Below are 129495 nucleotides of genomic sequence, written 5' to 3'. Positions count from 1 at the left end.
AGATATAGATCACTCATTGTAATTCTGCATTCAAAATGGATAAATAAATCCTTAAAAAGTTGTATGTGAACCAATCTGGCAGAAATTCACTAAGTACCAAGTTAATAGCATCCATCATGGAGCGGATGGGAGACTGAGCAGAGCCCAGCATCAGACCAGGGTGTTTCTGATGAGAATACAGGGCCCACATTTTTTCAGAAAGGAACACTGGAGGGACCCAGCTTGAGTCATCTCTGCTCTTGATTTCTATTAAGTGTTTTCATTTTAGAATTTCATATTAGAATTCCAGAAAAATAACATTGAATCACAATGGCAGAAGAGATATTTTAACATGGTTGGAAAAAGATGTGATAGTTCTGTGGATTGGGTTGTGGTGTTGGATTAATGTTGGTTTCTTAAATTTGGGTTCATATGCTATTTATCAGGGGACCACCCTATAGTTCGCAGAAACATCTTGGGTCAGGGGCAAAAGTGCTAAAAGGATACTGACTGGGCATTCTCAATGAATGGGACTCACTCATGGTATTTCTGTAAGTTTGAAATAACTTCAAAATTAACTACTGTTAAAATGACCAAATTTTAAGATGACAATTTCCACATCATGTTAGTAAAACAGGGACAGCATCAAATACTATAAAGGCTAAACCTTACCCAATTCCCATTAGGCCAAAGTTATAAAACTGGACCCCCTCTAAGCATCTACATGCCTGTATGGAGACTGCAGAAATAATACAATATTCACAATGTGTTTCCTGTTCTGAATACATTTGTGATAGTTTTGAAACAGCTTGATCTTTTTATTTTAAAGATTTTGAGAACTCTCTTCATCTTTAAAAATAATTATTTTATTTTTGTACTTAAAAAGTAGACATAAGGGTATATCTTAAATCTGTTGGTTCACTCCCCAACTTTATGCCACAGCTGGGGCAGGACCAAGTCCAAACCAGCAACCTGAAACACAATCTGGGTCTCTACAAGGGTGGCACGGACTCAACTCCTTTAACCCTCATCACCATCTCTCAGAATGCACACCAACATGAAGCTGGGACCAGAAGAAAATCTGGGAGTTTTCCCAGGCTCTCTGACGTGGGATGCAGGCATCCCAATCAGTGGTCCAACCATTGTGTCAAATGGCCACTCCTTCATTTTTAATTTAGTTTTTATTTGGGAGTCAGAGAGACTGAGAAAGACAAGCAGCAGAAATCACTCATCTGTTGGCTTACTACACAATGCCCACCACATCAGGACTGAATTAGATGAAAGACAGGAGCCAGGAGCTTCGTCCAGGTCTTCCATATGGTTGACAGAAATGGTTGGGCCATTATTCACTGCCTTCTCCACAGACTAGCAAAAATCTAGAATGGAAGAGGAGTTGCCAGGACTCAAAGCTGCACTCCGGTATGAGATGCCAATGTCAGAAGAGCAGCTTGACCTATTGAATCACATGCTAGTCCCTGCATCAGTTCAAACCAGTGCACTCACCCTACCCTGTATATATTCAAAGAATGCAAAGCTGGGCATCCCCTCCCTTTCCTTATTATTATTATATTAGTTCCTCAGCAGAACCATGGTTCAGCTTAAACTGAGAGAACAGCAGCTCTGATTAGTACAGTAATATGCTTTTTGGGTTTTGGACACTTTTTTTTAAGATTTATTTATTTATTTATTTGAAAGAGTTACACAGAGAGAGGTGAGATGAGAGAGAAAGAGTTCATCCATCCACTGGTTGACTCCTCAAATGGCTGCAATGGCCAGCGCTGTACCAATCTGAAGCCAGGATCCAGGAGCTTCTTCTGGGTCTCCCACATGGGTGCAGGGGCCCAAGGACTTGGGCCATCTTCTTGCTGCCATAGCAGGCCATAGTAGAGAGCTGATTTCTATGCCACAGGTCCAGACCCTGGACACTTTTTTGAAGGTTGAGTAACTGATTTTGGCAATGACAGAAAGTTTCTTTTACAATGACTTCGATGGGGCTGGTGCTGTAGTGTAACAGTTAAAGCTGATGCCTGGAGTGCCAGCATCCCATAAGGGTGCTGGTTCAAGTGTCAGCTGCCCCACTTCCAATCCAGCTCTCTGCTATGGCCTGGGAAAGCAGTAGAGGATGGCCCAAGTCCTTGGGCCCCTGCACCCACTTGAGAGACTCAGAAGAAGCTCCTGTCTCCTGGATTTGGATCAGCACAGCTGCAGCCATTGCAGCCATCTAGGGAGTGAACCAGCTAATGGAAGCCCTCTCCCCCTCTCTCTCTGCCACTGCCTTTCTAACTCTGCCTTCCAAGTAAATAAATAAATCTTTTTTAAAAAGTGAAAGAAAAAAATAATAAAATGACCTTGCTTCCCACAGCTAAAGTATTTTATGTTATCAGGATGTTTAAGGGCAGCAGCCAGTAAATTAGTTTTGAAAAGCTCAGTCTGTACTGTTTGAAGAAATTTATTCATTTCTGCCATCATAGTTTCAGGTTTTGGAGACAACAGCTTTTAAAACATTTTTTAATCCTGATTTGCATTTTCATAAGCCATTTGTTTTAGTAATATTTTGCCACTTCCTGATTATCTACCTGACGTCCAATAGCTTTTTCTAGCCTATCCACAAAGGACATATAGCCCTCAGTCAGCCCCTTATGGACTAAAGAAAAGGAAGTGGACAAGTCTTTAACATCAAGAATCTTTTTCCATACTTTTAATTAATGTTAGAAATTTTTACATAAGCCCTCGTCCAAGGATAAGCAACTTGTCGACCAAGATCTGAATACACTCCCTCTCTTAGCAGCTGCTCAAAAGTGGTAGGGACATTGTTATTTAGTTAATCTATGGCTTGTACAGAAGCCCAGTCTCTATTCCTGAGCCCAAACAGTGTACTGGGCTGGAGTAACTGAGATTTTAATTAAAGTTTTCCAGTCCCATGGCACCATCTCACATCCTTCTCCAATTCCCTCCAGTATGCCCACTGTACAAGAACTCTGTATCTTGTACTCCGTTAAGCCCTTTTTTAGCCCTCTGTAAACATTATAAGGAAGATGTTCATGCCAGGGAGCTGCATTTTTGGGTCAAACTACAGGACAAACAGTTAACACTGGTGATTCCCCTTGCTCCTTGGCTTGTGGAAGCGTCCCTAGTACCGCTGACACACCTGAAGGGGACTCAGATATCACCACCACAACAGAAGATGCTGAGGGTGCAGAGGTCTCTGTGAGGCAGTGGGGACAAGCCCATTGACCGACCTTCCTGGCTGGGGACAGTGGCCAAGGGAATTGTAACCTTACTAATGGCATCCCAACAGAGATATCACATGTGCAAAAACAGAATAGGAGCTCAGGGATCCTGATGTTATTTTTGACCAACTTTCTCTCAATCAGTTACTTTTTTTAGATTTATTTATTTATTTCAAAGTTAGGGTTATACAGAGAGAGGAGAAAGAGGAAAAGGTCTTCCATCCACTGGCTGACTCCTCAAATGGCTGCAATTGCCAGCATTGTACCAATCTGAAGCCAGGAGCTAGGAACTTCTTCCTTGTCTCCCACATGGGTGCAGGGGCCCAAGGACTTGGGCCATCTTCTTACTGCCATAGCAGGCCATAGCAGAGAGCTGGATCAGAAGTGGAGCAACCAGGACTTCAACCAGTGCCCATACAAGATGCTAGCACTGCAGGTGGTGGCTTTTACCCATTAGACCACAGTGCTGACCCAACAATCAGTTATTTTTAAAGTGCCTTCATCAGCGTTCCAAGGATAGCAACTATTAATTTTTTACAGCAAGCATCCAATTACTTTTTGGTAAAGAGTGTCCCTCTTTGGGCCAGCACCGTGGCTCACTTGGCTAATCCTCTGCCTGCAGCAGCAGCATCCAATATAAGCACTGGGAGCTAGTCCCAGTTGCTCCTCTTCCAGTCCAGCTCTCTGCTGTGGCCTGGGAGTGCAGTGGAGGATGGCCCAAGTGCTTGGGCCCCTGCACCCATGTGGGAGACCAGGAAAAGCACATGGCTCTTGGCTATGGATCGGTGCAGCACCAGCCGTAGCGGCCATCTGGGGAGTGAACCCATGGAAGGCAGACATTTCTCTCTCTCTCTCTCACTGTCTATAACTCTACCTGTGAAATTAAAAAAAAAAAAAGTGTCCCTCTTTCTAAAGGAGATAAAGCAGCCCAACTTTATGTGTCCATTACACCAGGTATGGAATTCCCCATCTTTATGACTCACCAGGATCTTGAAGAGATGAGTGTGCAAGTGAAAGGAGAGACAGGACATGGAAACTGTTCCTCTGCAAAGTGCTGCCAAACTAACCGTGTGTGTTTTCTTTATTGATAATGATTACAACAGCATATTGTACAGCTCATGCATGTGCTCATCTAACTCCAAGGTTTCTATGGAACATGTTTAGCAAGACATATTAGATAAACAAGTCTAGGGAAGCTGCTGCATGTCTTTGGGAAGCCAACCTTCCCACAAGGCTCAGTGCTCTTCTTGTTAGTGGACCATAAACTATACTTAGTCCCTGCAGCCACATGCTGTGTACTAGGAAGAAAATGTCTTTGCTTTGGCAGAAATCTTATTCTCCACAGTCACATTTGACCATCTTTACAAACCTTCCTATGAGCAACCAGGTTGACCAGATCTGAGTCCACTGTGTGTGTGAATGAACGTGACTTTGCTTTATATCTAAACAGTGTTCTTCTATTTTGGATTATATATGTGTTTTGTAACTGTGCTTTGATTCATAGTAACTCAACTTTTTATGGAATGGATTATCATTGAATGGAAACTGAAAATATAAACAAAATATTGAAAGAGAAAAAAAGAATTTATCCAAATATTCTAATGTATCCCAGAAAATGTTTTAAGTATAAAATGATGACCACAAATGAATAACTCCCTCTTGCTCTTCTATCCAACCCTCTCATTTATCTCTCACTCAATGCTGCTCAACCTCTCCCAGTACCTCTAGTACTGATTGAGCTCACTGCAGGAGTGTCTGTCTCCCCACTGCACTGTGAACTTCTGCCTTCACTCAGCTCTATCTCCTGTGTTCACCACTCATGTAAATTCACTTTGATCACTCCAATGGTTAATGAGGGAATTATTTCCTTAGCAACTCCATGATATAGAAGAGAAAAATAAAGTCTTTCATGTTGCTTCTCTGTAGGAAAATCTTTCATGGAGAAAGAAATGTTAATGTAAATGTTGGAAAGACATTATTTTATTTATTTATTTTTATTTTTATTTTATTATTTTTTTTTGCCAGACAGAGTTAGAGAGAGTTATAGACAGTGAGAGAGAGAGAGATAGAAAGGTCTTCCTTCCATTGGTTCACCCCCCAAAATGGACGCTACGGCCAGCGCACTGTGGCGATCCGAAGCCAGGAGCCAGGTGCTTCCTCCTGGTCTCCCATGCATGGTCAGAGCCCAAGCACTTGGGCCATCCTCCACTGCCTTCCTGGGCCACAGCAGGGAGCTGGACTGGAAGAGGAGCAACTGGGACACAATCCGGTGCCCCAACTGGGACTAGAACCCGGAGTACCACCACCACAGGTGGAGGATTAACCTAGTGAGCCACAGCGCTGGCAGGAAAGACATTATTGATTATTCTCTGGCCTGATATACCTGGACAAGGGTCCTACCAAAATAAAACTGGAGGGACAGGCACTGTGGCACAGGCCTGAACCACCGGCATTCCATATGGGTGCCAGTTCAAGACCTGGCTGCTCCACTTCTGATTCAGCTCTCTGCTATGGCTTGGGAAAGCAGTAGAAGATGGTCCAAGTCCTTGTGCCCCTGTGCCCATGTGGGAGACCCAGAGAAAGCTCCTGGCTCCTGGCTTTGGATCAGTACAATTCTGGCCACTGCAGCCAATTGGGTGTGAACCATCAGATGGAAGACCTCTCTCTTTGTCTCTCTCTCTCTCTCTCTCTGCCTCTCCTTTCTCTGTGTAACTCTGACTTTCAAATAATTCAATAAATCTTTAAAAAATAAAACAAAACAAATAAAACTGGAACTAATATTGTTGGATGCATTTAGAAATCTCAGGCCAAGATGAGAGGCTGCCCATTTTCTTATAAAGGAAGATCCATTCATAGGATTCAATTGCCATTGCATTGTCATAAATTCAGCAGAGACTGGTGTATCTTCCTGCATTGTCACCCAAATACAGCGTGGTAACTAAGGAGACCAAGCTGGGGAGAGAAAGGAGATATGGCATTGCAATCTTTCCCAACATTCCTAGATGACACCAGTCATGACTCTCTACTCACTTGGGAATAGCCTGCCACCAGCCCTACTCACAAACACCTGAAGAGTGACCAAAGACCAACAGAGGGAGCCCTTTTCTTATACAAGGTCAGGTAGAAGAGGGCTTGAGTACTGTATCTCACAAGGGCAGTTGTCACTGTAAGGTAAGTGATGTATACATGTGTCTACACACACACACACCAGATTTCTAAGATTGTTTTCATCTAAAAATTCTATTTCTACTGAATAGCATACCTTTTCTACCATCCATAAGTACCCTTCTAATTTATGCTTCTCATATTCTATTTTTTTAAAGATTTATTTATTTTATTTGAAAGTCAGAGTTATGCAGAGAGAGGAGAGGAAGAGAGAGAGAGGTCTTCCATCTGATGGTTCACCCCCCAATTGGCTGCAATGGCCGGAACTGCGCTGGCCCAAAGCCAAAAGCCAGGAGCTTACTCTGAGTCTCCCACATGGGTACAGGGGCACAAGGGCTTGGGCCATCTTCTACTGCTTTTCCAGGCCATAGCAGAGAGCTGTATTGAAAGAGGAGCAGCCGGGAGTAGAACTGATGCCCATATGGGATGCCGACGCTTCAGGCCAGGGCGTTAACCTGCTGCGCCACAGTGCTGGCGCCTCGTATTCCATTTTTCAAAAAAGATTTATTTAATTGAAAGAGTTACAGAGATAGGTAGAGCCAGAGAAAGATCTTCCATCCACTGGTTCACTCCCCAAATGACCACACGGCCAGAGCTGAGCCAATCTGAAGCCAGGAGCCACGAGCTTCTTCCAGATCTCCCACAGAGGTGTAGGAGCCTAAAGACTTGGGCCATCTTCTACTGCTTTTCCAGGCCATAACAGAGAGCTGGGTCAGAAGTGGAGTAGCCAGGAATTGAAGAGGCACCCATATGGATTGCCGACACTGCAGGTGGGGCTTTAAACCACTGCACTACAGCACTGGCCCCTCTACTTTAAATACTTCATATGTTGGAATCTTACAGTATTTGTCTTTGGGGATTGATATTTGTGGTTAATTTCACTTAGGAAAATAACCTCACTGTTCATCCACGGCACAGGATTTTCTTTTCTCTGTGCCTGCATAACTTTCCACTGTGAGTGAAGGCCACACTAAAAGTCTTGGCTACAGTGAATTATGCTGTGGCAAACAGTGCTAATACTCTATTTATATTGAACTTTCAATGCTTTTAGATATTTAATAAGAACTGAGATTATCAGATAATATAAAAATTTTATTTTCAATGTAATGAAGAACATTCATAATGTTTTCTGTGGTGGTTGCATCATTTTACATTACCACTGACACTGTACATGTAACTGAAAATATACATCTTCATCAAATTATGCACCTGGGGTTTTTGTTTGTTTTTAAAGAACAGGAGCAGGAGGTCGCATTGGCCCTTACTGGCCATGGTTATGAAGATCCCTCTGCACAGTTATGAAGATCCCTCTGTACTTGCACTCAAGGTGAATCAACATTGGGCTTCATTGTCAGTGTGGTGAAATTGCCCATCACCCAGGGAGAAGTGTATGACTCTGTTAAGTACATTTTCAACTTCCTGCAGTGGTTCTAAAGCCAGGTCTGGAGGTATCATAACCCCATCTGGCTTTCAATACCGTTTCTGTTCCAGGTAACTTTCTGTTAGCAAGGTCAAGCACAGATTTCCATCTGAACATTTCTCTAGCTTGGGATTCACATAAAAGATGAGTGCCAGCACAACATTCCTCTACCCATTCTGCCTGCCATGACCTAGAGTGTAGACCTAACAGGCTGACCCAGATTTTAACTCTTCCAATAAATTGTTCCTAGATGGGACAGGACAGCCTACATGAGGCTCCAAAAAATACCCACAAAAAGGGGAAGTAGTGTTGCAATGCCCAAGTGGGATCAGCGTGGTGACCTTGCCTAGAGTTTCCTTGTTAGGGACAACCCATGTCACCATGGGGTCCTTCCTGCCCAAATGCCTGAGGTATCAATAGCAAGAGCTGAGCCAATATCTCAGTTATAAAGTATTCACATCCTAGATTTCTTGAGTCTGGGCCCCTAGAAAGTCAGGACAGAACAGAACAGATGGCTTTCCCCAGTGGGGCTTCAGCAAAGAAAGCTTAGTTCAGCAAAGAAAGCTGAGTTCCAGGTTCTATTGTAGACTTTCATCAAGAAATTGATTTCATTTCTTGGGATCCTCTTTCATGGGATTCCTCAGCAGAAAAGACATCTCCAAAGACTCATCCTCCATCTGCCTCATGCCATGTCAATAATCACACACATTTATGACACATAGCTCAACCAAAAACCCCAGGGAGTGCCTGGGTACAATCAGGACCCAGCTTTGCAGACAAACTGAGTTCCAAGAGGGTTCCCTCTACCCTCTCAGTTATGTGACCCTGAAATATCACTGTATCTCCTAAAGACTCCATATTCTGGGCAATGGCAAGTAGAATGGCAGTTACTGGAAGTTGGTGGTGGTGGAATTGTAAAAACTTTCCTTTAATGGGTAGAGAGTTTCAGTCTCATAAGGAAAAACAGTTCTGAATATTCGTCCCACAACAATGTGCATATCCTCAACACTACTCAAGTATACACTTAGAAATGCTTAAGATGATAAAATTCATCAGCTATATTTTGTTTTGTCAGGACCACAATAATAGCACATTTTAAAAGTGGTCAAATAGGAGCTAGACTTGTGGCACAGCAGGTTAAAACTCTGGTCTGTAATGTCAGCATCCAACAAGAGTGCCGGTTCAAGTCCTGGGTGCTGCACTTTCCATCCAACTCTCTACAAATGTGTCCGGAAAAGCAGTAGAAGATGGCCCAAATACTTGGGTCCCTGCACCCACATGGGGGACCTGGAAGAAACTCCTGGCTCCTGAATTCAGATTGGCCCAGCTTGGCCCATTGTGGACATTTGGGGAGTGAACCAGCCAATGAAAATTTCTCTCTGTCTCTACCTGTCTCTCTCTAACTCTGCCTTTCAAATACATAACACAGATCTTTAAAAAAAAAGTTGATATGAAAAAAGTGGCCAAATACACATTTCATAAAAATTAACATATTTTCTCAGAAGTGCAGTTAATACTTACTAATTTTGTACAATCTCTTATATTTGCCCATTTTCACAATAACATTCCTGATTCCATTTTGTTGAGTTTTATGTCATTAATTTTTTTTTGAAATAGGAATCCGATGCCATCCTCTCTCACTAAAGACACTGATGACAGAGTACAGAAGCCGTGTTCAGTGTGGGTGTGGCCTGGGTTCCCTCCCTCCTGGCTGTGTTTGAGGGAGACATAATTTGGTCATCCCTGGGCATCTTACACTAGGTGGAAGCAGGTGTACCTTGTGCTGAACAGAGAGATGTTGTGTCCACAGCCAGGGCTAAATCCTGGGGCCTGTGCATTCCCTCATAAAATGTGCACACCTGAGCCCCAACTCCTCATGCACCAACACTGCCACAGCAGGAAGAACAAGCATGACCCTTGCCCCTGCAGCAGGAGCTAGTTCTATCCTCACTTACCACTTGCACTGACAGGTGGGATGGATCACTCTGAAGAAATCATTGGATGATGCTCTCAGTAGAAGACATGGACTTGTGCCAGGGAAAAGCATCAGAGTTTGAGGATCATGCAAGTCCAATCCCATTTCTACATAACAAAATGTTTTTTCTATTGTGTGTCTTTGGAGTAGAAGTTTTCTATTTATTTTTATTTCTTTTTATTCACCATTTTCTACATCTTGAATTTTGATTGATTCTTCTTCATTGTGCTATGTGTTTTTTGAATTCCTCATTTTGTTCTTATATTATTATTGATATTCTTGAGTGTTCCTCTGTGTACTTTTCTAGGTTGAACAACATGCATACCCAGCCTCAGAACACCAGAATATATAAGCAAATGTTGACAACTCTGAAGGGATAAACAGCAAGGGAACAAACAGAATGTATTACTACTCCACTTTCAAGAGTGGTAGATTTGAACAATATTATAAATCAACATTTCCTAACAGTTACACAGAGAGCATTCTACCTGACAGCAGCAGAACATGTGTTCTTCTCAACAGCTGTCAAAAATTCTCCAGGTGGGATCATCTGTTATTTCAGAAAATATGTGTCAGCAATTTTTAGAAAATTGGAGTCATATCATTGCTTTCATAACTCCAATGGAATTAAAATAGAAATCAATTCCAGAAAAATGGGAAAAGCCACACGTATGTGGATGTCAATCCACACTGTCTCAAACAGCCATTGGCTTGAAGAGGAAATCAGAAAATATTTCAGTGGGTACATTTTGAGTTTTGAGCTGGGATCCATAGCCACAATCACAATCCTCAACTCCAGGCTTGGTACAAAGAGAAACCAGGTGGACATGGAAGGTCACCAGCAGAAAAGCTCTCTGAACACTGAGAACCATGGGGATCTTTAAATAGAGCAGACAGAAGTCTTCTTACTGCCCACAACAATTAAGGAGACAAGGATACTGATGCTTATGACCGAGTTCAAAGGCAGATTGCAAATTCATATATATTTTATGTACAGTATAAACATTTCATAGTTGGCTGAGCTTTATTTTATAAATGGACTGATTGAACATAAGCTCCTTCATTAACATTTAGTAAATAGTTCAGTTTGTTCATTCAACAAATGATCTTCACATGTCAGGCACTAGACACTATTCTAAGTATTTGGGATGGAGCAGCAAAAGACATACAATCAGGAAGGTTGCTTTTTAATAGGTCACACACTAGATATGAGAAAATGAATGAAAACTCACACTGATGATGTCATAAGTGCTATAAAAATGTAAGTGTGGACAGAGAAAGAACTGGGATATAAAGAAGCTGCTTTGAGTACTCTGAACAAATCAATCCATTTCCTCCTAAAGTGCAGTATCCCCCAGATGCTTGATCCTGAAGGGAGATTTTTTAGAGATTTATTTATTTTGCTGAAAGGCAGAGTGAGAGGGAAGGAGATACACACACATAGGGGAGGAATAAAGAGAGAGAGATTTCCATTCACTGGTTCCCTCCTCTAAATGGCTTCAACAGTTGGGCCTGAGCCAGACTGAAGCCGGGAGTCAGGAACCTCATCTGAGTATTTCATGTGGGTGGCAAGGAGTCAAGTAATCAGGCCATTATCTGCTAATTCCTAGGCACAGGTTAGGAGATTGGATCAGAAAGAACACAGCTAGGATTCAAGTTGGCACTCTGATAGGAGATGCAGGCATCATAAGTGATAGTTTAATGTGCTGTACCACAATGCCAGTCCCAGCAAGTGAGTTTTATGTTCATGTTCTTGATGATTGTTTCCTATTCCATATTTGCACTGGAACCTGTTAACTAAACTGCAGTAGAAGGCAGAGAAAAGTCTATTTTCCTGAGAACAAATGTAGGTTTCACTCAGATTTGTTCCTGGAGTATATTTAACGCATATCAGGTTGTTTCTTTGCTCTGGAACCTGTGAACTAAACTGCAGTGGAAGGTGAAGAGAAGTTGGAGAGGTCCCCTGCTCAGAGGCCTGGTCTGCCTCTGTGGTCAACTCTGGCAGTAGGCTGATATGGACTCCAGGCAAGGTGGTGAGGCAGCGTCTCGGCTTGAGCATCTCGTAGTCACCTTGTGTTGCTTAGCAAGGGGGCTAGTGAGCTGGTGCTTCAGCTCCACGTGCGAGGAGATCCAGAGGTTTGCATGCACTGGGCCCATGCACACACACACACACACACACACACACACTCAGACAGTGGGGTTACAGCTCAGGGACAGCTCTGCAGGTTGGCTTGTGCCACTACCTGCTCCATGCAGAGTAGCAGGCTGCCTCTTCAGCTCTGGATGTGAGGAGATCCAGAGGTTCACACACACCAATTTGGAAGAGTACTCATTTGGTGAAATACGAGTGGTTCAATTTAATTTCCATCCAAAAGCACCTTGAGTTGCATTGTGGCCGATTGAGCAGCTTACAGTTACAATCCTATTACTAAGAAGAAAGTGGTGTTCTATTGTAATACTGCATGTCCTGTATGTGTGTTAAATTTAAGAGAAGTTGGCTGTTAAGTGAATTTTTTAAATGTTTATTTTAATTGAAAGACAGAGTTACAGAGAAGCAGAGGCAGAGAGAGAGAGAGAGAGAGAGAGAGAGAGAGAGAGAGAGAGAGGTCCTCCATCCACTGGTTCACTTCCCAGGTAGCTGCAATGGCCAGAGCTGGGCTGATCTGAATCTAGGAGTCAGGAGATTCCTCCCAGACTCCCTCCACCCTGGATGCAGGCCCAAGCATCTGAGCCATCCTCCACTGTTCTCCCAGGCCACAGCAGAGAGCTGGATCACAACTGAAGCAGCAGGGGTGGCCCTAACTGGCACCCAAATGGGATGCTGGCACTGCAGGTTGCTGCTTTACCCAATATGCCACAACATCAGCCCCTATTAAGTGGATTTCCTATAGTAGAGGTTTTGTGAGAGATCTGGTAAATGGGATGGAGTAAACATTTAAATCCCTTAAACCATCCAGCAACTGTGTCTGTGGCTTTTGATGCCCAGTTAGGAGTCCTTGTCAATTTAGAAAATGCAGGAGCTTCAGGGATATTTGTCCCATTCTTGGCTCTTTTTTTTTCCCTTCCCTTCCCTTCCCTTCCCTTCCCTTCCCTTCCCTTCCCTTCCCTTGCTTTCCCTTCCCTTCCCCTCCCCTCCCCTCCCTTCCCCTCCCATCCCATACCCTTCCCTCACTTCCCCTCCTGTCCCCTCCATTCTCTACCCTTCCCTTCCCATCCCTTCCCCTCCCCTCTCCTCCCATCCTCTCCCCTCCCCTCTCTTCCCTTGCCTTCCCTTCCCCTCCCCTCCCCTCCCATCCCATACCCTTCCCTCCCTTCCCCTCCTGTCCCCTCCATTGTCTACCCTTCCCTTCCCCTCCCTTCACCTCCCCTCTCCTCCCATCCCCTCCCCTCCCCTCTCTTCCCTTCCCTCCCTTTCCCCTCCCCTCTCCTCCCCTCCCTTCCCCTCTCTTCCCTTCCCTCCCCTCCCCTCCCTCCCATCTCTTCCCTTCCCTCCCCTTCCCCTCCCTCCTCCTCCCCTCCCCTTCCCTTCCTGTCCCTCCCTTTCACCTCCCCTCCCCTCTCCTCTCTTCCCTTTCCTTCCTTTCCCTCCCTTTCCCCTCCCCTCCCTTCACCTCTCTTCCCTTCCCCCCTCCCCTCCCTTCCCTTCCCTTCCCTCCCCTCCCCTCTCTTCCCTTTTCTTCCCTTCCCTCCCTTTACCCTCCCCTCCCCTCCCTTCCCCTCTCTTCCCTCCCCTCCCCTCCCTTCCCTACCCTTCCCTTCCCTGCCCTCTCCTCCTCTCCCCACCCCTCCCATTCCTTCCCCTCCCCTCCACTCCCCTCCCCTCCTCTCGACTCTGCTCCCCTTTCATTCCCTCCCCTTCCCTTCCCTTCCTTCCCTTCCCCTCCCCTTCCCTTCCCTCCCTTCCCTTCCCATCCCTCCCTTCCCTCCCCTCCCCTCCCCTCCACTTCCCCTGCCTCCCCTCCCCTCCACTCCCCTCCACATCCCTCCCATCCCTTCCCCTCCTCTCCCCTCCCCTTCCCTTCCCTTCCCCTCCCTTCCCTCCCCTCTCTGCCCTTCCCCTCCCCTTCCCCTCCCTCCCCTTTCTTCCCCTCCCCTTCCCTTCCCATCCCTTCTCCTCCCCTCACCTCTCTTCCCTCCCCTTCCCCTCCCTCCCCTTCCCTCCCCTCCCCTTCCCTCTCTTCCCTTACCTTTCCCTCCCTTCCCCTCCCCTCCCCTCCTCTTCCTGTCCCTTCCCTTCCCTCCTCTCCCCTCTGCTCCACTCCCCTCTCCTCCCCTTCTCTCCCCTCCCTTCCCTTCCCCTCTCTCCACTCCCCTTCCCTTTCCTCCCCTCCCCTTCCCTTCCCTTCCCATCCCTTCTCCTCCCTTCACCTCTCTTCCCTCACCTTCCCCTCCCTCCCCTTCCCTCTCTTCTCTTCCCCTCTCCTTCCCTCCCCTCCACTCCCCTATCATCCCTTCCCTCCCTTCCCTTCCCTTCCCTCCCCTCCACTCTCCTCCCCTTCCCACCTTTCCCTCCCCCTTCTCTTCACTTCACTTCCCTTCCCTCCCCTCCCCTTCCTTCCTTTCCCTTCCCTTCCCTTCCCTCCCTTTCCCTCCCCTCCCCTCCCCTTCCTGTACCTTCCCTTCCCTCCCCTCCCCTCCCTTCCCTTCCCACCCCTTCCCTCCCCTCCCCTCCCATCCCATCCCCTCCCCTCCCCTCCACTCCCTTCCCTTCCCGCCCCTTCCCTCCCCTCCCCTTCCTTCCCCTCCCCTCCACTCCCCTCCCCTCCACTTTGCTCTCCTCCCCTCCCCTTCCCTTCCTTTCCCTTCCTTTCCTTTTATCAAGCATTTACTTAATGAATACAGATTTCATGATACAGTTTTAGGAATACAGCAGTTCTTCCCCCCATACCCACCCTCCCTTCACCCTCTCTTTCCCCCAAGAGTACTGGATATTTTCAATTAACCCTTTCCTTTTACCAACACTCTGATGAGTTGACCATCTGAGCAGCAAGCAGCAAGGGCCTGATTATTTGGTAACTATCATTGAGGTTTGATAGACTTCTGTGTCCTCGTTTGCAAACGATTAACTGTTCTGTTTTATTCTCCCCAAAACCATGTCTTCATTATTTTAATTGGCACTTGGGCCAGAGTCCAAGCCTTTGGAAAAAACACCATTCTAATTTCTAATTAAATTTTAGTATTTTATCATCAGATTTGACTTCCAAGTTATCTGGTTCAGCAGCTTGTTAAAATAAACAGACTACAAGAGAATATTTTACATTTCTGATTATTAAATGAGGAAAATACATTTTATGTTTTGTCAAAATCTCATTCTCTACTTTTTTTTGCTTTTTAAGATTTATTTATTTATTTATTTGAAAGTCAGAGTTACACAGAGAGAGAAGGAGAGGCAGAGAGAGAGAGAGAGGTCTTCCATCCACTGGTTCACTCGCCAATTGGCTGCAATGGCCGGAGCCGTGCCAATCCAAAGCCAGGAGCCAGGAGCTTCCTCCAGGTCTCCCATGTGGGTGCAGGGGTCCAAGGACTTGAGCCATCTTCTGCTACTTTCCCAGGCCACTGCAGAGAGCTGGATTGGAAGTAGAGCATCTGGGACTTGAATCAGTGCCCATATGGGATGCTGGCACTTCAGGCAGTGGCTTTACCTGCTAAGCTACAGCACCAGCCCCTTCATTCTCTACTTTTGTTAGGTCTCCATACTTAAATTTAATAGTTGAAAAGATAGTTTTGTTATTAAGATATTTAAGTAATTTCTTTATTAATCAAATAATTTTTTTTTTGACAGGCAGAGTGGACAGTGAGAGAGACAGAGAGACAGAGAGAAAGGTCTTCCTTTGCCGTTGGTTCACCCTCCAATGGCCGCCGCGGCTGGCGCGCTGCGGCCGGCACACCGCGCTGATCCGATGGCAGGAGCCAGGAGCCAGGTGCTTTTCCTGGTCTCCCATGGGGTGCAGGGCCCAAGCACCTGGGCCATCCTCCACTGCACTCCCTGGCCACAGCAGAGGGCTGGCCTGGAAGAGGGGCAACCGGGACAGAATCCGGTGCCCTGACCGGGACTAGAACCCAGTGTGCCAGCGCCGCTAGGTGGAGGATTAGCCTAGTGAGCCGCGGCACCGGCCGCAAATAATTTTTATTACTAGACCAGTTCCCCAGAGATTAGAGTTGGCTAGAGGATAAAGGTTTATTTCAAGGACTAAATAGTCTTGGGGAAAGAGATCTCAAGATCCAAAATATGCTCTTCCTGCCCATAAGCTAGTAAAAAAAAAAAAATGGAAAAAGGAGTAGCTACAGTGAGATTAGAAAATTTAAGTCTAGTTAATTGATAATTTGGCAGATTTTTCAGGCTTTGTGTTCTGATGATTTACTGGGAAACCAAGGTGTCAGTCAAGCATTGGTTTGTAATTTGAATTTTGTCAGGTGCATCAGCTGAAGAGTTTCCTTGTTAGCTGGGTTGATCCTGGATTCCTTGTGTAGGGAACAAAACTTTTGCAAAGGCAAGTGAAATCCACCTTAGCTAAGTGTTGCCAGATGTGACAAGCAAATGCATTTGTTGCACACCAAGGATGGCTATACATCCAAAGCCAGGAGCAAGATGCTTCTTCTGGGTCTCCCCTGTGGGTGCAGGGGCCCAAGGCCTTGGACAATCTTCTACTGGTTTCCCAGGCCATAGCAGAGAGCTGGATCAGAAGGAGAGCAGCTGGGTCTTGAACTGGCACCCATATGGGATTCTGGCACTGAAGGCAGCAGCTTTACTTGGTACACCACAATGCCAGCTCCAAGTCTGACATTCTAAATCAACTTTCAGTATGTTCCCAAAATTCTGAATTCAAATCTTCACAAAACAGAAGAAGATAAAATGTCTGCATTAAGCTAAAAATCTGAAAAGGGTAAGGAACATGACTTTATTATGGTTACACAGGTTCCCTGGTGAACTTCGTGTTAAGCAGAATGCTACCCAGAGCTCATTCTCTAATACATTTGTAGAAACTTGCTGCTTTTTATTTATTTTAAAAATATTTATTATAGCCAGTGCCATGGCTCACTAGGCTAATCCTCCACCTGGGGCCCCAGCACCCCAGGTTCTAGTCCTGGTCAGGGAGCCGGATTCTGTCCCAGTTGCTCCTCTTCCAGGCCAGCTCTCTGCTGTGGCCTGGGAAGGCAGTGGAGGATGGCCCAGGTCCTTGGGCCCTGCACTCACATGGGAGACCAGGAGAAGCACCTGGCTCCTGGCTTCAGATCAGCACAGCATGCCATCCACAGTGGCCATTGGGGGGTGAACCAATGGAAAAGGAAGACCTTTCTCTCTATCTCTTTCTCTCACTGTCTAACTCTGCCTGTCAAAATAATTTTATTATTTGAAAGACAGAGATAGAGAGAGAAGTCAGAAAGAACTTTAATCTTCTAGCTTACTCCCCAAATGACTGCAAAAATTGGAGCTGGGCCATGCTAAAGCAAGAAACCTGGAACTCCACCTGGATCTCCTAGATGCATGACAAGAATTCAAATATGTGGGCCATGTTCTTCTGATTGCCTGGGTGCATTAGCAAGGAGCTGGATTGGAAGTGAAGCATGTGGGATCAGAAGCTATCACTAAGTGAGGTTTAAGCCACTGGCCCCATTTTTTACCTTTTACTTATGCTTTGTCAACTTATTTAGAAATGCCGTTCTATTATTTAAGTGTTAGATTGTTATTATCTTCATGGAGCATGAAATTCTTCAATGGTATGATGTGAAAAAGAAAATTTTTTTTCTTATTGATCACACAAAAGTTGTGTCTGGTTTTATTTTTCCTGTGTCAATCTCTGTCTTTTGGTGCATTTAGATAATTCACATTTAAACTGATATGGTTGAGTTCATTAAAATAACCTATTTTAGCTGTCATTTTTCTTTAATGTCTTATTTATTTTTATTTTTTGAAAGGCAGAGACAGAAAGACCTTTCCACCTGCTGGCTCACTGCCCAGGGGCCTGCAGCAGCTGTGGCTAGGCAAGGCTAGAGCCAGCACCCAACTGTATTTGCATCTACATAGATAGGCAGGGGACTCAGAACTTGGATCATCATCTCTCAGGATGAACATCAGCAGGAAGATGGATCAGGTGGAATAACCAGGCTCTAACAAGGTACTCCAATATGCAATGCCATTATCACAAGTGGCATTTCTTACCCTCAAAACTCCCTGCAATGTCCACAGAAAGCAACTCTATTTTAATAGTGCACATTTGTGGTGGCTTTGTGTTGCCAAGTTTGGAAATAGGGAGAAGATAGCAGAGGGGGGCCAAATTTATTTATTATTTTATTTCTTTCAGGCAGAGACACAAACTGACACAATGCCTTCATGTGCTGGTTCCTTAAACGCTAACTCAAAACTAGGAGCTGCTGGGGCAGAAACTGTACTACATCAGTTTAAGCTGCTGTTTGGGATGCTCACATCAAATACCAGAGTGTGTCCTGCCTACTGTGATTGTTTTTTTTTTTAAAAAAAAACTTTATTGTTTTACAATTAATGTGAAACCTAGTTTGTCATGTTTGATATCTAGAACTATGATGAGGTACATTGATATGTCAAATGATTTGTAAATGTCACACATCCTGATTTATTTATTTATTTTGAGTAGTATTATTTAATTTACCACAGTTAATTTACAAGTCACGTTTAGTTTTTTTTTTTTTTTCTTTTTTTGTGGCAAGGCAGCAGTGTCTTTTTTTTTTTTTAAGATTTATTTATGGCCTGTGCCACTGCTCAATAGGCTAATCCTCCACCTGCAGCACTGGCACACCAGGTTCTAGTCCCGGTCGGGGACTAGAATGCATATACATATGCATTTGACTTATAGCAAATAATTCCAGCACTGGCTCCTAATTCTAGATTTTTGCAAATCTAGACACCAGAAGTCAGTGCTGACAACTCAAGCAAGTAGGCTTCTGCATCTCAAGTGAGAGGCCAGGACTACATTCCTGGCTCTCAGCTATGACTTTGTTCTAGCCTTGGCTGCTGTGGGCATTTGAAGTGTGAATCAGTGGATTAAAGGTCTCTCTTAGTATCCAAAGCAATATACAGACACAGTGCAATTGCAAAGTTTCAATGCTATTCTTTAACAAAACTTTTTAAAAGATTTATTTATTTGAAAGAATTGCAGAGAGACAGAGACAGAGAATCAAGTGTTCCATCCACTGGTTCACTCCACAGATGGCCACAAAGGCTGTGGCAGGGTGCTGATCCAAAGCCAAGAAACAGGATTTCTTCCAGGTCTCCAAGGACTTGGGCCATCTTCCACTGCTATCCTAGACCATAGCAGAGAGCTGAATCATAAGTGGAGTAGTTGGTACTTGAACTGGCATGCTTATGGGATGCTGGTACTGCAGGTGGTGGTTTTACTCACTAAACCACAGTGCCAACAAGCCCCTCTTTAACTAATCAAAATAGCATATCACTGGCATTAAAGCAGATACATTAAGCAATGGGGCAGAATAGAGAACAAGTCATTAATCTATAGTCAATTGACTTTTAAGGTGTCTAGAACAGATGAAGAAAAATGAGTAGTCTCTTCAATACAAGGTGTTTGGAAAAGTCAACCAATTCTTTTTGCATTTGAAGAGAAATTATCCAGATAACATTGAGAGCCTGGAGTGCTTCATGAAATTTATGGGGTAATGTGAGGGTATTTTAAGGGTGAAAGGAGAGGAGGTTGTAGGCATTGCTTTAATTTATTTATTTGCTTACTTATTAATTAACAGAGAGAGAGAGAGAGAGAGGGAGAGATCTTCCACCTGCTGTTTCACTTCCCCAGATGGCGGCATCAGCCAGGGCTTGATCATGCCAAATCCAGGAGCCAGGAGCTTCTTCATGGTCTCCTGCCTGGGCAGCTGGGGCACAAGTACTTGGGTCATCTTCCACTGCTTTTGAAAGGCCATTAGCAAAGTGTTGGATTGGAAGAGGAGCAGCCAAGACTAAAATCAGTACTCATATGGGATGCTGGAGTCATAGTTGGCAATTTTACCTATTATACCACAACAGCAGCTGCTGTAGGTGTTTCTTTAAGAAAAAACTCCCTAGTTCTGGGTTTAGCTGTAGTGATCTTCTGCATAAATAGAAGGTTTACACAGCCAGTTTCTGCATAGCTTTATCTTGCAGGTACATCACCTTTCTCCAGCAGTAATAAAAGCAACATGCTAGTATTTCTGTACCTCAAATGAAACCAGAGAAATTAGTGATTTTTCTGCCTGAAAACTTTCAGTTTAAAACTGGGAAGAGTCACTGATTAAGACTTGTGTGCATGGGGCTTCCACTTTAGTGTAGAGAATAAAGCCACCGCCTGCCTTGGCAGCATCATATGGACATGGGTTTGAGTCCCAGATGCTCCACTTCTGATCCATCTTTGATAATGCACCCGGGAAATGAGCAGAGGATGGCCCAAGTCCTGGGCTCCTGCAACCACTTGGGAGACCTGGAAGAAGCTCTTGGTTCTTGACTTGGGTGGGCCCGTCTCTGGCTGTTGCAGCAATTTGGGGAGTGAACCAGCAGATGGAAGATCTCTCTGTCTCTCCCTCTCTCTCTTTGTAAGGCTATCTTTCAAATAAATAAATAAATATTTAGCAAAAATAAATAAGACTTAGAATGAGGCCAGACATTGCATTTTAAGACATGTTGAGTTTGGAAGCAGTCCACACAGCAGACTCATAGAATGACAATCATTTTAAATAGCATATAGATGTAGCATTAGGTGTGAGACTATTAAGTATCATATCTAGTTCTCATCTCTTTTTAAAAATGGGAGGGCACTCTAGAGATTGTAGTTCTAGCAGAGTCTTTTTATGCCAGTTACTATCCATCATTCATTAAAAATCTTTATAACTTCTTTGCTTTATCTAATTTGCTTTAGAGTTCACACCAGTGACTCATTACATCTTGACTTTTGTTTCTTCCATGTGATCAAGATCTAGTTCTGAAATCACAGCTGATCAATCATGTTCCATCTGTCTCTTGTTGCAAAGTTGTATTTGACCTGGTTTTTCATGCAGACTCATGGCAAGATAGAAACATTTGATGAGAAGAAGTCAGTGTAAATATGTTTTTAGTCACATTTGATTAACAATGAAGATTTAGGAGTGGTCTTCAGGCTAACTTTATCTGTACTCCATTGCTAAACTTAGATATATCTGTTCTGTATACAGAAGTCATCGCCCCGAAGTACCTAGCCAGGATTATTTTGCTGGGAATTATACTTCTGCAGAAGTATGCCATTCAGTAGGCCCAAAGTTCAAAATAAAAGTGTTTAACAAAACCAACAAGATAACAAATTGAGTTACATCTATGCCTGTAAGCTATGCAGAAGTTATATGTTAAAACAATGAACAAGGTTACAAGTGAATAGCAGAATACCATAATTAACATCATATAAGTACACAGGAAATGCTTATTAACCTCAGTGAAAGTTTTCAGGCCCATGAACATGGGCTGGTATTGTGGCCCAGTGGTTCAGCTGCCATCTTTGATGCCTACATCCCATATGAGTGGCAATTTGAGTCACTTCTGATTTGAATCCATGCTAATGGACCTGGGAAAGCAGTAGAAGATGACATAAGTGCTTGGATGCCTGTCACCCATGGGGAAGACTCAGATGAAGTTCCTGATTCCTGGCTTCAGCCTTGCCCCATTCCATATATTGCAGCCATTTGTGGAATATACCATGGATGGAAGACTCTTTCTCTGTCTCTCCCTCTTTGTCTGTAATTCTTCCTTTCAAATAAATGAAAAACTGAATCTTTGAAATAAAACAAAAACAATGAACAGTTGTGATCTGAAAGAGGGAGTATTACAGTGTGCTAACTACTTACATGAAATATGTATAATGTCTGATCCAAAAATTCTGAAAGTTAAAAATTGAATCCAAGACAGGCTTATATTTTCTTTTTTAACAGCAATATCTGGTATTTTCAAGTTTTGGGGTTCACTAAGAAGTGACAACTCTATTCACTAATTGTAAGGCTAGGAGTTCATGATGCCAGATATTCTGTGCATCATTTTTGTGTATATGCTAATGTTTTCAAGGATATTGTGGTATGATGATAATAGATTCTTCTTTTTTTAAATTTATTCATTTTGACTTGAAAGCCAGAATTACAAAGAGGCAGAGGTAAGAGAGAGAGAAAGATGTCTTCCATCTGCTTGTTCACTCTTCCAGATGGCCACAAAGGTCATAGCTGGGTTGATCTGAAGCCAGGAGCTTCTTCTGGTTCTCCCAGACTGGTGCAGGGGCCCAAGGGCTTGAGCCATCTTCCATTGCTTTCCCAGGCCATAGCAGATCAGAAGTGGAGCAGTCGGGACCTGAATCATTGCCCACATGGGATGCCAGCACTGCAGGTAGCAACTTTGCTTGCTATGCCACAGTGCTGGCCCTGATAATGGATTCTTACTGAGCTCATACAATAACGTTGCCACAAGAAATCAAAGAAGTTTTGCATTTTAGAGGAATTAAGTAAGTGGAAAGGTAAACATTTCCATCTATTTACAAAACTATACTAAAGTATAGTAACCAATAGAAATTGTAGAAATCTTCCTGAATCTAGATGGAACACTGAAATGCAGAACCAAAAAAATTTAAATAAAAGCATAGAAATCCATAAATATGATTAATTCAATCTGATGTAACTAATTCTATGTATTTGAAAGACAGTTACAGAGAGAGACAGAGACACAGAGAGAGAGAGCACTTGCATTTGCTGGTTCACTCCCCAAGTGGCTGAAACAGTTGGAGCTGAGCTGATCTGAAGCTAGGATCCAGGAGCTTCTTCTGGGTCTCCCATGTGGATGTAGAGGCCCAAGGACCTGAGCCATCCTCTGTTGCTTTCTCAGGAACATGAATAGGGAGCTGGATCAACAGTGGAGCTCCCAGGACTCAAACTGGTGCGCATATGGAATGCTGGAGCATCAAGCCAGGGCTTTAACCCACTGTGCCACTGCACTGGCCCCTCTACTAGCAGTTTAATGTAATTTTTAGTTTTTTTATTTCCCTCAGCATTCTGGAAATTAGTGTCTAAAGTAGCCTAAGATCTGTATTTAAGAATATTTTCTGTTAAACTGATTTCAAGTGTTTTTAGAAAATACAAAATTATCCTTTGACATATCCAAGGGTCCAGCTAGAAATCTCAAGGTCAAAATGCTTAGAACCTTGATCCTGAGAAATCCTGTCAAGAATGCAAAAAGGGCTTCACATGTTTGGTCAAAACTTCTCTTGTCATGAGCTGTATGGAATCCTCTCTGGATTTGGGGGACCAAAAATTGGGAATTTCTTACACTCAGCATGGCTCTAAGGCAATCACCATGCTGAAAAATGACTATATTGACTCCTCAGGTACCCTAGTCTCTACTGTGGGCCACATATTGATTGTCAGAGTGCTTTGCTTGCACACTGGAGTTTCTTGTCTGATTTCACTCAGATTTAAAAGCTGTAGGAAATCATGGGAGTAGCCATTAGGAGTTTAGGTCTCCAGACATCACCAGTCACTGGGTTCCACATTTTCCTTCCTTCCCATAACTAAGTTAGCTAAGTCAAAGAAAAAGGGTAGCTCTTTGTATTTCCTTTCTGAAAACATCAATGCTAAAAACATTTAAGTGAAGTCTTCTTTAGAAATTCCAAGTTGGATGGGCCAGCGCCGTGGCTCACTTGGTTAATCCTCTGTTTTACTGGCATCTGGGCAGTGGAGGATGACCCAAGTGCTTGGGCCCCTGAACCTGCATGGGAGACCAGGAAGAAGCACCTGGCTCCTGGCTTCAGATTGGTGCAGCTCTGGCCATTGCAGCCATTTGGGGAGTGAACCAACAGAAGGAAGACCTTCTCTCTCTCTCTCTCTCTCTCTCTCTCTCTCTCTGTCTATAACTCTACCTGTCAAATAAAAAAGAAAAGAAAAGAAAAGAAAAGAAAAGAAAAGAAAAGAAAAGAAAAGAAATTTCAAGTTGGAGAGAACATTTACCCAAGGTCTATGATCTAGATAGCTGATTATTTTCAGCATCTTTGAGCAAGAATTGTTAATGAGCTTTTAATCTTAGATCACCAAAGTGTTCCAAGTTTCAATGAAGCACCACAGAATTCAAAGGAAATCTCATCAATCTCTTCCTAGCAGTTTATTTCCTGACAGTCACCTTCCAATAAAAGCAGCCAAAAGAACTTCTAAGATCACAGACACACATTAATGGAGCCACATTCCAAGTCCATGTTTATAAATTAGCTTTTAAATGGTCGGGGATTGGGGTAATAATCTTAAATCTCCATGCACAAGTCCACAAAACAAGACAAGCTGTGTGCCAAGAAAGAGGAGACAGAGCATGGAGCCACAGGCAGGCCAGGTTTATTCACTCCAAGGTGAATGCATGGCAGAGAGTTCCCAGCAAACAGCAAAGAGAGAACCCCCTGTCTTACAGACTGCTGCTTTATATAGCACAAAGTGGTGGGAAGGAGCTTGGAGGTCTGAGCTAAAGCAGGGCTGCTGAGATAGAGAAGAGCTTGGGCTAGATTTCAAGGTTCTTTGAGGTCACAGTGTGAGCTGGGAGGGGTTTGGGCTGAGGCTGGACTCTGAGGCTGAGCGCTGAGATAGAGGGAGACAGCTTGGGAGGAGTGGGGGAGATATCAGGCTGATAGCAGAGTTTTCACATAGTGTTGTGCCCAAAAGTTGAGGCAGGGCATGGCTGGTCAAGGCAGGGGTGGGTGGAGGGGGGAGAGGCTGTATTAGCAAGACAGAGAAACAGGGGACTGCTTGTTGTGTAGGTGAGAGGTCAACATGGGCATAAGGATTTTTGTCCTTTCTCCATCACTGTGTATGACAAAGTCAGAATAAAGCAGACTTTGGTGGGAAATTTCTGATATAAATTCTATAATAAAATTTAGCCAATCACAATGTTTTGCAGTTTGGATAGATTTCTGTGGCTGATCCCATGGGACTGCCTGCCCTGCCCATGCAGGAGGTTGAGAGGGCATGGTGCACTATGCCTCCCAGGAGGGACCCGGGCCTGGCTGCTGGCAAGTGGCAGGAGCTCCAGGCCCATTTCCAACATCTCCTCTTCCTGTTGGAAGCCTTGTGGCTATGCTTTTGTGGTTCATAAACAGAGAGCTGATAAGCAACTCCCAGACATGGGCTGGTTGCACAAAGGAGCCCAGGGGCCTATGTGTGCTAAGTGACCTATAAGTCAATTAGTTAGAGGCCTTTTGGCATGTTGCCCCTTCTGCTCTATAGAATTGCTGTTGCCACCTCAGCTTTTTTCTTCCCCTCCTAACCTATAAATTCTGAGCCTGATTGCTAAAAACAGACAGGCTCATCAGGCCTGTCTCCAGTGTTTCTTGTGGAGAGATGCTGTTGCTCTTCCAGCCCAACAGCTGAGGGTCTCATGGAAAGAGACCACAGATGTCAGTCTTTCAATAATGGGATTCATTATTGAATTCATTATTGGCTGCCTTTCAGCTGGGAACCTGAGGAAATGTCTAGCAAGGGTAAATGCCATAGGAGTTGTCAGAGACCTAGTAGAGAAAATGATGTGCACCACCAATGGCAAAATCCAGCTCTAATGACAGAACTCCCAATCCCCAATATAGAGCCACACATTTAGCATCTTTCATGTCAGCAAGGAGTATTTACCTTTTGCAAGAACTCTCAGTCAAGTCTCAAGCTATGTGCATGCCTATATTTGTTTTAAGCAAATATTTGTTGGGCCATTTGTCGGAAAGACAAGCAGAATATTAGCCACATTAGGCGCTTTATTCATAAGTTCCAACATCATTACTACCACCAATTCAGATTTAAGAGGAGGACAATTGCTAACCTTGGGTGTGCATCTTGGGGAAGGGGCAAAGGAAATGCTGTGTTTCCTGTCTCTTTGCTCATTTTCTAGCCTGCAAACCTTTCTTCTTCTCTAGTAGCCCCAGGTAAGAAATCAGCCTGCTTCACTTGCTCATAGGTTCTTCTTTAAAATCCCATGGCGCAGCCGGCGCCGCAGCTCACTAGGCTAATCCTCCGCCTTGCGGCACCAGCACACTGGGTTCTAGTCCTGGTCGGGGCACCGGATTCTGTCCCAGTTGCCCCTCTTCCAGGCTAGCTCTCTGCTGTGGCCAGGGAGTGCAGTGGAGGATGGCCCAAGTGCTTGGGCCCTGCACCCCATGTGAGACCAGGAGAAGCACCTGGCTCCTTCCATCGGATCAGCGTGGTGCACCAGCTGCAGCACGCTGGCCACGGCAGCCATTGGAGGGTGAACCAATGGCAAAAGGAAGACCTTTCTCTCTGTCTCTCTCTCTCTCTCACTGTCCACTCTGCCTGTCATGCCCACTCTCCCTCTGTCTGACCCTCATTCATATCAGGCATGTGAGTGAACACATGGGACAGCACCCAACATTGCACATTCACTTGTCATTATGACCCACAACCTGCATACATTAACCAGGATCTCATCTGGTGGTCTCTCAGCATCACCCACCCAGGTTGTTGCACTCAATTCAGGCTCATCTAAGTTCACAGGAGCATAAGGGGAAGGACATGTAGTCAGGAGTCCACCCTGCCTTGCAGGGCTACCCCTGCCACATCACCTTCTGAAAATATTATTGCTATGGCAACTTTCCAACCTTGAGGCCAGTGCTTCATACTTCCTCTGACTGTAGGTCTACACACATCCCTTGGCCTCATCAGGCACTCCAGGAGCAGACTCGCTCCATGCATACTGCAGTGCTGGCCAGACAGAGGCAGGATTAGCTCAAACCACTGCCACCAGTCATCCCTGATGTGTCAACAGCTGCAGCCAGTACCACGAGGCCACAGCTCACAGCACATCTGTGACCATCCTACTCTGTGGGCAGATGTGTGATGTGGCAAGCCTCTGAGTCTTCTGCTGGATCCTTTAACCAATGGGCTCTAGAGGGGCAGGGCTTTCCCTCCCCAAATGTTTTCTACACTGTCAAGACAGTGCCTGCCCAACTCTGGTCTTAGGGGATTTGTCATTGTTCCAGGAGCATGTACTCAGGGGTGGGTGGCTGAGCACTTCTGAAGTGTGAACAGGATTTTCTGTGTTTTGTTTTCTTCTTTTTTTTTTTTTTTTTTGCTTTGTAAGGAGGACTCTATGGTTGAACATTTGAACATGACCAAAGTCCCCTGCCTCAGTTTTCTCACCTTCAAGTACACCCATAAGGTGAGAATAGATTCATGAGTCTTCCATTTACATGATACCTCAAGATTCTGTTCATTCAGCCATTCACATTCACATGTGCCCTGTGATGTGGGGCTATGGGGGGTCTGGTGGCTTGAGAGGTTTATGCTAAGAAGACCAGGTCAGAAAAGAGCCTTCCTATGAAAGAGGAAATCTCAGGGTTAAAAAGATTCTGACTTCAAATGTGGGGAGCTCCCACAGTCCCCTCAGCCAAGGCCAGAGATGATTTTCTCTTTCTTGGTTATGCCTCTCTGCAAAGACATGGGCACTAGGATAGAAGTTGGGAGATCCCAGCCTTGTCCAGGTTAATGATTGGTTTGACAGCCTGCCAGTCAAGATCCATGTGCTGATCCCAGCTTTAGTTACCAAGCTTCTACCTACCATCTGCCTATTTTCATTTCGTACAATGGTGTCATTTCTGGGCTCTGCTACCTCTGAGATCTGACTCTTTTTTTAAAAAAGATTTATTTATTTATTTGAAAGTCAGAGTTACACAGAGATAGAAGGAGAGGCAGAGAGAGAAGAGGTCTTCCATACACTGGTTCACTTCACAGTTGGTGGCTGCAATAGCCAGAGCTGCACTGCTCAGAAGCCAGGAGGCAGGAGATTCCTCCAGGTCTTCCCATGAGGGTGCAGGGGCCCAAGGGCTTGTACCATCTGCTTTCCCAGTCCACAGCATAGTTCTGGATCAGAAGTGGAGCAGCTGGGAATTGAACCAGTGCCCATATGGGATGCTGGCACTGCTGGGGGTGGCTTTACCCTCTACACCAAATGCCAGCCCTGAGATCTGACCTTAACCTGGTGGTTCCTGCCTGATGGGCATGGCACCCACAAATGTTGTAGGTGATTGTATTCTGCACCCAAAACTTTTGTCACATTGTTTTTAATTATCTATGTCCTTGTCATTTGTCCACCAGGACTGAAATCACCTTTAGGGTAATCATGATATTCACATTATTCGTATTGCATCATTCATACCCAGGAGAGTACCAGGCATAATGCAGACAAGTAACCACTGTCTCGCTTCCTCCACTGCTCCTCATTCCCACAGTGCTAGGGGCTCTTGCTCTTCTCCTCCTCCACCCCTCCCTCTGCACAGCTAGCACCACCATGAGACCCACACACCATACTCCTTTACTCCCTCTGAACCCATATGCTCTCCAGTTCCAGTGGATCCTAACAGGAGGACATATCAAGTGTGGAGGTTTAGTTGTACTCATGAAGCAAAGCTACAGAGCTCCACTATCACTAAATGAATTGTGGATGTTGGACTTGAAAGCTCTGATTGTTGTGCTCAGTTCTATGGTCCTATGACAACTGAGAGCATGGCAGGAATTAAGGAGATGCCTGCTGTTGCTCCCCCATTCGCGGAGGAACGACACTAGGACCCTGCGCTGTTCTTTTGTCTGCTCGGCCCTTCCCGGGTTTGCTGCTGGTCCTTCCCAGGTTGGCTGCCGATCCCTCCACCTCCGTGGAGGGGCAGCTCCCCCTGCCACTTTCCCCACTTCCGCAGGGGAGCGGCACACCACCGGCTGGCTCTCTCGGGGGCTGCTCAGATGTTATCCAGATGTTCCCGGTGCATGTTGTCTCTCTCCTCCTTTATAGTCCTCTTCCAGCAATCCCAACTCTGCTACCCACACGCCGAGCATGCTGCTCTCCTCCAATCAGGAGCAAGATCAGCGCCTGCAGCTCAGTCAAGTTGGCAAGAGGCAGCTGCGTAGAAGTTGTTTACTCCCTTTCAGCGCCATATTGTGGGAGAGCAGATGCATAGAATAAGTCTTAATTCCAGTAACTTAGTCTAGTCCAAGTTGCTCCCCACAGCCTGCCTGCATATCCCATTCATTTAGGAGACACAGAGCTCTGCGGCATTGTTGTTTTAGCCCTTTCCATTTATTCACTGCTCAAACCTATTGCTTTCTTTTCTGCTTTGTGTCCATCCACTCATATCAGAGTAGCCAGGACAGAGTGAGTTTTTATGAGTCATGATGGTGAGCCAGTGGCTAGACACCTTACTTGGACTTTATAATGTGCATTTTGGCTATTCCAGGAAATTGTTTTTTTAAAGATTTATTTATTTATTTGAAATAGTTACACAGAGAGAGAAGGAGAGGAAGAAAGAGAGGGAGAGGTCCTCCATCCGTTTGTTCATTCCCAATTGGCTGCAATGGCCGGAGCTGTGTCAATCTGAAGCCAGGAGCCAGAAGCCTCTTCCAGGTCTCCCACATGGGTTCAGGGGCCCAAGGCCTTGGGCCATCTTCTACTGCTTTCCCAGGCCATAGCAGAGAGCCGGATCAGAAGTGGAGCAGCCAGGACTTGAACAAATGCCTATATGGGATGCCACACTGCAGGTGGCAGCTTTACCCACTATGCCATAGTGCTGGCCCCTCCCCAAGGAATTTTTTGTTTTTTTTTACATCTTTCCTGCTTAATTGTGCTTTAGTTACCTAAGGCTGATGAATCTATAAATTGTGAATTAGCAAGGTATTCCAAATTTAGCTGTGAAATATATGATTTTGTGCATTTTTTAACTTAACTTTTTTTTATAAATTTTCTTTTGACAGGCAGAGGGACAGTGAGAGAGAGAGACAGAGAGAAAGGTCTTCCTTTTGCCATTGGTTCACCCTCCAATGGCTGCCACGGCCAGTGCACTGTGGCCAGCGCATTGTGCTGATCTGAAGCCAGGAGCCAGGTGCTTCTGGTCTCCCATGTGTGTGCAGGGCCCAAGCACTTGGGCCATCCTCCACTGCACTCCCTGGCCACAGCAGAGCACTGGCCTGGAAGAGGGGCAACTGGGACAGAATCCGGTGCCCCGACCAGGACTAGAACCCAGTGTGCTGGCCCCACAAGGTGGAGGATTAGCCTATTGAGCCACGGTGCCGGCCTTTTTAAAATATTGACCATTACTACTCTTTTTAAAAATATTTATTTACTTATTTATTTGAAAATCAGAGTTACTCAGAGAGAGTGGAGGCAGAGAGAGAGAGGGAGAGAGAGAGAGAGGTCTTCTATCTGATGGTTCACTCTCTAATTGGCCACAATGGCCAGAAGTGTGCTGATTCAAAGCCAGCAGCCAGGAGCTTCCTCCAGGTCTCCCATGTGGATGGAAGGGAGCAAGTATCCTCTACTGCTTTCCCAGGCCATAGCAGAGAGCTGGATTGAAAGTGGAGCAGCCAGGTCTTGAACAGGGGCCCATATTGGATGCCAGCACTTCAGGCCTGGGTGTTAACCTGCTGCGCCACAGCGCCAGCCCCTGAATTTAACTTTTTATTTAAACCTTTCTTATAGAAATGGATTATGTCTTCTAGTTTCTAAGTAACTGCATCATAATGAGGACCATTGTAGATTGTAGCAGTTAAAAATATTTGGCTTGATGATCAACATAAGGCTTATAGATAGTAGCTACCCATGAGATTGTGTCTTGGATTTAGGGGAAGTTTATAAGTCAGTTGGAGGTAGCCTTTTATTACTGGTGAACATGAATGTACTGAGAACTCCTTGTCCATTTAATAATAAAATCCAAATGAAGATTTACACATGAGTTCCCTCCTGCCTTCATCTACCACTGAAATCCTGTTGTTTCTGCCTTTTGGATCTCCCTGTAATCTGTTGCCTCTTCTTCATTCCCGCTACCACCATACCTTGGTTTAGATTCTATGGAATTTCCTTTGATATACTTTTTAATTGACTTCTCTGCTTTTTGTTTTTCTTACCTTTGTGTAAAGCCTCTTAGTTCATCCAAATATTTTTCTGATTGCTCAGGTTCTCTTACTCCAATAACTAAGAAAATCATGTGGCTGGTAGTTCTTTCAACACACCACACAAAAGAATGCTCAGTAAATGCTTACTAAATAATGAATGGAATGCCTTACAAAGCTAGGGTGAACATTTAACCTGCTTGGCCCTGGATGGTTTCTGTTTATACATTTCAACCCTGTGTCATTATCAATATGTCTCTTTTATTATCAAAGTTGTCTCTGAGCACCAAATTATACATTCATCTAATTGTGTGTGTTATCAAATAGATATCTATTTCATTGTCTCTTCAACTAGGTAGTTATTGGGGGTCAGAAATTATATTTGTTTAATTTTTATAGCCTCATTTATTCATTCAACTAAAAGAATGACTCTATCAAGATGCTGAGTTTCAATGTCAAAGCAAACATGTTTCTTGCCCTCCTGAATTTCAATCTGGCAAGAAAAAGCAGTCTACACAAAGAATATTGCCTGACATAATAAACATTAGTGTGAAATGAATGGATACATTTAAGCATTCCTAATCCAGCAATTCTAATCCCATGAATTATAATTGACAGAAGTAATCACAAACAGAACTCCATGTCATCCTGCTTCCATTTACATTTCTACTTAAAATCTTAAAAATCAAACACCACACATATACCTAAGAATGCATAATATTTATATGCTATCTTGATATTAAGCATGAGAAAAATAACCATACAGCAAAAGCAACTTTGAACCTCCTTTCTTTTTTAGATAAATTATAATCCTATGTGTTTCTCTACAGTGAAGATTAGGATTGCAGATACTCTTCTTCTCCCTCACTTTTTATTTTAGAGATGAGAAATCTGGGGTTTTAGAAACTGAGCCCCAAGATAAAAGAAATATTTCTTTTTTTAAAGAAGATTTTTTTTTATTTGAAAGGTAGAATTACAGAGAGGCAGAGGCAGAGAGAGAGAGAGAGAGAGAGAGAGAGAGAGAGAGGTCTTCCATCCACTTGTTCACTCCCCAAATGGCTGCAATAGCCATAGTTAAGCTGATCCAAAGCCAGGAGCCAGGAAATTCTGGGTCTCTGTTGTGGATGCAGGGTCCCAGGCATTTGGGCCATCTTCTACTGCTTTCCCAGGCTACAGCAGAAAGCTGTATTGGAAGTGGAGCAGCAGGGACTTGAACTAGCCCCCGTATAGAATGTCGGTGCTGAAGGCGGAGGCTTAGCCCACTATGCCACAGTGCTGATCCTGAAAGACTTCTTAAACCAATATTTCACATTGGTCAGCCTTTAAGCTAGACTTTTTTACCATACTTCCATGGGAAAATTCAATTCTAATCTCTTTCCACCTCAGCTTTCTCTTTGTGAATTGAGAATACGGTCTCCAGAATTAACCTAAGGTATAATTGATACAATGTAAGGCATTTACTCTGTTAATCTGGCCCCTAGAAGATACTTGGCAATGTTAGTCCTGTATCCAGTTCTCTCTCTCTCTCTTTTTTTTTTTTTTGTACTTGGTGAATTAGATGGTGGTGTAAAATGCTTTGAAAAGAACCACAAATAAAAGACACAAATAAAAATTGTATTCTCAAATCTAGATGTTAAACTATGCCGTGTACACCTGTGCTGAGAGTTACATTGAAATCCTTGTCATTCATTATTTGAGAGAAGCTGTCCAGGAATAAAGCAGCAGGGGATTTTCCTGAGGGAAACAGCGTGTGTGAGGGAACTGGGATTTGGGACTCAGCAGCAGTGGCTGTCAGTTCTTAAGATTTTGTTCAAGAAAGGATGAACAGCAGCTGATCCTCGAGATCTGGGGTGGGAAGGAAGGGAAGGAGGGATGTAAACAAAAGCAAACACCCTCTGGTTCCCAGCCTGTCTCCACCCACCCCACACTGAAGTCCTAGGAGAGGGCCAGTAAGTCTATCTAGGAATGCTCTGGCCTGGACTCCATTTCCCAGAGTCACCCAGTGCTCTAACGTTTCCTGCCTGTGCGTGTGCATGTGGGAGAACGTGCGCATGCGTGCTTTTCCCTGTGGCTCGGGGCTGGGAACAGAAGTTGATTTACTGATCAGAGAGGGCCCTGAGAGGCCGCGTTGCTCCTTCTCCCACATTCACTGGGGAGTCTTGCTTTGCAAGTGCAATTTCCGGCGGTTCGGGAGCACACACCTCAGACCTGCCGCCCACTGCTTCTGTGCCTCTGCATCTGCCACCGTGGGCCCCAAGTTCCAGCGACTTCTCCTGTCCCACACTCTCTGCTTTGCTCTCCAGGTGTCCTGAAGAAAGGGGACGTGCTCCCGAGATTTTCCACGGCAAGTATGGAGAACAGGAGGGGCATCTATGCGTGTGTGGGAGAAGGGAGGGTGCGATGGCAGGTGGCGGCTCCCAGACCTCGATCACTTGCTTCTCAGTGATCCTGGGAGCTTCTCCGGCAGAGTCAAGCCTGGGGCCCAGGTGTTGTGTTTCCCGCCACCGCTTCCCAGTCTCCCGATGCTTGGCCAGTGCCATGGGCTGCCTCGCTCAAATTCTCCTTAAAGTACACTGGATGAGGAACGGCACAAGCAGGGCAGTTGAGAGCACGCCTAAGGAAGGAGTCCCTTTCCCTATATTTAAATAAGCCCAGTTCTCACTTTGGGTGGGTCAGAGAATGCCTTGTGGCTGGCCTCTGGCTATATCCCCTGGTAGTTCCAGCTGGGTGGGGCTCAGCGGCCCTCAGCCTGAGCCTGAGGCAGTGGAGAGGTGGAGACAGAAAATCAGAGTAGGCTCTGGCTCCTGGCCCCCATGCTGGACCCCACGGACACATCTGACTACTGGGGCATTATGTGTTTGGCTGACTTTCCCAGCAGCACGTGAAGCTTGTGCAGTAGCTTTGTGGATTGATCACTCCTCCGTGTTTAATTAACAGACTCTTTTTCAATCTGGAGCTTGAGGCCATGGAAATGTGATTTATTTTCCTGCATGTCGATTTCTGTCTTCAACCCTTCTTTCTTCTCATGTTATTAGGGATGTGAACTTTTATTACCTGCTGCTAATCCCTTTGCAAAGTGAGAAGTGAACTGAAATTAATGCAAGTCTACCGTGTGAGTTAATAATGAGCTACTTCAATCTGGATTTTCATAGTGGAGAGCTACGAAAACATAAATACAGAAAAGTATCAATTTTTCTTGTCTAGTTCTTTACAGTCACTCAATGCTCCACCAAGCTGATTATCTTACAGTCCATAGGGTTTTAATTAGGGGGCCAGTTTTTTTTTTTTTTTAATTTGACAGGCAGAGTTAGAGAGGAAGGTCTTCCTTCCGGTGGTTCATCCCCCAAATGGCCACTATGGCTGGCGCACTGTGCTGATCCGAAGCCAGGAACCAGGTGCTTCCTCCTGGTCTCCCACATGGGTGCAGGGGCCCAAGCACTTGGGCCACAGCAGAGAACTGGACTGGAAGAGGAGCAAATGGGACAGAATCTGGTGTGCATATGGATGCCAGCACTGCAGGCAGAGGATTAACCAAGTGAGCCATGGCGCTGGTCAGTTACTTTTTTTTAAAAAAAATTTATTTATTTATTTGAACGGCAGAGTTACAGAGAGGCAAAGACACACACACACACACACACACAGAGAGAGAGAGAGAGCTCCCATCTGCTGGTTTACTCCCCAGATGGTCACAATGGCCAGAACTGCATAGATCTGAAGCCAGAAGCCAGGACCTTCTTCCAGGTCTCCCACACAGGTACAGGGGACCAAGCACTTGGGTCATCTTCCACTGCTTTTCCAGGCCATAACAGAGAGCTGGATCAGAAGTGGAGCAGCCAGGTCTTGAACCAGCACCCGTATGCTTTTACCCACTCAGCCACAACACCAACTTCAAGTTACTTTTCTTATTCTGGGTTCTGTGTTTAACCCCATGACATTTTCAACATGGGAGGATAATAGTGATAGATTTTCAAAATGACTGCTCTGTGGAAGCCTTTGTACAGGTGTTAATGTGAAGATGGGTAAGGAAGAAAAGAGAAAATGTGCCCCTCTTCCCCTCACAGAGATGCCCACACAGTACGGTAAACGATGTGGCTTTGGGCTGGCACTGTGGCTCAGTAGTTTAATCCTCTGCCTGTGGTGCCAGCATCCCATATGGGCACCAGTTCGAGTCCCAGCTCCTCCTCTGATCCAGCTCACTGCTATGGCCTGGGAAGGCAGTAGAAGATGGCCCAAGTGCTTGGGCCTCTGCACCCATGTGGGAGACCCAGAAGAAGCTCCTGGCTCCTGGCTTTAGAACAGTGTAGCTCTTCTGGCCATTTTGACCAACTGGGGAATGAACCAGCAGAAGGAAGACCTTCATGTCTGTCTATCCATCTCAATATCTGTAATTCTACCTCTCAAATAAATAAATAAAACATCTTTTAAAAAAAGAGAAATGTGGCCCTGAAAACTATTGGTATAGACTAACTTTCAGTGTAATGAAGTTTTCACTTCTTCTGTGTAATAGTTATGTTATGTTATCCTTGCTTTGGATAAACAAACTCTCTCCCATCCCTCAGTTAAAATGCTTTTAAAAATAGGTTTATTTTGAGGGCTGGCACTGGGGCATGGCAGGTGAGGCTGCCACCTACAGTGCTGGCATCCCGTATGGGTGCTTGTTTGAGATCCTGTGAAAGCAGTGGAAGATGGCCCAAGTTCTTGGGTTCTGCACTCCATGGGAGACCTGACAGAAGCTTCTGGCTCCTGGCTTCAGATAGATCCATCTCTGGCCATTGCAGCCATTTGGGGAGTGAATCAGTACATGAAAGACCTCTCTCTGTGCCTCTGCCTCTCTGTAACTCTGCCTTTTAAATAAATAAATAAATTTTTACATGCTATACCATGGAGCTGGCCCCAAGACCTAACAGGTTTTCTGGGTGCTTATCTTGGGGTTCACTTTGAACACTAAGCACAGTTATTCTGTGTGACTGAATATTTCATGTTCCTTCTTATGGAAAAGTTTTTCTCATGATCTGAGTGATTGGCTACATCTGCCCGTAGTGGAAACTAGAACTTAATTTGGCATCTGAACACCCAGAGTGCTGAGTCCTGTAATCTTCAGAATTTAATCAGAAAATGTGTTTTGAAACATTTGGTCTATGGGTAGGCAGGGCAATTTTCCTGGATCACTGTGAGAATTCTGAAATTTACTTCCTTTTATTTTCTTAAAATAACTATATTTGTAATTTGCTCCCCCTTTCTGAAATGTTTGTGCTTCTGTCCTCCTTATAACCATGGACGTGAGTAGCACTTTTCCTTCTCTCTCTCTCTCTCTCTTTTTTTTTTTAACAGGCAGAGTGGACAGTGAGAGAGAGAGATAGAGAGAAAGGTCTTTCTTTGCCATTGGTTCACCCTCCAATGGCCACCACGGCCAGTGCACCGTGCTGATCCAAAGGCAGGAGGCAGGTGCTTCTCCTGGTCTCCCATGGGGTGCAGGGCCCAAGCACCTGGGCCATCCTCCACTGCACTCCCGGGCCATAGCAGAGGGCTGGCCTGGAAGAGGGGCAACCGGGACAGAATCCAGCACCCCGACCGGGACTAGAACCTTGTGTGCCAGCGCCACAAGGAGGAGGATTAGCCTATTGAGACGCTACGCCATTTATTTTCCTTCTCTTTATGATGTTAGAAGAGCAGTGGGACATTGTAGCTCTCTCCCCTGGCAGCACATCTTCCTCAGTACGTCTCTTTGAATTAGACCCTGGGTTAACTTGGCTGCACAAAAGGCATATATCTAAACCCAGTGTACCTAATGAATGAAATTCATCATGAAATCAATATGCCTTGTAAACCTCTCATCTCTTGTTTTGAAATGTGTTGTGAATGTGTCTTTTATGTCAGTATCTGTAAGCTGGAGATTTGCCACTTAAGGCAGAAGGCTGCTGAGGGACAGCACAACTGTAGCTTTGCTCTCTTACTTTAGTGTGGCTACTCTCTCACCCTTTCTCTTTATTTTATTAAGATTTAAAAATTTTATTTTAAAGGCAGAGTTACAGAGAAAGAGGCAGAGACAGAAGGATGGGGATCTTGCATCTGCTGGTTCACTCAAGGGACTGCAATGAATAATGCTGGCCCAGCCTGGAAGTCCAACCCAGTGTCCCATGTTGGTGCAAGGACCCAAGTACTTGTGCCATCTGTTTCTGCTTCCCTAGTTGCATTAGCAGGGAGCTGGATCAGAAGTGGAACAGCTGTGACTCAAACTGGCACTCATGAGGCTGGCATTGTGGCACAATGGGGAAAGCCACCATCTGCAATGCCAGCTTCCCAGATGAGCAGCCGTTCATGTCCCAGTTGCTCCACTTCTAACTTAGCTCCCTGCTGATGGTTTGGGAAAAGCAGCAGCGGATGACTCAAGTGTTGGGGCCATTGTAACCCATGTGGGAGACCCAGATGAAGTGCCTGGCTCCTGGTTTCTGTGTGCTTCAGCCCTGGCCATGGCAGCCATCTCAGATGGAAGATTTCTCTCTTTTTAGCATTTATTTATTTATTTGCAAGGCAGAGATAGAAAAAGGGAGAGAATGAGAAAGAGATTTTCCATCTGCTGGTCTACTTCCTAGATGGCTGCAATGGCCAAGACTGGGCCAGGCCCAAGCCAGGCACCAAGAGCTTCATCCAGGTCTCCCACTTGGGTGTCAAGGACCCAGGTATTGGACCATCTTCTACTTTTCCAGGGCCACTAATAGAGAACTGGATTAGAAGTGGAGCAGCCAGGACATGAACTGGTGCCTATACCAGATGGCAGCACTGCAGGCAGCAGCTTTACCTGCTAGTCCACAATGGCATCCCATCTGACTCTCCCTCCTCTCCATAACTCTGACATTTTTTTTAAGATTTATTTTATTTATTTGACAGAGTTACTGATAGAGATAGAGACAGATAGAGAGGTCTTCAGTCTGTTGTTTCACTCCCCAAATGGCCACAGTGGCCAAATCTGAGCTGATCTGAAGCCAGGAGCCAGGAGCTTCTTCTGGATCTCCCACATGGATATAGGGGACCACAGACTTGGGCCATACTGTGCCACTTTCCCAAGCACATTAACAGGCAGCTGGATTGGAAGTGGGACAGCCAAGACCCAAACTGGTGACCATATGGGATGCAGGCCAGTGTCTCAACCAGCTGTGCCACAGCACTGGCCCCCAAAACTCTGACTTTCAAATAAATAAATCTTTTTTAAAGGGTGGACACACATATTGGATCCCAGCATTTTATTTGGTGGTGGCTTAATCCACTGTGCCACAAAGCCAGTCCCACCCTTTATCCTGGTGACTTGTGTGTCAAGATCTGGGTAATATCTGCTGAACAACTGTTGGTATTATGTTAGACTCTTCTATTTTATTTTGGTTCTCATTTGTTGAGTTTATTTTGGCTGCCACTTTTGGGTAGCAAGCTGTGATGTCATCAGTGGCTAAAGCTGCCATGTGTTAGGTTGGCACTGATTCTACCTTTCCATTTCTTCAAGTAGAAGTAGAAAATGAAATCCTCTCAAAACTAACATGCTGCAAGTAACAACTGGAAATCAAGCTTCCTTCCTTCTCACCTAACAGACCCAGCTGGTCTCTGTGTTTCTCATTTTAGCCCAAACCTACATGAGATTCCTAGAGCAGAAGGAAGCTTATTCTTCAAGGCAGAATTCATAGATATGGTTATCCATTCACCTCTGAGAATTAAAGCCATCACTCTGCTTTTTGACTGGTTTTCAATTTGTGGTGGTGCCCTCTCTTACAGGAGGATAGATTCCTCAAAGAAGAATACACCTAGGTGGAGAAAACTTCAAGGAGTGGGTTTTCCAAAGTGAAATGGAATTCTGGCCTGGACATCCTTGAGATCATGATCAGCAGAGTGGGGAAATTCTTTGCTATGTCCATTCACATCCTTTCCTTTTTGTTCATTGTATTCCTTCCTTACATAGTGCTCTGTGCTCTCCTTCTGTTGCACACACACAAGGCATGTCTGTGATTGAGGCTGTTTGTGTACCACTGCAGTATCTGGAGTTGCCTTTGTCTCCATCTCTAACCAGAAATTCAGATGCAGAGTGAGGAGGAGACTGCCAGCCTGCCACACAGGGCTTGGGCCCCTTGCTCCTTTACTTTTCTTCAGTGCAGGAGCAGCCTTAAAGAGAGCTGTACTGGGTAGTATTATTTCTTTTGGATTTGAGTGCTTGGATAGCAAAAGAAATACATATTTTTTTTCTTATAGAATGGATTGAGGAGGCACTACATAAAGTCAGCAGCAACTTTCTTGGCTCTTGTTACATGTCAAGATGAGTCAGAATATTTAGGGCCATGTGTTAAATTTTTTAAAAAATTAAAAGTATTTATTTATTTGAAAGGCAGAGTTACAAAGAGAGAAGGAGAGATGTAAATTATTTATCCACTGTTTCACACCCCTAATGGCCACAGAACCTGGGGTTGAAACTGGATTAAAGTCAGGAGCCAGTATCTTCTTCCACATTTCCCATGTGGGAGTAGGAGCATAAGCACCAAACTTTGTAGCTTTCCTAGGCACAGCTGGGACATGAACTCATGCACAATATGGAATACCAGCATCACAGGCAATGGCTTTCCCACTATGCTCTACTGTCTGTTTATTATTATTATTATTATTATTATTATTATTTGAAAGAGAATTAGAGAGAAGCAGAGGCAGAAAGAGAGAGGGAGAAAGGCCTTCCATCTTCTGGTTTACTCCCAGATGGCTGCAATGGCTGGAGCTACCCTGAACTGAAGCCAAGAGCCGGGAGACTCTTCCAGTTATCCCACATGGGTACAGGGGCCCAAGGTCTTGGGTCATCTTCTACTGCTTCCCCAGACCTTAGAAGAGAGCTGGATCAGAAATGGAGCAGCTGAGACTCAAAGCAGCACCCACATGGGATGCCAGTAGTGCAGGCAGCAGCTTTCCCTGCTGGGACACAGTACCAGCCCCTCTATCATCTGTTTTATGGAAATATTTAAGGGACAGTAGAAGGCCATTCAGGCCCTTCCTACAATACATTTTGAAATAGTGATTGACAGTCCACAAGACTGCTTCCAAAGGGAGAGAGCTGCAGGGACAGAGAGGCAGTGATATTGAAAGGGTATGAGGAACAAGGGAAGATGGGAAGGCCAGAAGAAATCTTGAAAAGTATTCCAAAGGATAAAGTAATAGGACACAGGTCATTTGTGCAGGTTTCCATTATAGGGTTTTCCTTTTTTTTTTTTTTTTTCTTGTTAATTAGAGATAATTTCTAACATGATTTGTGATATACTGGACTCACTTTTCAGTTTTCTTCTTACAGATAAGATGTGCTTATAAGATGTAGAGGGGCTGGTACTGTGGCTTTGTAGTTTAATCCTCTGCCTGTGGCACTGGCATCCTATATGGGCACCATTCTAGTCCCAGATTCTCCTCTTCTGATCCAGCTCTCTGCTATGACATGGGAAAGTAGTAGAAGATGGCTCAAGTGCTTAGGTCCCTGTACCCAAGGGGGAACAGAGAAGCTCCTGGCTCCTGGTTTCAGATCAGTGCAGCTCCCTCTGTTATAGTCATTTGGGGAATGAACCAGCAGATGGAAGACTTTTATCTCTGTCTCTTCCTCTCACTGTCTATAATTTGAGCTCTCAAATAAATAAAATCTTAAAAAATAAGATGTAGAGAAGTACTGGAATTAAATGCAATAGTACACTCCTAAATATGCAGTTAGCATTAAATTTTTGTTGAGAAAGGGATGAGCTTGGCTTTATGTGTGTCTTGCTTAGAGCAGAATTTTTGACTGAATTTGAGACAATTAAAAATCAGTTTCATAGTTGAAACATTGACCATTTTTACTGCTGCAGCCTCCCCCTCACTCTGTATCCCTATGCAGATAGTCCACATGAGAGTACAATAGAAAGAGAGGCCTGCATATCTGGAGTAATGCAAATAAGCCCTTTGCTTAAACCAGGGGATTGATCGACTGGAGTTCTTTGTGATTCAGTTTGCATTTTTCTGTAGAGTGAAATATAGTGATTTGGGTAAAGTATCTTGTCTTCTAGTAGATGATTCCAATTGGCTTTCTTATCCATCTACCTGGCATCACAGGTGATTCCCAAGACAGGTGTTGCGCTCTATGGAAAAAAAAAGTAGCCTTTTCAGAGTTGATGTATTTCTCCTGGATAATTAGAGAAATATTTTGTAAGAAGCAGTTCATGGAGGATGTGTACTTCCCTAGAAATGAGACAGAAGTGATTCCCTTTCCTTGCCCCTCCCTGAGCTAGTTCCTGAGGCTTATTGATCAGGGCAAGAATGCTAATATTTATAGGCCAATTATGAATGATGCATGTTTGTCTTACACATGAGATGTCGACAGATCTGTTTCTCAAGGCCTTTAAGATAAAATAAGCAAATTTTGCAACAAAAGAGAAGGTTGGCATTGCCTGTTGCCTTGGTCTGGGATCTGTGCATTTATTATACACTTAGTACTCTGACTCCTATTGTGCGCATCTCCTGATGGTTCTTTTTTGGCCATTCCTGTGTCCAGATTCCTTAATGGGTGACAATCTTTGTCCAGACTGCCAGTCTGATAACTCAGCCCAAATTGGAGTTGACTAGTTTGTGTACTCACTTCAGGATTAAGGTGGTCCAAAACTGCCAATGCCCAATGACTGGGCTGCCTTTATGCTCACTCAAGAGATAAGACTCTGGGAACAGGTCCCAAGTGGCTTTGCTTGGTTCTCTTCCCTTGATCTCCTTGGTGACCAGGCTGATTCTCAGATAGACAGGGAACTTGTTGGCTCACAGAAGTCTCCAGATTTCTGTTTTGCACTCATCTGCAAAATATTTGAGTTTTCTCTTGGATCTCAAAAGTCCTGAGTAGGGAGTTTTATTTTGTATTGAGATGTGTCTTTATAAAGACAGGTGTCATTGAAGACTGTGTGTCCTCAGAATCAACTGATCTCATCCAGGCCTGCCTGGAGTTTTGGGATCCTGGCTTCAGGCTGAACATTGCCTGCTGTTGTGAGCATTTGGGTGTGTACCAGAAAATGGAAGAAATCTCTCTCCCTCTCCATCTCCCTCTACCTTTCAAATAAAATGAAAAACAGATAAACATTGGAAAAAGTGTGTTTTGCCTTGTGTCCTAAGGAAAAAGTAATTACTGTTGTTATAGCTAGAACTCATTTGTACACTTCACAAATACTCACAAATCTCAGGTTAAAGGCTTGGTGGTCACTACTGGCTGGGCTGCCTACTCAGCTCCCATTCTGTAATGCATCCCCTTCCATCATCTGCAGTTCACTTTGGGTGCTCATAAAACACCAAACTGCCTCTTGACTTTGCATCCCTATGTTCTTTATACATAGCTGGGCCACAATCTCATTTTCTTTAGCAGCATGCTAATTTTTATGAGTACTTCATAGGCAAAGAATAATGGGGACATTGATTTTTTCTGAGCTTTTGCCCTAAGTGGTTTATTTTATGAAGCTGATTCTGGGTACTGTATAGAATTTTGTTGGATCAGAAGTTGGGGTGCAGAGGTTGACATTAGAGAAATAGGGCTAGCACTGTCACTTCCACCCTGCAACCCATGCCTGCCTTTGGATTCTGCTTTCATAGAGTGTTGGAATGAGGCAGTAGTGATGCAATAAAGGAATGAACTTTCAATTGTTAAACATTTTTATTTTTATTAATACAAAGAGAACAGATTGTATAAGATTGTAATTCCAGAAGAACATTACCATACTTTTCTATTTCCCCCTCCTTTCTTCCTTTCTCTTTTTAAGGATTTAATAAGCTGGCTTTTTTTCCCTAACCTAGTCTTTACCCCTTCACCTCCAGCCTTCCTGTCCATTTGCTCCTACTTTACAATCTAGTACTTTAAGATTTTTCCCCCTTCTTTCATGCATGTTTTTGCCTACTCCTACTCCAATTCCAAAGAAGGAAAAATGAATAAAAAACATGAGATAGTGATTCAAAGACAGGAATCCTATCCAGAAATATGGAAAAAAAAGTTACCTCCTTTTTCTTTTTATTAATAATTTATTTATTGACTTACCTTTCTGGAAGAGGCAGCTGGAAGTTCTCTGAGGTCTTTCCTTAGAATGTGAGGAGAGCCAGACATATTGGATAGACTCTTTACAGTCTGTTTTACTGTGAGAGATGCTGTTCCACTTGCCTGTGGCAGAAAAAAATGTGATTTCAATGATTTTTTTTCTGTATTACTACTAATTTTTATGATGAGTCTCATCTTTATCAATGGATAGAGACCTGTCAAATTTGCCATGAGCAAAAAATTTCACAGACACAACTGCTTCCAGAGGAGATGCATGCCTCTTCATTTCCACATGGCCTTCCCCTGAGATCTCCAGGTGGCTTTCCTTAGTCTCCTGGAAGCAAAGAGAAGATTCCAACCACAGAAAAAGCTCACTATGACTGTGATGTTGTTTCTTGGAAGTTCCTGTCCAAAAAGTAATCATTTAAGAACATCAGGGGCATTTCATTAGTTTCACAGGAATTTCTTCTTCCTGGCTTCAGTGGAGAGGAAAAATAACCACAGTTGAAGCATGATTCTAGGCAAAGCACAATTATTTATCTGCATAACAAAAATCCTCAATTTTTTCTGCACATTGTTAGTCTTACATGGGTTAGAAAAAAATGCCATTTAATGTCTTAGAACTCTCTAATGTTAAAAAGTACAAGAATTAAAAATTGCTATTATTTTATGCTCTTATAAAGCTGCAAAAGCATTAACATTGTGCATTTCTGGGTGATTTGGAAACTAAATTCGAAATCAACTACATTGACTGATTTTGCAGAGTAGGAAGAAAATAATTGGTTTATTAATTATTTATAAAGAGAGACTATGAAAGAAGCTATTCATTGGTACCAATTGTCTAAGCTTTAGTGTATATGAAACTATGATTTATTTATTTATTTGTTTGTTTATTTATTTATATTTGACAGAGTTATAGACAGTGAGAGAGAGACAGAGAGAAAGGTCTTCCTTCCGTTGGTTCACTCCCCTAATGGCCACTACAGACAGTGCTCTGCCTATCCGAAGCCCAGAGTCAAGTACTTCCTCCAGTTATCCTGTGCAGGTGCAGAGAACCAAGCACTTGGGCCACACTCCACTGCCCTCCTGGGCCCAGGAAGAGGAGCAAATGGGACTAGTACCCGGCACCCCAACTGGGACTAGAACCCAGGGTGCTGGTGCCACAAGTGAAGGATTAGCCAAGTGAGCCATGGCATCAGCCTATGATTTATTTTATTTTATGAGTTATGTCCACTTGAAGTTGTGAAAGGAAACCTACAATGGTGGTTGTAATTCACTTTAACAGACTTCTTGAAGGATTTTATTTATTTCTTTGAGAGGCAGAGTTACAGACAGTGAGAGGTAGAGACAGACAGAAAGGTCTTCCATCCATTGGTTCACTCCCCAAATTGCCACAACAGCCAGAGTTGCTTGATCCAATGCCAGGAGCCAGGTGCTTCTTCCTAGTTGCCCATGGGTGCAGGGGCCCAAGCACTTGGGCCACATTTTACTGCTTTCCCAGGCCATAGCAGAGAGCTGTAGTGAAAGAGGAGTAGCTGGGACCAGAACCAGTGCCTATATGGGATGCCAGTGCCACAGGTGGAAGATTAACCTACTGTGCCATCGCACTGGCCCCACAATTCTCTTGAAAACAGAAACATTTATTCCTGAGTCTTTTGATGAGTTAGGCCAATGAAGTCCTGACAGGGCACATTTGTCTCTAGAATTAGAGGTATGCTCATCATTCTCATACTGTGTTCTGTTGCTGTTCAGCCTGTGACAGTGACATGGAAATAAAAAAACCAGATATTGAGCATGTGGTTACCCGACAAGGAGTCTTATCTTGTCTGCATCTGAATAATTTTGATAGCCAGGTGTTTTTAAGTTGCTAAATATTCTCCTAATTTGTATTTATTTAAAGACTATTAACTCAGTATGACAATTTTTGTTATAATAATTTGATTGCTGATAAGGAATTTACAAATTCATACCTTAACTAGAAGTTTTACTTTGTAACAATCACAGACTAGCAGAAGTCATAAACCATTAACCCTCATTTTTCTTTTTTTTTTTAATTAATTAATTAATTTTTTTTTTTTTGACAGGCAGAGTGGACAGTGAGAGAGAGACAGAGAGAAAGGTCTTCCTTTTGCCATTGGTTCACCCTCCAATGGCCGCCACGGCCAGCGTGCTGCTGCCGGCGCACCGCACTGATCTGATGGCAGGAGCCAGGAGCCAGGTGCTTTTCCTGGTCTCCCATGGAGTGCAGGGCCCAAGCACCTGGGCCATCCTCCACTGCACTCCCTGGCCACAGCAGAGAGCTGGCCTGGAAGAGGGGCAACCGGGACAGAATCCGGCGCCCCGACCGGGGCTAGAACCCGGTGTGCCGGCACCGCTAGGCAGAGGATTAGCGTAGTGAGCCACAGCGCCGGCTAACCCTCATTTTTCTAAAATAAGAGGTTGTAAGTGATATGAATATATAAAGAATATATTTTTTAAGATTTTATTTATTTATTTGAGAGGTAGAATTACAGACAGAGAGAGGGAGAGACAGAGAGAAAGGTCTTCCTTCCATTGGTTCACTCCCCAGATGGCTGCAATGGCCAGATCTACATGGATCTAAAGCCAGGAGCCAGCTGCTTCTTCCTGGTCTCCTATGCAGGTGCAGGGGCCCAAGCACTTGGCCATCTTCCACTGCTTTCCCAGGCCATAGCAGAGAACTGGACTGGAAGAGGGGCAGCCGGGACTAGAACCAGCACCCATACAGGATGCCGGCACCACAAGCAGAGGATTAACCTCTGCACCACATCACCAGCCCCAAGTACGTGAAGAATTTAGAACAGAAAATCTACCAACCTCATGGAGTTTATCTCCCTTTCAAAACTTTTAATAACCTTTGGGATGGAGAATGCTAACTTAAGGTACTGTAATTAAATTCACACAAACAAAAGATGTTTTAGTATGTTTTACTTCATTATTTAAGTTAGATACTGTTAGGAAATTCTAGATTATTTTGTGAGTAAATTGTAATTTCTTTTCACAAGTGTATTTGAGTAGAAACACAAGCTTTTATAATCAATTATTTATGTTTGAAACATATGCTTATGTATGTTTTGTATTAAAATAACAGCATTTTATGAAGTTTAGATACATCTTGTTCAATACAAGCCTATACTTTTTTTAAGTTTTATTTAAAAAGAATCTTTGTATTTATTTTTTTAATACAGCAAACTCAGGTGATACCTTAAGTCCATAATTTCCCATAAAATTGATTAACTTAATAATTGAGTATCTTAAGTCTTATAAATCTTCTGAATCATTCATAGTTATGCACTCAATGGAATGAACTCCTCAGCAGCTGAGAAGAATCTTAACTTAAAAGCACCAACTCTTCAGGCTAGGCTAGGCTATTTTTCATTCTCTAAGACATGCAGTCAGACTGCTGATGCAGCAAATACCAATTCACCTTAAGCTTCAATGTATAAGAAAAAGCATTTGGGAAACCCACATTATTAATATTAAGTCTGAAAGCATTTCTACCTCTTTACTGAATGACTTTCCCTTCTGTCAATGTTAAACTCTAATGAATAAAAATTGTGTATTGAACATAAGTTTTTCAGGTTAATCTAGCACTTTAGGACATTTGTTTTTGTTTTATAAGCCTTAAGGAAAACAAAAAGGTAATCTCTAATCTAGACAATTCTGGAATCTTTCATTAGATTTAGAATTTTACAGCAAAGTAATATGATCTGTCCAAATAGTATGCCTTTTAAAAAATTCTCTTCATGTATGTAAATTAATAAAACTTATTTCCAATATATATTTTCTGTATTTTCATTTGCTGAAGCAGGGTTCAAAGGGTGTTTTTAGGATTTTGCCAACATCAGCCCTATGTACCCATAAATTATTGGAGCCATTAAATGGACAATAAAAACTGGTTGAAGCTACCGATAAATGCTTCAAAAGGAATCTGAATCTTTTCCAGGTGTCTTTTTAGGTCATTAAGGTGATTGATAACATCCCAAAACCCTGTAGTTTGGAACATACACCCTAGCGGTTTGGACCCTACACTTTAGCCAATCATTTTAAAAAGCATCAATCCCAAAGCCATCTAACCACCTTTACTAGGTCTATTCCCACCACTGGATTTACTAATCAATTTTAAGAGACGTTCTTTAAATTCTCGCAGAATGAGATGAGTTGCTGAATGGTGCTATAATATGTAGAATGTCTCTGAAAACTCTATATAAACCCTACAAAGTATACGGGATGGGTCCTCATCAGATGACCACTGTGATGATTGGAGGAGTGGACCCTAGATCAAGCTAGAACAATAAACCTCTTTGCTTTTGCATCATTGAAGTCTGTCTTTGGGATAATTGAGTCCCATCCAAGTTCGGTCTAACAGAAAGAGAGTCGGCCTCTGCCATCCGCTATTTCACTCCCTAAATGGCCGCAATGGCCAGAGCTGTGCTGATCTGAAGCCAGGAGCCATGAAATTCTTCCAGGTTTCCCACATGTGTGCAGGGACCTAAGGACTTGGGCCATCTTTTTACTTTTTTCCCAGGCCAGAGCAGAGAGCTGAGTCAGAAGTGGAGCAGCTGGGACTTGAACTGGAGCACATATGGTGTGTCAGCACTGTAGGCCAGGGCTTTAACCTGCTTCACCACAGTGCCAACCCCCCAACTATTTATTAAGAGCTCTTAACTGACCTGTTAATTTGATAAAAATTTATGACACTCAGGAGTTTTATTATCAATCTTCATTCTAGTTTGCATGGCATATAAATGACCCCCTTGGTGAAATACATAATGATCAAACAATGGCTGACAACAAACACCCCTCAGATCAATTCTTGAGCAACTATTCAGTAATAGGCCACCACAGGGTCCTACTTGTCATGCTCCTGAACCATCAGGTGATGCTGTATGTTCTTTTATTTTTAAATTTTTTTTATTTTTTTATTTTGACAGGTAGAGTTACAGACAGTGAGAGAGAGACAGAGAGAAAGGTCTTCCTTCTGAACATTGTTGGTATTTTGATTGAGATCATGTTGAATCTGTAAATTGCTTTTGAGGGGCTGGCACTGTGGAATAGTAGTTTGAGCCTCTGTCTGCAGCATTGGCATCTCATATGGATGCCAGTTTGGGTCCCAGCTGGTCCTCTGATCCAGCTCTCTGCTCATCGCCTAGGGAGGCAGTGGAAGATGGCCCAAGTGCTTGGGCTCCTGTATTCACATAGGAGATGAGGAGGAAGCTCCTAGCTCCTGGGTTCAGATCAGCCCAGCACCAGCCATTACAGCTATTTGGAGAATTAACCAACAGTTAGAAGGCATCGCTTTTTGTCTCTCCATCTCTCTGTCTATAACTTCCTCTCAAATAAATAAATGATTATAAAAGTAAAATTAAAAATAATTCCTATTGGTAGAATGGGAATTTTGGTGATATTAGTTCTTCCAATTTATAAACATCAAAGATTTTTCCATTTTTGGGTTTTCTTTTTTTTTTTCTTTAATGTTTTGTAATTTTTCTTATAGAGATCTTTCACACCCTTGACTAAATTTATTCCAAGGTAATAAAAAAATTTATGGTTATTGAGAATGGTACTGATTTGATAAGTTATTTTTCAGCCATGGCATTTTTGTATATATAATGGTTATTGATTTTTATGTGTTGATTTCATATTTTACAACTTTGCCAAACTTTCTTGTGAGTTTCAATAATCTCTTGGTGGAGTCTTTTGGTTTCCCAATATTTAGGATCATGTCGTCTGCAAACAAATTATTGGACTTTCTCCTTTCTAATTTGTTTTCCTTTGATTTCTTTTTCTTGAATTATTGCCATGGCTAAAACTGTCAGTAGTGTATTGAACAGCAGTTGTGATGGAGAGCAACTTTGGTTTCAGATCTTAGTGGAAATGCTTCCAAGATTTCCCATTCAATATGATGTTGGTTGAAGATTTGTCATATATTGCCTTGATTGTGATAAGGAATGTTCCTTCTATTCCCAACTTGCTTAAGGTTTTTATAGTGAAAGGTTGTTTTTTATCAAATACTTTCTCTTCATCTATTGATCATCATGTGGTTTTTATTCTTTAGTTTGCTAGTGTCACATATCACATTTATTGATTTGCATATGTTGAACTATCCCTGCATACCATAGGTACATTCCACTTGGTCCAGGTAAATTATCTTTATAATCTGTTGTTGAATTTTATTAGCTAGTATTTTGTTGAGAATTTTGGGATCTGTGGTTATCAGAGATATTCTTTAATTCTCTTTCTCTATTGTATCATTTTCTGGTTTAGAAAACAAGGTGACACTGGCCAAATAGAAGGAGTTTGGGAATACTCTTCTCTTTCAATTGCTTTGAATAGCTTAAGAAGAATTGGAATTAGTTCAATTTTTTTTTTTTTTTGACAGGTAGAGTGGCAGTGAGAGAGAGACAGAGAGAAAGGTCTTCCTTTGCCATTGGTTCACCCTCCAATGGCCATTGCAGCTGGCACGCTGTGGCCAGCGCATTGCGCTGATCTGAAGCCAGGAGCCAGGTGCCTCTCCTGGTCTCCCATGGGGTGCAGGGCCCAAGCACCTGGGCCATCCTCCACTGCACTCCCGGGCCATAGAAGAGAGCTGGCCTGGAAGAGGGGCAACTGGGACAGAATCTGGCACCCCAACCGGGACTAGAACCTGGTGTGCTGGTGCAACAAAGCGGAGGATTAGCCTATTGAGCCACGGTGCTGGCCAATTAGTTCTATTTTTAAAAGTCTGGTAGAATTTAGCAGTGAAGCTTTCTGGTCTTGGGCTTTTCTTTGGAGGGTTTTTGTTACTGATTCAATATCTGTTTTGGTTTGTGGTTTGTTTAGGTTTTCTATATGTCTTCATGGCTCAGCTTTTTTACCTAGCATGTGTCTTGATTTCTTCCAGGTTTTCTAATTTGTTGGTCATTGCATGTGATGCCCACATTCTATATTGCAGTGCTAATCTAAGTTTTCAGTGTTTCACTTCCAAACTAGTTTCCTGCTTAATATCTCTGGGAAGCATGGGGTAGTGGCTCAACTTCTTCAGTTCCTTTTACCTAAGTGCAAGATCTACTACTTATTAGGGGACCTGAGAGCCTGGTCCAGCCATAGCTGTTGCAGACATTTAGAGAGTGAACCAACATATGCAAGACCTCTTTTCCTCTCTCTCTTCACCCACTTTCTGTGTGTTTCTCTGCCCTTTCTAAAATCATTTTAAAAGTTATTTACTTCTTTATTTGAAAGTCACAGTTACAGGGAGAGAGAAAGAGAAAGAGAGACATAGATCTTCCATCATCTGTTTCACGTGCCTGGTGTCTCCACTGGCCAGTGTAGGGCCAGGTTGAAACCAGGAGCTTCTTTTGAGTCACCCATGGGGGTGGCAGGAGCCCAAGTACTTGGACCATCTTCCACTGCTTTCCCAGGCACATTAGCAGGGAGCGGGATAAGTTTGGAGCATCAATATCTGTGACATCCTCCTTGTAGTACAAGGATATAGAGCCCATCTTGCACAATTAACGTCCTATTTATGGGTGGGCCAAGTATAACAGCTTCCAGCTCTCAAGGTTTGGACTAGATGGGTTCTGAGGAATTGTGTTATAATAGATATTAATCCATAACTCTTGGTTTAAGCTTTTGTTAGCAGATAACGGCTGTGACTACTTTGGGTCTCTGGATTGTCACCAGTGAGGGCATCCAGATTAATAGTAATGAAATCAACAGTCAGCAGAATGGTGTCCAGCTGAACTTAAATGGTTTTACTTTATTATTGTTAGAATAGTGACCTCCTGCTGTACCCTGGCATCCGGACATAGACAGCAGACATTGGAAGCCATCCCCTTTGCCAGATGGAGTATGCTAAGTTTGGGTCCATCATCTATTAAGGAGGCCTTAGTAGCCATTCTCATGTTTTACTGTTCTATATCCATGGCCAAAGTCCTACTAGATAACAAGGTTTGTAGAATCACAGGCTCAAGGTGTGTAGGTGACTATTTTTCCAGTATAGCCCAGTTAATAGCCATCTAATTTAATTTTACTGAAACATAGCAAGGTTCCAAAAGAGGGTATTCCTTGCATCACAGCCCTTGAGAAGTAATGGATATCACAAATGATCCAGAGAATTTAGAAGGCATATGATCTCCACGAGTGAAGAAGTCACTGAGAGTACTAAGGATAGTGCCTACAGAATTCAATTTGACTTTTCATTGGAAGGGAGGCCGTATAAGCTGGGCTGATTTGTAGCATCCATGACAATTAATTTTTTTTTTAAATTTTTTGAGAGGCAGAGTGGACAGTGAGAGAGAGACAGAGAGAAAGGTCTTCCTTTGCCATTGGTTCACCCTCCAATGGCCGCCGCGGCTGGCGCGCTGCGGCCGGCGCACTGCGCTGATCCAATGGCAGGAGCCAGGTGCTTCTCCTGCTCTCCCATGGGGTGCAGGGCCCAAGCACCTGGGCCATCCTCCACTGCACTCCCTGGCCACAGCAGAGAGCTGGCCTGGAAGAGGGGCAACCGGGACAGAATCCGGCACCCCAACCGGGACTAGAACCTGGTGTGCCAGTGCCACTAGGTGGAGGATTAGCCTAGTGAGCCGCGGCACCGGCCGACAATTAATTTTTTAAATGAGGCATGCATTGCACCAAAACACAGGAAGGACTAAAAGGTATTAGCATTGTATGTTCTTCACAAGTGTGTCAAATAGTCTCATGAAGGGAGGAAGTCATCAGTGTGATATATTCTTGTGCTCCTGATAAAAGCTGGTACAGTTAAATTCTTTGCAAAAATTATGTTTGATGGTCAAGTCAATGAAATGCTCATGTATACTCTAGAAAAAGTGTCTTTCCAAAGTGAAGGCAAACTAGACTGAGGAGCTGTTGGAAAAGCTTTGAGCAAAAACACATTTGCCACTTTTGTAATAGTTAAGACAGGTCATTTATCTATTAAGAGGCATCAGATATGTTAATATTAGATATAAAGTATGGTGCACATAATCGATGGCATATAGCGTTAAGATTTTAGTAATCTACCATGAGATGCCATTTACTTTTTTCCAGATTCAACAGGTAAAATTGGGCTGCTAAGCGGGAAACAGCTGGAATAATCACCTTTTTGTTTATTAAGTTTAATGTAATAAATTTTAATGCATGAAGACATTGAGTTTCCTTTTATTATGTCATCTTAATTACTTAGTTTGGGACCTGTGGAGTGTTATTTTCCCTAGTTAAGTTGTAGCTTAAAATTTTTATTTTAATAATTACTTGCTGTGTTAGGCCATCTCTCCCACCTGTGGGATTTTTTGAGTACATCTGACTATTGGAAATTTAGGTAATACTATAGTTAAAATGAGATGTACCAAATAAATTATTTTTTTCTTCTGATACATATTTTGGAACTTTTCTAAAATGGTATTGAGCACCCTGTTTAAATTTAGGGGGATTCCCTGTGTAAGACTGTTATTTGAGCCACATTACTGATTACATCTAGGAAACTCTGTGAATAAGTGCATCTAGTACCTGGAAAAGTTGACGTCTTAAGCTGAAGAGACATAAGGATCAATGTCTTTTTATCTTTTTTAATTATATAATTTACAAATATGTTTTATATGTCTAAAAGGATGAAATTATGTACTTTTCAGAAATTTATACATATATACAACTATAATTTATAGATTTTACATTTTCATTCTTTAGGTTTTTAAGACTTATTAGGGCTGGCACTGTGGTGTGGGCAGAGGCCCACACACTTGGGCCATCTTTTGCTGCTATTTTCCCAGGTTCAATAGCAAGGAGCTGGATCTGGAGTGGAGAGACTGGGACACAAACTGGCACAAATATGGGACACAATTCCCATCTAGTAAAACTTGATCAGATAACACTGGTTGCTTCTATTAGTGATAAGTAGCTCAACCTTGACCTCAGATTTAGTCCTTGTAGGATCCTGAATTAGTTTCAGTCTGTGATTCTCACTCTCTTTATATCTTAGGGACTACATTTTTCATTATTGATTGAGTAAAATTGAATGTTAGAGCTCCTATTTCTAAGTGCTTGAAATTATAAATGCTGGTCAGAAGGTGTATTTAGGGCTTGGCACCATGGCTCACTTGGTTAATCCTCCACCTGTGGCACCAGCATCCCATATGGGCACCAGGTTGTAGTCCTGGTTACTCCTCTTCCTGTCAAGCTCTGTGCTGTGGCCAGGGAAGGCAGTGGAGGATGGCCCAAGTGTGTGGGCCCCTGCACCCCCATGAGAGACCAGGAAGATGCACCTGGCTCCTGGCTTTGGATCAATGCAGCGCTGGTGACAGCGGCCATTTGGGGAGTGAACCAGCACAAGGAAGACCTTTCTGTCTCTCTTACTGTCTATAAATCTACCTATCAAATAAAAACTAAGGTGTATTTAAAATCAGTGAGAGAAAATGAATTGTAAAAGATCAATCAACAACAATTGAGTGTTGCGTGCTGTCTTCCCACTTTCTTCTCAGGAATCCCCACAGAATTTTCAACCATAATTCTAAAATCAGCAACTCCTGCTGTCAGAAGTGTGTGGCTACCACTATGGGGAGCAATAATTTTTAGAAAGAACAAGGGAATTCACTATTTCATGATACTATTCTTGTTTGATGCCTACAACTTCATTTTCTGTTTACATTGTATGATGCTGGGAACTAAGTAATAATTTTATTCTGGGTCTGAGGTGAAGTTATGTAAGATTGAAGTTCAAGACTGAGGTCCTTCAATTTGCAGAGTTTAGTCACTGAAAGGCAATTACCAGATCAGTGCTGATATAGGCATTTGCATGGCACAATTCATACACTATACATAGAAAAAATGACCAATAGCTGTTCGCCAACAGTCAGTGGCCCATGAGACCATCACTCAAATCCTCAAGAGTTTGTCTATAATTTCATGGCAATTCTCATTTAGACTAGAAGAGGAGTAAAAGCAGGAGCTCCATGACACCCTAATATTTGTCTCTTGCCTAATTTGTGTCAGAAACCACTACTTAAGTGCAGTTTTTTTCTTAAATATAGCTTTGTTAAAAATATACAGATAACTGGATGTGATGGATAGATGAATTTCAGGATGATTTGGGTAAAGAATTTCTAGATAGTGCAGTTTTAAATATTCACAAAGATTTTACAAGGCATTCACCCTGTTTTCCAGCCATATTAATGCACCAAATTATTACTATTTTACTGTAAAATATGATCCATTGATGGCCCACAAATTCTTTTAATAGGTAAGATCAAGCATTATTTTAAAGGATTAAAAATGATTTATTTAGGATATTATTTTCTTCTTTAAACACTAAAGTTAAAGAGAGTCCGTGGAGGTTTTTTCTAAGTATCTGTAGAAGTATTTGAGGTTTTAGAACCATAATTTAATTATGAGAATTTAAAAAATATTGATATATATAATGACAATTTCCAAAAATTCTTTCCACATTTTAATTTCTCCACTTATAGTATGTTTCGTTTTGTTTCCTTCCTTCCTTCCTTCCTTCCTTCCTTCCTTCCTTCCTTCCTTCCTTCCTTCCTTCCTTCCTTCCTTCCTTTCTTTCTTTCTTTCTTTCTTTCTTTCTTTCTTTCTTTCTTTCTTTCTTTTTTGACAGGCAGAGTTAGTTAGAGAATGAGAGAAAGAGAGAAACAGAGAGAAGGGTCTTCCTTTTTCCGTTGGTTCACACCCCAAGTGGCTGCCATGGCTGGCATGCTGTGCTGATCCAAAGCCAGGAGCCAAGTGCTTCCTCCTGGTCTCCCATGCAGGTGCAGGGCCCAAGGACCTGGGCCATCTTCCACTACACTCCCGGGCAACAGCAGAGAGCTGGACTGGAAGAGGAGCAACTGGGACAGAATCCAGCAACTCAACTGGGACTAGAACCCAGGGTGCTGGTGCCGCAGGTAGGGGATTAGCCGTGTGAGCCATGGTGCCGGCCAACTTATAGTATGTTTCTTTCAAATGTATTTGCCAAGCCAGGAATTAATGAGGAATTGGAATATTATGCAAGCACTTCATGTGGTTAGACAAGTTTTATGTATCCTCGCTGTAGCCTAAGAGGTTGATTTTCTAGCAAATTTCTTCCTAATGGAGGTGTGCACTGTTTTATATGGAAAGTAGCTTCAGCAGCCCGTGATGTCAACAGGGAAAGATCATGGAAAGTCTCCTTTGTTTTCCTTCTCAGCATATGCCATTGCAACCACTCCCACCATCGTTAGAGAATTTCTGGTCCTGAAGCTGTCCTCATATTGCTCAAGGATTGTGTGATTGGTTTCTATGTCTGTGAATGTTAGTGTGGGGGTAAAAGGAACTTTGGAGAGCAGGGCAGGTTCCTGTCTCTTGATGGCATAGGTGCAGTTGTAGATTGGAGGCATTATAATCTCTCTTTCAGGTACACCCTTGGCTGGTTCAGGAAGGGATACTAGTGGTAGATCCTCAGTTTCAAAGCCATAGAAGGAATGAATAATGTTGGATTTTCAAGGATTTTTTTTTTTTGTCCGAAGATGAAGGGCTAGCGCTGTGGCTCAGTGGGTTAGTGCCCTGGGCTCAAGTGCCAGCATCCCATATGGGTGCCAGTTCTAATCCCGGCTGCTCCTCTTCTGATCCAGCTCTCTGCTGTGGCCTGGGAAAGCAGTAGAAGATATCCCAAGTCCTTGGGCCCCTGCACCCATGTGGGAGACCCAGAAAAACTGGCTCCTGGCTTCAGATTGGCACAGCTCAGTTGCAGCCATCTGGGGAGTGAACCAGTGGATGGAAGACCTCTCTCTCTGTCTCTACCCCTTTCTGTAAATCTGCCTGTCAAATAAATAAATATAAATCTTTTTTTAAAAAAAGAAGATGATGTGTCTGACAGACCAGTGGGTCTCCAGGTAATCAGAAAGGGTTTCTAAAATTTCTGTAGACAACTAGTCTCATACAAATGGCCGTGGGATGGAGATGGGTATTCAGACCATTTGAGCTGAATTGTATATGAGCTGAATGTAGGTTGCACCTCTGTCACTGTTTACTCATCTCTAAGATGAGTATAGCAACAATACTAGTGAAATGTCTTTACTGTGAGATATGTGCATGCTGACTTACACTGTGTTGCAATTGCATTTATGGGGTTTCTGGTGTGTCTTCTTTAAATGAAGTTTCTCATTTCCTGCACTGTATAGCCTGCCCCGTGCTACTCATTCAAAGTTACAGAACTTACACAATACATAGTTTCTGGGAACCTGGAAGTTTGGGTACTGGGGGACAGTCCCATTTCCTTTGGAAGTGAGAAGCTTTTATGGCATTTGAAGAAGGGAGCTCAATAAATAGGAATCTTTTCTAACAGAATACAACTTAATGCTCTCTAAGATAATACCTTAAGGCTCAGAGCAGAGACAAGACTCATTAAAAAGTAAAGATCCTAGTTGCATGGTTCAAGCAGTTATGGGGCATACTGACCAGAGAAACAAGAAGTACTTGATATTACCTTACCTCATCCATTAGTTTTCAAAACTTGGTGGTAATAGAAGTTCTGGACCAGCATTCAAAAGAGCGTTGTGAGTGGATTAGAAAGACAGTGGTCTTAAGGGTGCATCCTGGGGTGGAGGGATAACCTCTCCAATCTGAGAGTCACTATTTGCATTGCTTCCTACCATATGCCCATTACATCATTCCACTATCAGCATCTCTAGAAATGGAGGTCTGTAAAATCTGGTTTGTTATATACTTGGTACCTGGGCTATGCTTCTGCCCACTGTATTCTTTTTCTCTTTAACTTTTATTTAATAAATATAAATTTCCAAAGTACAGCTTTTGGATTACAATGGCTCCCCCCCCCCATAACTTCCCTCCCACCTGCAACCCTCCCATTTCGGGCTCCCTCTCCCATTCCATTCACATCAAGATACATTTTCAATTATCTTTATATACAGAAGATCAATTTAGCATATATTAAGTAAAGATTTAAAGTTTGCACCCACACAGAAACACAAAGTGTAAAGTACTGTTTGAGTACTAGTTACAGCATTAATTCACATTGAACAACATATTAAGTACAGAAATCCTACATGGGTAGTAAGTGCACAGTGACTCCTGTTGTTGATTTAACTATTGACAGTCTTGTTTATGGCATCAGTAATCACCCTAGGCTCTTGTGTTGCTAAGGCTGTGGAAGCCTTTTGAGTTTACTGACTCTGATCTTATTTAGACAAGGTCATAGTCAAAGTGAAAGTTCTCTCCTCCCTTCAGAGAAAGGTAGCTCCTTCGTTGAAGGCCTGTTCTATCCATTGAGATATCACTCACAGGGATCTTTTATTTAGGCTTTTATTTTTTATTTATTTATTTTTTTCCAGTGTGTCTTGGCTTTCTATGCCTAAAATACTCTCATAGGCCCTTCAGCCAAATCCAAATGCCTTAAGGGCTGATTCTGAGGCCAGAGTGCTGTTTAGGACATCTGCCATTCTATGAGTCTGCTGTGTATCCCGCTTCCCATGTTGGATCTTTCTCTCCTTTTTAATTCTTTCAGTTAATATTAGCAGATACTAGTCTTGCTTATGTGATCCCTTTGACTTTTAATCCTATCATTATGATCAATTCTGAACTGAAATTGATCACTGAAATTGATCAAATTGATTGACTAGTGACATGGCATTGGTACATGCCACCTTGATGAGATTGAATTGGAATCCCCTGGCACATTTCTGACTCCACCATTTGGGGCAAGTCCAATTGAGCACATCCCAAATTGTACATCTCCTCCCTCTCTTATTCCCACTCTTATATTTAACAAGGACCACTTTTCAGTTAAAGTTAAACACCCAAGAATAATTCTGTGTTAATTAAAGAGTTCAACCAAAGTATTAAGTAGAACAAAAAAATACGAAAAGCGATAAAGTATTAAGTTGTTCATCAATAGTCAGGAAAAGGGGTGATCAAGTCAATGTTTCTCAAAGTGTCCATTTCACTTCAACAGGCTTCCTTTCAGGTGCTTGGTTAGTTGTCGCCAATCAGGGAGAACATATGATATTTGTCCCTTTGGGACTGGCTCAATTCACTCAGCATGATGTTTTTCAGATTCCTCCATTTTGTTGCAAATGACTGGATTTCATTGTTTTTGACTGCTGTATAGTATTCTATAGAGTACATGTCCCATAATTTCTTTATCTAGTCTACTGTTGATGGGCATTTGGGTTGATTCCAGGTCTTAGCTACTGTGAAGTGATCTGCAATAAACATTATGGTGCAGACATCTTTATTATTTGCCAATTTAATTTCCTTTGAGTAAATTCCAACGAGTGGGATGGCTGGGTTGAATGGTAGGGTTATATGCAGGATTCTGAGGAATCTCCAGACTGAATTCCATAGTGGCTTTACCAGTTTGCATTCCCACCAACAGTGGGTTAGTGTCTTTTTCACCACATCCTTGCCAGCATCTGTTGTTGGTAGATTTCTGTATGTGAGCCATTCTAACCAGGGTGAGGTGAAACCTCATTGTGGTTTTGATTTGCATTTCCCTGATTGCTAATGACCTTGAACATTTTTTCATGTGCCTGTTGGCCATTTGGATTTCCCCTTTTGAAAAAATGTCTATTGAGGTCCTTGGCCCATCTCTTCAGTGGGTTGTTTGTTTTGATCTTGTGGCGATTCTTGATCTCTTTGTAGATTCTGGTTATCAACCCTTTATCAGTTGCATAGTTTGCAAATATTTTTTCCCATTCTGTCAGTTGCCTCTTCACTCTCCTGACTGTTTCTTTTGCAGTACAGAAACTTCTCAATTTGATGCAATCCCAAGTGTTAATTGTGGCTTTGACTGCCTGTGCCTCTGGGGTATTTTCCAAGAAGTCTTTGCCGGTGCCAATGTCTTTCAGGGTTTCTCCAATGTTCTCTAATAATTTGCTGGTGTTGGGTCATAGATTTAGATCTTTAATCCATGTTGAGTGGATTTTTGTGTAAGGTGTACAGTAGGTGCCTCCCTAAGGTGTAAGGTAGGGGTCTTGCTTCATGATTCTGCACGTGGAAATCCAGTTTTCCCAGCACCATTTATTGAATAGACTGTCCTTACTCCAGGGATTGGTTTTGGATCCTTGATCAAATATACGTTGCCTACAGATGTTTGGATTTCTGGTGTTTCAATTCTGTTCCATTGGTCTATCCATCTGTTTCTGTACCAGTGCCATGCTGTTTTGATTACCACTGCCTGTCATATGTCCTGAAATCTGGTATTGTGATGCCTCTGGCTTTGTTTTTGTTGCACAAAGTTGCTTTAGTTATTCGAGGTCTCCTGTGTCTCCATATGAATTTCAGCACCATTTTTTCCAGATCTGAGTAGAATGTCTTTGGTATTTTGATTGGTATCACATTGAATCTATAAATTGCTTTTGGGAGAATGGACATTTTGATGCCATTGATTCTTCCAATCCATAAGCATGGAAGATTTTTCCATTTTTTGGTATCCTCTTCTATTTCTTTCTTTAAGACTTTGTGATTCTCATCATAGAGATCTTTAACATCCTTGGTTAAGTTTATTCCAAGGTATTTGATTGTTTTTGTGGCTGCTGTGAATGGGATTGATCTTAGCAGTTCTTTCTCAGCCATGGCATTGCTTGTGTATACAAAGGCTGTTGATTTTTGTGCATTGATTTTATATCCTGCTGCTTTGCCAAACTCTTCTATGAGTTCCAATAGTCTCTTAGTGGAGTTCTTTGGATCCCCTAGATAAAGAATCATATCATCTGCAAAGAGGGATAGTTTGAGTTCTTCCTTCCCAATTTGTATCCCTTTAATTTCTTTTTCTTGTCTGATGGCTCTGGCTAAAACTTCCAGAACTATGTTGACTAGTAATGGTGAGAATGGGCATCCCTGTCTGGTCCCAGATCTCAGTGGAAATGCTTCCAACGTTTCCCCATTCAATAGGATGCTGGCCATGGGTTTTCATAAATTGCTTTGATTGCACTGAGGAATGTTCCTTTTATACCCAGTTTGCTTAGAGTTTTCATAATGAGATGTTGTTGTATTTTATCAAATGCTTCCTCTGCATCTATTGAGATAATCATATGGTTTTTCTTCTGCAGTCTGTTAATGTGGTGTATCACATTGATTGATTTGCGAATGTTGAACCATCCCTGCATACCAGGGATGAATCCCACTTGGTCTGGATGGATGATCTTTCTGATGTGTTGCTGCATTCTGTTAGCCAGAATTTTATTGAGGTTTTTTTGCATCTATGTTCATCAGGGATATTGGTCTGAATGTACTTTCAATGCTGCATCTTTTTCCAGCTTAGGAATTAAAGTGATGATGGCTTCATAGAAAGAATTTGGAAGGATTCCCTCTTTGTCAATTGTTCTGAATAGTTTGGGATTAGTTCTTTAAATGTCTGGTAGAATTCACCAGTGAATCCATTCGGTCCTGGGCTTTTCTTTCTTGGGAGGGCCTTTATTTCTGTCTCAGTTATGGGTCTGTTTAGGTTTTCTATGTCTTCCTGGTTCAATTTAAGTAGGTTGCATGTGTCCAGGAATCTATCCATTTCTGACAGTTTTCCCTGTTTGCTGGCATACAAGTCCTTGTAGTAATTTCTGATGATTCTTTTTATTTCTTCGGTGTCTGTAGTTATGTTTCCTTTTTCATCTCTGATTTTATTGATTTGGGTCTTTTCTTTTTTTAGTTAGTTGGGCCAGTGGGGTGTCAATTTTATTTATTTTGTCAAAAAATCCAGCTCTTTGTTTGGCTGATCTTTTGTAATTTTTTTTTTTATTCAATCCTGTTGATTTCTTCTGTGATTTTAATTATTTCTCTTCTACTAGATTTGTGTCTGTTCTTTTGCAGTTTTTCTAGATCCTTGAGATGAATTGAAAGCTCATTTATTTGATGTTTTTCCAATTTCTTGATGTAGGCACCTATTGCTGTAACCTTTCCTCTTAACACTGCTTTTGCTGTATCCCATAAGTTTTGATATGTTGTGTTCTTATCCTCATTTACTTCCAGAAAGTTTTTGATTTCTCTTTTGATTTCTTCTATGACCCAGTGTTCATTCAGGAGCATGTTGTTCAGTCTCCATGTGTTTGCATATGCTCTAGGGATTCCTGAGTTGCTAATTTCCACCTTCATTCCGCTATGGTCTGAGAAGCTGCATCATATGATTCTAATTCTTTTGAATTTGCTGAGACTTGCTTTATGGCCTAGTATGTGGTCAATCCTAGAGAAGGTTCCATGTACTGCTGAGAAGAATGTAAATGCTTTAGCTGTACGATTGAGAGTTCTGTAGATATCTGCTTGATCCATTTGGGCCATAGTGTCAATTAAATCTTCTGTTTCCTTGTTGATCTTCTGTCGGGTTGATCTATTTCTGAGAGTGGAGTATTGAAGTCCCCCAATACTATTGTATTGGAGTCTATGTCTCTCTTTTAAGTCCCTTAACATATCTTTTAAATAAACTGGTGCCCTGTAATTAGGTGCATATACATTGATAATTGTTATATCTTCCTGTTGAATTGTTCCCTTAATCATTATATAGTGCCCCTCTTTGTCTCTCTTAACAGTTTTTGTGTTAAAGTTTATTTTGTCTGATATTAATATGGCTACACCTGCTTTTTTTGGTTTCTGTTGGCATGGAATACATTTTTCCAAACTTTTACTTTCAGTCTCTATGCATCTTTGTTGGAAAGATGTGTTTCTTGTAGGCAGCAAATAGATGGGTTTTTTTCTTTAATCCATTCAGCCAGTCTGTGTCTTTTTTTTTTTTTTGACTTTTATTTAATGAATATAAATTTCCGAAGTACAACTTATGGATTACAATGGCTTCCCCCCCATACCGTCCCTCCCACCCACAACCCTCCCCTTACCCACTCCCTCTCCCCTTCCATTCACATCAAGATTCATTTTCGGTTATCTTAATACACAGAAGATCAGCTTAGTGTACATTAAGGGTTTCAACAGTTTGTTCCCACACAGAAACATAAAGTGAAAAATAATAGATGATTTTTTTTAAATGATGATGAAATCAGATCAGACCTATTGTCATGTTTAATCCCAGTGAGAGTCAAGTTGGGAATTGATAATTTCTTTTTTTTTTTTTTTTTTTTTGTTTTTTTTACAGAAGATCAGTTTAGTATGCATTAAGTAAAGATTTCAACAGTTTGCACCCCCATAGAAACACAAAGTGAAATATATTGTTTGAGTACTCGTTAGAGCATTAAGCCTCAATGTACAGCACATTAAGGACAGAGATCCTACAGGAGGAGTAAGTGCACAGTGACTCCTGTTGTTGACTTTACAAATTGATACTCCTGTTTATGGCATCAGTAATCTCCCTATGCAGCAGTCATGAGTTTCCAAGGCTATGGAAGCCCCTTGAGTTCTCCGACTCTTATCTTGTTTAGACAAGGTCATAGTCAAAGTAGAGGTTCTCTCCTCCCTTCAGAGAAAGGTACCTCCTTCTTTGATGACCTGTTCTTTCCACTGGGATCTCACTCACAGAGATCTTTTGCCAGAGTGTCTTGGCTTTCCATGCCTGAAATACTCTCATGGGCTTTTCAGCCAGATCTGAATGCCTTTAGGGCTGTTTCTGAGGCCAGAGTGCTCTTTATGACATCTGCCATTCTATGAGTCTGCTGAGTATCTCACTTCCCATGTTGGATCACTCTCCCCTTTATTTATTCTATCGGTTAGTGTTAGCAGGTACTAGACTTGTTTATGTGCTCCTATTCAGCCAGTCTGTGTCTTTTAACTGGATATTTGAGTCCATTAATATTCAATGTGACTATTGATAAGTAGTAGCTTTGCCCTGCCATTTTCCCAAAGATATTTCTAATATATGCTTTGAACTTCCTGTGATCTTTTACTGGGAGATTTTCTTCCTTCACCTTTTTTCATATTTATGGCCGTGTTTCTGTGTTTCTGTGTGTAAGACATCTTTAAGCATTTCTGCAGGGCTAGACGAGTAGTGACAAATTCTTTCAATGTCTGTTTGCTATGAAAGGTCTTTATTTCACCTTCATTCACAAATAATAGCTTTGCAGGAGATAATATTCTGGGATGGCAGTTTTTCTCTCTTAGTACCTGGGCTATATCTCGCCATTCCCTCCTAGCTTTTAGAGTTTCTGATGAGAAGTCAGCTGTGAGTCTAATTGGAGATCCTCTGAGAGTAATCTGACGTTTCTCTCTTGCACATTTTGGGATCTTTTCTTTATGTTTCACTGTAGTGAGTTTGATTACAACGTGTCATGTCAAGAATCTCTTTTGGTCATGTTTATTAGGGGTTCTATGAGCTTCCTGTACTAGGATGTTTCTGTCCTTCTTCAAATTCAGGAAGATTTCTGCTAGTATCTCACTAAAAAGGCCTTTCTCTTTCTCCAGGCCTTCAGGAACTCCTAGAACCTGAATGTTGGGTTTTTTAATAGTATCCTGTAGATTCCCAACAATATTTTTTAGATTTCTAATTTCCTCTTCTTTTCTTTGGTTTGACTGTATGCTTTCCTGTGCTCTGTCTTCTAAGTCCGGTATTCTCTCTTCTGCTTCACTGATTCTGTTTGTAAGGCTCTCTAATGTGTTTGGCATTTGATCTATTGAATTCTTCATTTCATTTTGATTTCTCTTCACTATCACAATTTCATGTTCTACTAATTGCTTCATTCAATTTGATTTTTCCTTAAGATTTCATTTTCATGAGAGAGAATTTCTACCCTGTCCAGTAAGGATTTCCGTAGTTCAGGAATTTGTTTTTGAGAACTTCTAAGTGTTCTTATCATATATTTTTGAAAATTGATATGTTGCATTTCTTCTATCTCATCACCTTTATAATCTTGGCTTGGGGTGTCTTGTTCATTTGGGGGCATCATAATGTCTTCTTTGTTCTTGTTTCCTCAGTTTCTGCATTTGTTGCTTGACATTATGGAATTATTCTTTGGTTTGGTTTTCTTCTTCTTCTTCTTCTTTTTTTTTTTTTTTTTTTTTGCTGTTGAGGTTTTTCTTGTTATACTATGACTCGATTAAGTGGACTTTCTGTTCTGCTTTTGATGGATCCTTAGAGGCTTGTGATGGGTGTGGCCAGAGAGTGCTGTTTGATTCTTCAGGGTTAAGGGTGACACACTCTGGTTAGGCATATTAAATTTTTTTCTCTTTCTGTGTTTTTTTTTTATTTTATTTTTTTTTTTTATTAAGAAGGGAAGTAATTCCACACAGCTGAGTGGAATTGAAGGCAGTCAGTGTCTGAGCTCTGGCCCCTGTGGGTATAATATTCATCTGCTCTGTCCCAAGGACCACACAAAGGATCTGTGCAGTCCTCAGTGAAAGCTCAAATTCCCCTGAAGTCTTCCACCAGGTTGCCAAGGTTACCAAGTTTGCGGCGTCTCCCAGGAGTACTCACATCTCAGGCACTCCATGAGTTCTCTCACATACCCTCAGGTTTTTTTTTTTTTCACAGTCACAGTTCATAAGCTCCCACACATCACTAGGTCCTAACTTCCTTTTATTTCTCCCACCAGAGTCAAGTTTTTCTACTTGGCTGAGGGCGGGTGCAGCCCTGAGGTGACACAGCTCTTACATATGTCCAAAATGGTGCCTGCTCTTTGTCTTGCTCACCTTTGTAAGGTGAGTGGAGAGAGAGAATCATGTTCATACTGGTTCCTTTTATTTTATTTTATTTTATTTTATTTTATTGATTTTATTTCTCTCTTAGTTAGCCTGGTGGACTTTCCCCCAGGGCTTCAAGCCTCATTCCCTCTAGGCTCTTCCTGCGACTTCCCTGCCAGTGTCTTGGGCTACTGAGGTTTTGCCTCACCTCCCTTTCCAGCACTGGTGTGTAGACTCAGCAGCTGGGGTCGTGCCCTCCATGTAGGTCCACCATGTCCCACTATTTCTGGAAGAGTTTCTTCTGCAGTTTTTTCCCCCTAACTCTTCCCTGAAACTACAGTATCTCCACTTTTATTAAACTATCTTTTCCTGGGCTATCAGTGTGCTCCCTCCCTATTCCACCATCTTGGAGGACTCCTGCCCCCTGTATTCTAATAGTCCTTCCTGGTAGCTCAAGGAAGTTTTGCCAGGATCTCTGTAAAAAAGATGAAATAAATTGTATTTCAGGAGAAAAGTGCTTTGTGTAGTGTCACATGATTTGTAAATACCCAGCACCTTAACTTCTGCCTAATGTTCTCTATCTTGCCACACTTAATTAAAAAACATTTATTTTTCAGATCCATTTCAGAAATTGTCACCAGTTCAAATAGTACTGCTTTAGAAAACTTTCAAGAGTATGTCTTCCCTTTTTCTACTAATGCTATGTTTGGAGTGTATGACTTCAAAAAGCATATCATGAGGCTGGTGCTGTGGCACAGCAGGTTAATTCCCTGGCCTGAAGTGCCCACATCTCATATTGGCACAGGTTCAAGACTCAGCTGCTCCACTTCTGATCCGGCTCTCTGCTATGGCCTGGGAAAGCAGTAGAAGATGGCTCAAGTCCTTGGGTCCCTGCACCCATGTGGGAGACTTGGAAGAAGCTCCTGGGTCCTGGCTTTGGTTGGTGAAGCTCTGGCCATTACAGCCATTTTCAGAGTGAGCCATCAGATGGAAGATCTCTCTCTCTCTCTCTCTCTCTCTCTCTGAGTAAATTTGACTTTCACATAAATAAATACATCTTTTAAAAAAACCAAAAGATATCATAAACATTTTACCCCTTTCAGTAATTTCATCTTCAACAATATGCAGTATACATGCACCTACAGAAAATTACTGTGAACATTTATCCTGCCTTCTGAGATAGTAAAATTATATTAAATTAGATTTCATATGATAATAAGCTTCTTAAAATATAAACTAAAAGAACACAATGACCATATATAAGCCGAAATGTGAAGAACCACCTTAAGGTCTCCAGATAATTTATTTTTATGAATCCCAGGACTTTTTTTTTTTTTTTTTTTTTTTGTATCAGCAGCTTTTCTAAGGTCTAATTGATAGGCAAATATTGTGTTTATAGGAGCTTTTTTCTAAGTTTTTTTAAAAAAAATTATTTGAAAATATTGTATATAGAGGAGAGACCCAGAGAGATCTTTCTTCTGCTTGTTCACATCACAGATGGCTGCATTGAGCAGGGCCAGGAAAGAATGAGGCCAGGAACCAAGATCTTCATCTGGATCTCCCACATTGGTAGCATTTGCCCAAGTATTTGGATCATCTTCTATTGCTTTTCTTAGGCCATCAGCAGGAAGCTGGATCAAAAGCAGAACAGCCAGAACATGAACCAGTGCTCATATGGGATGCTTGTATTGCAGACGGCAGGATTACTTGCTATGTGACAATGCTGGCCCTGTTTTATGGGAACTTCCAAATGAAATTTTGAAGTTGTATGCATTGTAGTTTGCATGTAATTCAACTTTCTGCCATACTTACTGATACATATCAGCATTTGATGTAGGACAAACCAGAAAACACAATGGCTTAACAAATAGCCATTTGATTTGCAGTTCTGACTCTGTTATGGGCTGTACTCAGCTGGGCAGTTTCTATGATCAGTCCAGGAGCAGAAATGAGAGTTTAGCCATTTGGGGAACTGATTGAGGCTTCACTTAAGTGTCTGGGGTTTGTGGTGAATCTTGGCTACATATTATCTCTTTTTTTTCTTTTTTTACAGGTAGAGTTAGTGAGAGAGAGAGACAGAGAGAAATGTCTTCCTTCCACTGGTTCACCCCCAAAATGGCTGCTATGGCCAGCCTGCTGTGCTGATCCAAAGCTAGGAGACAGGCACTTCCTCCTGGTCTCCCATGTGGGTGCAGGGCCCAAGAACTTGGGCCATCCTCCACTGCCTTCCCAGGCCACAGTCAAGAGCTGGACTGGAATAGGAACAACTGGGTCAGAACTGGCACCCCAACTGGGACTGTCACCCGGAGTACCAGTGCCGCGGGTGGAGGATTAGCCTAGTTAGCCATGGCACCACCCTACTACTATCTCTTCAACAGGCAGGCCCCAGGGTTTTTCAGAAGATAACTGTCAGAAAAAGAAAATCTGAGAAGGCAAATACTTTACCAATTGTCTATTTCTGGGGCTGGTTCTGTGACATAGCAGGTAAAGACACCACCTGCAGTGCCAGCATCTCATATGGGTGTCAGTTCATGACTCGGCTGCTCCACTTCTGATCCAGCTCTTTGCTACAGCCTGGGAAAACAGTAGAAGATGGCCCAAGTCCTTTGGCCCCTGCTCCCTTGTGGGAGACCTGAAAGAAGCTCCTGGTTCATATCTTTGGATCTACACAGCTCCAGCCATTGCAGCCATCTGGGGAGTGAACCTGCAGTTTGAAGACCTCTGTTTCTCCCTCCTTCTCTCTCTCTCTCTCTCTCTTCTCTGCCTCTCCTTCTCTCTTTGTGTAACTCTTTCATATAAATAAATATTTTAACAAATTGTCTATTTCTATCACATTTACTGGTATCTCATGGGGTAAATCAATTGAAATGGTGAAGTTCAGGGTCTTTTTAAAAAAGATTTATTTATTTATTTGAAAGAGTTACACACAGAGGGAGAGGCAGAGAGAGAGAAAGAGCTCTTCCATCTTCTGGTTCACTCCCCAGTTGGCTGCAATGGCCAGAGTTGTGCCAATCCAAAGCCAGGATCCAGGAGCTTCTTCTGGGTCTTCCACATGGGTGCAGGGGCCCAAGGACTTGGGCCATCTTCTACTGCTTTCCCAGGCCATAGCATATAGCTGGACCAGAAGTGGGGCAGCTGGGAATCAAACCAGTGCCTATGTGGGATGCCAATCTGCAGGTGGCAGTTTTACCCGCTAGGCCACAGTGCCAGCCCCAATCCAGGGTTTTGTGAAGGGATGAATACAGGGAAAGGTGCTACTTGGAATCATTACTGGTAAAGTGCACTGCATTAAATATACATTATGTGTATTTGTTAACTTTCTTTAGTATAAACTTTAATAACAACATAATGTTTATCTTTGATAACCTTATTCATTTGAACACTCAACCTTTCTTTTTACTTTTACATTATTATTTTACAAAATTTGTAGATAATGCTTTCATTAAACCAATGATAACTTCTGTTTAATCTCTGCTACTTAATATAGGTGGGTGCATTTTCCTATGTATTTCTATTTTTACAGGATTATTCCTCCACAGTGAAGCTGATGTTTATTATTCTTTATTCATCTATTATATCCTTTTTTTCCCACTGTTCAGTGCAGAAGGAAACCAGAGGTTTTTTTTTTTTTATTTAAGATTTCATTTATTTATTGAATGGGTTGCAGAGAGAGAAAGTCTTCTATCTGCTGGCTCACCCTCCAAATTACTGAGAGGCTGGAGCTCAGCCGATCCAAAGCCAAGACCCAAGAGCTTCTGGGTCTCCCATGCAGGTGCAGTGGCCCAAGGACTTGGACCATGTTCCACTGCTTTCTCAGGACATAGCACAAAGCTAGGTTGTATGTTGAGCAGGCAGGACTTGAACCAGAACCCATATGGAATGCTGGCACTGCAGGCAGCAGCTTTACCCCTTATGCCACAGTGTTGGCCTCCAGAGTTTTCTTTGAACTCCTTCCATTCACTTCCTCTCCCACATATGATTCTGGGTCCTCCACATGTTTCTAAGATGAAAGAAAATTAATATATCACCTGTAAGTGTTTTTTTTTTTTAAATTATTCCCCAGCTTGTCAGTACTCATTTTAGGTGTTTAATGCTAGTTTATTTATTTATTTTTTTAAGTATTTTTTATGTATTTGAAAGTCAGAGTTACAGAGAGGCAGAGGGAGAAAGAGAGAGAGTCTTCCATCTGCTGGTTCACTCCGCAGTTTGCCACAATGGCCGGAGTTACACTGATCCAAATCTAGAAGTGAAGAGCTTCTTCTGGGTCTCCCACATGGGTTCAGGGGCCCAAGGACTTGGGCCATCTTCTACTGAAATCCCAGGCCATAGCAGAGAGCTTGATTGGAAGTGAAGCCACTGGGACTTGAACTGGCACCAATATGGGATGCCAGCACTGAAGGCAGTGGCTTTACCTGCTAGCAACAATGCCAGTCCCAGTATACTAGTTAATTAAAATGGAAAATATGGGGCTGGCTCTGTGGCTCAGTGGGTTAATGCCCTTGTCTGAAGCATCGACATCCCATATAGACACCGGTTTGAGCCCTGGCTGCTCCACTTCTGCTCCAGCTCTCTACTATGGCCTGGGAAAGCAGTGGAAGATGGCCCAGGTCCTTGGGCCCCATCACCCATGTGGGAGACCCAGAAGAAGCTCCTGGTTCCTGGCTTCAGATTGGTGCAACTCCAGCCATTGCAGCCAATTGGGGACTGAACCAGCAGATGGACGACCTCTCTCTCTCTGCTGCTCCTCTCTTTGTGTAACTCTTTCAAATAAATAAATAAATCTTTAAAAAATTTTAAAATAGAAAAATAAACATAAAATTTGTTCTCACAGAATATACAGAAATGAATTATGAATTTGGCATGATTATGAAACATTATTGTCATCTATAATAATGCAATTTGGTATCTTCTCTTTCTGTTGCTATAGCAAAATACATATTTGTTACATGAATTGAGTTGAAACTAAGCACAATATGCTACATTTTTGGAGTCATGTCTGAAACAGTGTACACATAGATGATGTACTGAACAGTATTTTAGTGCTACCTATGAAGTAAACACTTAGCATTTTGCAAGAGGAAGAGTTACCTAGTGCTGGAACACAAATCAGTTAAGTTTGTTTTCAAATTATTAGAGTAATGGAGTTCTTAATACCTTTGAGAAGCTGAATGGGATTCTGGAATAGGATAAGGAATGTGTGAAGAAAAGAATCTACTGGAGGTTCATTTATTTTTTTAAGATCACAATGTAATACTTTATCCATTTTAGTATTTTTTTTGTTCTAGTACCATTGGTTGAACTCTGTAATTAACACACAATTATTCTTAGGTGTTTAAATTTTAACTGAAAAGTGATCCCTGTTAGGAATTTGGAAAACATTATGCTGAGTGAAATAAGCCAATCCCAAAGGGACAAATACCACTTGTTCTCCTTGATAGGTGACAACTAACTGAGCACCAAAAAGGAAACCTGTTAAAGTGAAATGAACACTATGAGAAACGGTGACTTGATCAGCCCTCACCCTGACTGTTGATGAGCAACTTAATATGTTATCCCTCTTAGTATTTTTTTTGTTTGTTCTACTTAATACTTTTGGTTGAATACTGTAATCAATACATAATTCTTCTTAAGTGCTGAAACTTAACTGAAAAGTGATCACTGTTAAATATAAGAGTGGGAATAAGAGAGGGAAGAGATGTGCAATTCGGGACATGCTCAAGCTGACTTACCTCAAAAGGTAGAGTTAGAAACATACCAGGGGATTCCAATTCAATCCCATCAAGGTGGCATGTACCAATGCCATCTCACTAGTCCCAGTGATCAATTTCTGTTCACAATTGATCATAATGATAGGACTAAGAATCAAGGGGATCACATAAACAAGAATAGTGTTTGCAAATACTAGCTGATAGAATCAAAAAGGGAGAGAACGATCCAACATGGGAAGTGAGATACACAGCAGACCCATAGAATGGCAGATGTCCTAAACAGCACTCTGGCCTCAGAATCAGCCCTTAAGGCATTTGGATGTGGCTGAAAAGCCCATGAGAGTATTTCAGGCATGGAAAGCCAAGACACTCTGGGGGAAAAAAAAAAAAAAAAAAACTAAATGAAAGATCTCCGCGAGTGAGATCCAGTGGAAAGAATGGGTCATCAAAGAAGGAAGTACCTTTCTCTGAAGGGAGGAGAGAACTTCCACTATGACCACGGCCTTGTCTAAAAATTATCAGAGTCGGTGAACTCAGGGGGCTTCCATAGCCTTGGCAGCTCATGACAAGAGCCTAAGGTGATTACTGAGGCCATAAACAAGAGTGTCAATTTGTTAAGTCAACAACAGGAGTCACTGTGCACTTACTCCTCATGTAGGATCTTTGTCCTTAGTGTGCTGTACATTGAGATTTAATGCTATAACTAGTACTCAAACAGTATTTTTCACTTTATGTTTCTGTGTGGGAGCAAACTGTTGAAATCTTTACTTAATGTATGCTAAACTGATCTTCTGTATATAAAGAGAATTGAAAATGAATCTTGATGTGAATGGAAGGGGAGAGGGAGTGGGAAAGGGGAGGGTTGCGGGTGGGAGTGACATTATGGGGGGGACATTAGTATGGGAGTTCCTTACAAAAATAAACGTATGTTCCAGTATTTCCAAAAAAAAAGATTATTTATTTGCAAGGTGGACTTGCAGAGATTGGGAGAGACAGGGAGACAAAAGGATATATCTTCTATCTACTTTTTATTCCCCAAATGCCCACAATGCCCGGGACTGGGCCAGGCCAAAGCCAGGAGCCTGGGACTCCATGGGTCTCCCACATTGGTGGAAGGGTCCAAATACTCAGGCCATTTTCACTGCTCTTTCAAATGATTAGCAGGGAACTAGATTGGAAGTGGAGCAGCAAGGAGTCAAGTCCTCTGTTTATATGGGATGCCAGCATTGATGGTGGAGGCTTAGCCTGCTGGATTACAGTTCTGGTGACTATTGCTTGTTCTGAAACAAATCTCTAAGCATTTTTGTCATTGAGTCACAAATGCAGATTGTACTGCAGACATTCCCAGGTTCTCTTTTTGGGCAAATAATTCCATTGCTTTCACTTTAATTATGTATAATGTTATTTCAATTGTTTATCAGTAGAATAATCATAGACAAGGGCAAAAGCTAATTTGTATTCTTTGTCTTACTTGTATTTTCTCTCTTACTTAAAAATATTTATTAGCTTGATAGAGAAAGAAGTTGATGGACTGAGAGATAGAGAGCTTTCACACATTAATTCACTTCCTAGATAACCATACCAAACAGAGGTGGGGCAGGACTGAAGCCAGGATTGAGGAATGGAATCTAGCCCTCCTTCATTGGTGACATCACCATTGCTTCCCCAGGTTTGCATTATCTGGGAGCTAGAAACTACAGCTGGCATTGGAAATCATAGACACTCTGAGGTGGCATCATAAACAACACTAAGCTAAATGTCTGCCCTGTCTTTTAATATATTTTTTCTCTGACATATTGGAAATGATATGCATGGTGTTTTCCTGGAAATTGTTTTCTGTTCATTCCCATCATAGTTTCACCGATGGTTTCTTGCCTTTTTTTCTCAATGCTTCTACATACTTCTCCTTAACATTGCCCAGTCAAGAGTCAGTATTGCCCCTCTTCTAGCCTGCTGTGCAATTCCCCTTGAATGATATGGCCTTTTTGATTTGAACCTCCTGTTTCCCTCCAGCTTGGGCATTTCTCACAGCCTGTAGATCATTGGTTTGACTCTGTTGAATGCTCTGTGTGGCGTTCTAAACACTCAACAAGTCTAATGTGAAACCATATCCTTCCTTTTTTCCTTCATATCAATACACAACTGTCAGTATTTATTTTGTGACAGAGTTAACATGTTGACTGAAAGTGTATTATTATAGGTGATGACAGCATTTGAAGACCTCGCTGTGTACTTTACATGGGATGAATGGCAGAAAATGAACAATGCTCAGAAAATCCTGTACAGAGATGTGATGCTGGAGACCTACAGCAGCCTGTTCTCGTTGGGTGAGTGACACCCATCACATGCCCAGTGATAACATTTTCTTGCTATTTGACAAATAAGGGAACACTTTATGCTGTTTAATATTGGGCAGGATTAGAATTTGAGTCCATGAATAATCTGACTATCTACCATCTAACAAAAGATTCAAATTGGAACATTTGTTGCATAGCTCCTGAACCAAGCTGTAGTCCTTTAAATAACCCAAGATAGTGATTTTACAAAGTGTTACTTTGTTTCCATTAATAGGGCACTGCATTACCAAACCTGACTTGATCTTCAAGTTGGAGCGGGGAGAAGAGCCATGGATGGTGGACGAATGCTTGAATCAGAGCCTTTCAGGTCAGTCTGCACATAACAGACAGGGAGGCCAAGGCAGAGAGTATGCAGATGTTGACTGGTGTTCTTTCCATGAATTTTTCTCAAGCCTTACTCCTGATGACAGCTGGTTTTGTGCATCAGACACAGGCATTTAGAGATACCAGTATCTTTCTAACTTTTGTTCTTAGTGAAGATGTTCTTTGATTAAAAAAAAAAATCTAGTCATTTTCTGCTGTTACTAAGGCTTTTATCTAGGTTTGATACATTCCCCCAATTCTAACTTGTCCTCCTCTACACTTTCATACCTTTTCCTTCATGCATTTATTAGTTCCTTCAGTTCTTGTTAATTAGGCAACATATAGAAACTTATTTTTTTTTAAGATTAATTTTTCTGTTTTTTTTTTTTTTTTTTTTTTGACAGGCAGAGTGGACAGTGAGAAAGAGAGACAGAGAGAAAGGTCTTCCTTTTGTAGTTGGTTCACCCTCCAATGGCCACCATGGGCATTGTGCTGTGGCTGGCACACCACACTGATCTGAAGCCAGGAGCCAGGTGCTTCTCCTGGTCTCCCATGTGGGTGCAGGGCCCAAGCACTTGGGCCATCCTCCACTGCACTCCCAGGCCACAGCAGAGAGCTGGCCTGGAAGAGGGGCAACCAGGACAAAATCCGGCACCCCGACTGGGACTAGAACCTGGTGTGCCGGTGCTGCAGGCAGAGGATTAGCCTATTGAGCCACCACACCAGCCTGTTTTTTTTTTTTTTAAGATTTATTTATTTATTTGAAAGTCAGAGAGAGAGAAGGGGAGGCAGAGAGAGAAAGAGAGGTCTTCCATCCCCTGGTTCACTTCCCAATTGGCTGTCATGGCTGGAGCTATACTGATCTGAAGCTAGGAGCCAGGAGCTTCTTCCAGGTCCCCCATATGGGTACAGGGGTCCAAGGACTTGGGTCATCTTCTACTGCTTTCCCAGACCATAGCAGAGTGCTGGATCAGAAGCGGATCAGCTAGGACTTAAACTGGTGCCCATAGTGATGTTGGCACTGCAGGTGGTGGCTTTACCTGCTATACAACAGCACCAGCCCCCGGAAACTTATTTCTAACTCATTGCTCAGATTGAGTTCCTACTCATGATTTTGCCCAGGCTCAGGACTGAATCAAGAAATGTGAACTCTCTCTTTCTTAGTCTCTTTTTTTTTCCTCTGTGCCTCTCAAATAAATAAGAAAATTATAGTCTGTTGGAAACCTTTGAGGGGTGAGCTTACAGTTGGCAAACCTCTGTTTCAGTCTGTCTTTATCTCTCATTCTGTCTCTCTGATTCTCAAGTAAGTAAATAAGTAAATGCTAAAAGGTGGTCATGTGGCTGGCACTGTGGTGCAGTGAATTAACACCCTAACCTGAAGCAGCAGCGTCCCATATGGGCACCAGTTCGGGACCCAGTTGCTCCACTTTCAATCCAGCTCTCAGCTATGGCCTGGGAAAGCAGTAGAAGATGGTCCAAGTCCTTGGATCCCTGCACCTGAGGGAGACCCAGAAGCAGCTCCTGGCTCCTGGCTTCAGATCAGCACAGTTCTGGCCGTTGTGGCCAATTGGGGAGTGAACCATTGGATCAAGACCTGACTCTCTCTTTGCCTCTCCTCTCTCTGTGTAACTCTGACTTTCAAATAAATAAATAAATCTTTAAAAATAAAAGATGGTCATGAGTAAGCCTCTGTGCTGTGACATCAGAAATTATGAAGCTAGGAATGACATTGTGGTGCAGTGTGTTAAAGCTCTAGCCTGCAACACTAGCATTGCATATTGGTGCCAGTTCAAGTCCCAGCTAATCCTCTTCTAATCCAGCTCTCTGCTAATGCACCTGAGAAAAGAGCAGAGGTTGGCCCAAGTCTTTGGCCCCCTGTACCCATGTGGGAGACAAGAAAGACACTCCTGGCTCCTAACTTCATTTTGGCCCAGCATTGGTTGTTGTGCCCATATGGGGAGTGAACCAGCAGATGGAAGGCTTCTCTCTGTCTCTCTCTCTATAATTCTAGCTTTCAAATAAATAAAGTAAATCTTTGAAAAAAAAAAGAAATCATAAACTAAGCATGAACTTATATAAAACATGAAAATAAGTGATCCTAGACTCACCAAGAAAGTAATGAGATTTTGAGACCCAAAGTCAAGTAGCCTCATGGGTTTATGTTGAGTAGCTCAGATTTCTTTAAGGGTGGAGTTTGAAGTATGATTTCTCTCTTATTTTTCAGTATCATTGAAAAATAAGCAAACAAAAAGATAAGAAAAGCATAGGAAATGAAGCTTTCAGTGAAAATAGAAGGCAACTGATCAAAAGCCTCCAGAAATTCAAATTATCACACAGGAATGCTTCTAGAAAGAATTGAGAGGAGGTAACCAGCACTGATGATTTCAGAATGAGCTAGAAAACACTTTTCAAAGAAGATGAGCACATCCTGGTTTGCAGAAACAAATTCTTCAAACTGATTGGGAGTGTTTAACTAAAGTGGTATATTGGGAATTTTCTGTACCTGTTGTACTTCTGAGAAGCTGAAGGTGTTGGGTGTCCTTAGGAATTTGGGGAAGCTGTCATAGAGTAGAGACAAAGTAGTTTTTCATTTGAAAAATCCCACAACTGATGTTTACCTAGGAAGACTGAGCATGAGACAATCATAGATTCAAATTCTACTCCTTAAATGTTGTCCTGCTTAAAGTACAGGCACATTTCACTCTTCTCCACCTGCAAGTAAATGATCAGTAAAACTTTTTCATGTTTATGGTTGAGATATCAGAGAAGCAAAAAGCACAAAATTTTTATAGAAATAAACTGGAGAAAAAGGACAGGGAAAAAATGGTTGGTAGGTAGTGGGTGAATATTTTTATTAAACATTTGCCCATTCTTTAAAATATTTTATAGTTATTTCATCTTTGTGAAAGGCAGAGTGATAGTGAGAGAAGAGAGAGAGAGAAAGAGGTCCTCTATTAGCTCACTTCCCAAATGCCTGCAACACTTAAGTCTAACTAGTCTGAAGCCAAAACTCTAGAATCCCTCTAGTCTTCCCTGGTTTCTCATAGGTTTCCAGGCACATGAACCATTATCTGCTTCCTTCCAGTTTACATAGGCAGAGAGCTGTACTGAAAGCAGAGTAGCCAGGGCTCAAACTGACACTGTTTTGAGATGCAGGCATCCCACACTTCATAGCACAAATGTCATTCTACCATCCTTGACAAATTCCCATAGTAAAAAGGATCATGTTTGAACATTGGGAAACCTCATGGTATATTAATGTATTAAGGAGATTAACCATATAATGGATACAAATAAGTACTTCATACTGATTTTGTGAAAATCTTATGCCACTTGGATTACAAGTAACTTCATTCCCTTTACATGAGTATGCCAGGAGAAACAGTTACATGTGATTCAGTGACATGATTGCTTTTTTCTCATTTCAGCGGTTATGAAAAGGGATGACCTGCGTAGGATCAACCAGGAAAGTCAGGACACAAATCTGAATCAGGATTTTATGAAAAATAACAAGACATCAGCTCTCAAGAGAATTGAATTAAGAAAAACTCTTAGTTTAAATTCAAGCCATATTCCAACACTGATTATTAAAAAGGGAACAAATACAGGATTGAAGCCTGAGGAATGCAGTAAATGTCACACTGTATTTCCCCCCAGTGGCCCTGATCAACTACAGGCTGGAGAAAAATTTGATAACACTAAGATACCTGGAAAATCTCTGCAGTTCTGTGAGCCTCTTAGTCAGCATGACAATATTCATATCATGAAGCAGCCATTTGAACCCACTGGACAAGCAAAAGTCTTCATAAGAAAGATGTTCTGTAAATCTGAGAGGATTCATATGGCAGAAAACTGTAATAAATCAACTGTCACTTTTGGAAAAGCAACTCAAATAGAAAAAGCTATCCATGAAAATTCTAGCCTCAATATGCATCAACAAACTCACACAAGAAAGAAATTTTATAAGTACATTATGTATGTTGAACCTGTCATTCACCAGTCACATCCTGCAATAAACCAGAGACTAAATACAAGGAAAAAAGTTTACACTTGTAAACCTTGTGGCAAATCACTCAGTTTTAATTCACGATCTGAATGTCATGACTGTGGAAAAGTCTTTAGACAAAATTTAGTCCTAAGAAAACATCAGCAACTTCACACAGGGGAGAAACCTCATGAATGTAGTGACTGTAGAAAAGCCTTTACACAAAAGTCATACTTCATAAACCATCAGCGAATTCACACAGGAGAGAAACTTTATAAATGCCTTCATTGTGGAAAGGGCTTTCTGTGGAAGTCAGACCTCATAGTACACCAACAAATTCACACAGGGGAGAAACCTCATAAATGTAATGACTGTGGAAAAGCCTTTAGACACAAGTCAAGCCTCAGCAGACATCAGCAAATTCACACAGGGGAAAAACCTCAGAAATGTAATGACTGTGGAAAAGCCTTTGGACGAAAGTCAGCCCTCCTAATACACCAGCGAATTCACACAGGGGAGAAATCTCATAAATGTAATGACTGTGGAAAAGCCTTTGGAAGAAAGTCGTACCTCATCATACACCAGCGAATTCACACAGGGGAGAGACCTCATAAATGTAATGACTGTGGAAAAGCCTTTGGACGAAAGTCAGCCCTCCTCATGCACCAGCAAATTCACACAGGGGAGAAACCTCATAAATGTAATGACTGTGGAAAAGCCTTTGGACACAAGTCAAACCTCAGGAAACATCAGCTAATTCACACAGGGGAGAAACCTCATAAATGTAATGACTGTGGAAAAGCCTTTGGAAGAAAGTCAAACCTCATCATGCACCAGCAAATTCACACAGGGGAGAAACCTCATAAATGTAATGACTGTGGAAAAGCCTTTGGAATAAAGTCACACCTCATCATACACCAACAAATTCACACAGGGGAGAAACCTCATAAATGTAATGACTGTGGAAAAGCCTTTAGACACAAGTCAGGCCTCAGCAAACATCAGCAAATTCACACAGGGGAAAAACCTCATAAATGTAATGACTGTGGAAAAGCCTTTGGAAGAAAGTCGTACCTCATCATACACCAGCGAATTCACACAGGGGAGAAACCTCATAAATGTAAAGACTGTGGAAAAGCCTTTGGAAGAAAGTCAAACCTCATCATACACCAACAAATTCACACAGGGGAGAAACCTCATAAATGTAATGACTGTGGAAAAGCCTTTAGACACAAGTCAGCCCTCCTCATGCACCAGCAAATTCACACAGGGGAAAAACCTCATAAATGTAATGACTGTGGAAAAGCCTTTGGAAGAAAGTCAAACCTCATCATGCACCAGCAAATTCACACAGGGGAGAAACCTCATAAATGTAATGACTGTGGAAAAGCCTTTGGAAACAAGCCAGGCCTCAGCAGACATCAGCGAATTCACACAGGGGAAAAACCTCAGAAATGTAATGACTGTGGAAAAGCCTTTAGACACAAGTCAGCCCTCCTCATACACCAGCGAATTCACACAGGGGAGAAACCTCATAAATGTAATGACTGTGGAAAAGCCTTTGGAAGAAAGTCAAACCTCATCATACACCAACAAATTCACACAGGGGAGAAATCTCATAAATGTAATGACTGTGGAAAAGCCTTTAGACACAAGTCAGCCCTCCTCATGCACCAGCAAATTCACACAGGGGAAAAACCTCATAAATGTAATGACTGTGGAAAAGCCTTTGGAAGAAAGTCGTACCTCATCATGCACCAGCAAATTCACACAGGGGAGAAACCTCATAAATGTAATGACTGTGGAAAAGCCTTTGGAAACAAGCCAGGCCTCAGCAGACATCAGCGAATTCACACAGGGGAAAAACCTCAGAAATGTAATGACTGTGGAAAAGCCTTTGGACAAAAGGAAAACCTACTCATACATTGGCAAATTCACACAGGGGAGAAACCTCATAAATGTAATGACTGTGGAAAAGCCTTTGGACAAAAGTCAGCCCTCATCATACACCAGCGAATTCACACAGGGGAGAAACCTCATAAATGTAATGACTGTGGAAAAGCCTTTGGATACAAGTCAAACCTCACCATACATCAGCAAATTTACACAGGGGAGAAACCTCATAAATGTAATGACTGTGGAAAAGCCTTTGGACAAAAGGCAAGCCTACTCATACATCGGCAAATTCACACAGGAGAGAAACCTCATTAATGTAATGACTGTAGAAAAGCCTTTGGAAGAAAGTTACACCTCATCATACACCAGCGAATTCACACAGGGGAGAAACCTCATAAATGTAATGACTGTGGAAAAGCCTTTGGAAACAAGCCAGGCCTCGGGAGACATCAGCGAATTCACACAGGGCAGAAACCTAATAAATGTAATGACTGTGGAAAAGCCTTTGGACAAATTACTAACCTCATATCACAGCAGAGAATTCACACAGGGTAGAGAACTCATGATTGTGATAACTGTGGAAAGCATTTAGCCATAAGTCAACCTTCTTCATGAATCAGAATTCACACAGGGCAGAAACCTTATGAATGTAATGACTGGAAAAGCCTTTGGACAAAAGTCAAACCTCATAATGCACCAGAGAATGAACACAGTATTGAAACCTCATGAGTGTAATGACTATGGAAAAACTTAAGTTCCAACTCCAAATGCATCAGAGGATTCACACAGGAAAATAATCTTATAAATGTAATGACTGTGGAAAGGCCTTTTTCTATAAGTTATACTCACATCAAAACAATTCACACAGGGCAGAAGCCTTATGAATCTAATGGGTGTGGAAAAGCCTTTTTAAATCATATGTTATAAATCATAGCTCATATCACACCAGAGAATTCACACTGGGGAGAAACTTCATGAATGCAATGACTGTGGAAGAGCCCTTGGCAATAAGTCACATCTCAGAATGCATCAGAAAATTCACATGAAGAGAAACCTTTTGGACATAATGACTTGGAAAGCTTTTTCTCATAATTCAGCCCTCATTGCACATCATCTAATTCATATGGGGGAAAACACTTTGGATATAATGCATATGGAAAAGCCTTTATCCATAAGTAGCACCTCATAAAACATCAGAATTCACATGGGGGAGAAAGCTTATGAATGGAATTTAATGAATGTGAAAAAATTTTTCTGCCATCAATCAATTCACATGAAGAGACTCCGAAATGAGAAAACATACATGCATAGAAAAGTCATGTACCATACATCACCTCTCAATGGTTACCTGACAACTCACAGAAAGAAAAAAATCCTATGACTGTATTGTAATGTGAAATACCAGCATTATTAGGCAAACTTCCACAAAACAAAGCAAGATTACAGAGAGAAGTCCCTGAAATATAATTTGTTTGGAAGAATTCTTTGGTAGAATCACACCTTAGTGAGTATTGGGCAGTTTTCATGATGAGTTGTGACAGAGAGTGGTTAACCATTCTTCAGAAATTTTTCTCTTATTCAACCTGAACTTTTGGTTTCTCACTATTGTGAGTGGGATCAAGTATATGAACTGAACTGTGCTCTCTTGTGTAAATTTTGTTAATAAATATTTAAAAGTTGAGTAACAGTTATTTCAACAGTTATTTGGAATACCATCTTCATCAATTACAAAGTTATTTGTTTTATAGCTCCTTTTTTGGCCATCCAGGATTCTTTCCCCACATTATTGTAGTGCAAACCAGTGATGTGACCATAGGCATATCAAGTGACACATGTTCCAGCCATCATAGTGTACCCCGGCCCTGGATAGTAAGTGTTGTGTGCAACACAAGGGAATGAGTTTGTGGCAACCTATATACCCATGAGAAATTTCAACTAATCTGTGTGCACATCCGGATTAGACTCCACTACCCAAGGTCTATTTGAATATGCAAGTAGATGTTGTCGCACACATTACCCTCATTCTTTAAAGGGACAACCTCAGACCCTATAAGTTGCAACACTCATCTGAATTTTTCTGTATTACTGAGTGCATAATTCCTTTTTCATTCATGATGCCACTTTTCTATGCTTTTTCATTCTGTTCCTAATTGCCTTGAGACAAGAACATGGAATGAAGTCTATCCATGTGGTACCCATTGCAATAGAGAAGCAGGAGCATAGGTGTAGTATTTTTTTTTTAAAGATTTATTTATTTGAAAGTCAGAGTTACACAGAAAGAGCAGAAACAGAGAGAATTTTCCATCCAATGGTTCACTACCCAATTGGCCACAATAGCCAGGACTGTGCTGATCCAAAACCAGGAGCTTCCTCAAGATCTCCCATGTAGGTGCAGGGATCCAAGCACTTGGGCCTTCTACTATTTCTCAGGCCATAGCAGAGAGCTAGATTGGAAGTGGAGCAGCTGGGTCTCGAACCAGCACCCATATGGGATGCCAGCACTTCAGGTCAGGGCATTAACCTGATGTGACACAGTGCTGGCCCCTGTAGTACACTTTTGTATTAATTTAACATATTTTTATAACCTTTTTGTTGCATTATTCCCTGCTCCTGCAGGTGGCCCTGATTTTTATTGAAAATGTGTGTTTTTATTCCTTCCGATTTACAAAGTCCTTTCTGGATTAATATAAATCTGATTTACATTCAGTTAGTTCCTCAGGATACCCTCAGGAGGAACACTTTTCCTAGGTTGCTTGGCTATCCCATGATAACAGGGCTACAAATGCTATGATGCATCTAGCTGCAGTAGCTCTTTTATTTCCCATCTAGATAATAGCTGTGCAGCTAATCCATTCCACCTCCATTACTACCCATAAGAAATAGCTCTTCATCCCTGTTTAAGTCCCCACAGCTTCTTACAAGTGTTCATCAAAAAAAATCTTATTATAAACAGATTTAATAGAAAATGAATGATATAGCTGCTGGTAGTTTCAGTGAGGTTGAATGATTTGCTGGACCGCTGTTTTGTCTGGGTTATCTTTCATATTACTTAGAACTAATTTTTCACAATATTACTTGCCTGAGCACTGTTTCCTAGGCTCCCAGCTAAACAGGTGTTTGAAGAGTAGATTTACTGTTAATTCTCACTAAGGACAGAAGAACCACATTGAGAGCACAGATCCTCATGTGGTCCTTGGGACATAGTGAATATTATACCCACTTGATTTAGTACTCAGGCACTGGTCTCCATTGAAGAGAAGAACTCAGCTGAACAGAATATAACTCCCTTCTGATTAAAAGAGATTTACCATGCCAAACCTGGGTGTGTCACCTTAGGCATACTCTTTACCCTTGAAAACTTAACGGAGCTCTCTGGCCACACCCACTACAAGCCTCTAGAGATTCACTAAAAGCAGAAAGTCCATTTATCTACAGTCATAATACAATGATAAAAACTGCTAGGAAAAAAAAAGTATTTCCACAAATGCAAGAATCCAAGAAGCAAGAATAAGGAAAACATCATGCTCCCAAAAGAACATGACATTTCAATACTAGGTCATGAAGATGATGAGAGAAGAAATGCAAGAAATAGAACTCAAAAATTTGCTCATAAGATTACATAGAAGTAATCAAAAGCAAATGCACAAACTACTGAAATCCATGAAGGACATGAAAGAAAATCTCTCCCATGAAGTAAAAATTATCAGGAGGAATCAAGATGAAATGAAGAATTCAACAGAACATGAAACAGATATTAAAAAGAAATCAAAATGAAATGAAGAATTCAATACAATAAAAAATGCAGTGGAGAGCCTTAGAAATAGAATCAGTGAGACAGAGGAGAGAATACCAGACTTAGTAGACAAAGTACAGGAAAGTATACGGTCAAACCAAACACAAGAACAGATTAGAAATCTAAAAAAGACTGTTGGGAATATTTACAGGATACTATATAAAAAAAAAAGACCCTCCATGTGGGTCCACCATGTCCCTCTCATGTCAGTAGAATTTCCTCTGTCATTTTTTCCCTAACTCTTCCCTGAGACTACTCTATTTCCACTTTTTTTAAAACTATCTTCTTCTGGGCTAGAGCAGTAAGCTCCCTCCCTACTCTACCATCCAATTATTAGCCCATCTCTATATGATTATGACTCTTTCTGCCAAATTACTAATTTATACACCATATAATCAAAATTAAATGCCTTCCATGGAATGCATATTTATTTTGTCATTTACTACTATCACCTGCATGTGTAATGAATAACCCAATTTGTGACATTCCTAAAACAGGGAAATGATGGGTACCATGGTTTGATTTATAATTGTGTGGTCATCAACTCACTCTAAATGCTGGAAGTTGTCCAAGCAACTGTCATGTGTATAGGATTTGAGTACATTGCAGTGCCAGCACCATCATGGTCATCAACATAGGATACATTCTTAATGTTTCTAGATGCTCCTAGAACTGTAAATTATTTTCTGATTGTGGAAATTTTCCAAACTGCAAGTCTGTATCATACTGTAATTTTTCCAGTTTATTCCGGACTGTTTTTTCACCAAATATTCATCCACATATTTATTTTTTAATTATGGCTCACATTAAAATACACATTGTTACTAAGGGCAAGGCAAAGTTTTAATTTCCATGTGCATCAGGTTTCTATTTTTTATTTTGTCTTTCATTTAATTAATTTCATCTGAGTATGTCAATATCCACATGGAAAGCAATCTTAGCACTGCCAAGGTATGATGATTCTTTTGGGCACTTATATTTTCATATCATGAATGCACTAAATAATGTTCAAGTTGTCTTAGCAACCTCCATCTTTATGGCCTATCAAATAATTTTAGAACATTACATTCTTTTACACTTTCAAGGACACTTTTTTATAGCTTCTTTATATTTCGAGAATCAAAATTGTCATTCTCTTTAAAATTTCCATGCATTGGATCGAGACAGTTTTATCTTGGTTTTAAAACTACTGAATTCAATGGCATAAGCTTTCTTTGATTTAAGAGAGCACAAATTTTCTGTATTTAAATGTGTATTTAGGGCTATTTTTATTAATATCTGCTACGTCTCCTTGTAACCTTATTCCTGCTTCTACTAAATTTACCATTTGTACACACAACTGTCAATATATTGAAATGAATACATTTCTCTATTTTTCATGTTGATTCGAATTTATTACCACCTCAATAAATAATAACCTGATTTGTGCCAATTCTAGTGCAGGGAACTTCAGGCTACCATTAGAGCTTGGTAGACTTGGAGACACAGAGAAACAAAGATTATGAGCTACAACTTGGTGGCTTACTCTTCATTCTTGTAATGATCAGAAACTGGATTATTACAGAAATCTGAGCTATTCTTTTCTGATGACAAATACATTATAAAAATTTCAAAATGTTGCTCTCTATATATTTATATTACAAATTATATATATGTACATTTATATTGTAATGTCATAAATTAAACACACACACATATATATATATAAACACCTTTAAAATTCTCCTTGTTATTGTTATAAATATTTTGAATTTTAAATATTTACTTTTAAAATTTTATTTAATATCAGTTTGATATATTTCATATATACAGACTAACTAATGTAAGTGACACTTTCTCCGATACCCTCCCTGCCATACACACTCCAACCCTTTCTCCTCTTCCCTCTCACATTCCCACTTAACTTTAACAGAATCTGTTTTCAGTTTACTTATTGATTGTATAGTTAACCCTACACTAAGTAAGAGTTCAACAAGTCAGCGAATAGTATGAAGAAAAAAAATAAATTACTGTTCCTCAATGGAAGAGACAAGGGCTCTAAACAATCATCAAATCTCAAAATGTGTATCTAACTCCAATACATTACATTTTAGGTACTCTATTAGCTACCTCAGATCAGGGAAAACATATGATATCTGTCTTTCGGGGACTCATTTATTTTACTAAGTATAATGGTTTCCAGTTTCATCTATCTTGTTGCAAAAGACAGGGTTTCTTTTTCTTTTTTTTTTTTCATAACTGAGTAGTATGCCATAGTGTGTATATACCATAATTTTTTTTATTAAGTCAACAATTAATTGATATCTGGATTGTTCCCAGATCTCAGCTATTGTGAATTGTGCTGCAATGAACATAGGGTTATAGATAACTCTTGCATATGCTAATTTCTTTTGGTTTGGGTAAATTCCAAGGAGTGGGATGGCTGGATCAAATGGTAGGTCTATAATCAGATTTGTTAAGATATCTCCATACGGTCTTTCATGGTGGCATGCACCAGTTTACATTCCCACCAACAGTGCACCAGGGTAACTTTTTTCTACATCCTCATCAGTTTTGTCATTTGTTGATTTCTTTTTTTTTTTTTTTTGACAGGCAGAGTTAGGCAGTGAGAGAGACAGACAGAGAGAAAGTCTTCCTTCCATTGGTTTACCCCCCAAATGGCCACTATGGCTGGTGCGCTGCAGCCAGCATGCTGCGTTGATCTGAAACCAGGAGCCAGGTGCTTCCTCCTGGTCTCCCATGCGGGTGCTATTCTTCCTTCCCTAGTTCTGACTCTTAAAAGTGTTCCAAATTATGGAATTTGATTCAATGCACCAGGTCTTAAATTTAAGGTTTTATTTCTGACTTTTGAACAACCAAAGAGACAGATTTTGTGTTATTTTAAAGTAATCTATTATGTTCTCTTACTGCCTCTTAAGTTCTAATTGTTTAAAACAACTGAGTTTTAAAGGAGCTATGATTTGATCAAATCTGGTCTATACTTTGTCATGATGTTAAGGGATCTTATTTCAACCAGATATTTTAAGCCTTCTTGTCATCTTTTACAGGCATTCAAAAAAATCAAAGTTCCAAAGAATTTGGGCTTTGATATTTCCAGTTAGGTCCCTGGAAATGTCAAAGGATATATGTCTCTCATATTGGAGAGACACCAGCTAATCAATCAGGCTATTTGGGTTATCTTACAGGTATTGTTAAAATGTGAAGTCACGCTAAATTTTAAGTTTTGATAATATAAAATGCCGCCGATACAAATGTCTGAAAGTTAAAAAGTCTAATGATCTTGTGTTACTAGACATGGTGGTTATCTTAATGAGAAAGGCCCAGAGGCCTAAAAGAATTAAATGTTTTGTAAAATCCTACAGGTGCTTTTGAAAATACTGTGTAAAGTAAGTAAATGTCTCTTGTTGATTAATGAGTTTATCATTTTAAACATAGCTATTTAAAGTCTTTTCTCATCCACAGTTTTGTATATCAGATTTGGCTGCTCTAAACTAAAACATTGTTGGTTCTGTGTTTAGCTGCCCTCCTATGGGTTCTGATGGATTTTTTCCAGCCACTTCTATTGAATTCAGTAGTTTTGAATTGTTCTGTAAACAGATGAAGTGAATAATGCACTACAGGTTCCAACTGGAAGAAAGTATGGTTAATCAATTTACCAAGAACAGAAAGTAATTTTAATTGGTTGGTAATAAAACAGCTAAAGATTTTAGGAAAGTACTACTAAAACTGCTTTATTGTTCTACCTTGTATGTGTGTTATGTGTGTGTTCATATTGTATGTCTACATGGGAAAATTTATTTTGAGCTCTGTCTTACTTGGTTTATAAAGGAAAGATTGCTCATAAATTTAATAGCTAAAATTAATTGAAGATACATTTGATTCATGTGACCTGAATCTCTTTGTCAGATGTTTTAAATTTGTTGATAGAAAAAGGAACTAAAAAATGTTTTATGTTTCTGCTTGCTGTTTAAACAAGCCTCATCATGTTAGATATTTAAGATATATTTAAATACATGTATTCTTAAAATTTATAGAAGGCATTGGACCTTCCAGTAAATATTTTATAAGCTATTATTTAATGGTTAAAACCACTTGCTAAGATTCCATTAGACATTGTCAGTGGGCATTCTGGCAAGCCTGCCTTGCTCCCACATTTCTCTATTCTCTTTAAGATGGGACACTGACTCTGTCCTGAGGGATTCCTCAAGATGTAGTTTGATTTTTCGATCTTATGAAAGGAGTGACTAACATATTCTGTGTAACAGCATAGCCAAAATGAGAGCTTAAATCATAATTTCACAGCTGGATTTACTTCACCATGGGATCCCAAATCCCCTTCGGCTAGATGGTGAAGTGACATCTTAAGTATTAACATTTATATATATATATATGATTAATTTTAAAAGTGACTGTATTTGATTGCATTAAGTTTAAATTGGTCATATAGGAGGCACTAATTGTTAAAGTGATCATATCAATACAATTAATAGAATTAAAGAGGAGTAAATGCTTCAACATGGGTAGCAGTCCATACAGCAGACTCATAGAATGGCAATTGCTCTAAGTAACGCTCAATGACCTCAGAGTCATCCCTAAAGGCATTCTGGTCTGGCTAAAAAGCCCACAAGAGCATTTCAGGCGTGGAAAGTCAGGACACTTATGCAAAAAGGTGTGCCTACATGGAGAGTCTCCCTGGGTGAGAGTCCTGTGGAAAGAAGTGGTCATAAAGAAGGATGTACTCTCTTCAAAGGGAGAACTTTCACTTTGCTTACAGCCTTCTCTAAATATTGATGGAGCTTGTGGATTCAGAAGGCTTCCATAGCCTAGACAGCTCATGTCAAGAGCCTTAGGTGATCACTGACAGCACACAAAAGAGTGTGAATTGTTAAATTAACCATAGAAGTCACTGTGCACTGACTTCCCATGCAGGACCTTAAGACTATGCTAAAAAAACAGAGGGGAGAGTATGGTACCCCCACTATGAGTGTATTAACGTTGCTCCTTTCACTGTTAAGTCCTTACCAGTCTCACCCCCTGGAGAGCCACCAGCAGTGAGACACTGGAGACCTCTCACAGGTGCAACCCAATTGCCTCTGGTTTGATGGAGGGACCCAACCACCCAACAATGGAAGTGGCTGATCCCCTCATAATGTTGGGCAAAGGTTTTGCTTGTGCTTTCCAGAGATCACTCTGCAGCCTGTGTGGATAGCAGCCTGAAATGCCAAACCCTGGACCCAGTCTCTGAAAGCTGACCCTCTACAAACCAACTTCAGCACCTTTCCCTGAACAAGCCATTCATAGAAAGATCCTCTTCAGATGGGCTACAGCTTAAATGGAAGGGACCTTACCAGGTGCTACTAAACATGACTACCTCAGTAAAATTAGGATTAAATGTCTACCTCTCAAGTCCTCACACGTGCACTCAAAAGACATGCCTGATGATTCCTGTAAGCCAGAGATCTTAAGCAAAAAGAAAAGCCTTTGCTTTCCTCACATCACGAGTGCTACACCTGAAGGCAGGCATGGTGTACCTGCCTCTTTGATTCTCCCTGTTATTAACAATAAAACTCCTAATGTGTTCTTCTAATATAATTCTCTATACTCAAGCTAAATGGGTTTATAATGTATCACCACCCACTATCTGGGAGTCTGTAGGATGTAGTCTTTTCATCTTAAACAGGCACTCCACTTACAATTGGTCATGTTCCAGTTTTGCTCATACTAATTAACAAACTTATATGTTCCAGAACTCAACAACTTCTGGGAGTCACTGACCATGCAGAGGACACAGACATTGGTGGTGACCAAGATTGCTCCAGCTCACAGAGAGAATTTGTTAGATGAGATAGGCAGAGACTTCCAGACCCTGGACAGGCCCTGCACTATATCCCTCATAAACAGGAAGCAGCTATAGAAGATGTGATGATTCTACATCCTTCAACATCCCTAGGATTAAGGGAATGGAGTCTCTGAAGGGGGGATGATGCAGGCAGTCATATATCATTAGACTTGAGAGCTGGAAGGCTACACCTTCATCACACTGTCCCCAGCCCCCATGTGATCTCATGCCCCTGCTTTCCCATACCTGTGCACTGCTGCCAATTACAAAGGCCTGAAACATGGTGGGCCTGGCCTTTTTCCCTTTGCCCTTCTTTTCCTCCCTGCCCTTAATCCTTGTGCTAGGCATTCTTCAATTTAATTTAAAGCTTATTGTGGGCTGTGGTTTGTTGCTGTGCCACACTAAGCAGAGTCACACTTGCCCTAAAACAAAGGGGGAATTGTGGGTGATCCTGTGAGACTTTCTGCCTAGCCCATGTGGCTAGCCTGACTGATGGTGGGAGGTGGGAGCCTCAGGCACATTTCCTCCCACCCCCACCTTCTGCCAATTAGGTAAACTGTTGCTGGCAATGGTCCAGGTCCATCTGGAAAGCTACCCTAACTATGAGACCTTCAAGCTAATTGGAGATGCATATTTGTGCCAGTGTTGGTTCTATCCTATAGAGTTAGGGTTGCCCTGAATTAGTTACTTCCCTTCTGCCTGCCCTTTAAAAGTGTACATGGTGATTAATAAAGGTGGACATGTTCACTGAAGCTTGTCCCCGGTGCTTCCTGTGGAAAAACACCATTGCCTCACTCTCCCCGATGGTGTGGGCCTCACAGGACAAGTCCGCAGCTCTTGGCCTGCTCCCTGCTTGGTATGGCCCCTACTTAATTTCCAGACTTTCCTTTCTCCTTTAGATAGAGCCCTCACTCTCCTATGCATTCTTCTCACTGAATAAAAGCTTAAAAACTCAGCTTATCATCTGGTCTATTTGAACCAGTATTCAGAATTTGTCTCTGAATTCATGGCAAGAACCCATACAGATTATTAATTTCAAAAATATTAATAAGTGCTGAAGTCTCAGGGCCAAATTATGGAGTCTTTTATTTCTAAAAGCCAGTGGCTGCACAGGGGTGTGTGCTATCCAAATCATACTGCCCTGAAGGAGCTCAAGGTTAAGGTTCTAAAGGCCAAAACCATATCTTGTTGAAGTTAATTACAAAGCCAAGCATTTGTTACAGGAGCTAGAGCAAGCCACATTATGCTTATCTTGGGGATATTAACAGGTTTCCCAGTACTTAATGTAAATAAACTTATAAAAAACTTCTCAGAAGATTAGTTTTTGAGTAGCTAGCAGTTGTGGGACTGGTTAGAAAGAAATAGAGGACAATCAGGGACAAAATGGAGTGACTCTGGTCAGGCCATAGCTCATTTGTACTTGAAAATCAGTAAAACTTAGCCTGAGGAGCTGCAGCACCTCCTGCATGGACCCAGAGGCCCTCTGACTTTGACCATCTTGACCTCAGCATGACCCCAGCATGGCTCCCCATTCTCTGTTACAGGAAACTGGGTTGCCAGCATCACTGCAGAGAACAAGGACAGTCCCACAGTGACGGTGGTGGAGCCTGGAGCTGGAGTCTCTACAAGAGGCAAGGACCCATGGCAGTGTGGCCAGGAGTTCCCCATGTCTCACAGAGGACAGTGAGTGTGCCTCTGGTGGACTTCCTGCTGCAGGCAGAGGATTGCTCACTTCAGGACTGGTTACTACATGAATCATGCTGGCTGTGAGGTGTTAGCTCCATGCAAAACTTGGCTCATCCCTTGGATGCCTAGAATTAATCTCAGACATGGCCAAGAAGGCCCCACAGCACTGCTCAGTGCATGGCATGGCCTCTGTCAGCAAGGATAGTGTCAACATAAAGAAGCCACACTACTGCCCCTGAGCCAAGCACCCAAAAGCACTTGTCTGTCCCGATGTCTGAACACCAGTCTGCTTTCATAATCAATTTCATTGTGACAGGATGAAGAAGTCAATAAAACTGGAGAAAAAGTGGGAAAAACCAATGTAATTCTACACACTTTTCAAAAGACAAAGAGGAAGAACACATCTGGACTAATTCATAATGCAAACATTATCCAACTGCAATGACTGAAGAAATCAAATTTCCACATGAGCAATAATATAAAAATCAAACTAAATTTGAAACAGGATATTCTTCAATAGGTGAATATATTAATAAACTGTGTTGTGTCTGAGAGACCTGAGCCTGGATCAAGGCGCAGCTATTTTAGAATAGGCCTCCATCTTGTAACTTGGGCCTGACCGAGCCCTGAACCCTGAAGCTCATGAAAGAAAAAATAAATAAATGAACTCCCCTTGCAATAAACCCCACCTAGCAACAGCCAATCAGCAGATAGCAGGGAGATGCCTAAAGTTTCAGGTGTCTTTCAGGCACTTAAGGTAATTGATAATATCCTGAGACCCTGCAGTTTGGCACATACCCTAGTGGCTCAGACCCTATACTTTAGCCAATCATTTTAAAAGGCATCAACCCCAAAAGCCATCCCATCACTTTTAATAGGTCCATTCCTGCCGCTGGATGCACTAATCAATTTTAAGAGATGTTCCTTGAATTTCCCATGGAATGAGATGATTTACTGAATGGTGTTAGAATGTATAGATTGTCTCTGAAAACCCTATATAAACCCCATTAACTGAAGTTGGGACTTTCAACCAGACCCGTGGCATCAGTGATAGTTGATCACCCAAGCCCAGACCTGCAATAAAACTCATGTGTTTTTTTTTTTGGGGGGGGGGGCAGGCAGAGTGGACAGTGAGAGAGAGACAGAGAGAAAGGTCTTCCTTTGCTGTTGGTTCACCCTCCAATGGCCACCGCGGCTGTTGCACTGCCACTGGAGCACCGCACTGCTCCGAAGGCAGGAGCCAGGTGCTTCTCCTGGTCTCCCATGCAGGTGTAGGGCCCAAGCACTTGGGCCATCCTCCACTGCCTTCTTGGGCTACAGCAGAGAGCTGGCCTGGAAGTGGGGCAACTGGGACAGAATCCAGTGCTCTGATCGGGACTAGAATCCGGTGTGCTGGCAACAGAAGGTGGAGGATTAACCTAGTGAGCTGCGGCGCCAGCCAAACTCATGTGTTTTACAACAGTATAGGCTCCTTGGTGGTCTTTGGGGACAATCTAAGTGGGCATAACATATCATCCACAAAATTTTATTGCTAAAGGAAATGAGCTCACAAATCATGTGGTCCATTAGCATTGAATACCACATCCTGTTGCAACAGCCTGACCATGCAGATGAATATCTGTGAGATGGGATAACTTCAGTCAGAGTAAAGTTAAGTTTCAAGATAAAGTCTGGGACCTGGCACTGTGGTGTAGTGGCCTAAGCCTCTGCCTACAGTGCCATAATCCATATGGGCTCCAGTTCAAGTCCCTGCTGCTGCACTTCTCATCCATCTCTCTCCTTTGGCCTGGGAAAGCAGTGGAAGATGGCCCAAGTCCTTGGGCCCCTGCACCCAGGTGGGTGACTCAGAATGAAGCTCCTGGCTTTGGATTGGCCCAGTTCTGGCCATTTGGGGAGTGACCAGCAGATGGAAGATCTTTCTCTCTGTCTCTCTTTTTCTCTGTCTGTAACTCTACCTATCAAATAAATAAATAAAATCTTTAAAAAGAAGAGATAAAGTCTGCCTGATTTTTTTTGGACAGGCAGAGTTAGACAGTGAGAGAGAGAGAGAGACAGAGAGAAAGGGCTTCCTTCCATTGGTTCACCCCCTAAATGACCACTACAGTTGGTGCACTGCTCCAATCCAAAGGCAGAAGCCAGGTACTTCCTCCTGGTCTCCCATGCGGGTGCAGGGCCCAAGCACTTGGGCATCCTCCACTGCCTTCCTGGGCCACAGCAGAGAGCTGGACTGGAAGAGGAGCAACTGGGACAGAACCCAGTGTGCTGGTGCCACAGGCAGAGGATCAGCCCAGTGAGCCATGGCGCCAGACTTAGTAGTAGTTTTACCATTAATTCACATAGTACAACACATTGAGGACAGAGATCCTGCATGGGAAGCAGGGGCACAGTGATTCCCATTGTTGATTTAACAATTGACAGTCTTATTTATGATGTCAGTAATCACCCAAGGCTCTTATCTCGAGCTGCTGAGGCTATGGAAGCCTCTTGAGTTCACAAATTCTGACCTTATTTAGATAAGGCCATAATCAAAGTGGAAGTTCTCTCCTCCCTTCAGAGAATGGTATCGCTTTTGATGGCCCATTCTTTCCGCTGGGATCTTACTCACAGAGATCTTTCATTTAGCAACCTGGTTATTTTTAAAGTAACAAGCTGATATAAGTGCATATGAAATGCAAAGAATCTAGGATAGCCAAAATAACTCTGAAAAAATAATAAAATCAAAGGGATGATTTTTAAGTGTTATAAATTTATACTAATCTAAAGTGTGCTGTTGTCATACAGAAAGCCAGACAGATGAATGGAACACAAAAGAGGTTCCAGAGAAGATCCAAACACACTTGGTCTGGGTGGATGATCTTTCTGATGTGTTGTTGCATTCTATTGGTGAGAATTTTATTGAGGATTTTTGCATCTATGTTCATCAGGGATATTGGTCTGTAATTCTCTTTCAGTGCTGCATCTTTTTCCGGCTTAGGAATTAAGGTGATGCTGGCTTCATAGAAAGAATTTGGGAGGACTCCCTCTTCTTCGATTGTTCTGAATAGTTTGAGAAGAATTGGAGTTAGTTCTTCTTTAAACGTCTGGTAGAATTCAGCAGTGAATCCATCTGGTCCTGGGCTTTTCTTTGTTGGGAGGGCCTTTATTACTGTTTCAATTTCTGTCTCAGTTATGGGTCTGTTTAGGTTTTCGATGTCTTCCTGGTTCAATTTAGGCAGGTTGCATGTGTCCAGGAATCTATCCATTTCTGATAGGTTTCCCTGTTTGCTGGCATACAAGTCCTTGTAGTAATTTCTGATGATTCTTTTTATTTCTGTGGTGTCTGTTGTTACATTTCCTTTTTCATCTCTGATTTTATTGATTTGGGTCTTTTCTCTTCTTTTTTTAGTTAGTTGGGCCAATGGGGTGTCAATTTTGTTTATTTTTTCAAAAAACCAGCTCTTCGTTTGGCTGATTTTTTGTAATGTTTTTCTTGATTCAATCCTGTTGATTTCTTCTCTGATTTTAATTATTTCTCTTCCCCTACTAGATTTGGGTCTGATTTGCTGTAGGTTTTCTAGATCCTTGAGGTGAATTGAAAGCTCATCTATTTGGTGTCTTTCCAATTTCTTGATGTAGGCACCTATTGATATAAACTTTCCTCTTAACACTGCTTTTGCTGCGTCCCATAAGTTTTGGTATGTTGTGCTGTTATCCTCATTTACTTCCAGAAAGTTTTTGATTTCTCTTTTGATTTCTTCTATGACCCATTGTTCATTCAGGAGCATGTTGTTCAATCTCCATGTGTTTGCGTGTGCTCTAGGGATTCCTGAGTTACTAATTTCCAACTTCATTCCTTTATGGTCTGAGAAGCTGCATGGTATGATTCTAATTCTTTTGAATTTTCTGAGACTTGCTTTATGGCCTAGTATGTGGTCAATCCTAGAGAAGCTTCCATGTACTGCTGAGAAGAATGTAAAATCTTTAGCTGTAGGATTGAAAGTTCTGTATATATCTGTTAGATCCATTTGGGCTATAGTGTCGTTTAAATCTACTGTATCCTTGTTGATCTTCTGACCGGATGATCTGTCTATTTCTGAGAGTGGAGTATTGAAGTCCCCCAGTACTACTGTATTGGGGTCTAAGTCTCCCTTTAAGTCCGTTAATAAATCTTTTAGATAAACTGGTGCCCTGTAGTTAGGTGCATATACATTGATAATTGTTATATCTTCCTGTTGAATTGATCCCTTAATCATGATATAGTGTCCCTCTTTGTCTCTCTTAACAGTTTTTGTGGTAAAGTTTATGTTGTCCGATATTAAGATGGCTACGCCCGCTCTTTTTTCATTTCTGTTGGCATGGTATATCTTTTTCCAGCCTTTCACTTTCAGTCTGTATGGATCTTTGTTGGAAAGATGTGTTTCTTGTAAGCAGCAAATAGATGGGTTTTGTTCCTTAATCCAATCAGCCAATCGGTGTCTTTTAACTGGACAGTTCAGGCCATTCACGTTCAAAGTGACTAATGATAAGTGGTAACTTTGCCCTGCCATTTGCCAAAGATAAGTTCTAATATATGCTTTGAATTCCCTGTGATCTTTTTCTGTGAGGTTTCCTTCCTTGGTTTCCTTCCTTTACCTTCTTTCATATTGATGACCGTGTTTCTGTGTTTCTGTGTGTAACACATCTTTAAGCATCTTTTGCAGGGCTGGACGAGTGGCAACAAATTCTTTCAATTTCTGTTTGCAATGAAAAGTCTTTATTTCACCTTCATTCACAAATGAGAGCTTTGCAGGATATAATATTCTGGGCTGGCAGTTGTTCTCTCTTAGTACCTGGGCTATATCTCGCCATTCCCTCCTAGCTTTTAGAGTTTCTGATGAGAAGTCAGCTGTGAGTCTGATTGGAAATCCTCTGAGAGTAATCTGACGTTTCTCTCTTGCACATTTTAGGATCTTTTCTTTATGTTTCACTGTGGAGAGTTTAATTACAACGTGTCGTGGTGAGGATCTCTTTTGGTCGTGTTTATTAGGGGTTCTGTGGGCTTCCTGTACTAGGATTTCTCTGTCCTTCTCCAAACCTGGGAAATTTTCTGCTAATATCTCACTAACAGTGAACAGGTTTTCTACAGAGGCACTATTGCAGTGCAGGGAAGAAAGTATAGCCTTTTCAGCACATGGTGTTAGCACAATGAGATACTAATTTCCAATAAAATAGCTTCTATTTACAAAATTGAAAAGAAAATATGCCACAGATCTAACTGTAGTACTGAAAACTACAATACTTCCAGAAAAAAAATCATAGAAGAAATTTTTTTTTTTACTTTAAGTTAGGCAAAGATTTCCTAGATACAAGAAAAAATTAAAATCTATAATTGAGTACAGGGATAATTTACACTTAATCAAAGTCTAAAACTTCTTTTCTTCAAGACTTATTAATTTATTTGAAAGGCAGAATTACAGAGTGGCAGATGCAGAGAGAGAGAGATCATCCATCTGCTGGTTCACTCCCCAGATGGCCACAAGGACCAGAGCTGGGCTGATCTGAAGTCAGGAGACAATAGATTCTTCTGGATTTCCCATGTGGGTGCAGGAACCCAAGCACTTGGGCCATCTTCTAATGCTTTCCCTGGCTATAGCAGTGAGCTTGATCAGAAGTGGAGCAGCCAGGACTCAAAGTCATACCCATATGGAATGCCAGCACTGCAGGCAGCAGCTTTACTCATTATGCCATAGCATGGCCCCAAAAACTTCTTTTCAAAATGCTGTTTGAGAATGAAAGTCAAAGCAAAAAAAATCCTTGAAAAATATACTATGAGACCAGCTCTGTGGCATAGTGGGTAAAGCTTCTGCCTAGAGTACCAGCATCCCATATATGCACCAGTTTGAGTACCAGTTACTCAGCTTCTGATTCAGCTCTCTGCTATAGCCTGGGAAAACAGTAGCAGATGGTCCAAATTCTTGGACCCCTGCACCCTCATGGGAGATCTGGAGGAAATGCTTGGCTCCTGGCTTTGGATAGGCACAGTTCTGGCCATTGCAGCCAACTGGGGAGTGAATAAGCAGTTGAAAGACCTATCTCTCTCTGCCTCTCCTTCTCGCTCTGTGTAACTCTGACTTTCAAGTAAATAAATAAATCTATTTAAAAAAAGAAAAAGGAAAAATATACCTGATAAATTAAATTTTATAGTGCACTACATAAGATGCCAACAAAACAATGCTTAATTCTAAAATAGTAAGCATGTTAGAAATAGTTCACCACAGAAGGCAGGAGAGGGAGCTGTTGTTTAACAATGGGTTGAGCCATCTCCTACACTACTGGGATTCTATATGAGTGCTGATTTGAATTCTGGCTGCTACATTTCCTAACCAGTTATGTTAATGCTCCTGGGAAAGCAGCAGTGGATTCCACACATATTCTGACCCCTGGCACATATGTGGGAGAATGATATGCAGTGATCCTCACCAGGTAATCAGTGAGCCCTGAGTACATGTAACTTCCCACAGTGACTGCCCAAAGTCCCAGCCACACCCTGAGCCCTCCCATGCAGCATCAGTGTTCTCACAGTCCCAGCACACAAGCCTCCCACAGTCATGAGCACCTAGCCCCCCATCAGTTCTCCCCACCAAATTCAAGTTTCTCTGCTCTGCTGTTTTCTAGGTGTACAGACACTGGTGCATCTATTACATATGTCCAAAATGATGCCTGCTTTCTATCAGCTTGTTACAGAATGCCAGTTTCAGGGTGGTCAGGGAGAGAGAAACATGGCACGTACACTGTCTTACCTAGGGCTCCTATCTGGATTCCCACCAGGATCTTTCTGCAACTTTATCACCAGTGGCTTGGGTTGCTCCAGTCTGGTCTCACTTACTGAGCTGCTGCTGAGGTTCTTGGCTGCTGGGTTTCTGCGTTGTGCATGTCCACACCCTGCACATGATCCACAGTGTCCCTCTAATTTGTGTGGAGTTTCCTCTGCCATTTTTTCCCTAACTCTTCCTTGAGACTGTACTCCACTTTTTTCATACTATGTTCTACCACAGTAAGCTCCCTCTATTGCTCCATCTTAATCCAATCCTTGATTTATTTTTTCTCAAGAAATTCATCAATAGGCTTTTTACTCATCAGTTCAATTGTTTATTATTGAGTTCAACAAATACTTATTGAACAACCAATGCATGTCCATAATAGTCACAGTGGAAAGAAACATGGCTTTTAAATGTTAAAATTTTATAATAAAAATGATAATCTGTGATATATTGTCAATATTTTATTTTCTTAAGTACATTTACCAAGTCTTCTCATTTTTCCTAGAGTATAAACAACTATTATACAGCACCCTGAAAAATCATAGCCATTTGTGATAACAGGGTCAATGACACTGTCATATATATAATGCTAAGGAATGGCTAAATTTCATCTTTCAAATTGCTTTTATTGGATGCATGCTTGTGAGAACACTATTAGAAAGGTTTCACCCTAAGCTCATTTTCCCGACCACATCTCCCTCCCTACAAACTGCCCTCTCTAACTTAGATTCTGTATCATCTTCACTCTCTGAAAAAGAATGCACCTGCCAACTAATGTGAAGAGTAAGTCACTTCATCTCCTGTTTAGATGCTGCTTTTTGGACACTTGTGTGCTTCTACCTCCAAAAACAGCCACTCTGTTATTCAACAGTCACTGTTACATCCTTCAACAAACAGGCACTAAAAAAAAAAGAGACAAGAACGATCCCACACTTCATGGGTTTTGGGTTTTGTGTCTTCCCAGAGCCTGTAGATTAAAATTCTCATGGCTAAGTTCACCAAGGAGTTGGAGCAAGACAGACAGCAGAGTTCCCTATTGAAAAAAAAAAAGGTCAGGTCTTCCTCTAACACATTTGTGTTAGTCAATTAAAATTTATTAGATTATTAGATCAGCTACTTACTACGTTAGGACAAAGAGATAACATAGCACCATGGAACGAATAAGAAAATGAACCTAGGGTGCTGCTATTTTTTTCCTTTTTTCATAGAGGCAGCTGGCAGTTTGAGGAAGAAAAGAGTTTGGACAAGAGTGCAAGCTCTGAGCAAAAGCCAACCCCAGCTGAAAGAGTGATGGTCCACACCAAAAGTTCTTCCTTTCCAAAATTCAGAAACAAGCTTCCCAGAAACTGAGATGCCCCAGGAAGAAAAGACAGCTAAAGAATCCAGTTAGGCTGACTCCAATGAGACAAGAAGAGAAACACATTTTTCAACATGATGCTTGAAGTATGTTCTCCATCTCATGAAGCATCTATCCAGGGTCTGGTGCCTTCTTGGTAATGTCAGCCATCAAACAGATGCCATACTTCCCCCCTAGCTGACCCATCAGCTGACCTCTACCCTGTTCAGCAGCACTGAAGCCTATACCCTATCCCCAAACCCTACTTCAACATCCCCAGCTTCTGAAGCTGGATGGACCAGAGAGACTGGTAAGCCAAACTCGAGTGAAGACAAGGCACAATAAAAAGAAATATGGAGAAGTGTGTAATTCAGGTTTGAGTAGTAGAGATAACATGTGCTTAACTAACCAGTCCTGGTTCCAACCCAGGTCCTGAAACTTGTTAGTCTGTAACAAGACTTTGAGCCAATTATCTTGCTCCTCAGCATCTGCCTCCTCATCTGCAGAGATAAAACACCGACTTTGCAGAGCTACTATGAAATTTAAATACATATGAAGTTGGCCTTCAGAAAACAGTAATTAAAATTCTTATTTCTTTATTAAAAGACAATCCCAAATGCACGTGAGGCAACAATCAGATTTTACTAGACACAAATCCTACATTATAACTAAGAATATAAAAAAATCAAATCTGAATAACATATAGCAGCTACTTTGATGCAGCAAAATATACATGCACACACAACAGTTGTACAAATTCCCAGCTTGTGAAATCAGAATTATCTAAACAAAACAGATGTTAATAACCAAAATGTATGATGAGTTCTGCTCATTTCTTCACCACAAGTAAAGACCTTCCAGGATGAAATCAATGTCCTCATTTGCTTTCTCTAAGTTTGAGGGTGGTTAGGATTACTTCATTGGCCTCCTGGGGTTTCCAAGGCAACTGTTAGGGTAATTCTCAAAAGGAAAAGAACACCAAGTCTGTGACAACTATTCTAGAGACACTCATACAGTAATAGACATTATTACTAGAAATGCACTGCTCTCAACAGCAGCTATCTCCTTTGGATAATTTACTACATTCAAAGCTCTAAGTAGGTAAACTCACACTTCTGCATAAAAAGTAATGATTATTACTACAAGAAACCATCAGAACTCTAAATGGAAAATAAAATTAATTTCATGAAAGTGAATTACAAAACCTAAAGCCCAAATTTGCAGCATAACCCAGTACTGTCTTTTCAATAAAAGAAAGTTAATTCTCAAGTGTCTACACCTAAGAGATTCCCACAGCTGCCTCATGTCATCCTTTTCCAGGAGTCCTAGGGAGGGAAAGAAATGGCTAAATTATATTCAGAATGTCATTAGTGTTTCTGTTTATTATCACATAAATTTATGATAGGTCAACTTTCAGTTCAGCATTTCAATGTTCAGTTGTGCTAGAATATTTCATTTTTGGAACAGGTATGTAACCTAGCAGTTAAGATGCCTGCATCCCATGTCAGAGTCCCTGGGTTTCATTTCTGGCTCTAGAACCTAATGCAGGCTTCCTGATAATCCAGACCATGGGAGACAGATAACTGCTCTTGCTACCCACCTAGGAGACCTTGATTGAGTGCCTTTTCTGCTGACCTAACCCCAAGTGTTTAGGCACTCATGGAGTGGACATGAAGAGTTTAGCTCTTTCATTACATTCCTATCTCTTTGTCTCTATACCTTCCAAATTTAAAAAATGAAAGCAATTCTATTTCTGAGCCATTTAATAAAGAATCACATGTAACCATGAACTATAAAGCAATTGAAGTTCTAAATAGAATTCTTTTTTAATTTTTTATTTACATAAGGTGAACAAATTCCATGCATTTCATATGTACAGATTTAGGAGCATAGTAATACTTCCCACCAACTCTCTCTCTCGGCCTTGCTCCCATCTTCCCTCTTCCTTCTTTTCTTAATTTTTCTTTTAATTTTTACAATGACATACTTTTAAAATTCCACTGAGTAAAGCATTCAATAGATATCAAGTAAGAAAACCACTGTTCTTCAAGAGTATAGACAAGGGCACTAAACCATATTCACATTTTAACGTCTCAATTTTGCTAGCATACATAAATTTTGTCACAGTAAATTTATAAAATATGTTTCAAGATTTGTACTGCCTACACATGCAAACAAAAGTATATAGAATAAACACAGCCTTCTCTACCAGATCACTTAAAGCACCGTAAAAACATATTGTAATTGATTTATTTTTAAAAGAAAATGTCTTAGAATTCCACATTCCTCAATTATCACCAACTTTTCTATTGCCTTTCTTAGTAAAAATGTTTTAAGTTCTCTGAACTTATCCATATCAGTCAAAATTCCATAGCAACGATCTATTGAAATGGTTCCTTAACAAATTCAATTATCAGCTACCTGTAAAGCATTCAAGGTCATTGTTAAAGTGAAATATTTTCTTGCTATGACCCAGGGAAGATACAATCCTGTTTTATTTCCAGAAAAAGTTATCACTGCTAACATTTTTGCAAAAGAAAATGAAGGATTTAGTTTACCATTTTTCATCCTGATCACATAAACAGTTTTCATCATTCACTTGTAGCAGACTCCTGCATTAAAATTAATTGAGTATTTCATTTAAAAAAAATTAAGAAAAGCAATTAGCCTACTAATATAGAGTGCATCTGTTGGTGAACTAAAGGTAGATATTTCTAGCCTTTGGACACATTTTTGAGGTAAACTTGATAGGATTTGTTTACAGACAAGGAAGGAGTTGTGAAAGAGAGATTAATCAAGAATTGCACTGTGGGCCAGTGCTGTGGCTCACTAGGCTAATCCTCTGCCTGCAGTGCTGGCACCCAGGTTCTAGTTCCAGTTGGGGCACCAGATTCTGTCCTGGTTGCTCCTCTTCCAGTCCAGCTGTCTGCTGTGGCCCGGGAAGGCAGTGGAGGATGGCCCTGCATCCACATGGGAGACCCGGAGGAAGCACCTGGCTCCTGGCTTCGGATCAGTGCAGTACACCAGCTGTAGGCCATTTGGGGGGTGAACCAATGGAAGGAAGACCTTTCTCTTTGTCTCTCTCACTGTCTATAACTCTCTCTCTCTGTGTCTCTTTCTCTCTCTCACTGTCTACTCTGCCTGGCAAAGTAAATAAATAAATAAATGCACTGTGGATCTCAGCACAGCAACTGCAGAAGCTGCCATTAACTCAAGTAGGGAAGACTACCTAAGGGACAGGTATGAGAAAGAATAACATTAGTTATATTTTGGACCTGTTTGGGATTTAAATACACAATAGATAATCAAAGAGAAGTCTCAAGTAGGCAGTGTGATATACCGATCTGAAATTAAGGAGGGGTTCCTGGGCTGGAGATACAAATTAGGAAACCATTAGTACAAACAAGGTTGTACAAATCATTAGAAAGGATATCAAAGATTGAGCTCTACAGCACTTCTATATTTAAAAAGGAGGAGATGAGAAATAAAAACAGACTATGATGGGTACACTAGAAAAGCAGTAGGAAAACTAGGTGAGTGATAGTTTTCATGCTTATTTCAGAATATGTATGGTTGATAATGAGCAGCATTTGCCATTTTTGATTTTGGATGATGGTCACTCTAACTGGGGTGACATCACACTGTAATTGTTATTTGCATTTCCCTGAGGGCAGTGATCCTGGAGTTTTTTCATCTGTTTTTTGCCCCCCCCTTTTTAAGGATTTATTTGTTTATTTCAAAGTCAGAGTTACACAGAGAGACAAGGAGAAGAAGAGAGAGAGAGAGAGAGAGAGGTCTTCCATCCACTGGTACACTCCCCAAATGGCTGCAATGGCCGGAGCTGAGCCAGTATGGAGCTAGGAGCCAGAAGCTTCTTCTGGGTCTCCCACATGGGTTCATGGGCCCAAGGACTTGGGCCATTTCTACTGCTTTCCCAGGCCACAGCAGAGAGCTTGGTCAGAAGTGGAGCAGCAAGGACTTGAACCAACACCCATATGGAATACTGGTACTGCAGGTGGTGGCTTTACCTGCTGTGCCACAGTTCTGGCCCCATGTTGGCCCTTTTTACTTCATCCCTTGAAAATGCTGTTTATACCCTTGGCACATTTTTAACTGGATTATTTTGTTGTTGTTGAGTTTCTGCAACTCCTTATATATTCTTGATATTAATCCTTTATAGGATGCATATTTTTTCAAATATTTTCTCTCATTGTTTTGATTACCTCTTCACTTTGTTAATTATTTCCTTTTTCATGAAACAATTTCTTTTTTTTTTTTTTTTTTTGACAGGCAGAGTGGACAGTGAGAGAGAGAGACAGAGAGAAAGGTCTTCCTTTGTCATTGGTTCACCCTCCAATGGCCACGGCAGCTAGTGCGCAGTGGTTGGCGCACTGTGCTGATCTGAAGGCAGGAGCCAGGTGCTTCTCCTGCTCTCCCATGGGGTGCAGGACCCAAGCACTTGGGCAATCCTCCACTGCACTCCCGGGCCACAGCAGAGAGCTGGCCTGGAAGAGGGGCAACCGGGACAGAATCCGGCACCCTGACCGGGACTAGAACCCAGTGTGCCAGCACCACTAGACAGAGGATTAGTCTATTGAGCCGCGGTGCTGGCCGGTTCGTGAAACAATTTCTTGGATTGATGTAATCACATTAGTCTATTGGTGTTTGTTATATTACTTGCGCTTCGGCTATATTATTGAAGAATTCATTGCCTAGGCCAATAGCTTTTCCCCTATGTTGTTCACCAGTAATGTGATGGTTTCAGGTATGAGGTTTAGATCCTTGATCCATTGTGAGTTGATTCTTGTATCAGGAGTAAGATATAGGTTTGATTTTGAACTACAGCAGTGGAAATCCAACTTTCTAAACATCATTTATAGAAGAGACTGAATTAATTTCTAAAATATTTATTTATTTATTTAAAGACAGAGATGGGGGAGAGGAAGAGAGACAGAGAAAGTGATTTTCAGTCTGCTATTTCTCTCCCCAAATGGCTGCAATGGTAAGGGCTGGGACAGGTCAAATTCAGGAGAACAGAACTCCTTCTGGGTCTCTCACATGGGTGGAAGGGCCCAAGGTGCATTAGAACAAAGGTGGATTGGAAGTGGAGCAGCTGAGGCTTGAACCAGCACCCACATGGGATGCAGAAACTGCAGGTGGAAGCTTGACATTCTATGCCCCAGTGCCAGCCCAGAAGCAGCTGAATTTTATCAAACTTTGAAGGAAGAACTGATTCCCATTCTTAAATTATTCAAAACAATTGAAAGGGATAAAATCAATCCAAATCTGTTCTTTGAGACAAGAATTAGCTCAATTACAAAAGCACAGAGATGCAATGAATAAGAACTATACACCAATATCTGTAATGGACATAGATTCAAAAATCCTCAACAAAATGGTATGAAATGCATCAATAAAATCATCAATAATACATCAATAAGACACAAAGTAGAATTTATTCAAGGGATGCAGGGGTAGTTCAACATATGCAAATAAATATGTTATTTAAAATCAATAAAATGAAAGATAAAGCCATTTGATTTTCTCTATAGATGCAGAGAACCATTTGATAAAATGACATCCTTTCATGATAAAAACCTTTAAAATTCAGGATATAAGAAGCATACCTTGACACAATCAAAGCAATATATGACTAAACCACAGGCAGCATCATATTGAATGAGGCAAAGCTGTGAGGAATTTCATTAAGTCTGGAACCAAAGATAATCATTTTCATTATTCTTTTTCAATATACTTCTGGAAGTTTTAGTCAGGCATTAGGCAAAAAAACAAATCAAAGTGATACAAATTGGAAAGGAGACATTCCAATTATCCCTGTTTGCAGATAATATAATCCTTTATATACAGGAACCAAAAGACTTCACTAAGAGACTATTAGAACTCATAAGAGAATTAAGAAAATTTGTAGGATATAATATCAACACACAAAAACCAGTGTCATTCTTATACATGAACAATTCTCTGCCTGAGAAAGAACAGTAAGGTTAGGCCCATTCACAATAGAAAAAAAAAAAGACCCTTGGGATAAATTTAATCAAGAATGTGAAAGATCTCTATAATGAAAATTACAAAACCTTAATTAAAGAAACAAAGGACATAAAAATGGGAAAAATCTTTCATGTTCATAGAACAGAAAAAATAATATCATCACAATGTCCATACTACCCCAAGTAATTGATAGAGTCAAAGCAATCCTAATCAAAATACCAAGGACATTCTTCACAATTATAGAAAAAACTGATTTTAAAGTTCATATGGAAAGAAAGAAGATCCCAATTACTCGATCTTAAGCAGAAATGAAGCTGGAGTCATCAGAATACCAGATTCCAAGACATAATAGAGGTCTGCTGTAATCAAAACAGCCTAGTACTGGAACAAAAATAGACATGTAAACAAATGGGACAGAATAGAAACCCCAGAAATGAACACACACATTGACAACCAACTAACACTTGACAAATGAGCTAAAATAATTTGCTAGATGCAAATATTTTGGAAGACAAATGAGGAAGCAATTTTGGAGAAGTTTTTCTGTTGAGAACAATACTACTTACAGGTTATATAAAATGACATTGAAGAAATGACCTCTAATTTTATTTATTTATTTTTTGACAGGCAGAGTGGACAGTGAGAGAGAGAGAGACAGAGAGAAAGGTCTTCCTTTGCCATTGGTTCACCCTCCAATGGCTGCTGCAGCCGGTGTGCTGCAGCTGGCGCACCTTGCTGATCCGAAGGCAAGAGCCAGGTGCTTCTCCTGGTCTCCCATGGGGTGCAGGGCCCAAGCACTTGGGCCATCCTCCACTGCACTCCCAGGCCACAGCAGAGCTGGCCTGGAAGAGGAGCAACCGGGACAGAATCCGGCGCCCCAACCGGGACTAAAACCTGGGGTGCCAGTGCTGCAGATGGAGGATTAGCCTATTGAGCCATGGCGCTGGCCAATGACCTCTAATTTTATAAAAATAACTGTCAACCTGGAGAGAACAAATTTTGTATGGTAAGGGGAGTGGAAATTACTGGAATCTGTTCAGGAGTAAAGGAAAAGGATATTGAAGACAATGTGTAAAGGCAGTCCTTTCACAGTCATCATTGCTGAGTGAAGTAATCATGCACAATCTAATTTTACTTATCTGTGTTTTGTAATCCTTAAATAATGGTTACAAATTATATTGGCAATACTTCAAAGCTTTTAAACTATGAAATGAATATATAGCAGTAAAAGGCAAACCAAGGTACTAAATGATACATATCTAAAGCTAAAGAATAAAACGACTTCTTCAAAATTCCCAAATATGTATTATGTATACTATTTATCATCTTGCTTAGATTTGTAGATACCATAAAATGTTTGAAAATCTTAAAGACTTGGTAATTCTACCCTAGTCAAGTATAACATTTCTTAATCATATTTAAATTTTGAATTACTTAAAAATGAAAGAAAAAAGCAGAAAGAAACCTTATTTTGTAATTAAAGATTTGAAAGTTTTATTTGAATACCCCCTTGAAAAATGTGGTGTGGCACACAATGGTATCCGTAAAGTGGGTAATAACATGCATGCAAGATATTCTGAAAAAGGAAGATTCACCACATTAGTCATTCCTGTAGGCCAAATACACCTCTTTTTGTAAATAAATATTCATTGGAATCCAACCACACCTATTTACTTAAATCCCTTTAACTCAGGAACCTCATAGTACAAAAGTTCTCAGATGTTGTCACAGGCTTGTTCTGGCTTTACTTGCAGATGTGTATAGAGAATTATAATTCTTTTTTAAAGATTTTATTTATTTGAGAGTTAGAGTTACAGACAGTGAGAAGGAGAAATAGAGAAAAAGGTTCTTCCATCCACTGGTTTATTCCCCAGATGGCCACTGCAGCTGGAGCTGTGCCAATCTGAAGCCAGGAGCCAGGAGCTTCCTCTGGTCTCCCAATAGTTGCAAGGGCCCAAGAATGTGCCCCATCTTTTACTGCTTTCACAGGCCACAACATAGAGCTGGATTGGAAGTAGAGCAACTGAGACCTGAATCGGCACCCATAAGGGATGCCAGCACTTCAGGCCAGGGCATTAACCCACTGTGCCACAGTGCCGGCCCCAAGAATTATAATTCTTAAAAACATAGAGCTGCTGAAAATCCAATGAGAGCATTTCAGGCATGGAAAACCAAGACACTGTGGCAAAAAAATGATCTACATGAAGAATCTCTGTGAGATCCCAGTAGAAAGAAGGAGCCATCAAAGAAGGACATACTTTTCTCTTAAGGGAGGAGACAACTTCCACTTTTACCGTGGCCTTGTCTAAATACTGATAGAGTTTGTGGACTCAAAAGGCTTCCATAGCCTTGGCAACTCATGACAAGAGCCTAGGGTGATTACTGACGCCATAAGCAAGAGTGTCAATTTATTAAGTCAACAATAGGAGTCACTGTGCACTTATTCTTCATGTAGGATCTCTGTCCTTAATGTGCTGCACATTGTGATTTAATGCTGTAACTAGTACTCAAACAGTATTTTTTACTTTTTGTTTCTGTGTGGGTGCAAACTGTTGAAATCTTTACTTAATATATACTAAACTGATCTTCTGTATATAAGGAGAATTGAAAATGAACCTTGATGTGAATTGAAGGGGAGAGAGAGTGGGGGGTGGGAGGGAAGTTATGGGGGGAGCCATTGTAATCCATAAGCTGTACTTTGGAAATTATATTCATTAAATAAAAGTTAAAAAATAAGCTTCAATAAATAGGTTGAGATTTGTAGAGTATTTTAATAATGTAGCTCTCTGGGAATTTCTGTAATTGATCTCACACCTTTTTTGTTAACTTTTTAATTCAAAGTAGATTATTTAGAAAAGAAATAAAAATATATTTAAGCTTACAAAAATACATTGGCACTGTATTTGTTTTTGGCAAGTGCTTGTTCTTTTATTTTATATATAATAAAATAAGTTTTTGTTAAATTTTGCATGCAATTCCATCAAGCATGTATTTTTTTTGACAGGCAGAATTAGAGAGAGAGAGACAGAGAGAAAGGTCTTCCATCCATTGGTTCAACCCCAAATGGCCACCACGGCTGGCGTGCTGTGCCTATCCAAAGCCAGGAGCCAGGTGCTTCCTCCTGGTCTCCCATGCAGGTGTAGGGCCCAAGCACTTGGGCCATCCTCCACTGCCTTCTTGGGCTACAGCAGAGAGCTGGACTGGAAGAGGAGCAACTAACCGGGGAAGAACCGGTGTCCCAACCGGGACTAGAACCCAGAGTACTGGCGCCACAGGCAGAGGATTAGCCTAGTGAACCACTGTGCTGGCTTCAAACATGTGTTTTTTTTATAAGATTGATTTGTTTATTCGAAAGGAAGAATTATAAAGACACATACACACACACAGACACACAGAATCTTTCATCTGCTGGTTCACTCCACAAATGACCACAATGGCTGTTTCTGTGCCAGACTGAAGCCAGCAGCCTGGAACTTCATCTGGGTCTCCCATGAGGGTGGCAGTGGACCAAGTACTTGAGTCAACCTCTGCTGCTTCCTGAGGCTCATTAGCAGAGAACTGGATGGAACATGGACTTGAACTGTTGCTCATATGGGATGTCAGCGTCATAGGACATGGTTTAACCTGCTGTGTGACAATACCAGTCACTGTTTTGTCTTTTTGATAATAGGCATTCTAACTGAAGTAACTTGGTATCTAATTGTGGTTTTTATTTGCGTTTCCCTGTTGATTAGTTATGCTGAGCATTTTTTCCTGTACTTGTTGGCCATTTGTATGTCTTCTTTGTCAAATGAGCATTTAGCTCTATTACCAGTTTTAAAATTTCCTAATTTTTTGTTGAGTTGTTAAAATTTCTTTAACATATATACATATATATAAATATATATTCTGGTTATTCATCCCTTACTAGATGTCTAGTTTGCAAATATTTTCTCCAATTTCATAGGTTGGCTGCTGTGTTGATTATTTTATTTGCTGTGCTGAAGCTTTTTAACTTGAAAAAATTCCAATTGACTATTTTTTTTTCCTTGCTGCCCTTTGGTGTCTAATCCCCATAATTCTTGTGCACTCAAATGTCCTGAAGCATTTTCTCCAAATAGTCAGGTCTTACATTTAAGTCTTTAAATCATCTTTAATTAATTTTAAGGAGTATTTATTTGAGAGCAATGAGACATAGAGAAAGAGACATAGAGAGAGTGCTCTCATGTTGATTGACTCCACATATGCCCACAAAAGCCAGGACTGGGCCAAACAGAAATCAGTAGTGTGGAATTCAATCCAGCTCTCCCTTGTGGTAGAAGGAACCCAGAGCTTGAGTTATCACGACTCCCTCCCAGCATCTGCATTAGCAGGCAACTGGAGTCAGAAGTCAGAACTTGGTATCTAGCTCAGGTACTTGGATATGAGACACTAGTATCTTAATGATGAGGGTAAATGAACACCCTTGAGTTCATTTTTTGGTAAATGATGAGAGATAAGAGAAAGTTTAAATCTTCTGCATATGGGTATTCAATATTGCAAACATCATTTATTGAAAAGACTGTCCTGTCTGCAGTGTATATTCTTAGCACTTTTTTGAAGATCAGCTGGCTGGAGATGTTTAAGTTTTCTTTTAGGTTCTCTAAATTTTTTTATTAATGGTAATAGAACAGATTTCATGTATTTCTCAGGTACAATTCTAAGAAGATAACCGTAGTTCCCTCTATCTCTCTCACCTTCAATCCTTCTTCACCCTTCTTTTCTTTCTTTAATTTTTGCAAAATTATAAACTTGAAAAAACTTAATTTCATAACTTCCCTTATAATCTCAGATGTAGTGCAGCACTAACCATAATATTCAGCAAGTAAAAAGTACAAATACCACAGTTTCACTAGAATATATACAAGGGTAAAAAACCAATAATCAAATCATATGTGCATTGCTTTCATTTGTATCCTATGTTAATAGTATATAATAGGGGAAACATATTTGTCTTTCTTGAATGGCTTATTTCAATAAGCATCATGTTTTCCAGTTGCATCCATTCATTGCAAAGACAGGAGTTCATTCTTTTTTATGACTGGGTAGTATTCCATGCTACTCATTTTCTTTATCCCGTTATCAGTTAATAGAAATCTGACTTGATTTCATATCTTAGTTACTTTTAATTGAGCTGCAATAAATGTGAGGGGTACAAATAACTCCCGTAGGCTGATTTCATCTGATTTCATGTAGTAGATGTACTTTCAGATATCTGAGGAACATCCTTACTGTCTTCCATAATGGTTGTACCACTTTATGTTCCTCCCAACAGTGTATTAGGGTAACTTTTTCCCTCACGTCCTTACCAGAATTTATCATTTTTTGGTTTTTGGATAATAGACATTCTAACTGGGATGAAATGAAACTTCATGGTGGTTTTCTTTGCATTTCCCTAATGGTTAGAGATACTGAGCATCTTTGCATGTGTCTCTCAGCCATTTATATTGCATCCTTTGAAAAATTTCTGTTCATGTCCTTAGCCCATTTGTTAACTACATTGTTTTATTGTAGTTGAGTCCCTTCAGGTCTTTATAGATATTGGATATTAACCCTTTATCAATTATATAGAGTACAACTATATTCTTCCGTTCTGTACGTTCACTTTGCTGCTGAGTGTTTTCTTTGCAACACAGAAGCTTCTTTGCTTTTGGCTCTTTCTTCTTTCATTGCCTGTGCTTCTGGGGTCTTTTCCAAGACATCTTTGCCTATGCCAATGTCTTGCAGAGTTTCCCCAATGGTTTCCTCTAGTAATTTGATAATATCAGGTCATAGATGTAGATCCTTGATCAATTGTGAGTTTATTTTGTATAGGGTGTTAATACAGGTCTTATTTCATACTTCTGAATGTAGAGGTCCAATTTCTCCAGCACCATTTGTTAAAGAGATAGTCCTTTCTTCAGAGATTTATTTTTAGTTCATTGGTTGATTGTGGATGCATGGATTAACTTCTGTGGTTTATATTTTGTTCCTTTGGTGTACATGTCTATTTTTGTGCCACTTCTAGGTTGTTTTGTTTATAACCGCCCTGTAGTACATCTTGAAATCTAGTATTGTGATGACATTGACTTTATTTTTGTTGTTTAAAATTGCTTTAGCTATTTGGGTTCTCTAGTGTTTCCATACAAATCTAAGAATAATGTCCTTGGTATGTTGACTGGGATCTTATTGAATCTATAAATTGCTTTGGCTAGTTTGAACATTTTGATGATATTAATTCTTCCAATCCACAAACATGGAAGATTTTTCCATTTTTTTGTGTTATACTTTTTTTTCTTTAATGTTTTATAATTTCACATCTTTAGTTAAATTTTTTCCAAGGTATTTAATTTTTTAGTAAACATATTTTTATCATCAACTTCACAAGGGTTTCAAGGATTAATTTTTTGATACAACATTAAAACTATAAAAGGCATTGTTAAATACCCATCCCAGATAAATAATTTCTGTCAAATCATGTGTAAGGAGATATAATTATAGATGTGTACTTTAATTAGAAATGTAGATATTGATGAATCCCTCAAAATTTACTATGGTATTTTTGTTTAAATTCTAAGTCATTCCTGAATATAAACTCATGAGTATCATAAAATTTGTCGCAGTGAAGAGTGTTCATAACTTGCATTCCTACTTTCTCTGCATTCTGAATGATTCAAAACTAGACATGGAAGGAAATGTGAGCTTCATAGCCCACAGAGTTATTAGTCTTGGTGCTTAGCAAAAAAGACTCTCTTCTGTTGCTGCAGTACCTTATATCCTTACCTAGTCACTAACAGAGCACAGATTTTCTGCTAAATTTACAGTATAAATGAGGGCAGACAAGAACTCATGTTCATTTGTAGGCATCCTAAAAACATCCTAAGTACAACACAAGGAAGTATGGTAGCTCATTTACTCCTTCACATATCTCCAATCATGTAAGTTATTAATAAATCCCATATAGAGGAACAACTGAGGAGGGGTCAGGAGCAATGCTCTAATATTTAGGCATTTTTCTTTGTAGAGTGGACTGAATCCTTGTCAGTCTAAATTCAAACACTCTGCCCCCCAAAAAACAAGAAGGCTAGAAAAGTGATCATATCCAAATTGCTTCTTTTAATTGTAGAAAATCACTTGTGTGGGGCCAGCATTGTGGCACAGCAGGTAAAGTTGTTGCCTGCAGTGCTGGCATCCCACATGGGTGGTGGTTTGAGACCTGGCTGCTCCCCTTCCAATCCAACTCTCTGCTATGGCCTGGGAAAGCAGTAGAAAATGGCCCAAATCCTTGGGCCCCTGCACCCATGTGGGAGACCAGGAAGAAGCTCCTGTCTACTGGCTTCAGGTGAATGCATCTCCCACCATTGCAGCCACCTGAGGAGTGTACCAGCAGGTAGACGACCTCTCCCCCACCACTTCCACCTCTGCCTCTCTGTAACTCTGCCTATCAAATAAGTCAATAAATCATAAAACAGAGAATTCCTTGTGTCCAGCTACAGTCACTGTATTAAAGTGAATAATGAGAAGAATGTGAAAATTTTAAATTTGAGCAAGGAATTCCTCTCATATGACATGGGTATGAATCTATTGTAAGAATAATATGTATGAGTACATGTTTATAGAATATTTCTGCTGTGGTTTTAGAGTTCTTATGGACTTCAATTTTGTAATTTTTTAAAATGATGCCAAGTGGGGGTGGAGCCAAGATTGCGGAATAGTGAGGGCGCGCATCGATAGTCCGGGAAAATTTAGTTTAATAAAAGTGGAGTTATGGTAGCCTCAGAAAAAGGACCAGGAAAAAACTGCAGAGGAAACTCTTCTGGATCTAGTGGCTGTGACTCGGAGGACCTACTGGGAGAACAAGGTCGCCCACCACACGGAAGCTGAGCCGTGTGAGCCGCAGGGTCTGCGTGCCAGTGCAGGAAGGGGAGTGGATGTCACACAGACACCATCGGGGAGAGTTGGGATGCCCAGGGCTCTGAGTCCACACATCGGTGCTGGAAGGGGAGGTGAGCTCAGTAACCCAAGACATTGGTGGGGAAACAGCAGTCAGAATCTAGAGGGGAGCAGGAAAGTTCACCAGACTGACTACAGGAGAGAAGGAAAAAAGGTGGGGGGTTTCTCTCTCCACCAACCTTGCAAAGGTTGCAAGGTAGCAAGGTTTGCAAGACTTAGCAAGAGTTTGCAAGCTTTGCAAGAGACAAAGAGCAGGCCCCTGTGGGGAGCAACTGGGAGCAACTCGGACTAGACTAAGTTACTGGAATTAAGACTTATTCTATGCATCTGCTCTCTCACAATATGGCGCTGGGAGAGGAGGAAACAGCTTCTACACAGCTGCCTCCAGTTCAACCAATAAACAGCAGGACCTGCTCCTGATTGGAGGAGAGCAGCATACTCGGCGTGTGGGTAGCAGAGTTGGGATTGGTGGAAGAGGACTATAAAGGAGGAGAGAGACAACATGCACCAGGAACATCTATCTGAAGGAACACCTGTGCAGCCCCCGAGAGAGCTGGCCGGCGGTGTGCCGCTCCCCCGCGGAAGTGGGGAAAGTGGCAGGGGGAACCGCCCTTCCACGGAGGTGGAAGGGACGGTAGCCAACCCGGGAAGAACCAGCAGCAAACCCAGGGAGGGCCGAGCAGACCAAAGAACAGCGCAGGGTCTTGTGTCGTTCCTCCACGAAGAGGGGGAACGACAGGCCCCGACTCTGGATTTACATAACAACAGGGGAGAGCTAAGGAACTGAGTCACTACAATTCAGTAGCCTAGGCAACCCAGTGGGAGTCCAGAGGAGAAACAGAGCCTGCACAGACTTTTGGGTAGAAGCCAGAGATCGGAAGCTAAATACCATCAATTCTGCACAGCTATGCAGTGTGGTATTACTTACCTCCTGAATAAATAAATAAATAAATAAATAAAAAGAGAGAGATTTACCACGCATAACGTGAGGGTGTCACCTTTGCACACCCGTACCCCGGAAGAACCAAGCAGAGCTCTCAGGCCACACCCATCTCAAGCCTCCAAGGCTCCTCCAACAGCAGGCAGTCCACTTAACCCAGACATAGTATAAAAAAATAAAATAATAATAAAAAAAACAAATGCACAGTGATGAAAGAAGAATTAACTATGCCAAGCAACAAGCACAGAAATCGAGGGAACAAGATCAACGACGACACTATGATGCCTCCAAATAAACAAAACACCCCAAGCCAAGATTATGAAGATGATGAGATAGAAGAAATGCAAGATACAGATTTCAAAAAATTTATGATAAGAACATTTGGAAGTTTTCAAAAGCAAATCGTTGAACTACAGAAATCCTTATTAGACAGGATTGAAAATCTCCCTCGTGAAAATGAAATTTTAAGGAAGAATCAAAATGAAATGCAGAAACTTGTAGAACAGAAAAGCGTGATAGTGAAGAGAAATCAAAATGAAATGAAGACCTCAATAGATCAAATGACAAACACATTAGAGAGCCTTACAAACAGAATGGGTGAAGCAGAAGAGAGAATATCGGACTTAGAAGACAGAGCACAGGAAAACATACAGTCAAACCAAAGAAAAGAAGAGGAAATTAGAAATCTAAAAAATATTGTTGGGAATCTACAGGATACTATTAAAAGAACCAACATTCGAGTTCTAGGAGTTCCTGAAGGCATGGAGAAAGAGAAAGGATTAGAAGGCCTTTTTAGTGAGATACTAGCAGATAACTTTCTGGGTTTGGAGAAGGACAGAGACATCCTAGTACAGGAAGCTCATAGAACCCCCAATAAACATGACCAAAAGAGATCCTCACCACGACACGTGGTAATTAAACTTACCACAGTGAAACATAAAGAAAAGATCCTAAAATGTGCAAGAGAGAAACATCAGATTACTCTCAGAGGATCTCCAATTAGACTCACAGCTGACTTCTCATCAGAAACACTACAGGCTAGGAGGGAATGACGAGACATAGCCCAGGTGCTAACAGAGAAAAATGCCAGCCCAGAATATTATATCCTGCTAAGCTGTCATTTGTGAATGAAGGTGAAATAAAGACCTTTCATAGCAAACAGAAATTGAAAGACTTTGTGGCCACTCGTCCGGCCCTGCAAAAGATACTTAAAGATGTGCTACACTCAGAAACACAGAAACACGGCCATCAGTATGAAAGAAGGTAAAGGAAGAAAACCTACCAGTAAAAGAGCATGGGAAGCTCAAAGCATATACTAGAAAATATCTCCGAGAAAATGGCAGGGCAAAGTCACTACGTATCAATAGTCACATTAAACGTTAATGGACTTAACTCTTCAGTTAAAAGACACTGATTGGCTGATTGGCTCAAAGAACACAACCCAACTATTTGTTGCCTACAAGAAACACATCTATCAAAGATGCAAGCAGACTGAAAGTGAAAGGTTGGAAAAAGATATTCCATGCCATCAAAAACCAAAAAAAGCAGGTGTAGCCATATTAATATCAGACAAAATAAACTTTAATGCAAAAACTGTTAAAAGAGACAAAGAGGGACACTATATAATGATTAAGGGTTCAATTCAACAGGAAGATGTAACTATTATAAATGTATATGCACCTAATTACAGGGCACCGGTCTATTTAAAAGATATGTTAAGGGACTTAAAGGGAGACTTAGATTCCAATACAATAGTACTGGGGGACTTCAATACTCCACTCTCAGAAATAGATAGATCATCCGGACAGAAGATCAACAAGGAAACAGCAGATTTAATCGACACTATTGCCCAAATGGATCTAACAGATATCTACAGAACTTTCAATCCTACATCTAAAGACTTTACATTCTTCTCAGCAGTGCATGGAACCTTCTCTAGGATTGATCACATACTAGGCCATAAAGCAAGTCTCAGCAAATTTAAAAGAATTAGAATCATACCATGCAGCTTCTCAGACCACAGCGGAATGAAGCTGGAATTTAGCAACTCAGGAAACCCCAGAAAGTATGCAAACACATGGAGATTGAACAACATGCTCCTGAATGAACACTGGGTCATTCAAGAAATAAAAAGAGAAATCAGAAACTTTCTGAAAGTAAATGAGGATAAGAACACAACATATCAAACCTTATGGGATATGGCAAAAGCAGTATTGAGAGGCAAGTTTATAGCAATAGGGGCCTATATCAAGAAATTGGAAAGGCACCAAATAAATGAGCTTTCAGCGCATCTCAAGGACCTAGAAAAACTGCAGCAAACCAGACCCAAATCTAGTAGGAGAAGAGAAATAATTAAAATCAGAGAAGAAATTAACAGGATTGAATCCAAAAAAATTACAAAAAATCAGCCAAGCGAGAAGCTGTTTTTTTGAAAAAATAAACAAAATTGACACGCCATTGGCCCAACTAACTAACAAAAGAAAAAAGACTCAAATCAATAAAATCAGAGATGAAAAAGGAAACGTAACAACAGACACCATAGAAATAAAAAGAATCATCAGAAACTACTACAAGGACTTGTATGCCAGCAAACAGGGAACCCTATCAGAAATGGATAGATTGCTGGACACATGCCATCTACCTAAATTGAACCAGGAAGACATCGAAAACCTAAACAGACCCATAACTGAGACAGAAATTGAAACAGTAATAAAGGCCCTCCCAACAAAGAAAAGCCCAGGACCAGATGGATTCACTGCTGAATTCTACCAGACATTTAAAGAAGAACTGACTCCAATTCTTCTCAAACTATTCAGAGCAATCGAAAAAGAGGGAATCTTCCCAAATTCTTTCTATGAAGCCAGCATCACCTTAATCCCTAAGGCAGAGAAAGATGCAGCACTGAAAGAGAATTACAGACCAATATCCCTGATGAACATAGACGCAAAAATCCTCAATAAAATTCTTGCCAATAGAATACAACAGCACATCAGAAAAATCATCCACCCAGACCAAGTGGGATTTATCCCTGGTATGCAGGGATGGTTCAACATTCGCAAATCAATCAATGTGATTCACCACATTAATAGACTGCAGAAGAAAAACCATATGATTATCTCAATTGATGCAGAGAAAGCATTCGATAAAATTCAACACCCTTTCATGATGAAAACTCTAAGCAAATTGGGTATAGAAGGAACATTCCTCAATATAATCAAAGCAATTTATGAAAAACCCACGGCCAGCATCCTATTGAATGGGTAAAAGTTGGAAGCATTTCCACTGAGATCTGGTACCGGACAGGGATGCCCACTCTCACCACTGCTATTTAACATAGTTCTGGAAGTTTTAGCCAGAGCCATCAGACAAGAAAAAGAAATTAAAGGAATACAAATTGAGAAGGAAGAAGTCAAACTATCCCTCTTCACAGACGATATGATTCTTTACTTAGAGGATCCAAAGAACTCTACTAAGAGACTATTGGAACTCATAGAGGAGTTTGGCAAAGTGGCAGGACATAAAATCAATGCACAAAAATCAACAGCCTTTGTATACACAAGCAATGCTACGGCTGTGAAAGAACTGCTAAGATCAATACCATTCACAGTAGCTCTAAAAACAATCAGATAAAGGGTTAATAACCAGAATCTACAAAGAAATCAAGAAACTCCACAAAAACAAAACCAACAACCCACTTAAGAGATGGGCCAAGGACCTCAATAGACATTTTTCAAAAGAGGAAATCCAAATGGCCAACAGGCACATGAAAAAATGTTCAAGATCACTAGCAATCAGGGAAATGCAAATCAAAACCACAGTGAGGTTTCACCTCACCCCGGTTAGAATGGCTCACATACAGAAATCTACCAACAACAGATGCTGGAGAGGATGTGGAGAAAAAGGGACACTAACCCACTGTTGGTGGGAATGCAAACTGATTAAGCCACTATGGAAGTCAGCTGTGGTGTAGTGGGTAAAGCTGCAGCCTGCAATGCCAACATCCCATATGGGTTCCAATTTGAATCCCAGCTGCTCCACTTCCAATCCCGCTCTCTGCTATGGCCTGGGAAAGCAGTAGGAGATGACCCAAGTCCTTGGGCCCCTGCAACCATGTGGGAGACCCAGAAGAAGATCCTGGCTCCTCACTTCAGATCAATGCAGCTCCGGCCATTGTGACCAACTGGGGAGTGAGCCAGCAGATGGAAGACTTCTCTCTTGCTCTCTCTCTCTTTCTTTCTTTCTCTCTCTGCCTTTCCCTCTCTCTGTGTGTAACTCTGACTTACAAATAAATAAATAAATCTTTAAAAAAAGGAAAAAGCTACGGTGTAGGAAGCAACAGCAAAAATTTTAAATGATGCACTAAAAGAAAGCTATTTAACATGAAAGGACATGGTAACAAAAAAATATAGTAAGGGCTGGTGCTGTGGCATAGTGGACCTAAGCCTAGTCCTGGATGCTCCTCTTCCTATCCAGCTCTCTGTTAGGGCCTGGGAAAGCAGAAGATGGCACAAGTTCTTGGGTGCACCTGCCTGGGAGACCTGGAAGAAGCTTCTGGCTCCTGGCTTTGGATTGGCCAATCTCTGGCAGTTGTGGCCATTTGGGGAGTGAACCAATGGATGGAAGGCCTTTCTCTACATCTCTCCCTTTCCCTGTCTGTAACTCTACCTCTCAAATAAATAAATAAATCTTTAAAAATATATATGGTAAAGGAAAAAAACAAAAAATTTTAAATAATACACTAAAAGAAAACTGTTTAACATGAAAAAGCATGGTTATAAGGTAGTAGAGGAATAAAAACATTACAAGATTTTAGAAAACAGTAAAGTGACAAATGTAAATCTTATGTTGTCAGTATTTTATTCATTAAACATACACAGATTAAACATTCCAGTCAACAAATAACTTTACAGGATGGGTAAAGAAAATATAATACCTCCATATGCTTTACAATGAGGATATTGTTTAAATCCAAAGACACAAATAAGTTTAAAGGATGGAAAAAAGTATATGAGGGATCTTCAAAAAGTTGTTGGGGGCTGGCACTGTTGCATAGTAGGTTAAGCCTTTACCTGTGATGGGTGTGGGTTTGTGTCCTGGCTGCTCCTCTTCTGATCCAGCTCTCTGCTAATGGCCTGGGAAAGCAGTAAAAGATGGTCCAAGTGCTTGGACCCCTGCACACTCATGGAAGATCTGGAAGAAGCACCTGGCTCCTGGCTTCAGATCATCCTGGCTCCAGCCACTGAGGCCATTTGGGTAGTGAAATAGCAGATGGGAGACTTCTCTGTCTCTCCCTCTTATCTGTAACTCAGCCTCTCAAACAATTAAATATTCTTTTGTAAAAAGTTGTTGGAAAATATGTACTATGAAAAATTTATGCATGGGCTTCAACTTTTTTTAACTAAAACAAACTCATCTTTTCTTCATATTTTTTTCTTGAACTTTTTGAAGTATTCTTATACTACAGAAACAAAGAGGTAATGTATCAAGAAGGTATAGAAATTATAAACATGTTAGCACTAATAACACATCCCAAAATGCACAAAGCAACAATAGACAGAGAATAGACAATTCAAATATAGTAGTTGCAGGTGCAGTTGTTTGGCCACTTTGAATGTTCTCATCTGGTATTCAGAGTGCCTGGTTTGAGTCCTAGCTCATTTGCTTATTTTCTAGCTGCCTGCAAATGCATACCCTGGGACACAATAGATAAGGCTCAATTACGTGGGACCCTGCTACCGCTTGGAAGACCCAGATTGAGTTCTGGACTCCTGGCTTCAGCTTGACCTAAGCCTGGCTTTTGCAGACATTTGAGTAACCCAGTGGATGGAAGACTTCTGTCCTTCTGCCTTTCAAATACAATATGAAAATAAATATTGTTGCAAATAGAGACTTCATATTTCATTTAAAGTAATGAATAATAGCTGAAGAAGGAAATGTAAGAGTAATATGAACTGATTAAAAATAATCCTTCAGGAGGTACCTTTCTCTGAAGGGAGGAGAGAACTTCTACTTTGACTCCAACCTTGTCTAAATATGATCAGAGTCGGGGAACTCAAAAGGCTTCCATAGCCTTGGCAACTCATGACAAGAGCCTAGGGTGATTACTGACTCCATAAGCAAGAGTGTCAATTTGTTAAGTCAACAACAGGAGTCACTGTGCACCTACTCCTCATGTAGGATCTCTGTCCTTAATGTGCTGAACATTGTGATTTAATGCTATAACCAGTACTCAAACAGTATTTTTCACTTTGTGTTTCTCTGTGAGTGCAAAATGTTGAAATCTTTACTTAATATATGCTAAACTGATCTTCTGTATATAAAGAGAATTGAAAATGAATCTTGATGTGAATGGAAGGGGAGAGGGAGAGGGAAAGGGGAGGGTTCTGGGTGGGAGGGAAATTATGGGGGGGAAGCCATTGTAATCCATAAGCTGTACTTTGGAAATTTATATTCATTAAATAAAAGTTAAAAAAATAAAAAAATCCTTCAAACACCAGCAAAATACAGACTTCTGAAAGGTTCATGGAATATTCTCTAAAATTGTCCTGTTATAAAATTGGTTATTAAGTAAGTCTCAGTCAATTTAAATGATTAAAATCAAGCAAAACATGTTTGCTGACCACACTGAAATGAAATTAGAACCAAGGAAAGGAAATTAGGAAAATCTAGAAACACATAAAAAATAATGTGACTTTAAAAATGATAAATGAAATTAGAAAACACTTTTAGATGAGTGAAAATGAAATCAAATGTAGCAATATTTATAAGACAAGCAGTGCTTACATGGAAACATGGGAATAATGCCTGTATTTTTTTAAAAAGACACTTCATGTCAGTAACCTGTGATAAAAAAGAACAAGATAAACACAATGAAAAAAGTAAATAATAAATATTATAGCAAAGATATAAATAAGTATAGAATAGAAACATAATAAAGAAAATCATTTAAACTATCATTTGATTCTTGAAAATGATCTACAGTTTGGCAGAACTTTTGTCAGGCTAACCACAAAAAACAGTGACTTCATTTACTAGAATTGTCAACAAAAGTGGAAACAACACTAATAAATAAACAACGTGAAAAGATTCAGAAAGCAACACTATAAACTGTATGCCACCAAATTAGATGAAATAGGAAAATTTCTAGAAAGGCAACAAATTCCAAAACTGAATGAAGAAGAAATAAAAATCTGAATAGATTGTGTAGCAAGTAAAGAAATTGAGTTAGCAAACTTCCTACCAGCCCAGGCCAAGATAGCTTCATTGAGAAATTGTAGCAAATGTTTAAAGAACAGTAACATCAAAACTTCACAAATGATTCCAAAAATACCTGAGGAGGGAACACTCCCCACTTACTCTATAAGGCAGTGTTGCCCTTTTACCAAAGCTAGACAAAAACATCAAAATGTACTCCTAACCAGTAGTCTTTATTAAATATAGATGAGAAAGTCTTCAAAGAAATACCATCAAACCAAATCAGTAATATTAAAATAATAATTTAAACATATTATGACAAAATAGGATTCATGTCAGGAATAAGTTTGGTTTGACATCTGAAAATCCATTAATATAATATATCAAATTAGTTGAATCAAGGACAAAGTTACCTGATTATTATAGATGTAGAATAAGTGATAAAATTCAGCATCCTTTCATGATAAAATCACTCAACTAACTAGAAGTACCTAGAAAAGTGCTCAACCTGATTAAAAGCCTTTATGAAAACCACACAGCTAATATCATCTTTTGTGGAGAAAGACTGCTTTTCGGGAAGATCAGGAAAAACATGAGGATATCTACTCTCAAATACTAGTATTTTACATTGTACTAGAACTTCTAGCCAGGGAATTTTAACAAGAAAAATGCATTCAGACTGGGAGAAAAAGAAGATGGAAAACTAGTTTGTGTATAGGAAGCTAAAGAACACACACACACACACACACACACACACACACACAAGATTAGATCTAACAATTCATCATTGTTGCAGGATTGAAAATAAATATTTAAAAATAAACTGTATTTCATTCAAATTTAAGTAGTTCTTAACAATGTGGTCCCAATTTCAAAGCTTATCACAAAGCTGTGGTAATCAGATTCTGGTCTAGCATAAGGACAGACAGATGAATGAATGGGATTGCAGAAACAAACTGTTACATTTATGGTTAATTGAATGCTGGCTGTGCTGCAAGATAATTCAATGGGAAAATAACATTGTATCCACATAAGATGAAATTTGTCTCCTACCTCAAACAATATCTCAAAGTGGATCCAATTCCTAAATTTAAAGGTTAGAACTAAAGAACTTTTTTAGCAGAAAACATAAGAATAAATCTCTGTGTGTGTGTGTTTAGCTTTGACACCAAAAGCACAAATGACAAAAGAAAAAATAGCAAAATGGACTTCATCGCAATTAAAACCTATGCTTCAAAGAACTCCATTAAGAAAATGAAATGACAACCCATAGAACTGAAGAGATTAATTATACATTATACACCTCATAAGTGGCCTATAAAAGGAGTATATTCTTTAAAAAATCACAGCAATAAAAGCACCAAATCACTGTACTTAAATCTAAAATGTTTTGAAGTTTTCAAAAGCTTATATACAAATGATCAACAATCTTTGGACAATTAATAAAAGAAAGACAAAGCAAGCATTGACAATGGTGTGCAGTAGTTGGAGCCCTCATATATTGCTAGTGGGAATGTAAAATGGCACAGCCAAGTTGGAAAGCAGTTTTCCAAAATGAGTTAACATATGACCCAATAAATTCCATTCTTAAGCAATGCTAACCAAGATAAATGAAAACATGTCCACAGAAAAACTTCTACACGAATATTCCTTCCCATAGTTTTTCACTGTAGTTGGTGAACAAAAATCTACTTGGAGGTAGAAATAGGAAACAAGCCAGAGCGTTAGGGGTATGTCAAGACTTTTCCTGGGAACTGATAGAATCAGCCATTGTTTTCTGGGTAGGTTCTGGGTAGTTGGGCAATATGTTGAGAGGAAATGGGATCCCAGAGGAATATAACTTCTTCTGGTGGTAATACCCATTTTTCTGGATCTGAGATAGGTGGGGCTTCCTTTTATAATATGGATAATACATCTATTCTTGATACTTTTAATGATTCTTTTGCACAAGTTATTTTATTCTTTTTCTATACTGGAACAGATTCTAAACATGAAATCTCTTCAGTAACAGATTAAGTACTTGAGAAATCATAATTTTTCTGTTTTTTAGAGGCAACTTAAGCCAGTAAATTTAGTCTCAGTAATTGCTGATTTGTAAGGATTTATTGCTGAGTATCAAAATAGGTTTTTCTCCATCTTCAACAGATTTAAAAATATGGTAGTGGGGCCAGTACTGTGGAACAGCAGGTTAAAGCCCTGGCCTGCAGTGCTGGCATCCCACATGGGTGCTGGTTTGAGTCTTGGCTGCTCCACTTCCAATCTAGCACTCTGCTATAGCCTGGGAAAGCAGAAGAGGTGACCAAGTCCTTGGGCCCCTGCATCTGCATGGGAGACCTGGAAGAAGCTCCTGGCTCCTGGCCTCAGATCAGCTCTGCTCTGGCCATTGCAGTCATCTGGGGAGTGAGCCAGCAAATGGAAGACCTACCTCTGGCTCTATCACTCTCTGAAACTCTTTCAAAAAATAAAATAAATCTTTTAAATAAATAAATAAATAAAATATGGTTGTTATGCAATTTCATAGATGTTATAGGGGTATCAATTGTCATATGCTTTGAAATTCTAACACAAAATGAGAATCATATTACTTAACATATCCAACAAAACATGTTAAAAATTAAAAATAACATAAAAATCCATCAACTGATGAATGAAAAATCACAAATATATCTGTTCAATGAAACATTATTTGGCCATAAAAAGGAATGAAGAAGTTATACATACTACAACATGAATTTTTTTAATTATTTTATTTATTTATTTGGGAGGCAGAGTTACAGAGAGAGGGAGAAACAGAGAGAAAGGTCTTCCATCTGCTAGTTTAAATAGCCACTATTGCAGGAGCTGGGCCAGTACAAAGCCAGGAGCCAGGAGTTTCTTCTGGGTCTTCCATGCAGGTGCAAGTGCCCAAGCAATTGGATTGGGCCGTATTCTATTGCTTTTCCAGGCCATTAGCACAGAGCTAGATCAGAAGAGAAGCAGCTGGGACAAAAGCCTGTACCCCTAATGGAATATCAGCACCGTAGGCAGAGGCTTAACCCCCTGCACCACAGCACTGGCCCCCACAGATGTGTTTTGAAAGCATTATGCTAAATGAAAGAAGCTGTTCACAAGAAAATGTTGTATGATTCCACTTATATAAAATGTTTAGAATCAGCTAAGCAATAATATTTTGAATCATTGAGTTTCTTCCTTTTATGGCTCATGTTCCCTCCAGCCCTGCTACCAATTCCTATATATTCCTCCTGGTTGAAAAAGTCTTCCTTTTCTCTTATATGTTATTTGTTTCTTATGTTATGTGCCAGCAATTATTTGAATTTTATTTAAATTATTTTGGCAGGAACCAATTTTAGTACATATCCTTAAATATATTTATGGGTGAATAAACATGATAGTTTTTCTTGTCCCTAGCTATAGATACAAAGCCAATTTGGGAAACATTTGGCTACATATCACTACTTTTTTTTTTTTCCCTAATAAGTCTGTCACTTTACTGATCAACTTGTATGCCCTAGGGACATTTCCTGATGTAGTATCCCCAGCAGGGTCCTTTTTAGTCATTCGGAGTTGCTTCCAGCATGAGACCTGTTTGTAATTCCTGAGATGAATGTAACTGAAGTCTAGAAAATTTTAGAATATGACATTTTGTTTCATTATATCTCTTGGAGAGCATGTCAATAAAAGGTAATTTATTTTGTTATATTATTAAAAGTTAAATCTTAAACTTCCTAAGAAGTTAAAGTATTTTTTTTGACAGGCAGAGATAGACAGTGAGAGAGAGAGACAGAGAGAAAGGTCTTCCTTTTCCATTGGTTCACCCCCAAAATGGCCACTACAGCTGGCACGCTGCACTGATCCGAAGCCAGGAGCCAGGTGCTTCCTCCTGGTCTCCCATGCAGGTGCAGGGTCCAAGCATTTGGGCCATCCTTCACTGCTTTCTCAGGCCACAGGAGAGAGCTGGACTGGAAGAGGGTAACCAGGAGAGAACCAGCGCCCCAACCAGAACTAGAACCCGGAGTGCTGGCGCCACAGGCGGAGGATTAGCCTAGTGAGCCGCAGCACTGGCCAAGAAGTTAAACTTTAATATAATGATAATAGTTGTGGATGGTTAAATTTATATGATGTTTACCTTCAACCTGAAAAATCTTCCTTTTTCTTTTGTTTTTTGAAATTGAAATCATCGCTACCAGAAGGAAAGAAACTGTTAATTTCTGTGGCTTAGGAGCTAAATATTACCCTCTGTCTCCCTCTCTCTCTCTTGTTTTTTGTAATAATAATTTTCTTAAATCATTCAAATCTTGGAAAAGAGATGAATTAGTGTTTAAACTTTCTTCATTTTTATCTTTGGTAAATAGAATAGTGGCAAACCAAATTGCTTCTTTTGAATAGCTATGAAAGGTCAGAAGTGAAGACTTCCTATTTATTTAACTGTCATATTGAGAGGAAAACTGGAAGGATTTCTTTTAGTACAGTGTAATGTGAAAGTTCATAAGGTTAGAAATAATTTCCATCCCAACTTAAAACTCATAGGTAACTTTTAAAAAAGATTGAGTTACAGTTGTCATTTCTGTGATTTCAACAGAGAAAGCAGTAGGGAGAATACCTCACTGAATGTTCTCCCTCATTCCTGAATAATTACTACATTCTTTGAATAACGACCTTGTCAGGTGACACTTTACTGGGAAGGCCAGAGAGCATATGATTTTCGAAGTGCTTGAATTCACGCATAGTAATTTCACCTTTTTTTTTTAAAAGTAGCATTTTGACTAAGTGAATTCTTTAACTTTTAGTGGTACTCTAATATTGGCTCAAGTGAGTATTTGCCCTTGATATATTGATTGAAAAACAAAAAAAAAATCATTTTGAGCTTTGATGTTTGGGGAAACTTTAAATTTATTGGTTCATGGCATTTTTGTGTGTTAAAATATATTTTAATCTCTAAAAAGAAAGATGGAGACTAATCAAAGCAGTGCCTATTTGACTATTATACAAGTTAATAAATTAATATTTTGTTCTGATTGCTACAGAATTTTTGATAATAATAATGTTACACTGTAGATAAAATTCATTACCAGACCCATCACCTTTCTTAGCAGTTACACCATGAACTTAGTATTTTTTAAAGATTTTTTGCTTTATTCAAAAGGCAATTACAGAGGGAGAGACAGAGACAGAGACTTCCTTCCACTGGTACACTCCCCAAATGCAACAGCCAGAGCTGAGGCATACTGAAGCCAGGAGCTAGGAACTTCATCCCTGTCTCTCACATGTGTGCAGGGGCCCAAACATTTGGACCATCCTCCACTGCCTTCCCAGGCATTAGCAGAGAGTTGGATCAGAAGTGGAGCATCCAGGGGCCAGCACCATGGCATAGCAGGTAAAGCCTCCACTTGCAGTGCCAGCATCCCAGATGGGCTCTGGTTTGAGTCCCGGTTGCTCCACTTCCAATCTGGCTCTCTTCTATGGCCTGGGAAAGCAGTAGAAGATGGCCTAAGTCCTTGGGCCCCTGCACCCACATGGGAGACCCAAAAGAAGCTCCTGGCTCCTGGCTTCAGATCCATGCAGCTCCAGCCTTTGCAGCCATGTGGGGAGTGAACCAGCAGATGGAAGATCTCTCTCTCTGCCTTTGCCTCTGCCTCTCTGTATCTCTGACTTTCAAATAAACAAATAAAATCTTTGAAAAATTGCCAGTGCTGTGGCTCACTAGGCTAATCCTCCTCCTCCTGCGGCACCAGCACCCCAGGTTCTAGTCCCAGTTGAGGTAGTGGATTCTGTCCTGGTTGCTCCTCTTCCAGTCCAGCTCTCTGCTGAGGCCTTGGAAGGCAGTGGAGGATGGTCCAAGTGCTTGGGCCCTGCTCCCACATGGGAGACCAGGAGGAAGCACCTGGCTCCTGGCTTCGGATCAGTGCAGTGTGCCAGCCATAGCAGCCATTTGCGGGGGTGAACCAATGGAAAAGGAAGACCTTTCTCTCTGTCTCTCTCTCTCTTACTGTCTAAGTCTGCTGTCAAAAAAAATCTTTGAAAAAAAACTGGATCAGCCAAACTCAAACTGGCACCCATGTGGTATGATGGCACAGCAGGCAGAGGCTTAACCTACTATACCATAGCCCCAGCCCCTTAAGTTAGTGGTTTTTATTCCTAAGAAATTATTAAATGGTTACTTATCTGAAAATGGTATATGTTGTGTATCATATTTTTGAATTCTAAATACTATGACAGTATGTCTATCATTTCTATTTTTTCAATTATTAGAATATATAATGAATACTTTTGCCTGTTTCATTGTGCTCATATTTAAGACTCCCACCTTTTTATGTAGGTAAAAATGAATTCTTGGGTCTATGTATATATTTAAATATATTAGATATTCCAAATTGTTCTTCAAAGCATTTGAAGCTGTTTATATCCCCATCCTAAGTTTTTAAAATTTTATTAGATCTAGTTTATATACCATAATAAGATATCACCTGTATATATATAATTCAGTAGACTGTAGTATATTTGTAGAATTCTACAACTACTACCAAAATCTAATTTTAAAACATTTTCATTCCATCACCCCAAATAAACCTTGTATCCACTGGTGGGTCATTTTCTGTTACAGCCCCGCCTCATTCAGTTTGCTTATGCTTATAGAGTACATAAAAGTACACTGGTGTACTTTTTATCTCTATAGATTTCCTTCTCCTAACATTTGTATGTATGATAACATGCTGTACTTTGTCTCTTAAGAAACTGGCTGCTTTCATTTACCACAATATTTCTGATGTCGATTCATATTGTCGCATGTGCCTGTGTTTCATTATTTTCTTTTGAAGAATAGTACTACCACATTTCATTTATTCATTATGATTTGATGATTATTTGGGTTATTTCTGCTCCCTGCTGAGAGTGAATAATCATGCTATGAATTTAGATGGATAAGATTTTTATGGATATATTTTTATTTCTCTTGAGTATATGTTTGGGAGTAGAATTGATCTGGATGATCAAGACAACTATATTTAACATTTTGAGGAAGTGGCAAAAATACCTACACTATCTTATAATCACCCCAGCAATATCTGAAATTTTCAGTTTCTGTGTACCTTCTAATATCTGTTATTGTATCTATATTATACATCCTTGTATGCATGAAGTGGTATCTTGGAGTTTTGGTTTCCATCTCCTTAATAACTAATGACTAATGAACATCTCTCCATATATTTGTGGCATTTCTGTATCTTTTTTAGAGAAAGTTCTGTTCAGATCTTTTACTCATTTTTAAAACTGGATTTTTAGTCTTTTCATTGTTAATTTTATGTGTGTTTTACACATTTTGAATATGTGTTCTTTTTCAGCTATATCATTTTCAAATAGTTTCTATCAGTTATCTTTTCACTTGCTTGATGGTGTCCTTTGAAAAACAAAAGTTTTTAACTTTGATAAAGTCCTATTCATTAAGCCTTCCTTTTATTGCTTGTGCTTTTGGTATCATATCCTAAGCCAGTGTGAAGAATATTATCCCTATGTTTTCTTTCTTATTTTTAAGATTTGTTTATTTGGAAGGCAGAGTTACAGAGAGGCAGAGGCAGATAGAGAGAGAGAGAGAAAGAGAGAGAGAGAGAGAGATCTTCCATCTGCTAACTCAGTCCCCAGATGCCTGCAACAGCTGGAACTGAACCAATCCGAAGCTAGGAGCCAGGAGCTTCTTCTGGGTCTCCCACATGGGTGCGAAGGCCCAAGGACTTGGGCCATCTTCTACTGCTTTCCCAGGCCATAGCAGAGAGCTGGATCGGAAGTGGAACATCTGAGTCTTGAACTGGCGCCCATATGGGATGTTGGCATTGCAGGCTGCAGCTTTACCCACTACACCACAGCGCCAGCCCCCTTCTGTTTTCTTTTAGCATTTTTATAGGTCTTTAATCTGTTTTGACTTAATTTTGTATATGCTGTGAGGTAAGGGATTACATAATTTATTTGTATGTGGATAACACAGCATATTTGTTGAAAAGATTTTTCTTTCCTCCATCAAATTATCTTGGCACCCTTGTTGACACTCAATTGACCAGAAATATATGGGTGTGCTTTTAGGATCTTAATTCTCTTTACTGAACTATGTGTTTATCCTTAGGCAAGTACCTCAGATTCTTGATTACTGTAACTTTTTGGTAAGTTTTAGAATAAGGAACTATAAATCCTACAACTTTATTCACCTTTCTGAAGATTTCCTGGGGTATTCTGGGTCCCTTGAATTTCCATTTAAATTTTAGGATTGGTTTGTCAGTTTTTTAAAGAAAGTATCTGGAATTTTAATAGGGATCCTTTTGAATCTATACATTAATTTGAGGAGCATTGCTGTCAACAGATCTTTCTGTTTACTGGAAAACCGTTAGATATCTTTACACTTATTTTGATCTCTTAAGATTTTTTAACATTTTTACTTTAAGGTATAGAAATATGCCTTTTTCTTTTAACATTTATTTCTATGTATTTATTTTTGTTGATGCCACTTTAAAAAGAATTATTTACTTAATTTTCAAATATTGTAGCCCATATATTGGTAGCATATTGATATGCATTTGATCTTTGCACAGTATATTTGTCTCATATTCTACAATTTGTTGACCCCATTTAATAGATCTAATAACAATTTTGGCTGATTCCTCAGGATTTTGTATATTCAAATTCAAGTTCAGAGTTTATCCATGTTATTGAGTTAATTTCATTGACTACTTCATGTTTTTTGACCCATATCTTCCTGTTCTTATTTTATTCTTCCTTTTTGATGTTACAATTTCTTCCTTTGGCCAGAAATTCTTCCTTCATTTATATTTTCAAACATTGTAAATGTACTTCTCTTAACTCTTTGTCAGACGGTTTATTTTTTTTAAGATTTATTTTATTTATTTGAAAGACAGAGTTTCAGAGAGAGGTAGAGACAGAGAGAGTTCTTCCATCCAATGGTTCACTCCCCAAATGGCCACAACAGCCAGAGCTGCGCCGATCCTAAGTCACAAGCCAGGAGCTTCTTCCAGGTCTCCCACACGGGTGCAGGGGCCCAAGCACTTGGGCCATCTTCAACTGCCTTCCCAGGTCATAGCAGAGAACTGGATCAGAAGTGGAGCAGTGGAACTAGACCAGCACCCATGTGGGATGCCTGCACTTCAGGCCAGGGCTTAACCCACTGCACCACAGCACTGGCCCCTGTCAAACTGTTTCAATTAAACTAATTTTACATGGAATGATAGAATTTTCTGACTGTCAATTGTTCATTCTGTTCGATACCTTTTTTTTGTTGTTGTTTAAAGATTTATTTATTTATTTATTTATTTGAAAGTCAGGGTTACACAGAGAGAGGAGAGGCAGAGAGAGTGAGATGTCTTCCATTTGCTTGTTCACTCCCTAATTGGCTGCAATGACCAGAGCTGCACCGATCTGAAGCCAGAAGCCAGGATCTTCTTCCAGGTCTCCTATGTGGCTTTAGGGGCCCAAGGACTTGAGCCATCTTCCATTGCTTTTCCAGGCCACAG

At 40.9% G+C, this 129495-nt stretch overlaps 1 protein-coding gene and 1 long non-coding RNA gene across 3 annotated transcripts; one reads left to right on the top strand and one right to left on the bottom strand.

Annotated features, from left to right (window-relative positions):
• Positions 1–32672: 32672 nt before the first annotated feature.
• On the top strand, positions 32673–80145 carry LOC127486179 (zinc finger protein 585A-like). Its single transcript, XM_070067819.1, has 4 exons — positions 32673–32987; positions 72120–72246; positions 72491–72583; positions 76008–80145. Exons 2-4 carry the CDS (start codon positions 72123–72125, stop codon positions 78773–78775), a joined length of 2985 nt encoding a protein of 994 aa, XP_069923920.1. The 5' UTR covers positions 32673–32987; positions 72120–72122; the 3' UTR covers positions 78776–80145.
• On the bottom strand, positions 40617–43870 carry LOC127487728 (uncharacterized). Of its 2 annotated transcripts, XR_007914813.2 has the most exons (3): positions 42687–43870; positions 41259–41463; positions 40617–40761 (listed from the first exon to the last, which is right to left on the bottom strand). It is a non-coding gene; the product is annotated as an uncharacterized lncRNA (long non-coding RNA). The 2 variants fall into 2 exon arrangements; XR_011386037.1 differs by lacking the exon at positions 41259–41463.
• Positions 80146–129495: the final 49350 nt, after the last annotated feature.

Source organism: Oryctolagus cuniculus, unplaced genomic scaffold (assembly GCF_964237555.1).
Source record: "Oryctolagus cuniculus unplaced genomic scaffold, mOryCun1.1 SCAFFOLD_54, whole genome shotgun sequence".
NCBI lineage: Eukaryota > Metazoa > Chordata > Mammalia > Lagomorpha > Leporidae > Oryctolagus > Oryctolagus cuniculus.
This window is presented reverse-complemented; position numbering and strand designations above follow the sequence as displayed.

Bases quoted from the DNA above. Each gene is read 5' to 3' on its own strand.
- LOC127486179 (XM_070067819.1), top strand. From the start codon at position 72,123: ATGACAGCATTTGAAGACCTCGCTGTGTACTTTACATGGGATGAATGG. The intron at 72,247-72,490 runs GTGAGTGACACC...TTCCATTAATAG, and splicing joins CAGCAGCCTGTTCTCGTTGG to GGCACTGCATTACCAAACCT. The intron at 72,584-76,007 runs GTCAGTCTGCAC...TTCTCATTTCAG, and splicing joins CTTGAATCAGAGCCTTTCAG to CGGTTATGAAAAGGGATGAC.